This window comes from Lytechinus pictus, chromosome 11, assembly GCF_037042905.1.
Source record: "Lytechinus pictus isolate F3 Inbred chromosome 11, Lp3.0, whole genome shotgun sequence".
Classification (NCBI taxonomy): Eukaryota; Metazoa; Echinodermata; class Echinoidea; order Temnopleuroida; family Toxopneustidae; genus Lytechinus; species Lytechinus pictus.
Window position 1 is genome coordinate 7,516,405 of NC_087255.1, and position 144,179 is coordinate 7,660,583.

General features: G+C 35.8%; 4 protein-coding genes across 4 annotated transcripts; 2 read left to right on the forward strand and 2 right to left on the reverse strand.

The window, feature by feature from the left end:
* Window positions 1-9,763: 9,763 nt before the first annotated feature.
* Window positions 9,764-72,570, reverse strand: LOC129271355 (kinesin-like protein KIF2A). The gene is made up of 17 exons (XM_064106594.1): window positions 72,489-72,570; window positions 47,047-47,141; window positions 46,247-46,433; window positions 37,075-37,188; window positions 35,099-35,199; window positions 34,158-34,253; window positions 29,785-29,839; window positions 27,020-27,182; window positions 25,153-25,243; window positions 24,150-24,305; window positions 22,576-22,718; window positions 21,428-21,549; window positions 17,764-17,963; window positions 16,894-16,961; window positions 15,758-15,989; window positions 15,224-15,296; window positions 9,764-13,728 (listed from the first exon to the last, which is right to left on the reverse strand). The coding sequence occupies exons 1-17, from the start codon at window positions 72,568-72,570 to the stop codon at window positions 13,598-13,600; spliced, it is 2,109 nt and encodes a 702-aa protein (XP_063962664.1). The 3' UTR covers window positions 9,764-13,597.
* An 18,202-nt stretch (window positions 72,571-90,772) lies between these two features.
* Window positions 90,773-98,155, forward strand: LOC135155948 (uncharacterized). Its single transcript, XM_064106541.1, has 3 exons — window positions 90,773-91,442; window positions 92,995-93,189; window positions 94,218-98,155. The coding sequence occupies exons 1-3, from the start codon at window positions 91,190-91,192 to the stop codon at window positions 94,337-94,339; spliced, it is 570 nt and encodes a 189-aa protein (XP_063962611.1). The 5' UTR covers window positions 90,773-91,189; the 3' UTR covers window positions 94,340-98,155.
* Window positions 98,156-104,174: 6,019 nt separating this feature from the next.
* On the reverse strand, window positions 104,175-109,973 carry LOC129271440 (protein FAM32A-like). The gene is made up of 4 exons (XM_054908795.2): window positions 109,828-109,973; window positions 107,392-107,533; window positions 106,521-106,574; window positions 104,175-105,728 (listed from the first exon to the last, which is right to left on the reverse strand). Exons 1-4 carry the CDS (start codon window positions 109,893-109,895, stop codon window positions 105,660-105,662), a joined length of 333 nt encoding a protein of 110 aa, XP_054764770.1. The 5' UTR covers window positions 109,896-109,973; the 3' UTR covers window positions 104,175-105,659.
* Window positions 109,974-111,723: 1,750 nt separating this feature from the next.
* Window positions 111,724-132,523, forward strand: LOC129271441 (uncharacterized). The gene is made up of 6 exons (XM_064106595.1): window positions 111,724-111,822; window positions 123,562-123,724; window positions 125,112-125,339; window positions 126,364-126,433; window positions 127,737-127,847; window positions 129,126-132,523. The coding sequence occupies exons 1-6, from the start codon at window positions 111,724-111,726 to the stop codon at window positions 129,205-129,207; spliced, it is 753 nt and encodes a 250-aa protein (XP_063962665.1). The 3' UTR covers window positions 129,208-132,523.
* Window positions 132,524-144,179: the final 11,656 nt, after the last annotated feature.

Below are 144,179 nucleotides of genomic sequence, written 5' to 3' on the forward strand. Positions count from 1 at the left end.
AATATGAAAAGAAAAAGAAAAATCAATACGTTGCTAATAAACAGTTGAAAATACATTTAATTTTGTAATTAACGTAAAAATGTTGGACAACCATTTTATTAAAATTGGTCGGATATGAATGATTCATCTATTCAGAATATTTTGATAAGTTGCCATAAAAAATGATAGAATTAATCATTGCTAGAAGAGGTTGGGTAGATGTAATGATGTATGCTACCCAACGACAACTTGGTTGTACAACTTACGGTCTACGGTCTAATTTTATGTGAAAGATCGGTGACGAGTAAATTTTATTTTTGTATCGCATTGGTAATTATAATCATCATAAAACGGTATATTGTAATCGAAAGAAAAAGCTCCTCAAACTATTTCAAACTTGCCAATGTTTTGAGCAGTATTTCTCTATCCAATGGTGCAAATATTTGGGAGGTTTTCTTTTTTGTAGTGAGAAGAATTAGAACCTTTTCAATGGGTTTTTTTTTCTTAGAGAGGGAAAGAGGGAGAAAGGAGAATTCAGCTGCTCTCCCATATTGAAATGAAGAGCTCAATTGCAAAAGGGGTTTGATCCATTTATCATCAAATTTGGTGTTTGGGTCTCAATGTATAGACTTTTAGTAGCTGTGTAAGATTATACCAAAGAGAAATTGAATTTCCCATTAAAAAGTGAACAAAAGTGACAAAGAAAAATCACTTTTTTTATTCAAAAGGAATTGCATCCATTTCAATTTGCTTGCAAAAGGGTTTAGATCCACAACGGTAATTTTTTTGAGAAAAAAAAAATTGAAGGCAGGTAAAATTTTATATACCCGATTTTATGTTCACACGGTAGGGTAGTACATTATAACAATTTAGTTTCTCATAAGAATATTGCAATATGGGAGAATAAAAAAAACATGATTTTTCTCGGAATGGTCCAAAGTGGATCTAACCCCTTTTGCAACCAAAGTGGTGGTGCTTTATGTTCTGTATCCATTATCGGTTGAGTTTATCATTTCAAATATCAATCTAGATTGGTATGCATAGATAATGACTGCAAGTATCTCTGAATTCATCGTTTATAAATTATTGACAGATTCCCTTTCCCATGAAGACAAAGAATACCCCGAATATCAATATTACATTCTGAATGTAAAATGCATTGATTGAAAGCCTTCGAACTCGAAAGAAAAATAATGTTTAAAAAAAGCTAATATTGATCCATTGAGTGATCAATATAAATACAATAGTATTGTTAGAAAACGAATTTTATTCATCTTTGCTGACACACAATTAATTTGTTTCTGCATGTCATAAAACATCTGCTTGTTCATATTCATATGTATCGAGGGAAACTATTCTTTCGATGAATTATTCAAAGCTAATGTATGCATGTCATGTATGATAAACAGGTTTTTTTTTAAAGATGGGCGTTTCATGAAGATTCGTGTCAGCGGTTTCCACAGACAAATGTTATAGTCTTCTGAAAATCGTAGTATCTGATTGGCTGAAAAAAATAGTTAATTAAAATGGCCCACAAAAGTCTACGTGAAAAACTCCCTTGATGTAAGCATTTAGCTCTGATGGGGTAAACGTAAAAAAGACGTGTGTATGATAAGATCCATGCTCTCAAATATTTTCGTTTATTGAAAGAGCAAGATAAACTCTTTAATAATTACACGCTATGTCTTTTAAACAATTGACTCTTTAAAAAAACACAAGTGGTTAGCGACGCCTTTTGCTCTTCACAAAATATATAAATTGTGGCGTAATGTTTGTTTTTAATTATGGGCAGTGGTATTTTCAACCAATTCTCCGCACAGTGATAAATGATTAATGATCGCAAAAATAATTATTACTCGACTCGCACGTACATCAAATGTTTATTTTTTTCATAGAAATGTGATTTCTTGATATCTTATTCTCTTAATGTTTTAAAAACAAATGTCTTTATGATATGGTTCAAGTGTATTGACAGTGTTTTTGGCGCCTATTGTTGATAAGCCAGCCGACATTATTTACTGTGTGTTGTGTGTCTTTACTATATTATGTGTGTCAACAATTAGTTCAAACAGATGAAAAATCGTTGATGGTTAATCATTCTATCTTGCCACTATTTATATTCAGTTCTTATAACATGTGAAAACTGTGTAATTTTCAGCATTTTGAAAGAAATAACTACTCCTTTCCTGTAATGTTAAGATTATCATTATTTTTAATAGTGTCCATGATTGCGCAGTTTGATATGATCATGTAACGTGGCCAATTGGATAACTACATGTATATACAGTATGTTCATTACATTTATAACATTGCGTTGTGTATAATGATATTATCATAAAGCAAATTATATAAACTGATAAAAAGTTAATCTTATTCCTTTACGAATTATTTTCTTGGTTTAAGTTGGCGTTCTTATACATTATGGTCTTATGTTATTCAATTAGGAAAAAAAGTAATAGTTTAAGTGATAAATGATATAAGCCTACATTCTAAAAAAGATTGGGTAAAAATTTGTAAAATATTTGGTATCATTTTACCCAGCAAGCATACATGTTCCCATTTTACCCAATATTGGGTAAACTGTTTTTAGAGTGAAAAGTCAATAATTTTGTCCTAGAAGGAGGGAGAAAAGGAATGAGAAAAACGAGAGTGGAGATGGAATCGGAATATGTTTGGATTTTACAAGAAAAGTGTATATTTTACGAGATGTGAAAAAAACATATTTGGGTAGTGGCTCAGTTTCTCATTGCTAATCAAAAGTGGGGCACGTACCGGGGCACCATTTTCAGGGCGCACAACAAGAAGTGAAACGGAAGGACGCAAAAGGAAGAAAGGAAAGTAAAAGATATTTTAAAAAGAGGGATTGTGAGAGGGAAACGGTGAGAGGAAAGATAGGCCAGGATATAAGCAAAAAGTGCAAGAGAGGGAGAGAGAGAGAGAGAAGAAATAAGGGAACGGTAAAAAAGATCACATGAGGCTTGTACCTAAAACAAATCAGTCAAATTGACTAGACCAGTAGTCAGCTGGTTGCAACTGATATGGCAATCACTGATGATCACATTTCTGACATATATTCTAGTCAGAATAACTCCGTTTATAGTAAAATACGACTAGAAAATAGTCAAATATGACTAGAATAACAGTTGCACCCAGCTGACCCTCAATAGTCAGTTTTGACTGATTTGTTTTTAGAGTGTATTTTCAGTCACACCAATGAAACCGATACAAACCGATTGACGGTACGCCATTAAAAAATAACCGGTACATCATGATCGATTTGGTATCGGGTATGCTGGTGTGGCCGTTCCATCAGGATAAAACAGAGAACCAAGGGAGGCAGAGAGACAGATACAGCATGTGGGCGCGTCGGGGTCTATAGTGGTTCTGACTCTCGCCTTTCAAACAGAGGGTCGTGGATTTCGAATCCTAGCCATGGCGTGTTTTCCTTCAGCAAGAAATTTATCCACACTGTGCTGCACTCGACCCAGGTGAGGTAAATTGGTACCGGCAGGAAGTAATTCCTAAAAAAGGCTGTGCGCACCAGAATCGGTAGACTAGCTTAGGCAGGTGGGGTAATATAGGAGCGCCTTGAGCACCTAGCAAGGTGGATACGTGCGCTATACAAATCCTATATTATTTGTTAATTTTTATGAAGAAAATGAGAAAGAGAACGTGAGGGGATGAGGAGGGTGTATTAGATGAGAAATGAGATGGTCAGATATTTCTCGAAGGAAGGCTCTTCGAAGGGTTCTAATAGTATATGGATGCCCAAATAAATACACCCCCCTCCCCTCTCCCGCATTCCATTCTTGAAGGGATTTTCCAGGCTGAAAATGATATGAATTTGAACAGATAAAGTGAAACCGGACAAACAAAATATTGAAAATTCCATCAAACTTGGACAAGGAATAAGGCATTGCACTATTCTGTATATGCACGAGTTCATAAATACGCAAGGAGCAAGACGCTGTATATCCCCATTATTCTTTTGTATTTCATCTTTCAATTTTTGTCCACGAAGAATGCTGCAAATACTTTTGTAACAAGGGAGACATAAAGACATGTCTAAAAATATGAAATAATTATTATTTCATAGCATAAGAAAACGGAAGTGGGGACATGACATCATTTTCAGCGTTTTGCTCTGTGAATCTTTCTCTACAACTATTTTCACTCCGGGGTAAGAAAGCTGGTAACATTTGAGTGGCCATTAAGTGTTGCCAATACAAGCCGGCGCGTGGAAACCTATAAAACGTGATTACGTATCCGTTTAACAAAAGGTTCTCAGTTGTCTCCAACACTTCTCAAAAATCCATGAGATTTACTTTTGAAAGGATATACCCATTGTACTCGCCCAATTTTAGTCACGGTTTGCAATCTTCGAGTCGTAAACCATATTATCAATGGCCTTAATACTATTAAATACTAAAAATAGAGCGCTTTTGGTATGTGCGTTAAAATATACTGCTTCACTCTCTCTCAATTAAAAATACCCTTTTTTCCATCTTGATAATCATCCCCACCTTTAATTTTGGTTATATACCATTCATCATTTTGAAAGATATGTATGGTGTATACACTGTAGAAATTACGGTGTTTAGCATAACACCAGTCGATTTGCTGTGAGGACTGTATTCATGTGTCAGAAGCACATCATAGAATTAGAACAGAACACCTTAAATGGGAATGAAACCTATGGAACAAGTAGGCTTGTGTCGAAAGAGAAAAATCAAAGAATAAGAACAAAGAAAGTTTGAGAAAAATCGGACAAATAATGAGAAAGTTATGAGCATTTGAATATTGCAATCACTAATGCTATGGAGATCCTCATATTGGCAATGCCACAAGGATGTGTGATGTCACATGTGAACAACTTTCCCTTTGATGGACTATAAAATACCCTCAAAATTTCTCTTTTTGATTTTTCTTATGGTGATACAAACTCTTTATCTTTGATGTATTCTTTAAAAATATGTATTACATGCCCTCCTATAGAAAGAACACATGATCTACTGATAGATGTGATAAAACAGGCAATTTAAGTGAAATATATACTAAAGTAATGGGGAGAGTTGTTCACAAGTGACATCACATATCTTTGTCGCATTGCCAATTGGAGGATCTCCATAGCATTAGTGATCACAATATTCAAATGCTCACAACTTTCTCATTATTTGTCCGATTTTTCTCAAACTTTTGTTGATCTGTTTCTTTGATTTTTCTGTTTTCACACAAGCTATCTTGTTCCAAATGTTTCACTCTCCTTTAATAGACAAGTGTTGAAAATAAGAAATATGTTATGATAACACCGATGGGTGTTGAACACCAATATTCTTGACGTTGGTGTAAAATTGTTGATGTGGTTTTCGGTTAGTTTTGCACCATTGTTTGTTTTTAATATTTCAGCACGTATATTCCGTTTTGCATTATAAACAAGATTGTATTCAATTCAATTGACAAGGAGATGTATTTATCATATACTGTGGACATTTCAATCATGTGTTATGGTACCAAAATTTAGATATAGCGTCTGTCATATAGCATTTATGTTATAACAACCTCACACTTGTGAATCTGTCAATGGATTCAAATTTGAAAATAAATTTTGTTTAGGTTGAATAAAACTGAAAAAGGACTATGCAAAATAATACCAGATTTTTTTGCAATATATTTCATGCTGAATTCAAGTTGGTTTTAATAAAAGCAGACCCCCCCCCCCCAAAAAAAAAAAAGGGTTTTTCAATTACCATTAACCATATAAGAAGGAATGCTTTACGGCATTCATATGAAACATTGTTTTCCAATGGTTTTTCGTCGAAAATCGAAATTTAAATTGATAATTTTATTATTATTATTATCATTGTGTAATTTCTCGACCCTTTCGAATGTAGTTTTAACTTCATCAAGCTCTTAGAGTTCTTTTGCTTATATTCAGCCACAATTATGATAAATCATATTTTAGTTTCAGATGGGGGATTTTGTAATCTAGCAAACCTGCTATGTTTTATGACAAAAATGACATTTTTCTTCGTATGCCAAAGCATAATTGCATTTCAATTGTTTCATGGTTCCAGATTTGTCTTTATTTTTCATTAAAAATGCGTGGTTTTATCATGGAGATGGTTTTACATACATATTGCATGAGGCACAGAGTTATGAATCATTTTAATTTAGTCTACTATATTGCTACTGGCTGGACATGCCTAATACATCTGCAAATGTTAGTAACAAAACTCATCGAAGTTTTCTGATTTACAATAATAAACAAACTAAGTGTAAAATTGCACTTTTTGCAACAGTTCGCTGAGAATATTAGGTGTTTGGCGAACGTGCGTTTACAACATTATTTGGGTGTCAAATTTAGCATGGAGCTTACAACTTTTTCAGCACCGGTAAACAAACTTTTCTCACTCACCGTCTAAAATCAAGGTGAGAAAATAATTTTCTATAACCGTCGTTTCACGCCCTATTTTCTTCTATTATATTTCAACTTCCGCATTGTGTCACGTGTTGTAGTATTAAAAATCAAACATACTACACACACAAGCACCTGTCGTTCATTTGCATGAGCATGATGAACGGCAAATTATTTCAAGTTTTCAAAATTCACGGCACTTTGAGAGATATTTGAGTTTGAATTTATCCCATGAAATTCAAATATTTATTGTATAATTACACATTTTACAAACATTTACCTTTCATTTACTTTTATTTTGCGTTTAATGCATTTTATATCTTAATGTATTTCTATCCTGATGCCTTATATAGACTACATTTCATGTTGTTTCTTCAGGGTTCTTTATGTTCGTAGTTTTTATGCCAGCACCTATCAAAAAATATTTTTTGACGATTGTGTCTTGCCGTCTTGAATAAAGAAATGAAATAATAATGATTGTATTTTATTCTACAAAGCAAAAAGTCAAATTGACTTGATTGAATCAGTATAACATAACATGGAAATTAACATGACCTAAAATCATTATAGTATTAAAGTTGACATGTTTATTGACACAATTTTCTTAAGAGACCGCTTCAGGCATGAAAATCATCGAATTCGCATTAAAACAATTAGTTCCCAAAATATTCATATAATAATAATGGGAATAATGGACGGAAACGAAATAAAATTGGTGACACAAGTAATATTTTACCTCCCACTTCCCTGGGCCCTGGGAACTATTTATTATTTTTTACAGGGGTGCTGATGTGAATTTAACAAGCAAAAAAGGGGGAGGGGTTCCCCTACAAAATGGAGATCATTTTGGTCCCGAAAAGTTTGACAAGCAAAAGAAAAAAGGGGGTTCACTACGAACTATAGGTAATTGCGGTTACATTTTTTTTTTTGCTACATGTACCAGAATTCCAGGGGTGCTGCCTATATGGAGGATAACACACGCAGCACCCCCCCCCCCCCCAGAAAAGATAGTCGCGCTTTTATAGTTTCCGGAAAGTTTTGATCAAATTAGCATCCCCTCCCCTCACCCCCCCCCCTCTCTCTCTCTCTCTCTCTCCATCTCTCTCTTCTCTTCTCTCTCTTTTTTTCTTCTCATGCTCATTTTCTTGTCTTTATAATATTCTCTCCTTTTCGTTTACTTTTAATGTTCCAATCTCCCTACCTCTTTCTTTTTCCTACCACAAATTTGTCCTTAAGCTCTCTACCCCTCCCCTCCCCATCTTTCTCTCTCTCTCTCCATTCCTCACAGACCCCCCTCTCATTTTCTTTGTCACAACCTTTCTCTCTCCATTCCGTTTTCCGATAGTCATTAATGAACTACAGTTAAAATGTGGCGTTAATAATAGGGGCAAAAGTTGGTAAGCAATAATATAACGGTCTTTAATTGCAATTCAACGTACATCGACACGCTATCAGTGCGATATAAATCTAACATTGTTTATCTTATAATACAAGATCGATATTAGCCGAGCGATAGCCGATACTCATCAATACCATCAGGGTCGTTATTTTATGAGAAGGTATAAATAGAAGACCATCATGCAATTTAATCATTGATAAACGAATATTACCATGATTATAGAATGATTGCAGCCAAGATGAAAAATCAAAACGTTGCAGAAAAAGAAAATAATAATAATTATTAAAAAAGATTGATAATATCAGGTGAGCGCATTAAAAAATACCATTGCCTTGTATTGGGGTGGTTGAAGTGAAAAAAGGGAAAATATCGCATGTGATTTTGTTGAAATCAATGTGTTTTTGTATTTATATGGTTTTTAGATCAAAATTAACTTTGTTGAAATTATTGTGTTCATGATGTAATTATTCATTCGCACATATTTTCCAAGTATAATTACATTCGTATAGCGTCTGCTCGTTTTATGAATTATGAATTATGTTAGTATTAGTATATTACCTGAGTATCCGAACCATTGGCAAAAAACTAGTGATTGTATTGTTAGCAACTATGGCGATGTCTGATGAAGGAATCCCTGCCTGTATTTATCATTTCATTGTTATTGTAAAAGTGTATTTGAATCATTGATACTTGATACACGTATTGCCACTATTAAAATATTGCACAAATGATACACCAAACAACCGCACTTAAAAGCATATACAGGATTATTACTAGCCGAGACCAATCTCCATCTCTTGAAGGTCTTCACGCTTCGTTCTAATTGTAAGCATCGGTTGCTAAGCCAAGGAAGCTGTTGCTATGCAACGGGACAATAAGCAAGTGATTTAACATTGTTTGCTAGTCCCGCGGCATGTTATGATTTATTAGCAATGTAAACAACTCGTGAATAAGCATTCGCTGTTACCGATAATAAAAAGTAAACAATCAAAATTAGCGAGAGTGATATCATTTCGGACAAAACCTCCCACTGGGGCGATCTCAATGCATATATCTGTATAATACATCGCAAAGAAAGTGATTGTATTCTCATCGCCTGAACCGATTGTTTATCCCCTTGTTCTGTACATCGCAAGTTTGAAATGCCTGGGCCTTGGGGTTTCCATGCCTTGGCCCTGGGTTTACACACCTTGGTATTGGCCTTTGGCATTAAAGCCTTGGCATGGGCCTTGACTATTATAAGTATATGGAATAAAACATGGCAGTGTATTTTTATATCAATATTGTCACGTTTGTTTAGGATTCCATGAAACGCCATTTTCATATCCCCCTTTCCCTGCTATCCCTCCTTCCCTTTTCATGTTTTTTTTTTGCTTAATGATAAATCAAGATCCATCTTCTCTCTCCCCCTCCCTCTCCTCTTCTCTCTCTCAATCGTTCTTTTGTTAGCATGTTAATTTCCTTTAAATCAGCGCTTCTCAACCTTTTTCTTACTCGAGGACCACTTTGACTCTCAGATTTTTGTCGGGGCCCACCTACAAAAATTTTAAGAAAACGTCCATTTCGATGAAAAAAATTTCATGAAATTTGAACACAATTCTGAAGCACATTCGAAACAAACAGATTAAGAACTAATCTGCATTCGCAAATGTCCGGTAAACTACATATACACAATATGCATGTATATGAGTTTCACATCAAAGTTAGATCGAAACCATCATAGTGTGCATGTGCATGCTTTGCAAAATGCAAGATACCTAAGCATGCTTTAGTTTTGTTTGACCCACATAGACTGATTGGACATACCATGTAAAATATACTATAGTTTTTCTTCCTATGTTTTTCTCCTTCTGGAGCTTCTTGCGGCCCATCTGAGAGAGATTCGCGGCCCACCAGCCCACCCATTGAGAAGCGCTGCTCTAAATCTTCAAGACTAACAAAAGAAAGAGGCTCAGAAAAAAAAATTGACAAACTGTCTCATCTCTTTTTGCATCAGAGTGATTATGATTTATTCAATCACTTCAAATCAGAAAAAAAAACAGCAAAGTACAGTATATAGAAGATTTGACTTTTAGAATAGGCTTTTTATACATAAGGACATTTGCACACGCTTTACAAGGTAAATAGCTATACAATATTGACCATACGGTCAGAATATAATAATAGGTGAACATACATTATCCATATAGCAGAGTCTTATACAAGTCTTATGGCATTAAATTTTATATTATATGGCCCCCGAGTGCCCTTTTTCTCTATAGTAAGTCCACTTTGGAACATTCATAGTTTATCTATATATAATCACAAAAAAATATTTACATTACTCATGCAAAACTGAAAGTCAAATGAAAAGAACTCTTTTTTAAAAAAAAGAAGAGAGAACATTAAAAAACATTGATAATTTAAATCTAAATGAAGAAATGATGCCTGTCAATGAAGGGAAAACAAATTTATGGCCACGTTTACAATTCTGAAGATTAGATGTGTACATACTACAGAATAGTGCAAATGGAACAGCTCTTTCAGTTAATTATGTGGGATGATGACTACTTATGATTGTATATAACATGTATGATTATGTGGGATTAAAAAAAAGCCAGTTTGGGAAAGATAAGCCTTATGTATAATTTACAGAAAACCAGAAAAGCGGAATAGTGGGTATCCCCTACGGTCTCGAAAGCTTTTTTTCTTTACCGTTGCTGAACTTGTCTTAAACTCCCTTCACAGCATAAAGGAAACTGCACTAACACCACACATCACTTGAATTGAGAAATTAAACCAATGTTGCTATGTTCACACTGATTTATTTTTGTTTTTATAAGCAGTAAAGCAAGAAAGTAAAGCTCTCTGAACATAAACTGTGCAAAAAATATTCTTTTAATAAAATAAATAGTTATTTTGTTAGAAGTTGGTAGGAGAAAAGATGTATTATAAAGCAATTTTCCCCATCATGATATTAAACAAATAATCTGGAGTCTTGGCATATTAGCTTAACTAATTCTAGATGTAAACTATCCTATAACAGGCAAATAGGGGACAAAATTGAATCTATCAGCAAGAATAAGAGTAATGAAAAGGTTCTGCTGTTACATCGGGCTTATAACATCAAAATGCTTTACAGATATATTGATACTTCGTTATTTGATTCTGGCTTGCCAGCATACTGTTCATGCACAAGTTCCACTCCCTGGGGAGTGTTGCAGCGATAAACTGTCAAGATGCTCTATATTGCTAAGCGAACAACATTGACGACCTACCAGGTTCCCACTTAACACCCTGGTGGAGGGTGCCTGATTGCAATATGATGTCTTCCCAGAGGGCGCTGAAGGTGCTTAAGGACGCCAAAGGATGCAAGAATGTAATCATAATTCATGTTCGAAATAAATATGTCTACATGAGACTAGAAATACGGGAATTGGCAAGGGATGCTGTATTTATACATATAGCGTCATGAAATGGAACAATATACAAATGAAATTGGATGGATAGAAGATTTCTATGGCAGGTTTTCAAATAGGTTTGCTACCCTGATTGGAATGCTTTATATTTATGGTATATATTTTTTTTTCAAAGTTTCTTTTTGGATTTGTATATCAAAATCTCATGTTATATGAATTTTGGAAGAAGGAAATAAAAACCATACAATCGGCCTTGCACGAGTGAAAGTTTCTAGGGGAGAGTTGTAACAAATTTGTCATCAATTGCAAGTCAGAGAGAAATCAACAAAAGTGAAACAGTCTCTTTCATATACATGTAATAGGAATGCTAGAAACCAATGACAAATGTGCACATGGCCAATCAAATCACAGCATTTCAGTAGCCTCTGACAGAAATATTGATAACAAGCCTCTGTGAAACAGGGCCCATGAATTCAACTTTAAATATGCAAGGCTGATCGTATATTACTACCTGCAGTCTAAGGCAATATCTATAAAAATCAAAATCAAGCAACTGCAATTTCACCAAAAAAAAAACCTAAAAAGGAAACCTTTTTTACCGACTTGCATAGAGAACAAAATATGCACAAAGTAAGGCGTTACTTCACATATACATGGTAGACAAGAAAGGCCAATATGACCCAATATATTAATAGTCTGAACTGAAATCTATTCATTCATTCAAGTTTGATTGCTAAGTAAGAGAGATTCATTTGAAAGTGAGCAATATTTGCTTTCCATTCAACTTCAAAATTTGATTGTACAGGCAATTCAAAATTTTCTTGCACTTTTACTGCATCTTATATACATTTTGAATGTAAAATATCTATGCACAGAATCTCCAGTAATTCAGTATTTAAAGCTAATTTCTTCTATGAATATTGACTATAAAAATGTTGTCCATTAGAACTAGATATTACTATAATATGCATTATTTGAACAGACAAACCTCTGATGGTTTATCAAATGATAACAAGTCATTAAGTTGAAAATCTGAGTTGATATCATAATGATGTGCTTGCAGTATAATTATGAAGGACCTAACTGTCCTAACATCATACCTAACAATCACAGCTTTTTGGATTGCTAGCTTAAATGATTTAAATCATGGCAAATAAAAGGTGTTCTTTGCAAGAAAGACTCAAAGGTTTTCTTTTTTTTCTTCAAACAACTCCCTCTGATATCACCAGTGTCCGGTTGCATAAAAGTTACTATTATCATAACTTTGCAAGTCAATGGTAACTACCATGGTTACTACACTCAACAGCCAATCAGAATCAAGTATTTCATGGAAGTGACAATTGGATGGCAAAGTTACCATAACAGTAGCTTTTATGAAAAAGGGTCGGGGGACTGAATATCACTGGATTTGCTAGGAATGTCTTCGTACATTGAAACCTTTTAATAGGGAGGTTGAATACAATATGCATGTTTCATTATGCAATAAGTACATTTGCCTACATTCATATTTCATAACTTAAATGATAATCTTAGCTCCATGAAAAAAAAAAAAAAAGAGTGCTATACAATTAAAATTTCTTGGTTCTCAATATTCTTTCATTTTTTACACACAATCATACCATCACTTTAGTATCGATAAGTGCACCGATACTTTCAAAACTGGCATGTATTGAGCTTAGCAATTATCATTACTGATTATAAATTGTATCCCTGCAACATCTAGTTATTGGTTAATATAAAAAGCAAGAATATTTTCATGAGAATATTTTCATTTAGCTGCTGTGGCAAGCAGGAACACAACTATGATCGGCATGTGGAATAGCATGTCCTCATCAAAAGAATATCTTAATTCAACTTATTCATTTCATTCAAAAAACCTGCCAGATCATGTCAATTCCCATCCCTGAATTTAATTAACAGTAAGTTTAATAAAAGAGGAGCTTGCCTCGATGCACTAATCACATTTCCCTACATGCCCTTATCGACAACTAGTAGCAATTGGTTTTTCTAGCACTATGAAATTCTTCTATATTAATCAATATGGGTTTTCAAACAAAAAATTTGGATAGGTGTGTCCAGTAAATGTGGTGAAAAATGTGACAAAGTACAAATTTCACGTGTGTTGAGACATCTTCTGATATGCTCTGAATGGAAACCCATCATTCATGTTTAAATATTCAGTTAAAATCTACACAGGCGGAGTTTTACATGTTGCAACAACTCACAAGGTATGATATGCAGACTAATGCCATCAGCATAGCAAAAAGGGATGAATACCTGTCAGTTTTTAATACATGTATTAAGTTCTTTCGCAATCATAGTTGCTTTTGCTTGCAAGCTTTCAATCAATACAGACCAACGGGTATGTTCAAGGAGAGTTGGAGTGATGTTGTCATGGTTACCGGCTCATTTCTTGATGTTTTTACTGGCTTTCTCCTCCGCTGAGAGCTGACTTCTGAAATTAGAAACTTTGTCCTTCAGGTCTGAGAGGATCTGAATCTTTCTTGATAAGATGGCTTCCAGTCCAGAGCAGTATTCTGATTTAACAAACAAATAAAAAAAAAGGTCTGAATAAATCATTTTCATCATTTCAAGTAAATAAATAAGTGTTTGGTACCGCAAAATCATAAATAGCCTTACAAACGGACATACATGTACTGAAGCTTTTCGACATGCACTCATCGGAGTAAAATTCAAGCGATTTTGCTCCGATGAGTGCATGTAAAAAAGCTTCAGTATGTCCGTTTTTAAGGCTATTTTACGACTTTTATCATTATCATATCATCTGGGGGAGTCGTGGTCTAGTGGTTACAAATCTTGTTTTTCAATGAGAGGGGTGTGGGTTCAAATCTCAGCGTGTTTTCCTTCAGCAAGAAATTTACCTACGTGCGAAGAACTCAACCCAGGTGAGGTGAATGGGTACCCGGCAGGATTAAGTCCTTGAATGCACCAAGCGCCTTTAGCAGCTGGAGCTACAGCTGGGGTAATATACAGTGTTCCATTCAGGGAAAAAAATACTTTTTTTTACAGGAGCCATTTTTCTCACTGGTCACAAATTTATGGGAACCATTTTTCAATTTCCAAGAGCCATTTTTTAATTTGCTAGAGCCATTTTTAAAATAAAAAAAAGAAACATATCATTTGTAATTATTATCATTTTAGACATGTTAAAGATAAATTCCAGTTTTGGTAACGATCTCAAAATGACTTTTTACAGAATCTAATATAATGACGACCCAAGTGTCTGTTTGTATGAATAAAAAATATGTGCCAAAGGATTCTCATGAAATCAGTGTTTACTGCAACTACTGGCATTTCTCTTTAAATTTGAAGTATTGTTTGTTGTATTTTAATTTGCCATCCGTACTATTTCTTTATTTATTTCGGGAAACATCAAATATGTCGCCCTTAAAAGAACCATATTGCCCTCGTCTAAAGACTCGGGCCAATATGATTCTGTTGCGGGCGACATATTTGATGTTCCCCTCAAGGCCAGTCAATATATAATTTTTATTATCTATACAGGAAAAAGGGTGAGATATAATACTATTTCATGACTATTTATATGAATATTTACAAAATCTTGAAAAACATGCAGACATGTGGAATGTGAATTACTTCCAGTCTTAACATGAGCTCGCCCATGCACAGTGAATTACGTGTGCATTCTGTGCACACCTTATTGCATTCAAATTCGTAATCATTGAGGACACCACTTGTGTACAAATTTTCACGACCAAGAAAAAAATGAGGAAAAAAAGGGAAAAGGGTGAGATATGATACTGTTTTGTGAATATTTTGTCAAAATCTATCACAAAATATTTTTTAATTAGGTCAAAATATTTGCTCCCGCCCTTCGCTTTTGTCCCATATACAAGGTCTGGCCCCCTCAAAACATTTGGCTCATTACGCCAATGGAGGACACATTCCTAAATCGGTCTGAAATTTGTAACTACTACAGATTTTTTTGTGATGATTGGCACCCCTGCAGATAGCCTTTACCAAGTCCCATGCTAGGACTATGAGACTCACCTTCTACATCGTAATCTACTTCATCTGTCATCGATAACAATTGTTCCTCCTCCGCTAAAAGACTCTTTGATTCCTAAAGATTAAAAAAACAGGGGATTTGAATTAAATTTTAAAATGAGAGCTTCGAATTGAAAAAAAGGTACTTTATCAAAATGTTTTAAAGTTAAACTAGTGGTAGCTATAAATTTCAATAATACAGTACGCACCAAAAAAATAAAATTTACTTCAAAAATACCAAATCAAATGAAAAAGTATGACTGAAATACAAAACTCTCCTCTTTCCTGAAATGATATCTTCTCCACAATAATCTGATACCATTTTTATGTAGTAAATATTTAAGAATAACAAACAGTCCTTTTTAAGAATAACAAATATGGTGTTTACCGTAAAACCTTCTTTAAATATTTAAACTTGGTTAATTATGAGGTCTTCCTTGCTCTGATATAAAATTCAATTTAAAGTGTAATGTTTTTTTTTTCTGACTGGCACTGTAGTTAGACCCTTGTGGTATAAGACGTGGTAATGCAACCTACCTCTAAACAATTACGATGATAATCCACCACTTGTTCTTCCATCTCTTGCAGCTGGTTCATGACTTCATGGAATGTATACATCTCCACCGACACCTCCTCTTCGTTGTGCGTACAAAGCATCGCTAGATCACTGTTACTGGGTGACAGACTCCTTTCGGGACTACCACCGTTCTTGGTTGGAGATCGGTAATCGTCGTCGCCATCAGGACCGCCTGGACCGAGCTCTTTCACTCTGTAAAACAATTATATTCATCCTCCTTTAAAGGGATGATCTAGGCTGGAGATATTTCTATCTCAATCAATAGAGTAAAATTTCCAGAGCAAAATGCTGAAATTTGATCAAAATCGGATAGCAAATAATAAAGTTATTGAATTTTAAAGATTTGCACTATTCTGGTGAAACAGTTCTAGGCATGGCTTTATGAATATTCATTAGGTGGGCTAATGATGTCATATCCCCACTTGTTCTTTCGTATTTTATTATATGAAATAAGGTTTTATCAAATTTTTTTTACCAAGAACTAAAACAATTGGACTGATAACTGATTAAGTGCATTAGTTATTTATTGCCGCAACTTACTTAATCATAATGGAGACACATCATTTACACATTTGTATGAAAAAATTAAATATTTATGATTTCATGTAATAACATAAGAAAAAGGAAAGCGGGGATGTGACATCATCAGCCCACCTAATGAATATTCATGACGATGTGCATATAACCGTTTTCACAAAATATTTATAAACTTTGAAATTCAATAACTTCGTTATTTGTTATCCGATTTTGAAGAAATTTTCAGCATTTTGCTCTGTGAATTTTACTTTATTTATTTAGATATAAATAATATTTTCAGCATGGACCATCCCTTTAATTAGGTGTACATAAAATTGCTTGATCACTATTACTGGATAACAGGCTCCTTCTGGGTGGTGTAAAGCTACAAAAGAATTTACACACGACTGGAACATGTTCTTAGGTGCTAATTTTCTCACTTTTAATATTCTCATTTTTACTATTTCTAGACCAAATAACTATTTTAGCTATTAACAGAGAATCTTTCCTGGTGACTCGTTGTTGGTCCTGGGTCGGTAGGTCATATTTGATAAGTTCTGATGGGGTTTGGTTGCCTTACCTGTCTGCGTATCGTAGAGTATTCAACGTATGCTCACATGAACTTATTCCCGGTGAAACCATGGCAATCTAATCAAGGAAATAAAAACATACCCATTCTTTTGAAACGTTCAATACAACCTCTTGATCAGTTAAATGCTATTCAAATAAGATACCCAACCTAAGAGACAATGAGTTGGCAGATATGAATTAATTACACAGGAAATAGCGATCATAGAAAAGATTTCTAGAAGGTTAAATGAAAGCATAAAATCAATGTAAGCATGATTAACAACATTTTTTCTTCTTTTGGTTTTTGATTTTCAAGAGGTTGTGAATTTGCCATAAAAGTGGTTTTCAAAAAGCAGGCAAATTGAAAGTATGAAAATCAATATGCAAGTTGGAAATTTACCATGTAGAGAATATCAAATTCATTTTAATACTTAATGGGCGTTGTGGTTTAGTGGTTATGCCCCTCGTCTTTCAATATGAGGGACGTGGGTTAAATACCCAGCCATGGCAGGTTTTCCTTCAGCAAGAAATTTACCCACATTGTGCTGCACTCAACCCAGGTGAGGTGAATGGGTACCAGGCAGGAAGAAATTCCTCGAATGCCAGAGCGCCTATAGGCAGCACGGCTATAGCCGGGTTAATAATAATAATAACATTATTGTCATGCGCAGTTCAGTATATACATATAGAAATTGCACGATATATATGTACACTAAAGCATAAACACTTATCATGAATATGTCAGATGGCACTTGACCGAAAGACCGAATCTGTAGAAACCTAGAGTCCACTCATGCCCTTGTACATTTTTTTTTTCAATTTACAAATAAAAGAAAACCATCACATGAAAATACAGATTGATAGAGTACATGTAAATTACCATGCATGTCCTTGTGTTATCTCCGATGAACGAATCTCGTAAGACCTGGGTCAGCTTGCTCGCTCTGAACGGTACATGGGCAGTCTTATGTCCTAAGGATCGGATGCATTCCTTCAGAGCTAATAAACTCTTGTTGATCTCTGCTCCTTCCATCCTTGTTTGTCTGTTGGAGCTCTGTGTGTCTTTACCTCTCTCATTACCTAGAGTGTGCAGAAACGGGAAAGGATCGTATGATTGGTGTGTGGACATACCAGGTAATAATTTCACTTACCAAATTTGATCGGCATTTTTGCTAATTTTCTGCAAAGTTCTGTAAAGTCTTTAAAGGGCCCAACCACTGACTAATCATGGGGAAATTGAATCAATATGAAATTTGCAAAAGGCCAAATGACTTGCATAATATAATCCGTCCGTCATGAGCGCCCGTCGGACTAATGCGATAAAAGTTCGGACAGCACGAATTTGACCGAACTCGTGATGGTTATTTACTTCGGATCATCGCAGTTCCAGTTTCCAACAATCCCAATTCCTAGACTCATAGCTGGGGCCTGTTGCAGAAAGAGTTGCAATCAAACGCAACTCTAAAAATCATGCGCAACTTGATTTTCAACCAATCAACAGCGCGCATTTCGGACTTGCGATTGATTTTTTGACTTGCGTTTAAACGCAACTCTTTCTGCAAAGGACCCCTAGTCTCTTTATTGCTAAACCAAAATAAATAACCTCTGTGAAGTTATATGTTTCAAAGTGAAAACACGCAGTTTACTTCTGGTTGGTTAGTCTACTACCTATTGCTCTCCTATAGACCTCCCAGCCAAGCCAGCGTCTATTACATAACACCCCCAGGCATGCAGCCGAGTGAAAGACTTGAATCCCTTCTCTGTTCTGAGATTAGCCTTGATTTCCCCATGATTTGTCAATGAAAGGTTGCTTTAAAGGAGAATGAAACCTTTGGAACAAGCATGTTTGTGTGGAAACAGAAACATCAATGAAAGTTAGAGAAAAATCGGACAAATAATGAGAATGCTTTGAGCATTTGAATATTGCGATCACTAATGCTATTGAGATACTCCTATTGGCAATGCGACAAGGATGTGTGATGTCACATGTGAACAACTCTCCCTTGATGGACTATAAAATACCCCTAAAATGTCTCTTTTGCTCTTTCTCATGGTGACACAAACTATCCATAACGTAATCTTTGAAAATCTGTATTATATGCCCTCCTATAGAAAGAATACATGATCTGATAGATGTGATAAAAGAGGCAATTTAAGTGAAACACATACAAAAGTACTAGGAAAGTTGTTCACATGTGACATCACACATCTTTGTCACATTGCCAACAGGAGGATCTAAATTACAATAATGATCCAAACTGTATTATTTATTCAAATTTTCTGAAACTTTCGTTGATTTGTTTCTTTGATTTTTCTTTTTTGGCACAAGCTATCTTGTTCCAAAGGTTTCATTTTCCTTTAAAGTAAAAATCTGCTATTGAAAAGACTTTTCGTGAAGCAGTCTTTTACAACAATTTGGAGCAAATTTTGCTGCGATACCAGGAACCAATGCAACGTAATGTGCAAGATAGAGCGCAGTGATACTACTAAAACATTAAACAGCTACAAGTAAGTGGCACTTCTATGATCAAAGTGGTCTTACGAGGCCATATCAACTGATTGTGATAAATGACACAATTTGCTCAATCATTTTAATTTTTTGAGGGGGGGATAGATAATAATTATATTGGATGGCTTTTTTTGCATGGAATGCCAGAAATATTACACTTGTTAGGGATAATATTGCACTCATCTTTGATTTGTGCAACATTGGCACTAACTCTTGGAATATTTCTGGAATCCCATTCTGAGCCATCCAATACAATATAAATATTGCTGAGCGGTTTATTTCCGATTGGTCTAATGCCAATTCGTCCAATTCCCAACTCGTCTACTGTCATTTATGGGGTGTTGCAAGAAACATGCAATCAATTGCAAGTCTATCCTGAAGACGGACAGTCAACCTGCCCGAAACGTTGAGTCTCTCTAATACTCATCATCTCTACTCGCCGACTCAAGCCAGCATCTCCTCATTAGCTCTACTACTCAAGCTGTTCTCAACTCATCAATCTTTCCTGGTTTACAGTCCTTTTCAGGACAACTTTCAAGAAAGAATACTCTACTCTAAAATCTCCACTTTCTCGCCTATCCATTTCTTCTCTTCTTCTATCCACTGTTTCTATAACACTTCACATGGTGTACCGTAAACCACATCAGCGATTGTACATACCACCATGCAAACCTTCAAACAACATCTAAGTCTATTTTCGTTCCCGAAATTAAACATATGTCATGCAAGTACATGTAATTGCAAATTTGCGACTGATTGCTAATCTGCTCCATGAAACAAGGAGTGTAATCTGATTTGCTATAGTTAAAATTGATTAATTAATTAATTTAGCTCACTCTCATCAATTATTCCGTAAATTAAAGATTCTAAAAATTTATGATATACATACCCTTCACACTGCAATTTTTATGTTTTCATACTACAAGAATCAGTTGCCTGACACATTTAACAGTTATTTTAAAACAAATCGCAGTGTAAACAAATATAATACGAGAAATTCTGATAATTTATACATTCCTTTTTACCGCTTTTCTTTCTCAAGAACAATCATAAGTTATAGTGGACCACTCATATGGAACAGTTTGCCCCCTGAAATAAAAGAAAGTCCTTCGCTAAATTCATTTAAAGTAAAATTTAAGTCTTACCTTCTAAATATGTATACTTCACCATGTTCTCAGTGAATAAGCTTGCTTGCTTTTATGTGTATGTTTTTTAAACATATTTTTTTGTAATGTAGTTGTTATTTTTTTTCTTCAAATTTTTCATTAGTTTGTTGATTTCGTTTATTTTGAAATGTGTGTTTCTTGCAATCTAATCAATTGATTGCAGGATGGTCTTTTTTCGGGAATGAATGTTAATCAGGGAGTAGCCTAGATAGGTCTATTTGGCTTTTGCTATTCCCCCACATCGCATTCATTACCCTATGTATTTTGTTATTTTTGTTAATTTGTCATTTTACAATATTCATTACTCCTTTACTCCTTTACTATGGAATCATTTTGATTGATCTCGATATATTGTATCTTGTATGTTTTTTACAGATGTGAAATAAATGAATTTGAAATTTGAATTGTAAAATTGCAACAGAATATTTGCAATTGATTGCAAATACTTTCTTGCAACACCCTTCGTCTACCATCAGTTCATCCAATATCCACGTGGTCTAATTGCCATTTCATCCACTCACCATTTTGTCTAATAACCACTTGGTCCAATAGCCATTTAGTCCATATACCATTTGGTCTAATTGGACTAAGTGATCATTGCAAGAAATGAATGAAAAGAAAATGGGTATTAGACTAACTGGTTATTAGACGAAATGGTCATAGACGAACTGGTGATTAGATGAAGTGTTCATTCAACCAAATGGTTATTGGACCAAATGGCTGGTAGACGAAATGTTGATGGACGGAACGGCATTAGACTACATGAAGGTAGACTATGTGATGAGTGGACGAGTTCGCAATAAACAAATTGGCAGTTTACCTGCTGAACTTCGTCATGCAATATTTCAGAAAGCCTGAAGGGTGCCTACCTGCGAGATCGATAAGGGAGAACTTCCCATGAAGTTTTCCTGATGATTTCTTTCGTAGGATGATTTGGAAGACTGCGTGTGACCTGGAAGAATGCTGGTTTGCTGAAGTCTGGCCGGATGTTCTATGGATAGAATTGAGATCATTACTAATTGAGAATCACATAAAGGGGCTTTCTGTGACAAGCAAAATAATAATTTACAAAGAATTAATCAATAAGCAGGGTAGCTCCAACATGATATCCATTTGATCATTGACTACCAAAGCATGTTGACTTCTTCATTGATTATCAAAATAACATACATGTTTAATGACACACCCTGTCCTCCATCTGTATTGAGATATAACCTGTACTTTGTAAAAGTTGATATAAGAAGGAAATGAATATCCATAAATTTGGTATCTAAATAAAGCCTACATTATTTATAACATGTTCATCGACCTATTAAATCACAAAAATCTTCTGGCTTCTTAATATCTTCAATTGAAATGCCCAAAACTAGCCTCTTCCAAGAGCGTTAAAACTCTGCATTGTAAATGGGCCCGTTCGTGTGACGTCACATCATGGCATTAGAATATTGTTGTCCCCGGCTGTGCACAAAAAACAATGCAAGAGCTATGGAGAAAACTTGTATTGTTTTTTTTTTAAAAGGTTGAAAGTTAGATAACCCGAAACCCTATGTACGATTGTTCCACGCCAAATTATAGGAGCATAGGCTAAGTTAAACTGAAGCTATCGTATTTACAAGGTAAAGTTAACGGGACAGACAGACGGACAGACACTGAGCATGATACCATAATACGTCCCGTCTAGTACGGGCGTATAAAAATCTTAGAACTAACCACGCTTCCAGGGCAAAATATAAGCTACATTATGCTGTTGCTGTTGTACTGTGCTTGTACACAACTAGGAAACACAATGCCATAATGTGACGTCACATGAACCGAAAGTGAAATTGCATTTCCAGCTCTCAGATTTGGGTGGCGTTTCATTGGTTAAATTTGTTATTTTCTTTTTGTTTTGTTACCTGGATGGAGTTGGATGCTATTCTAGGGGTTGAAATCTTTCTATTGATGTAAAAATCTCAGTTTTCATGATCATCTTCTGTCTTATTCATCGTTACTATTTTTTGACATACCCTGTACTCACCTAACATTGTTACCCATTCCTATAAGCTTGAGTACATCATCTGTGTTTTTGACGGTTCGTTCCTGTAATCCTACCACCTGTACCTGCTGTTTACCATCCTCCAGAACTCTGAGCTTGGCTTTCTTATTCAGCAAATCAAACACCTGTCATAGGAGCAAATATAATTTGTGTTGATAATAATAACGGCATATAAACCCAGGGAAGCCACTTCGGTTCCGAAAACTGTTCACTCGGCGGGCCCTGCTATTATCGTTACCCCGGCTTTGGCACGGTTACCTTGATCGGGTGCTCGAGCATTCGAGGAATTTCTTCCCACCGTGTACCCATTCACCTCACCTGGGTCGAGTGCAGCACAATGTGGATAAATTTCTTGCAGAAGGAAATTATGCCATGGCTGGGATTCGAACCCACGACCCTCTGTTTCAAAGTCCGGAGACTAATCCACTGGGCCACAACACTCCACAATATATGTGGTTAATACCAATGAATCCCTTACTTATTCTACAATCAGGGTTAAGTTAAAGGGGAATCCAGCCTTGGTCATAAAATATTGTGTTGGACAGGAGAAAAATAAATAAAACAGAATGGTGAAAGTTTGAGATAAATCGGAAAAGCAATAAGGAAGTTGTGGCTGCTTTAAAACTGAGGTCCCTAAGTATATATAGATTTCAAATTGGCAACTGGGTAATTATTATCAAGGATTTGTGGTTTTCTCCTAAGTACCCATTCCCCTGACATTTCAAAAATTACATTTAAGCCATTTTATGTACTGGAGTACATGGTAGAGTAGTCCTTGCTTTACATCACTATGACATCACATATGCGGCCAATTTGAAGTATCCACTGGAATAGTGATTACCAATATTTACCACTTCACAAAACTCATAACTTTCTTATTGTTTGTACGATATTGTTCTAACTTTCACCTATCAACTTGTCTGATTTTTCTTTTTCCTCTAGAAACAAATTTTTATCTGGGTTGGATTTCCCTTTAAGGGTAACTCTTTCGTCAATGGGTCCTTGAAGCATGAAATATGACCCTCAATACAGATATGAAATTCTTCCTCAATTGAAAGGTGTGATCCAGCCATAGGTTAAACATTACAAAGGAAACCCGAACCTCGATCTGTGTAGTATTTATCATAAGGATTTTTTTTTTTTAATACTAATGAAGAAAAAAAAAATCAAATTCACGCAGATTGTACTTCCAAGATATCTGTGACTGAAAGATCATCATTTAACTAATCTCCTGGGGAGAATAATGTAGCATATAAGTACATGGAATGAAATAATAATAATAATACAGGTATATTTACCCAGGGAAGCCGCTTCAGTTTCGAAAACTGTTCTCCCAGCGGGCCCTGCTATTATTGGCAATGGGTTTTCTAGTAATTTTATTTAAGCACTACTAAATAATAGTTTTCTGATGCAATTTTCTCAGAGTTTAATTTTGACCACATTCCACAGACACAGGTGACATTTGGGACCTTGCACCTCAGATTTTTTGTTTCTTCTAGTCTAAACAATGTTCACCAATCAAAATACCTTTAAGAAATTATGGTGCAAAACTTTACCTTTCCGCTGTATATTTCGAAGAAGCTGCAGTGAACGGCTAATTCCTTTGATTTGTGTTCCGGTCTGTTTAGATGCCTGAATACATCAGCTGCTGCCAGGGCATAAATTCCTTTCGTTACATCCTGGTTCTTCCCTGAAAAGTTTCCACCCATCGTCTAGTTAGAATTGAAAATAATTAAAAAGTTTTAATGTTGAGGATAATATTAACAATAGTGGCAATCACCATTATGATTGTACACGAAATCAATGTCATGATAATAATAATCTAATTCATGACCATAATTAAGTCACAATGTAATCAATTCATCATTTAAAGCAAGTGCAACCACGAAAAGAGAACCTTTTATTTCTGTAAAAGAACAATATCTTGTGAATATCTCCAGAATTTTTTCAAAATTTAAAATAGAGGGGTAGGGAATTCATGACCTCGAAACAGTTGACAAAATTTGCTAACTCATAAATGTAAACAAAATTAAATCCACATGAAATTTTTTTAATGAATTATCCTTCCAAGGTATGATTTTTGAAAGTAAACTGATGGGTTTGCCGTATGCTTCATTTAATATATTTTGGGGGAATTGTAACCCTTTAAAGCAGAAACGCACTAATAGCGCCATCTCGAGTCCTAAACTACTCATCCTGGGCACATTTCCTGACCCATAATGCTAGTGTAGTCTAGCAATACAGACCCACTTGAATGATAACATGCTAATTAACTACTCAATACATTTATTCCGCAATAATGATGTTACTAAGTAGCAAAAAAATACTTTTCCTCTCAAAACATTTTAGTTTCTCTGTACAAATACAATTATAGGTCAATTTATTCTCTGTAGTATTAGTAGATATCTGAAAACATATTTTAAGACTATCTAATCATAACACACAGTCAATGAGAGACCACAAACAGTTCACTCCCCCTTTTATAGGAATGCAGTGCAATGAGCAATGCATACAGGTCATTGATGATTCATACGACTAACAGCTAGCTGCCAAACTCACATGTGTCTTCCCACTTCCTGTCTGTCCGTATGCAAAACACGTGGCCATTCCTCGGTTGAATATAGTCTGTACAAGAGGCTTGGCGGTGAATCTGTACAAGGGAAAAAAGAAGAATTGCCTAAAATGTCACAATTTTTTTTTTATCATTTCATAAAATTTCAAATGATTTTTGTTCTGACCTTTTAATTCGATTGTTTATTTTGTAATATAGGTTCCTTTTTCTGCATAATAAAGCATACCTCTTTGCTTGAATTTACGCATTTTATATAATACTGCCGATTCTCATGATAATAATAGCAATTACGACAATGATGGCTATAACGATGACGACCATAGTGTTAATAATGGTGATGTTGATGATTAGGATAATGATTGATGAGGATGATGATAGCGATGAGGATGATGGCGATGATGATGGCTATGACGACGATGATGATGATGATGATGATGATGACGATGAATAATGATGATGATGACGATGATGATGATGCTGATAATGATGGTGATGATGATGATGCTGATGATGATGATGATGGTGATGATGACAATGATGATGATGCTGATGATGATGGTGATGATGATAATGATGATGGTGATGATTATGTTGATGGAGATGGTGTTGGTGATGATCAAGATTATGATGATGAAAGTGATGATAGAGAAGATGACTATAAAATAAACATTCTTCAAGCAAAAAAGGATGGATGTTGACTGCTTGTGCATTTCGTGAATGGACTTGTCAGACATTTATCCCACAAAGTGTGTTTTATCCCACAGTTATCATATAAACAATGCATCTTAGAAAATCAAAAATGCAAAATCAAGGAAAGTTTCAGATTCAACAACCTGTCGGAAAAAATATTGATGAAACGCTCCCAGAATACCGTGTATTACATGAAACTTATTAGTCTCTCCAATGCTCTCTCAAAACAGTGAAGAGGTAAACTGTGAGAAACAAAGTAGAGATAGTTATAAAAATAATGTGATTTATAAAGCGCCAAATCTACTCTGTAGAGTGCTCAAGGCGCATAAAGAGCTAAGAGTTAAATAAAAAAAGTTTTTAGAAGATATTTGAAAGTTTCGACAGAGTTACATTTTTTATGTCTTCAGGAAGGCTATTCCACAAAGCGGGGCATGCAAAAGCAAATGATCTTTCCCCCCGGGTTTTTGTAACTTTTGGAATAACAAGGAAGCCAGAAGTGGATGAGCACAAAGACCTGCTTGGTCTGTAGTATAAATTGATAAATGAAAGACTGTATTGTGGTGCTGATCCAAGAATACTATGAAAAGCAAGCAACAAAATCTTAAAGATAATCCGATTTTTTATAGGGAGCCAGTGCAGCGAATACAAGATGGGAGTGATATGAGAGCATTTATTTGACAAAGTGACAATGCAAGCAGCTGCATTCTGAAGCTTCTGAAGCATAAGGTGACCGCACACCTTACGATTGGTCTGCGACTCAATTTTGGAATAAAACGTAGTAGAATTTGATGCTAATATTGAGACTTGGAATATCTTACTGCGTAATGTTCAAAATCATTGTACGAATACCTCTGTTCAAATCTGTGACTATGCTATCATCCTTCTTTAATAGAATAAAAGCAAATTTAATATCTAGTCGTAATGACGTCATAGCAGTTGTACGATTGGCTACGATTTGAAACTAATTTTGCCTTTACTCCAAAATAAAGGAATGCAATCTTTCAAAATGGTTATATTAGTATTCTTTCAATTAATTTTAACCTCAAATAAGATGATATGTTCCATTCACATTTTCAGAAAATGAGAAAAATGCGATTTGTTCCAAAATCGGATCTCGAACAGTCGTAAGGTGTGCGGTGGCCCCCAACCCAAAGACAGACTCACTTGTAGACCATGTCATTGGTGGCATCCTCATTGAAAGCATAGTCAAACCTAAACAGTTGATTCTCCAAGTATTTGGTGAGGTCCACCTTGAGTTTGGGCTCATGAACCAGTACTTTATCCTTGCTGGGCATTGTTAACACATCCAGGTCCTTCTTGTTTTGTTCTGTAGGACAATGAAGGCAGGTCACAAAGATGTCACTCATATGAATTCAGTTTCAGTGTTTCTTTCAAAGGACAAGTCCACCCCAACAAAAATTTGATTTGAATAAAAAGAAAATCAAACGAGCATAACACTGAAAATTTCATCAAAATCGGATGTAAAATAAGAGAGTTATGACATTTTAAAGTTTCGCTTAATTTCACAAAACAGTTATATGCACATCCTGGTCGGTATGCAAAATGAGGAGACTGATGACGTCATCCACTCACTATTTCTTTTGTATTTTATTATAATGAGATATGAAATATTCTAATTTTCTCCTCACAAGTGAAACAGTGATTAATATCTCCCTGAACATGTGGAATTAGCATTATTTAATACTATATGGTTCAGGCAAGTCGGTCCCTATGGTCAAATCTGTAAAAAAATTAAATATTGTATAATTCAAACAATAAAAAAAGTACAAAGAAATAGTGAGTGATGGACATCATCGACTGACTCATTTGCATGTCACCGAGTTGTGCATATTTTCAGTGTTATGCTAGTTTGATTTTTCTCTACTTATTCAAATCAATATTTTGCTGGGGTGGACTTGACCTTTAATACCTCGTTCTCACTGTCGTGCGATCCTTTACCAATGCCAAAATAACCCTTTTGTAACTGATCGTGAAAATTCTTGAACCATTCACAGAATTTCTCGATACGATTGCAACGACTGATCTGATACGATATAATACGATCCGATACGGTCACTACGATGACTCCACAATTAAAACCACCGATTCAATTGTGGCGCAGATCGTGACAGTGGGAACTGGGTATAACCAATTTCTAGTTCCAGGCTTCAACTTCTGCACACTAATAACCAAATATTTCACCATACAGATATTTTCATAATTTGTGATTTATTCTGCAAATCGTTCACGATTTGTTCTTCTGTTTTCATTCAAAATAAGCTCATGAACCTAATTATTTTCTTGTGTATTTGCATTGTTAAAACATCCAGGTCCTTCTTGTTTTGTTCTGTAGGATGATGAAGGCAGGTCACAAAGATGTCACTCATAGGAATTCAGTTTCAGTGGTGTTTTATTCAAACCAATTTCTATTTCCAGGCTTCAACTTCTGCACACCAATAACCAAATATTTCACCATACAGATATTTTCCTAATTTGTGATTTATTCTGCAAATCGTTCACAATTTGTTATTCTGTTTTCATTCAAAATAAGCTCATGAACCTAATTATTTTCTTGTGTATTTGCATTGTTAAAACATCCGGGTCCTTCTTGTTTTGTTCTGTAGGATGATGAAGGCAGGTCACAATGGTGTCACTCATAAGAATTCAGTTTCAGTGGTGTTTTATTCAAACCAATTTCTATTTCCAGGCTTCAACTTCTGCACACTAATAACCAAATATTTCACCATACAGATATTTTCATAATTTGTGATTTATTCTGCAAATTGTTCACTATATGTTGTTTTGTTTTCATTCAAAATAAGCTCATGAACCTAATTATTTTCTTGTGTATTTGCATTGTTAAAACATCCAGGTCCTTCTTGTTTTGTTCTGTAGGACGATGAAGGCAGGTCACAAAGATGTCACTCATATGAATTCAGTTTCAGTGGTGTTTTATTCAAACCAATTTCTATTTCCAGGCTTCAACTTCTGCACACTAATAAACAAATATTTCACCATACAGAGATATTTGTAATTTGTGATTTATTCTGCAAATCGTTCACTATTTGTTTTTCTGTTTTCATTCAAAATATTTTCTTGTGTATTTGCATTGTTAAAACATCCGGGTCCTTCTTGTTTTGTTCTGTAGGACGATGAAGGCAGGTCACAAAGATGTCACTCATATGAATTCAGTTTCAGTGGTGTTTTATTCAAACCAATTTCTATTTCCAGGCTTCAACTTCTGCACACTAATAAACAAATATTTCACCATACAGAGATATTTGTAATTTGTGATTTATTCTGCAAATCGTTCACTATTTGTTTTTCTGTTTTCATTCAAAATATTTTCTTGTGTATTTGCATTGTTAAAACATCCGGGTCCTTCTTGTTTTGTTCTGTAGGATGATGAAGGCAGGTCACAAAGGTGTCACTCATAAGAATTCAGTTTCAGTGGTGTTTTATTCAAACCAATATCTATTTCCAGGCTTCAACTTCTGCACACTAATAAGCAAATATTTCACCATACAGATATTTTCGTAATTTGCAATTTATTCTGAAAATCGTTCACAATTTGCTATTCTGTTTTCATTCAAAATAAGCTCATGAAACTAATTTTCTTGTGTATTAGGCATTCACAGGTAACAAAAAGACTATATGCAAAATTTTGTGAAAAAGACAGACTTCTTTCATTTCAATTATAGAATGTCACGAAGAAGACCTATGCAAATAAATATTTTTGTGGCATAAAATGCAAGACAGTGATACCTATTAATTCAAAATTATACCTCAACATACTTCCATAAAACTTTAAAAAATAGACATGAAAGTACATATACGTACCTGTTAATAAGTACTGCCCAATTATAATACAAAGTAAACATATAAAGATTTCTATATAAACAAGAAAAGGATTCCTAAGATAATATTACCTTTCTTGTTTAGCGGCCTTTTCCTCACACAAACGCAAATTTGATGGTCTTCAACCTGTATGACGAGACAAAAAGGAAGGGAATGTTTGAAGATGAAATTTATAGAGATCTTCCACCTATCTCCACCACGGTAATTAAACATATTATGAGGTTTGCTAGTCACCGTTTCCATAGTGAGAAGGAAGTTTGATATTTCTGATGTACTCTAGTTGTGCCTCCCTCATAAAACGAGAGGACAGAGACCTCTGAATTTTGTTGATTACATATGTAGGGATACAAATAATTTGTTACATGATAAATACCAACTCCCATGTCAGATTGCGAAGCCTGGCGTACCACTGTTAATTCATTCTCGGATGTGTCCGATTTGTAGTAGTAGTGGAGTAGATGTTGAAGAAATAGACAATTATTCACTATTTTTTTGCCATAAATGAAGTTTGAAATTTAGAACGACATATTAAAGAGCATTTGATCTGAATATGCAGACAGACAAAACTCTTCAAAAACTTGTAAAATATCCTTCTAATTTTCTTTAAAAAGGACCTCCCCCCCCCTCCCCCGATAAAAAGAAAGAAACAAGAGTGAATTTATCTAATGATTCATTTATACTTGAATTTTAAAAAATGGTTTCTTTATGCCATAGTCACACCAACGATACTGACTCAAACAACAGATGTTCTGTCACTGGAATTAACATAGCTTTTGCTGATCTGTCATCGGTTTCAACATTGTGACTGCAGCTCGATGAAATGCCATTAATATTCATCCAATTTCTACATGTATTTGCTCATTAACTATTCAACAAGTTCATTTCATTCATTTCATTTATTTCCATATTCAAATTCAAATTGTACAATATAAAAACATGATAAATATACAAAAAAGAATCAATTAAGAATGACAAAAATACAAAAAATACAAATTAACCAAAGAAGCAGAACATAATGTAATCTGAATACGGAGGAATTGCCAAAAAGCCAAAGACGCTTATCGAGGGCAATCCCAGAGTAAAAGTAAAAAGATACATTCATATCATGAGAAACAGGAAGTGCGAGACAGACAGGCAGAAATTAGCGAGAGGGGGATTGGAAAGAAAAGGGAGAGAGATAGGGAAAAAAGAATGAGAATAGAGAATTGACATGAATAAAAAAGATTACGAAGAAAGAGAATAAAATATACATGCTAAGTATATTAAGAATCTACACGCAGTATATATGCCTTGTATTTACGTTTGAATGTTAACAAAGTCGGACATAATTTAAGTTCATCTGGAATGTTGTTCCAGCATTTAGAACCAATGAAAGCAATGGTAGTTTTTGAGAAATTAAGTTTTAAGAGAGGTAAACGTAAATCCCCTTGTGCCCTAGTACTATACGAGTGTATTGCACTATTCTTAGTAAAAAGATCATTAAAACTCATAGGCAGTATACCTTTGAAATAAGAATACATAAATATGGCAACTTGTAGGTTATTAATTTGAAAGACATTTAAAACATTCATTTTCTTAAAAAGAGGAGAGCTGTGACTTAAAGGTGGAGCATTGCACATAGCCCTAATTGCACGCTTTTGTAGTATGTATAATCGGTTTAAAATAGTAATTCCACAGTTTCCCCAAACAATATTACAGTAAGACAAATGGGGTAAAATCATTGAGTTGTATAGCATCATTAGTACTTTAAAAGGCATGACAAGTTTAATACGATTTAAAACACCAATAGCCTTAGCTATCTTAGATGATATATTATTAACATGTTCATTCCAGGTAAGCTTTTCATCGATTAATATACCCAAGAAATTTGTGTGCTCTACTCTTTTGATATTGACATCACCTATTTGAACTTGCATATATCAGAGTTATGTAATGAATATTTTTTAGATTTAAAAAGCATATATGAAGTTTTGTCAAAATTAATTATGAGACGGTTAGATATAAACCACTTGTAAACATTTCTTAATTCAGTATTGACAATAACATTTGTTTCATTTAAGTTTTGACCTGAAATAAATAAATTAGTATCGTCTGCAAACATAATTGGACAAAAATATTTACTCACATATTGAAAATCATTTACAAATATTAAAAAGAGCAAAGGCCCGAGGATTGACCCTTGTGGCACTCCGACAGTTAACTCAAGTTGGTCAGATGATACATTATCAATACATACAAACTGCTTTCTATTAAAAAGATAACTTTTAAACCAATTGTGTATATTTCCCCTGATACCGTAATATTCAAGTTTCTGCAATAATATATGGTGATCAATGCAATCAAACGCCTTTGAAAGGTCCAGAAATATTCCAATTAAAAACTTTTTCTGTTCAAAAACATTGGCAAGAGTGTTTGTGAAATCTAAAAGAGCAGTGCTCGTTGAGTGACCTTGTCTAAAACCAAATTGTCTTTCGTATAAAATATTGTTTTTATCAATATAATTCAATAATTTATTATATACAATTTTTTCAAATGTCTTAGTAAAAACAGATAAAAGAGAAATCGGACGATAGTAAGAAACTTTTTCTTTATCCCCTTTTTTAAAAACTGGAATTACTTTAGCCACTTTGAGTTTATCGGGGAATATACCTAACTCTAATGACATATTAAAAATATTGCACATAGGTTGTAAAATAAAACATAACGACTTTTTAAAAACTTCAATATTGATATCATCGAATCCCGGACTCTTATTTACCTTGAATGACTTGACTACATCAATAATATCAGATTGACTCACTGGAGTTACAAACATGGAATGATCTATTCTTCTTTTCATAAAAAAGGAAAAATGCAAATCGCTCGATGGTAAACTAGTTATAAGTTTAGATCCAATTGTACTGAAGTAACTATTAAACTGTTTAACAATTTCAACCGTATCTTTGGTTTTCACATCATCATCATCTTTAATAACTGTACACTGATCTTTGACTTTACGTTTGTTAATAACTTCATTGATGGTCTTCCATGTTTTACTAATATTACCGTTTAGTTGAGTAAATTTGTTTACATAATATTTCCTTTTACATCTTCTAACTTCGGTATTGAATTCATTTCTCAATTCTTTGTATCTATTTCTTTTACTCAATGATGGATCTTTAATGAATTTACGATATAAATTATGTTTCTTTTTACACATCTTCCGTAAAGTACTATTAAACCATGGTTTATTATCTTTAACATTGTATTTGAAAAGTTTGAGAGGGAAACATTCATCATATAATTTCTTGAAGCGAGTATAAAATGCATCAAATCTATCATTAACATCAGTAAAATTATAAACAAAAGACCAATTTTGCTTTTGTAACTCCATACAAAATTGGGAAATTGAGTCACTATTAATACTTCGCTTTTGATAAAACGAAGGTAAAGAATTGCACTTTTTATGATTTGAAATTGCATATATTGCACAATGGTCACTAAAATCACATGTAAGAATTCCAGCACGACAAACACTGTCTGGTACATTAGTAAAAACATTATCTATGAGTGTGGCACTCTGAGAGGTAACTCGAGTAGGTTTAGAAATTAGAGGAGAAAATGAAAATGATGTTAATAGATCTAAAAAAGTTTTTGATAGTTGAGAATTGTACATCAAGTTGATATTATAATCTCCAAGTAAGAAACAATCCTTCTTTTCATGCAAGGCATTTTGCAATATAAGTTCTAATTTATCAAAAAATAATGTAACAGATTTATCTGGAGGTCTATATATGACATAAATCAAAAGACTATTGGAAGAACGATTTCTTGAAATTTCAATACACATACATTCAATAACATCATCCATGAGTTCTAAATCTGTTCGTCTTGTAAATAAGATATTATTTCTGATATAAATTCCTACTCCACCTCCTCGCTTAAAAACACGATTTTTGGCAAGAAAGGCATAATTGTGCAAGTTAAAATAAGTACCCTCGTCCTCTTTCAGCCATGTCTCAGTTAAACCTATGACTGAAAATTTATCATTAAAGCAATTTAGAAATAAATTCATATGATCAAAATTTTTCTTAAGACTACGGCAATTCATGTGGATCATTGATAAGTTTTCATTGTTTAAATATCTACAAGTATTAAAATCATTAGGGGTTGTGTAGGGGGAATCAAACTGCAATCTATCCGACATCATTATAAAAGATGGTGGTGTAATAAATGTAAATATACTGCTGTGAGTATTTCATAGACATGCATGCAAATTCATTGAATAAGAAAGAAGCACAATAGGGAAACATATTTACAAAGACATCTAAAAACATAGTAAAAATAAAAAAGAAAAATGTTCTGAATACAACAAAGAGTGAGTTTCAATTTTTGTTGACTGTTTCATACGTATAAAGAACATCTATGATGAATTTGCCTATTTAATTTTCAACTTTTTTTTTACCTTGTCAGTTGTAGAAATAGGATTGAAGTCAAGTTGGGCTTGAAACTCTCTGATCATCTTCAGAAACTCCCAATGGGGATGTGTGCCATCGTCATCCTACATTAAAAAAAGAATGAAAATAGAATAGAGAGGAAAAAATACACAGCAACTATGCAGTATGGGTAGCCAGATTGATTGATCTCTAATGATAGTGACGATATACATGTAATCACCATTTTGCGAGGGGGGAGTTGGCTCAACTAAACTGAAATCAAGAGATGATTAATATTCCACATCTCAACCATTGTACATAGAAACTCAGAAAAACTGCAATATTTATCCTTCTAAATATGTGACCTACCAACCCAAAACCACCAATAAGTCGCAAGGTAAGCTTCTCTGTAAATAGCCAAAATAGTTATTTAGTCTCCAAAAACCAAAATAATAAAAATAGGTTATCTGAAAGAGCAATTCTTCTTCTGTGAAAATTTGAAGTTGTAAAGTTGAATAAAAGAAAAGATACAAGAGTTTCGTGGACACTACTTTTTTCGGACTGCTTGGAAGTTTCACTGAGATTACACAGTATGCACATCTCAAGCTTGAGTGAACCCTGAACTTCAAATCTTGTTTTCTCATTTTTTTAAGCTCTTGCTGAATTTCCTCTGCATTCAATCAAGCACTTGTAATGGTTATTGTTGGTCAATTTTAACATATTATATTTCATTTTAAAGCTTAGAAAGTGAATTATCAAGCTCAATAAAAATCTCAATATTCATTTTGGTCGACTTTTTGTTGGTTTTGGGGTGGCAGGTCTTTTTTTTTTAATGGTACAAAAATCAAGGTTTCCCTTCAAAAATGCTTGAGTCAATGCTTGAGAAACTTCCATTAAATTCTTGGTTTTAATTGACTGTTGAGCAATGTTATGGTAGTTACTTTTATGCAAAAAAAAACTGCCTTCTTACCTTTGCTCTCTGTTCCAACTGAATAGCTTGCTTTGCTCTTCTTTCTTCTCTCTGCTGCTTGATTCTATCCACTTCTTTCACGACATTTGATCTCCGTCGAGCTGAAGGGAAAATAAATTGAAAATATAGCTGCACATCAACATGCCGGAATTGATCTTTTATGATGCACTTCTATGGAAAAAAAAGTATGGATAATACATGTATTTCATTCTTGTTAGAAACATTACATATTTTTTTAGCTTCCCTTTAGAAGCGCTTCCTAAGGACTTGGGATTTTATTACCCTGACTTTAGCCTGGAAGAAGTGTACAGTTCTAAGAAATCTCAGGAATAGATATTCTTCATCTATTGTTCATAAAAGACCCTTCTGATTACATTTCTTATTAATAGGTACGTATTAAAATACTATTCTTAAACATTGCTTTAAAAAAAATCATAATTTATATGTTCAATGGAAATATTGAAGGTATTCTGGATCAAACTTTGGCTCTTTATCAGTTCATTTTATTCATTCAGTTTTTAAATAAAGCATAAAGGGTCAAATAATCAGAGCTGCCAAGTTGTATTTTGCATTTTCAGTATTCTTATCCCCCAAAATCAGTATTTTGACAAAAAATCAGTATTTTTACCGTGTGAGATGAATATGCAGACCTGCCAACCTCTGGGAATGAAAAACTGTATTCTGTGATAAAAAAAACTGTATTTTTCCCAAAAAAAGTGTATTTCATAATAAAATGCTTGGCGCACTCGCTCATCGCGGCGCTCAAGCTGCATGCAAGCTAAAATGCGCACTGCTCTTGCAGATGAAAAAAAAAAAACATTAAAACATGTGTATATATCTTCACCCTGGTTTTAACAAAATGATTGAAAAAAAAGTTACCTGAAATTACATTGATCTAATAACCATATTTGTGTAAGTTTTATGAAATAGACATTATAGAGATTATTTTTCTCAATAAATTACGATTTAGTAAAAAAAAAAAAAAACTATTTTTCAAGGAAAAAACGTACTGCCGTATTTTGGTTTCAAAAACGTACTAAATATGGCTAAAACGTACTGGTTGGCAGGTCTGAATAATGACATGCATTCCTCCTTGTTTACCAATTACATGTTCATTTCATCAGATGCCTGACAGAGAATGCTTGTCAATTACATCCTGCTAGAAAGTAAATTTCATTGGTTGATTGACAGGTGGAATGTTTCAAATTGATTTGCTTGTCAATTTCCTGTAAATTTCATGGATCACATTCCCATGTGGTAGATTACATCCTGAACTACAGGTGGAAAAGTTTCAAGTGATGTAAATTCTGCATTGCAAAGAGTGTGACTTTGATATGACTTTCTCTAGATTAGTTCCACTTCCACCATATTCTAAAACATGGTGGCCCCTAATGCAAGTAAATATTGAATTACACAGACCTGGGAGCATTTCACACAAAAAAGGTCAGTCATTTTCACCAACTGTTTTGCTCGGAGCTAATCAGAAGTAAGGTTTCAGTAGCTTTTAACACAGCAAAAAGTCAAGATCATTAATAATTATTCTTTTCACGAAATGCTCTGCAGATCAGTGCCACTTAAAACAAAGCTTAGTGATTGATCGTGGAGCTGATTTGTATCATTGATCACACACAAAAATGAATGCAATCAATCATAGAAATCAACCCCACGTTCAATTGCTAAGTTTTGTGTCACCGGGCCCTGGACAACCTAGCTGTAAAATTTAGTGAAGCAAAAAAATTAATAAATAAATAAAATAGATAAATGAATGAATAAATGAATTAGAAAATAAATAAATAAATAAAAATGAATGAATGAATATATAAATTAATTAATTAATAAATAAATAAATACATAAATAGATAAATAAATAAATAAATAATAAATAAATGAACATAAATAAAAGCCAATGTTTCTAAAACATTATACATGTAACAGTAAAATTTTGACTTTTTGAAAGTCCCATTTACAGTTCTTACATGCAGCAGGCGCCGACTCTTTCTGAGCCTTGGCCAATGGGCCGGCAGGAGCAACATGAATATCTCCATTATGGGCTGCTTGGTTGATGCTGGGTCGAGATTTCGCTGAAGAGGCTGACCAAAAAAAAAACATGAAAAATAATAGCTTGAGAGTAGAGGTTTCATTAACTGGGGGTAGGATGAAAAAGCATATTAAGAAAAACAAACTTAGAAGTAGATTTTATAGAACCAAGAGGCTTCTTACAGGGTGTAAACAGCTGTGACCGATATAGCAAACTCAAACGGCAATTGATCAAAAATTCCATTCTCAAAATTATACAAATCTATATCAGTCCTTATTTGAGTTTGAGTTGAATGATCATACATTTGTAAAAGATGAGAGCATCTTGTGTGATCATTTCAACATTCAAAACACAGTGTATTGTCAGGTATACAGCCCTTGACATTGTGGTATTTTGGGGTATGAAAAAAATATATTTTGGGTGAAAAAATATATTTTGGGTGAAAAAAATGTATATTTTCAACTAATCTGCAATAGAAATGTGTATAATATGGTTTGGGGGATTCTATAAATACATTTCCTAAATCATTCTAAATCCGTAGAACAAAACAAATACTACACAGAGTCAGAGACCCAACAGAAATGTACACACTAAACAAATACAGTACATGTACATTGTAGCTTTACAAAGGCAGTCTAAACATACATTTAACGAGCTGCATGTATATCTTTCATGATGATGAACATTCTAAAAATAAAATTCCCAAATTTAAAAAGGCACTTGTTTTCTATGGAATCATAGTGAGTTCTTGGGCACACACACTGTCCTGGCAAGCAAAATATTGTACATTTAATTGGGTTAATCATATCCAAAGGAATAGAAACTGAAATAATAATAAAAAAATCTACTTGTAAACTGTTCATTGTTTTTAAAAAAATCTAATAAATAAATATATAAAATAATGAGATACATGTATATCTAATCTAATGAAATAGAGACTAAATGTAAAAAAATAAAAACTAAGAAACATTGTGAAACAAAGAGCAGCTCTACAGGTAGATTATTCAAACTAAGGAATTTACTAGACCCAGACAAAAATAAAAGGCACAATTTGCATACAATAATGTACTGAACAGAAGACAACTGATCTACAGTTAAAGTGATTGGTTAACATTGGTTTGACTTTTAAAAAATCTGAGCTAGAGAGTCACACTTGTCACCTGTGTGTGGGATATGTTACAAAAATGAAGCCCAGAAAAAATTGCGTTCGAAAATAATTATTTAGTGCTTCAAAAATTGAAATATAAAGTGACCGAAAACACCATCTTTATTTCATCCCATACACTTATTGTAGACGCCTTTTTACAAAATCTGGGTTTGCCTTGTAGTTTTAGCTTTTCATTCTCAATAATGGTTGTTTTCAGGGTTTATTAGTTCTAATACATGCACTTGTACACATGTTTCATCTTGGTTTGAGAATTTTTTAAATCGGCTGCTCACAAAGTTAAACAATACCTTTAAATGTAGTACAGAGGATATTAAAAATGAGTGTGGATTTCAAACTGAAGGACTTTCAACAGGAATGCAGAATGGACGATACATGTTGACTGAAACAATATGGTACCAAATGCTTATTATATAAATAAATAAATAAATAACAATACAGAGCTGGCCAGTTATATATATATCCACTTCAACTATTTCAAGATCTGACTATTGACATGAAAGAAAAATGGAACATAAATCGATCATATTAAAGTACATTTTTAAAATGAGGCCATTTCTGAAATTTTAATAATATTTTTTTTTTCTTTTGAATGTTATTCTGATGCATAGTTTGGCAATTTTGATTTTTAATAGTTTTACTCTGCTCTACATGTCTTTGGTAGTAATTTTATTGAGCAGTTTTAAGATGTTTGCTTTTTGATTTTTCTTTAAAGGGGAATCCAACCCAAATAAAAACTTGTTTTTATAAGGAAAAGAAAAATCAAACAAGATGATAGGTGAAAGTTTGAACAATATTGGACAAACAACAAGAAAGTAATGAATTTTTAAAAGTTGTTAATATTGGTAATCACTATACCCATGGAGACTTCAAATTGGCCGCATATGGGATGTCATAGTGATGTAAGGCAAGGACTACTTTCCATGTACTCCAATACATATTATGGCTAAAATGTCATTTTTCCAAAAAGTTTTATTTCAAATTATATTTTTCTATCATGAGGACATAAAACAATATACTACCTGGGTTATATTTAGATTACTACCCCAGGAGAATGGGTACTTAGGAGAAAACCACAAATCCCTGATAATAAAGTACTCAGCCTATGGGAAAGTTGTCCTTGCCCCTTGTCATAATTTACTTACCCAGTTGCCAATTTGAAATCTACATAGTATTAGTGATCTCAATTTTAAAGCAGCTATAACTTTCTTGTTGGTTGTCCGATTTCTTTCAAACTTTCACCATTCTGTTTAATTTATTTTTCTCCTTCCCAACACAACAGTTTATGACCAAGGCTGGATTCCCCTTTAAATTGAATTAATTGTTTCCGTGTTTGATTTTGAATAAAATCTTTCTATAAAAGAAAAAAAATTATTGAGCCCAAATTTTTTACATGAAAATTCCCTGAATTATGTTATTTGTTTGATGTTACCTCATCTGTATGGTAGCGGATTGGGAGTTAAAATGCTATCAAATTCTTCCAAAAAATGAGCTCTAAATGTATTACAATTGTGCACAGTATATGAGTTTATAAAAGGCAAACCTTTCATCGAATTTCAAGGTACATGATGTATAATGATGAAGTATACAAAAGTTCATGGAATACACTGTGCATTGTTGAAGGTAAAAAAAATACCATAAACTTCTGCAAATCTACAAAATATGTATTGCAGAATCAGAATATTGGATGTTAACATCAGAATTTATACTTAAGGACGTTCCACAGTTATATTTGTGCACATTATGATCTGCGCACAGTTTACACTCTGCGCGCTGACGTCACAATGGATGAACAGGTGATTAATTAGCTGCGGGTATGAGCTGATTTTTCTCATCTTCTGCACTTTAACTGCAGATCCGATGCGTTATTTCATGAAGCTAAAAAATTGAATTATTCCATGGACCATTCAAAAAAATATTCTCTACAATTTCAAAATACTTTACTCTGCAGTGCTGCCAAGAATCACGAATATTACCCCGAGTTTGAATAAATGGTAGAGTGGTTTTGATTTTTTCTTCACATAGATACTAAGCATTCGGCCCATTTTTGGTGTTTTAAAAAGCACATTTGCTCTAATAAAAATGCTGATAGTTTAAAAACAAGCACATGAACCCCTATTTGTTAATGTTTGTACCTCTTAGGTATACCTTCCTCTACAACTCTGCAAATTTTGGTAAAAATGACATGGATTTTGAATAAAGTGCAGCATTTATTGTACGTTTGTAGTTTGTTACTGAAATTTTACATTTTTTAGATTGGGATTTTGTTATCTTTTACGCCATTTTTAAGAACTGACAGTGCTGTTAAACTTAAAATTGCAAACAAATAGCACTATTAATAGATTCTCCATTCTAACGATACAATTATTAACTCTTTTGCGAAATTTGATGACTTTTTCATGTATTTTGAATGAGTAATGGAGGTTTAAACTCATTGTAGTAATCTTGGGCGGTCTTAAAATGCCAAATTCTTTTGAATGCGCAATTCTTAAGAACATCAATTTGGGTGAACTTTGAAGCTCTATAGCAAAAAATCAAGCACATGGACCTATGTTAATTTTTGCATATTTCGAATATTAAGGTTCTAAAGTATCTATGTGCAAAGTTTGGTGAAAATGACATGGATTTCACTTTAACTGTGGAACGTCCTTAAAAGAGAGCAATATCTCATGTTTTCCTACATTATAGGAAAACTGGAAATCTAAATAGTACATAAATATAAACCTACACTGTGACTATATTACTATAAAGCACGCTTTCAAAGGGGAAAAATCCAAAGTTTACATTTGAAAGATCAAGATACATCTGGGGGAAAATATAAAGAACCAATGTTGAAAAAATACAAGAGATAAATAAGAATTAAAAGCAACCTCATGCACCAAACTAAATAAAAAAAACTTCTGAAATCTACTCCAGGTAAATCCCACCAACAACCCAAATACCCAATTACCTGGAAAAATTACAGCAGAGAATACAAAGCATTATAGGATGAAAAAGTACTGTACACTACACTTTAATAATATTTAGCATAGAAATACATGTACATGTATGTTGCTGTATAATTTGAAGCAAAATGAAGGAATATGAAAGCAATTTAACTGTATAAAAGCTAGAACTTTGCAAAGAATATTATCAAATTGGTGTTTCAGAAAGCTCATTAATGTCTTTTAATGATAATAACTTTATTAGTGCATCTATGTAAAAGTATTAAGAAAACCATGTGGTTTTCTATTGAAAATAAACCAAAATCATGTAACATAGTATTAAGCTTGTATTAGAGGGTCTTCTTTTTTTAAACTGATTATACTCAGAAAATTGTGGCAAATATGTACTTTGCAGTGAAAATATTCAAGTACTGGGTAGTTGACATTTTTTTCTTGAAATACCAATCTGCAACATATTTTTCAAGCTCACAAGGTACATTTTTTATGTAAAAACAAAAACATTACAATTTTAAGAATTTTTGTTTCAAGTTATAACCCACGTTATTCTCAACTTTTACTCCATGAAACATCCCTGTTAAACAAATAATCTATCATAGATTAAAATGAAAGAGAAGACACTGAAATGACTGAAGCACATGAACACCTAGTATAAATTACCCTCATCGTCTTTAGGAAAGAATGCCAGATATATAAAATGAAATCATTAATAAAGAAGAAAAGAGAAAATAAGGAGAATTAATAATTTTTCCTCTAAAACATCTGAATCCCATGTAACCCAGTAGCTGCAATATCTACTTCTGTGTAATTGTTATACCAGTCACCAGCTAAAATTGTCCACAAATTGTAATTCTGACTGCATGTTTCTACATTAAAGGAGAATGAAACTCTTGGAGCAAGTTCGCTTTTGTGAAAGCAGAAAAATCAAAGAATAAGATCAACAAAAGTTTGAGTAAAATAGGACTAGCAATAGAAGAGTTATGAGCATTTGAATGTCGAGATCACTAATGCTATGGAGATCCTCCCATTGGCAATGCGACCAAGATCTATGATGTCACAGATGAACAACTGTCCCCTTTTGGACACTGAAAATATCCCCCAAAACATCTCTTTTTGTTCATTCTAATCATATGACAAACGATTCATCAATAATATAATGTTGCATGTGAAACCTCTGTACTTGTCCTCTCATAAAGAGAACACCTCACCTTGTGATAGACTCTATAAAAGTGAGAATATAAGTGAAATAAGTAATGAGGGAGTTGTACGTGTGTGACATCACAGATCTTGGTCGCATTGCCAATGGGAGGATCTACATGGCATTAGTGATCTCAATATTCAAAGGCTCATAACTTTCTTATTATTCATTCAATCTTCCTCAAACTTTCAACAATATGTTTCTTTGATTTTTCTCTTTGATATGGATTCAGCTGGTTTCAAGGGTTTCATTCTCCTTTAATACAGCGCAATAGGAATAATGGCCTGTCATTTGAGACAATGTGTCCCGACTGAATTCAATTTAGAAGCACTTGACACGTGCATTATTAACATGTGTAATCCTTTGGGGGACAGACATTCATGGAAACAGAAATTTCTCATTTTAAAATTGTACTAAACAAATTGTCTCAGAACTTTTTGATATGAAAACTCAAACACATTTTAACATTTCCTGTTGTGTTGATATACATGTAGGCCTAATGAAAAAAAAAATGGTTTTCACTTTACTCAGTCCTCAAAAGCATGGACGTTTAATGTTCTTCACCTCCATCTTATGTTTGTATCAAATATCTATTATTTTAGGTCCATTTAAATTAACATCCTCATAATATAGTATCTAGAATGCATTTTAACATCATACACACATTCAAGTAAAGGTATAAATTAATGAAAAAAATAGTGTATGTCAATGTCCATTATAAATGTAGCTCATCATTGCAAAATTGTAAGCATGAAAAGAGGTATGCTATGAAGTTAAAGTACAAAATGTAAGCCTTTGCTGTCCTAATTTAATACAGAATTTTGTTTTTACTCACCAGATCTCCGTATTGTCCTATAAATACTACTCCCTTCAAATAATTTGAAATAATAAAGGGATAACTTTAACCCAGGGATTACAATTTATAGTGATGAATAAAGAATAAATTAGAACAAAACTTTAAAAAATATTTAAAGGAGAATGAAACCCTTGAAACTAGCTGAATCCATATCAAAGAGAAAAATCAAAGAAACATATTGTTGAAAGTTTGAGGAAGATTGAATGAATAATAAGAAAGTTATGAGCATTTGAATATTGAGATCACTAGTGCCATGTAGATCCTCCCATCGGCAATGCGACCAAGATCTGTGATATCACACACGTACAACTCCCTCATTACTTTAGTACTTATTTCACTTATATTCTCACTTTTATAGAGTCTATCACAAGGTGAGGTGTTCTCTTTATGAGATGACAAGTACAGAGGTTTCACAACATTATATCATTGATGAATCGTTTGTCATATGATTAGAATGAGCAAAAAGAAATGTTTTGAGGTATATTTTCAGTGTCCAAATGGGAGAGTTGTACGTGTGTGACATCACAGATCTTGGTCGCATTGCCAATGGGAGGATCTCCATAGCATTAGTGATCTCGACATTCAAATGCTCATAACTCTTTTATTGCTAGTCCTATTTTACTCAAACTTTTGTTGATCTTATTTTTTGATTTTCTGCTTTCACAAAAGCTAACTTGCTCCAAGAGTTTCATTCTCCTTTAACTACGCCATACTGTCAGAGATAATGTAAAATTAATTATATTAAATTCAAACTCCAGATAATCCATGATTGAAAACAGCAAACTGAGCAAAAAAAAAAATTATATTAAACAAATAAAAATATGGCACTAATCCATTATGAAAATATACACAAGTAAGTACTTGATGGTATTTATTTGATTTAAAACATCATTAGAAAAGCACCACCTGAAAAGGAAAATAGCACGTTATTCAAAATATGAATGTACCGTACAAAATATAAATCATATGAAATGAAGTTACAATGAAATTCCTTGTGCATGCAGTTCAAATCAAAGTTCATGCAATTGCAAACTAAAATTAAACCGTCTAGAACAGCCAGCTGTAAATTTCATTTGAATTGCTTGAATGCATAATAATCATGTATTTATTAATACAACATAAAATTTTAACATATATGTAATTGTACAACACAATCCTACTTTATACATAAAAGACTATAAAATAGTATATTAAAAAGCATGGTGTATTTTGCGATTTTTGTCAGCAAATGAGAGTGATTTTTTCATGATATACATGTAAGGACCAATTAATTATACACAACTTCTAATAAGTTTATAGAGAAAGATGAGTATCCTTAAACATAACTACAAGCTCAGCCTGGGCTTGCATGAAATGTGCTGAACATTATTATAAAGGAAAGGTCATCGAATTCAAGGTTTGTCAGATATTTCAACTATGCAACTACTAGTAATGTGAGAGTAATAAAGCAATTACAGCCAACTCTGGTCAAATTGCTATTACAGTCGCGTCTTATAATGGTTGAATGTATGGGCTCATACTGTCGAGTGTTGTACTTTGAATCTTTTGGAATATCAGAATAAAATATGTAGGCCGATACATTAAACACAAAAAAAAATGGTAAACCTAATGAAATAATAAATGGACAGTTAAAATTTCAACAAATAGCATGCATGCACAGTAGTAAAATTGTATTTTAAATAAAATAATCATTTACAATAGGAAAAGAACAAAAATGCAAAACACATACTGTAGAATGGCAAAGATGAGAGAAGGGGTCAAGGTCTGTAATGCAGAAGTAAGATTTCTTGTGAAGTCCATGTAGTTTAAACAGTATGATCTAAAGATTGATCTATCTATATCTGTTGACAGTGTATATATGACCTTAACATTTTTGAGTCACTGTATTTCCAGGAATACTAGAAGTCCAAGGTTTAAAATGGAATTTGGCTTTCTTGTAGTTTGGACATATGCTCAATGTGTCTCTACGTGAACTACAAGTACATGTAAATTATATGGGTGTACAAAAGTTTATGGTAGGCTATGGTCATGTATCGTCAAAGTTTGGAAGTGGAGATTATTTGTAAAGCAATCTACATGTAAAATGAAATAGCACTTCACACAATTAGGACATAAATGTACTGTACATGTTTCTATGGATATGTAATAGTTCACAGCAAATATTGTTGCAATCAAGTGTGTTTCATTCCACCATTGCACATCCGGAGACACGTTTCGTCTGCATTTATGAACAACCCTTTATTTCCCATACGATGCCCATTTGCCCCAGAATGACCATGGATTTTCTGTATTTGTACTTTCTAGTTTCCAATTTACAGACATCCATGGAGAACAGTTTATTGGCAGACATGTACTCGAATGTACTGTAATCTCATTTGGGATCCAATAAAGGAAGCGTCTTGATGGACACCTTAACTTTTTAAAAACTTGATAAAGTGGGTACTTTATTGCGTTCTTTACAAGACAAAAATCAATACTTATATGTACATGTACACATACCCAGGGAGTCAATTGAAAGGGATGGCCATGAAGGGGGAGGGGGATCAAACGAACAATACCCCCTCCTCATGAACAATGCCCAGGTTCAGGTTCTTTGTTTAATAGTAGCCACGATAAAATACCACCTACAATGTACATGTATTGGTTCTTTGCTGAAATAATGCATGTACAGGGGGCTTATGGGTCATCGCGCAAGGAATTAAAAGATTTTATTGATTTTGCTGATTTGATTTTCACAAATTTTCTCATTGCAAAGCACAGTAGCATAAAGGAAAAATCTTTATGGGAAATGAAACACACAAATTCCAATGAGCTTCCCCAAAAAGTTTTGCCAATTAGAGGATGGGGGTATCATATGGGGTAGGAAACAAATACAAAGGCAAGTAAATGTAACAATCACATCAAACTCAAAACAAAAACAAAAACTTTGATGGGGCGATGACGACATACCTCTTGTTTCTCTTGGGGTCGGTTTAGCTGAAGGTCTGTTGGATTCTGGATGAGCAGCCTTTGCACTACTGATTCTACTCTTGGGTGCTGGGATGTGTGACTGGACCGGTGGGGCTGCTGCCGGGGGAGGGGGCTCCGCCGGTGCTGCTAGGTTAGGATTCAGGGCAAAGATGGCGGAGATTTCAATCTGTGTGGAAGAGAATAGCACATACACACCAAGAGTTCATGAGGGAGTATCAAAAACATATATGTATTCAGTGAAATATTCCAAAAGAACACATTGCATCTTTATACTGTATATGAATTTGATATTGATCCTGAATTACAAATGTTTTCAAAAAACATTTTCCCTTCTATTATAAATGCATCAATAATTATAAATTCATTACATACCAGTAGATTTTGTTCATACAGGGGTACGCGTATGTAAATAATGCAGTGCAAATTAAATTTCAATTCCCAAAGAAGTCCGTCCTGACTCTTATACTCACACAGTGAATGAAGAACCAACTGAATGAGATAATTTTCTGCGCTTCCAAAGTTACTTAAGTCTGCATTCATGAGTTCTTTTAATACCTACATGTATGGTATATTTAAAGAAAATCAACATCATGGGGGAGATTGTTGTTGTTGTTCGTTGAGGGTCATTTCCACACTCAAATGATCTCCTCAGTATACTCTCAGTGTGTCTGTCACAAGGTTGATGAGCTGCTAGGTACTGTTTGCTTTGTACTGGTGCTAGGAGGGGCTCTAAAATAAATTAAATTTTAAGAGTGAAATAAAATCAAACTGAATCACACCTCTTTTCCTTTTGTATCTCCTCTCTCAAACCATTCCACCGTTACACTGTCTGTGCCAGGGTTGATACCACTGATGCAAGCTGAATGTACTCTCCCTGTGTTTAAGAAAAAAAATAGAGTTTCAGTATTAAGAATGTCATCATTGCGAGGAAAGGTGGAAATCACTTTAATGAGTTTTCCAATGCTATCATCTACAAACAAAAGGTTTTAATTTTGGGAATTGATCTCCAAATGCCAAATGTATGTGATGAAACTTTCAGCATTTAGAGCCTACAAATTTATCATCCAACACTCCAACACCAAACAGTTAAGTGCAATGCTGCCATTTCGTCCACTCATGGCTATTGGACCAACTGGTAAATTAGACCATGTGGTGAGTGGACGAACTGATGGTAGACCAAATGATAGATTAGTAGACGAGTTGGCAATTGGACGAATTGGCATTAGACGAATTGGAAATAAACCCACCAAACTACATAATTTACAAACTCGGCTTTACGTATATCACTTTCGAGACAAATTATCCAAAAGTCAATTTCACAATTAGTGCTTTTAATAATAATATCACAATTACTAATTTATGAGATAGTTGGAAGAAGTTTTTTAGCCTTGAAATATACAGAGATATCATTGGAAAAGCATGAAAGAATAAAGCTCTCACAGAAAAAAGGGAAATTTCCCCAGTCACCATGTACACACTCTGCACTGTTAAATAATCTAATGATCACTACACAGGTAATTTGTACATTTAATTATGTACATGTGTATACTGTACAAGGACGTGCATTGAGCTGAACAGCAGTAGATGCAGGCTTTAACCAACTTCTGCATCATACTGTAATCGACCTAATTATTCATTGATCATTACACACGTGTACATGTACATGGTAGTTGAAAACAAATAAGTTTCAAATAGAAACAAAGATTGCATGACTCAAAATAAGTCAAATACATCCATGAATGGGCCTACATGTAGTCTAAATATACATACGAATTGGAAGAAAAAAAACAGGCTCTCTATTCACAGAAGAAATACACTGCCATTGCATTATTTCAAGGTAAAATCAATATCATTAATATAGAAATCATCCACAACCTCACAATAAACTGCACCCTGGAAACACCGGAGCTCAAACAAAAGATCTGCTGCAATTTTGACAGCTCCAGAAACAGATGGGTGTGTTCATAAATTTATTAGTAATTGTACCGATTAGGCTACTGCTGCATGTAAACAGTGACACCCACACATGCTTTGCAGTGCAACACAAGCTCTGTAGAAGCTGTTTTTTATGCATCATAATAAAGGTAGACTGTTAGTATTAAAAGATTCATGAAGTTGTATACAAAAACAATGTATTGCAATCAGAAATGAATCTTGAGAATTAGCTCCAATACCTACAGTACACTTTAGTACACTAATGTGAAAGTGATCATTGAGCTATAAAATCACATTTAAACTGACTTCCAGAGTGTGATGAGCCCTTGAACAAAAATGTACATTCAATTTAATAATACCAGAGTACATACAAATACTCTGCCATTATACATTGTTTGTTTAAAAGGATATTTAAAAAAAAATACATGGGAAGAGATATGAAAGGGAAATGTCTATTTCTTTTCATTTCTCATCAAATCCAATTACAATCTAGCCTATTCCTACATAAAAATATTACATACTGATAAATACCATTGCCATTGGAGTAAAACCATTGAGCCCCTTCATATATTCTCTCTAGCATTTTACCACAAGTACATGTGTATCTATTGTCTACGTGTATGAAATTAATCATTTTCTATTTAAAGCAAAGCATTATTGCATGCCTTTATTAAACTTGAAAAGACAATGCAAAATGGGTAATGAATTAGTGAGAAATCCACACGCCAAACAGTACCCACCCAAACAAAGAGCTTTCCTGTCAAGATTCTCCTAGCTAGCCTCATCCCAAGGGACTTGTCTAGGAGCATATTAATTGTCTGTCAGGCACCATGTACATGTATCATTAAAGGTCAAGTCCACCCTAGAAAAATGTTGACGTAAATAAATAGAGAAAAATCAAACTAGCATAATGCTGGAAATTTTATCAAAATCGGATGTAAAATAAGAAAGTTATTACATTTTGAAGTTTCACTTATTTTTCACAAAACAGTGATATGCACAACTCAGTGGCATGCAAATGAGACGGTCAATGATGTCCGTCAGTCACTATTTCTTTTGTTTTTTATTGTTTGAATTATACAATATTTCATTTTTTACAGATATGACAATAGGGACCAACTTGACTGAATCATATAGTTTTAAGCAATGCTAGTTTTACATGTTCATGGAGGAATCAATCGTTGTTTCACTTGACAATGAGGAGAAAATTAGAATATTTCACATTTCATGTAATAGAACACAAAAGAAATAGTGAGTGGATGACGTCACCAGTCTCCTCATTTGCATACCGACCAGGATGTCGTATAACTGTTTTGTGAAATTAAGCAAAACTTTAAAATGTCATAACTTTCTTATTTTACATCCGATTTTGATGAAGTTTTCAGTCTTTTGCTTGTTGGATTTTTCTCTTTTTATTCAAATCAACTTTTTGATGGGGTGGACTTGTCCTTTAATTTGTACAATGAGTGAATATTGCCCCCACACGCACCTTGTCTAATCTACACCAGACACCTACATGTACAGCAATCTACTTCATGGATATAAGCCATTCGTTCTAATTACCACTAGCAGAGATGCCAAGTTCAAAAAAATGTTATGCGTGAGATTTTCATGACTCGGTGTCTCTGCGCGCGCGCGCGGCCAGTACTTACACTTGTACGTTTCAAAAAGGCACACGCGCATTCGCGAGATATGGGCTTCATCATGATATCGATCCATACTACAAAACCATGCGATGCACGCACGCGATTCAATATCACGTACTAGCTATGCGCTGACTGCACTCTCGATTCGTCTCACGTGCCGGGGTAGACGCGAAGGCGGTCGGCCAGTGCGTATAATCTAGCGAATAATGCTACTTTTTCTTTTTTTCCTGTCGGGTCCCAATGCGTGAGAAAAATGGGTGCCATGCGTGAGATCGTGAGACTTGGTAGCTCTGCACTAGGTCAACTCTCATGTATGTGACAAAAAAGGTAAAAAGTAGATGAAGTTGAAGACAATCTAGGGATTAGGCTATACTATTCATTGACAAAATTAATAGCCCAAGTGAATATTAGACCAAGTGACTGAAGGTTGATCCAAGCGGCAATTTGGCCAAATGATAATAGACCAAGTGGTTTTTAGCCTAAACAGTAGTTAAATGAATTAGACCATCCCCTTGTCCACTATATTAAAGTGAACAAAACCACATCAAATAACACTCACAATCGTAGGCCTATTAATCATTGTTCCCATTTTGGCTTCTGCACTGATACACATCTTGAACAAAGGCTAGACCCACGAAATGAACCCCATGAAGCCTGTCTGGGATGTTAATCTTGACACAGATGGTCAAATTATCCATTCGATCTCCTTCCCTCTCGTCTTTCATTCATGATTGATAACCAAGCTTTAAACCGACATACATCACATGTACACCCAAACAATTATACCGTTACTTGGTCGCCGTTATAAGCGGAGCAGCTCGGTGACATGAAGCAAGCCGGGCTGTACAAATCTTGGAAAATGAACAGGGCTTCCACAAAAGCTATGACTCATAAAAGGGAATTTACAAATCTGTCATCATTTCATTACAGAAACATTGATACACTTTGGTTATTGAGTTTACTAAATGTATGTACATACATGTAGTATTTCCATGGTGTGACATTGTTTTTAAAGGTTAGGCCTATAGTACATTAAGGAATGATTTTTGGGGAGGGGTGAGTTAGACTTTTCTTCATGTGGAAAGCAGAGTGGTGGTGTCTCTGTCATCCCATTCACATCAAGATCAAGATTTGTATTATTGTCTACCACCCCCCCCCCCCCTTCACCCAAATTACATACAGGCGCATACTGTACGTAGACAATTCTCATAAGAAAAATAGTACTTTAATAGAATACTAATATGCAAAAGTCCCTGGAAAAACAGGTCAGGGATCAAGACCTACATGTACATCTACATGTATGTTTACACCCACCACCCCCCCCCCCCCCCTCCAGCCCCCTCGAGCTCTGACAAATGTTTCAATGCTGAAAACCAATAGTAGTTTTATACATAGTACATATTTCCTAGGTGTAAAAGAATACCTGATAATATTTACAATGTATTTTCTGGATCATTATACTGTACAACCCCCCCCCCAAAAAAAAAAAAAACCATGTCAATGTCAATAGAGAATGCCCAAATTGGAAGCTCACATGTGCATGTGATGTGATGTAATGTACTTGTATACATGTACATGTAGGCTTTACAAAACAGGTACCTGTATGATGTACATGTAACACTTTAAATCTACATTTTCCAATTGACAAAAAATAAGAAAATTATTTTAAACAATTTTTTATTTTAAACAGTAATGTTCAGCGATTTATATTATCTAGATTGTAGAGATGCTCTCATGGACTCAAAAATTTTCAATTTAGTCATGCTTCCTAAGATCACCCAGGCTTGTCACAGGAATAAGGAGACACTCCGTTCTGACTCATCTCACTAATAATAGAGAGTGAGTGAGTCTCGTCCGTCCGCTGCTGCATCTCCCCCGCTCCCTCTCTCTGCTTCTCTCTGCCTCACATACGTAATGCATATTATGAGCAAGCGTGCATTTTACCATTTGAACAGAGTGTATTCTGTACTGTACAGTAGCATGAAGCCATGTGGCCTCCATGTACATGTATGTACATTATGATGTACAATGTACCCCGAAACATCACGCCTGACATTGTCCTGCACCCCTTAATAGCTGCAGGAGGCCTACATTGTGCAGCATGTACATGTACATGTATGTACATAACGCAATCCAGGACAAATGTCTGACAAGGAGAAATATTGTGCACATTTCATATCATTAATAACAATAATAATAAATGCAATTTATTACATGTATGTAGGTGCCATATCCATCTCGTAAGAGATGCTCAAGGCGCTCTTGAAGGGGGGAGCAAACAAAATAATAAATAACAAAAAATCATCATTGATAAAAAAGGTACATACATGTACATGTAAGTTTTTAGCTATATTTCGACACACTACCCCAGATCTCTCGTGGGAGGGAATTCCATAGTGAGGGCCCGCCCCGCATGGATGAATGCCCTTTCCCTCACTTTGTTTTACATTTTTATAGCTGGATTAACAAGTGTAACGCTTCTGGCAGTCACGCCTACATTACTAAAATTCGATATAACATCAGTGCTGACTTGAATGACTATTCAATAGAATAATTATAAAAAACAAGGTGGTTCACAAACCATGATTCTCGCCTGATATCGTGATCGATAAAATATGAAAAATATGCAAATTGATCTTTTGACCTTATCATCCTCATCCCGTGTATAACCAATGGTTGTTCGTACACAATTGATGCAGAAATAAGAGCAATTTGAACAAAAAATTGCCCTTTTGACCCCATCACCTTCAATCATTACCCAAGGGTCATGTACCAAGTGTCAATATAATTGATGTAGAAATAAAGAAATGAGAGCAATTTAAACAAAAACATAACCTTTTGACCCCTAGATGACCTTTGACCCAATCACCCTCATGGAAGCACACTATTACCCAAGGATCATATGTACCTAGTATCAACATAATTGATGCAGAAATAAAGAAATAAGAGCAATTTGAACAAACACTTGACCTTTTGACCCCCTAGATGACATTTGACCCCATCACCCTCATGGACACACATTACCCAAGGATCATATGAATCAAGTGTTAAAATAATTGATGCAGAAATAAAGAAATAAGAGCAAGTTGAACAACAAATTTAACATCATTTTACCTTTTGACCCCTATATGACCTTTGACCCCATCAACCTTATTATGGACAGTTTCATGAACTAGATCCATAAACTTTCAGTTGTGATGGCAATTCAACAATTACCCCCAACATGACCAAAGTTTGTTGACCCTAAATAACCTTTGACCTTGGTCATGCGACCCAAAACTTAAGCAGGATATTCAGTGATACACCATTCACCATTACCCTTCTGTTAAAGATTCATGAACGAGATCCATAGACTTTCAAAGTTATGATGGGAATTCAACAATTACCTCTAACATGACCAAAGTTCCCTGACCCTGAACGACCTTTGACCTGGCCATATGAACTGAAACTCAGGCAGGACATTCAGTGATACGACATCACCCTTGTCAGGCCTCTACCAAAAAAATTTGCTGGCCCGATAGAAAAAACTGCTTGCCCGATTTTTTTTCAAAAATTCTTTTGATCTTAATTATTCTTTTCTGTCCTGGTTGAACTTGATTTACTGGCGCTGGCCTCGGCATTTCTTTTTCTTGACTCTTGTTCAAGTTGTTCTGGTCGCTGATCGCGACTACAAAAGTCGCCTGTTTTAGTCTGACGACTCATTGTTTATTTGGTTTGAAGTTGAAGCCGAGTCATGGCCAAGTCAGTCCGAAGCTTGCATGCATTCAGCACGATCTAGCTCGAGAGTCGGCTGGCTCGCGATCGCTTGTGTACGTACGTACATGTACTGTAGCGCCAATGTATTAGAGCATGCGCTAAGAGGACGAGAGAGGGGTTTCCCCAGCTACATGTAGCTCCTTCGTCGATTAGTAGTGCATGCGCACAGTATAGTTTAGAAAGTAAGATGGCAGCCCCCATCGAACGTGACCGCTGGCGATAAATTGGCGCTGATTTGACAAGTTTCCACTGTTTTTGCAATTTATCGAAAAATTATTAAAATTTACTGTAATATCGTTTTCATTTTTTGTCGCACCCTGCTTGTGTCTACGTTTCATGAACTAGATCCATAAACTTTTAAAGTTATTTACTTTGTAAATTATGATGGCATTTCTATAACTTAACCTTCATTAAGATTTCATGTTGACGACACCCCCGTCGGAAAAGTACTAATTTGGTTCAAATTTGATAAACTTAGACTTGTACATGTAAGTTATAACTAATGCCCAGTAATAACAAGATACAAACAATGAACATTAAATGAACAATTAAAGCCCCTTTAATTGTTCATTTATTTAAATGTTCATTGTTTGTATCTTGTTCCAAACTGAAAATAATATGATATGAAGAGATAAAGAAAAATCAGACAAACAAAACCCTGAAAATTTCATCAAAATCGGACAAGGAATATAACAAAGTAATATGACATTTTAAAGTTTTGACAGTTCTATAGGCATGTCCGGTGACTGTGGTGAAACAGTTCTATAGGCATGAATATTCAATGAGCAAACTGATATCATATCCCCACTTGTTCTTTTGGATTTTATTATATGAAATTAGGTTTATTCATTTTTTCCCTCCAAAGACTAAAACAAGTGGAATGCCTCTGGCCGTCTCACCTGCATCACGCGATTCAATATAGCAGCAGTGCTGATTTTGAAAACTACTATAACTCGCACAAGATGTTCAGTGATACTTGGTTACTCTTATTTCCACGTTTTATGAACTAGACCAATACACTTATAGAGATATGATGGCAATTCAACAAATACCCCCAACGTGGCCAAAGTTCTTTGACCTTACATGACCTTTGACCTTGATCATGTGACCTGAAACTCGCACAGGATGTTCAGTAATACTTGATTACTATTATGTCCAAGTTTCATGAATCAGATCCATAAACTTTCAAAGTTATGATGGTAATTCAACAGATACCCCCAATTCGGCCAAAGTTCATTGACCCTAAATGACCTTTGACCTTGGTCATGTGACATGAAACTCATGCAGGATGTTCAGTGATACTTGATTAACCTTATGTATAATTTTCATGAACTAGGTCCATATATTTTCTAAGTTATGATGACATTTCAAAAACTTAACCTTAGGTTAAGATTTTGATGTTGATTCCCCCAACATGGTCTAAGTTCATTGACCCTAAATGACCTTTGACCTTGGTCATGTGACATGAAACTCAGGCAGGATGTTCAGTAATACTTGATTAACCTTATGGCCAAGTTTCATGAACTAGGTCCATATACTTTCTAAGTTATGCTGTCATTTCAAAAACTTAACCTCAGGTTAAGATTTGGTGTTGACGCAGCCGCCACCGTCGCCGTCGGAAAAGCGGCGCCTATAGTCTCACTCTGCTATGCAGGTGAGACAAAAATGGGATTGACAACTGATGGAGTGCATTAGATATTCACTGCTGCAACATATTTCATTATACGGGAGACTAATCGTTCAAACATGTATCAAATAATGAAACAATTATGATTTCATGTAATAGCATCAGAAAAGGGAAAGTGGGGATGTGACATCATCAGCCCACCTAATGAAAATTCATGACGGTATGCATAAAATCGTTTTCACAAAACATTGCTAAACTTAAAACTTATTTAAATTTTGTTATTTGTTATCAGATGTTGATGAAATTTTCAGCATTTTGCTCTGTGAATTTTACTCTCTTTATTTAGATATAAATATTCCCAGCCCGGAGTACCCCCATTAACAATAAATTAAATAAAATGACAATGAAGGAAAACTAAATAGCAATTAAATAAACAAGGTATTTTATGAATTTGTAATGTAAACAAGCAAGACAAACTGTGATGCAAAACTGCGATGAATCTGAAAACTGAAAAATGGCTCTCGAAATTTTTTCAAAATGGCTCCCTAAAAAAAAAAGTAATTTCAACTCTGGATAAAATAAATCTTAACAATCAATTGGACACTCTTTACAGATGGTTTGCCCTAGATTTAATTTTATGATGTCATTAACATCAATTGTAAGGTTGACTTTTTACATGTACATGATAGACCCCTTGTCTACATGTAAATACCACTTCGTCTGATCATCTGTTTGTCTATACTGACCAACTGGGCTATTTTTGTGCACTTTTTCCATGACTATGGACTACCCTTTAGGTGGTTTCAGACCGCCTCGCAGTTCGTCAGTTCCAGGTATTCTCTGATCAGGAAATTTACCCCGATCAGAAAATACCAGGTATTTTGGTAATGGGAACGCAAACTACGCGTAATTTCCCCGAAAGAAAATACCTGCTAAATAGTAGGTACTTGGCGAAATTACAAGAACTTTCGCGGGGATTTTTCCAAGGTCGCAGGTATTTTGGTAATGTGAAAGCAATTTACGGGAACTTTTAGCCCAGCGTGTTGTTGGGCGCTGGCGCCGTGGGTGGCTGCTGGGCTAGTGGTTTTGAATCTCGCGCCTTGCCTGCTTATTAGACCATACTGCGCATGCTCCTAACTTCAGGAATTTATCCCAAAGGGTATGTTTCGCGGCGGTGTGAATGCAGGAATAATTAATGGGTATTTTTTAGCCTAAAAATGTTCTCGTAATTTAACAGGGATTCTTGTGATCGAGGCGGTTTGAAACCACCTTTTGATCAATTGGGAGAAAACAGCTGCTCATAAACATGAAATAGGAATACCCATGGGGGTAAAGTTTTAGGTCTCTTGACCCTCCCCCATCATGCAACATTCCCTTCAGCTGAGTGTCACATTCAAGCGTGCCGAGACAACTTTGCCCTTCAACCGAGTTGTCTTTGCTTTTCAGAACGGAGGCGCGCAGATCTGAGCAAACACGTCTGATTTTTAAAGACAAAAGAGGTGCATTTCATGAGTACATGTAAATAATTAGGCCTATTATTCACCGATTTTTATATCAAAATTGATAGTAACAAGCAAAATCGGCATTTGCGCAGCAGAAATACATGTAAGTTGTTCTCTCAGCAATCGAACAACATGGGGTTTAGAGCACAATCTAAATTAAATCGCCGAAATTTATTGCAGTGCACGACTATACACGTCCGATATTTGGCGTTCTGCGTCCAATATTTGGGACAAACAAGTTTCCATTAGCAAGTAAAGAATTTCTGTTTACTATATTTTTTTTCAATTTTCATTTATGACATCAATATTCCACATTTTCACAACAATATGATTGATTCAATGATTGGGTTTGGGGGGCTCCAATTACATGTATGCTTTAAGCATCTGATATTTGGATACTTTTTATGCTTATGTCATCAGAGTCCTCTTGGCTATGGGAATCCTAACTTTTCATGAATATTTTTTTCTAAACGAATAAACAAAAAGCACTGTGTCTTGCACATACATGTAGAGTATTAAAAACAAGCCCATGATTCGACAAGTGCCTCCATTCGACAAGACATACTTATTTCACAAGCCAGCAGAGTCAAACACCACAACACACACCAAATACATTTATTATACATGCACGGGTACAATCACTCACCACATGAAAGTCCTGATTTTAACTCCAAAATCTTGTTTAAAAGGTAAAATTTGTCCTAAAAATTGCAAAATCTGTGCCATATTTCCAGACCATGCGGCAGCTTATCTCAAATTTAAGAAAGGGGGGGTCGCCGAAAAATGCAATAAAAATGAAGAAATCTGTGGTTTCGTTCTGAGTTCGCAAACGTTCTCGCAAATTTAGGGTGATCTTCAAAATTACCAATCACAAAAGAAAACAAGTGGAACGCCTCTGGCAGTCTCGCCTGCATTACGCGATTTAATATAGCAGCAGTGCTAACTTTGAAAACTACTATAAAATAATCATTCACAAAAACACCATTCATATAATGACATAATACCACGTTCATTGACCATAAATGACATTTGAACGGTGACTTAAGACTTGTCAACTACACCCATGTCCACATTCATTCACTCTATCTATAAACTTTCAAAGTTATGATGGCAATTCAACAATTACCCCAACATTGCCTAAGTTTATTGACTTTAACTGACCTTTGACCTTGGTTTTGTGACCTGAAACTCACAAGGGATGTTCAGTGATACTTGATTACTCTTATATCCCAAGTTTTATGAACTAGATCCATAAACTTTCAGAGTTACGATGGTAATTCAACAAATACCCCCAACACGGCCAAAGTTCATTGACCTTTAGTGCCCTTTGACCATGGTCATGTGACCTGAAACTCGTACAGGATGTTTAGTGATACTTGATTACTCTTTTGTCCAAGTTTTATGAACTAGATCTGTAAACTTTCAGAGTTAGGATGGTAATTTAACATATACCCCCAACACGGCCAAAGTTCATTGACCTTAAATGACCATTGACCATGGTCATGTGACCTGAAACTCGCACAGGATATTCAGTGGTACTTAATTAACCTAATGTCCAAGTTTCATGAACTAGATCCATAAATTTTCAAAGTTATGATGGTAATTCAACAAATACCCCCAACTTGACCAAAGTTCATTGACCCTAAATGACCTCTGACCTTGGTCACGTGACCTGAAACTCAAGCAGGATGTTCACTTTTACTTGATTAACCTTATGTCCAAGTTTCATGAACTAGGTCCATATACTTTCTAAGTTATGATGTCATTTCAAAAGCTTAACCTTCGGTTAAGATTTTGAAAATAATTCTCCCAACATGGTCAAAGTTCATTGACCCTAAATGACCTTTGACCTTGGTCATGTGACCTGAAACTCAGGCAGGATGTTCAGTAATACTTGATTAACCTTATGTCCAAGTTTCATGAACTTGGTCCATAGACTTTCTAAGTTATGATGTCATTTCAAAAACTTAACCTTAGGTTAAGATTTGATGTTGACGCCGCCGCCGCCGCCATCGCCGTCGGAAAAGCGGCGCCTATAGTCTCGCTCTGCTATGCAGGCGAGACAAAAACTGAAAAACTCTACAGCATTGAATTTGCACAGAAATTAAGTTGACGGCATGCCGGCAGCAGGCCTTCATTCAACATGGGGCACTCAAATTATATTTTGATGGGGATGTCTCTCACGAAACACTAAAATGGGGGTCTAAGGAACTGACTATAAGGCTAAAATACAGGCTCTTGGGAACTATAATACATGTATATTAGGAAGTGTGAAAAACAGGGTCTACGGAACAGGATCGCGGGTTCACAAACCTATTTCTATTTTATTACAATGTATACAGGCGCACAGCTAATATGGGAGACTGTCTACCATATCTGTGACTTTTGTAAAGAATTTGGGTATCCAATTTGCTGCAAAATAATACCTTGGCAGAAATGGAAATGTGAAGCAGATTCCTCATTAACCCCTTTTCACCATCTAGACTGGGCTCCAAAAGAGCAGATTGGCAGGCATGTTCGCACGCTCAGCTGTAGCTGTGCTGACGGAGATCGAGCGATCGAAGAAGAACCTGGCTGACCCGGTTTGTCATCAAAATTCACTATTTTCTGACATATTTTTCAGAAAGGTGGTAAGCTGAATGTATTTAATATAAATTTATCTTTATTATTTATTACCTTTTCCTCCAACAAAAAAGCAAAATTTAGGAGTAATAGAGGACCCTTTTCTCCATAGACGCTGTAGTTAAGCGGCGTTTGTTTGCCCCACCATTTCGAGCCCAATGGCCGTCATCGATCTATTGACAGAGGGGATGCCGCAAAGCCAGACGAAGACTCAGCGGAGCATATCCCTGGCAGAAATAGACCTATTTATCGGTCAAATGAAGTTATTACCTTTCATCTTTCTTGTTTTTATCAACAGTTACCCATGACCATATCCCTAAAATACAACTGAACTGACTATAGTCATGTATTCTATTACCGGATTATCGTGATTCCGGACGCGCGATTACTGCATACTAAAACAATTTCGTACTGTAAGACTTCCGCAGTTCAATTTCAGAGAGCAATACATGGAACAAGAGTGCAAAAACAAGTCGAAAAAATCAAACTTAGACCCTTATTTATCTCTAAAATGACAGAAAATGCTTAAATATCATATAACATCGTTTACATTAATAATTGATATATTTTCTGACGGAAATATGGGTCCGATTTGCCGAATTTCAATCTCATCGGTGCCTCCGATCGAATTCTGAGGTGTGGTGTAATGGTGTATTGTGGGTGATTGTCGACTGTTCGACTCAAGGTACCGTGCGCGAGGTTTACTGTGAGTATTGCCGTCGACGATTGACAGCGCATCGATAGAACTTGATGAGCGTCACGATATGAACAAGCATAATATTGGAAAGAGTCATGAAACATGCAGCTAACATGGAAAAATAAAAATAAAGTTAGCAAACCCAAATTTATTACCAACACCTGCTCAGATTTTATATGAAAAAAAGCAAACAAAAACTTAGACCAAAAGCTTCAGTCTCTGTATTTGGTTGTTCCGCTGAACTGCGTTGGCTCCACTCACCAATACATAACAAAGTTTTGTTGGCCCGTACGTAAAGACAACGTATTTATAGCAGTAATGTTAGATCTAACATTCGGTGGAAACCCAATTTTTGGATCGTTTTTGTACATTAAATGTCACATAAAAAAGAAATTACATCAAACTTGACAAGAAAAGATGTGACCAGCCACCCCAAAGCCAACAATACGTCGCCCAAAATGAATTTTGAGATTTTTTATTGAATTTGAAAAAGCACATCCTAAGCTTTAAAATAATAAAGCAATATTGACTGGCCTCGGGGCGATGCGACATATATCGCCCAAACTAGATTTATATCGCCCGAGTCGTAGACGAGGGTGATATCAATTTAGTGAGGGCGATATATGTCCTTTCGCCCCCAGGCCAGTCAATATTGCTATTATTAACCAAATCAGACATCTAGAGCAAAAATCGTTAAAATTCAGATATTTTAAATTTTTTTTTAGAATGAAAATCTAGTTTATCATGTTGAGCAGACTGGGCCTCTGAACTTTACCATTGTGACGTAATTGAAATGACGCGTCCCTGGCCTAGGGACGCAGTATCCAGCGTTGTCTTAACTTGATTACCATTATGACGTTATGGCGCGGTTCAAGGACGCGTGCAAAATTGCGTAGAATACCCGGATATTAGCGCTGCCTTTTATTGCCCGCTACATTTCCACGCATTTTCTCATTGACTTTCCTGAGCGGGCAATAAATTGGGCCCGTGGATAAACAATTGGAATTTTATTGACCGGCCATTTGATCCCAGTCTTAAGCAGGCAACAATGTTTCAAAGTTGCCCTGCTCAGATGTCTGATACAGTTAATAATATATGATTTGTCAAATTTGATCAACAATAACTCACTCAAATACTTGATTGAATGCAGAGAATAAAAAAGTAAGAGCTTCAGAATACGAGGAGAAAACAACATTTGAAGTTTTTGTTCACTCAGGCATGATATGTGCACACTGTGAAGTTTTAATGAAACTTTCAAGCAAAAAATGATTATTTCACAAATACTAAATTTATTACGTGATTATAAATAATTATTAGTATTATACTAATTATTTATAATTACCTGATAAATTTTAACAAAATTTTGCGAAATAATATTTTTTTTCTATAAATTATTCATCAGAACGGCATCGCTAGCCAGAAGTACGTCATACATTAGACCAAAAGCTTCAGTCTCTGTATTTTGGTTGTTCCGCTGAACTGCGTTGGCTCACTGACCAATACATAGACTGAAGAGGATGGGGGCCCGTACCTACAGCCAACGTATAGTGAAGTAGCGTTTTATAGATCGCGATTTAAAACTGTTTTTTAAGCAAATTTAAAAGTTTCATGGTTTCTATTATCAGGGAAATATAAATAACTTAAGTAATTGCATACCTTGGGCCGGAGTTATTGAAAAAAATCCTCTGGATGATTGAGAAATCTGTCATCTAAGACATTTTCACCTGACCTGACGGTTTTTCTTGCAAGTTGCCATCTTGAATGACGTCATTATCGTTATTAAGTTTTTAATGTCTCGATATATCGCGATTATAACTAGTATCGTTTATCTTCGTGTAGTGTATCGTATCGTATAAGGAGCAGATCGTATAATATCAAAAGCAATATCGATATCACATTCGTGATTGATGACGCCCTCTCCGTTCGTTTGTAAATATTTCATAGTTTGGCTGCCATTTTGACCATTTTTATCATGTTCAACCCAATTAAACATCGGTAAAGTATCATTTTCATGCCTTTTCATCTATATCGTTTAAAGTATTTTGATAATGAAATATCAAGTTTTAAAAGTTTGTTGGTTATACATCCTTAGATTGTAAATTCGATGTGTAAAATTACATCAAACTTTGGACTGTGAATTGACAAAAGGTAGGGAATGAGAACACATGCGAGCCCACACGTACACCCTACCATCGGTAAATGGGGATAACAGTAAAATGTCAGAAATTGTTGAATAAATCCCCAGAAACGACGGTTATTCCTGTCTAGTCATACATAAGCAGTTCAAGGGTCGACGCTATTGTAATTGCGTTGTTTACATGTGGATCGAGGGGTCTACTCGGCATCAGTTAGGTAAGAAACCTTAATTTTTTCACATTTATATATAATTTTTAAAACCTTCCTACGCATTAGGCGTAGGAAGGTGTAAAAATCAATGAAATTCATAAAATTCAAGTGATTTTTGTTTCAAAAGATGGATTTCCGAGGGAAATCCATCTTTATTTTGGCCCTTCTCTTCTGCGACTAAGGGAAGAGTGTCAAGACGTCAATGATGAAGTATATTTCATTATTTTAAAAGTCATCATCATTGCATCCTCAAGACTAGGTTCAACTCAAGCATCCGGCAAAGCCAAGCCCAAACTAAGTCAAACTCAAAGAAATGGTTGGTAGGCCTAAATTATTTTTTTTCTACCATTTTCAATGATCTGATGATATGGAACTCTTTCCTATTTGGAATAGCAAGTGCAAATTTGTCTTGATTGTATTTCCTCTAATCGTCATTTTTAAAGCACTGAAATAAAGGTGTTCGGCAATAGTTGAATAGAATACACTACACCCCCCCCCCCCCCCCCCAACTCGCCAACGCGGACACGGCAGAACAGGGGCCCGGTGCACAGGGTGACTAATGCGCGCGGGCACCGTAACTCAACAGTCTCACACTCGACAATCCCACAACACATTGGGTAACCATGCAAAAAGTACAATTGTTTACCATCACTCCTTTGAATATCGATGTTCATTCCAACTCGCAAAGAACTTCCGTCACTCATGGTTATTATATTTTATCAACTTGTAATGTAAGATGAAATATATAAAGATAATTTGGACAGGAAACATCAATCGGGTCAAGAGCAGCACAGAAGGTATTGGCTCTGCAATGCAATTCAAATGAAAATGAAATGCGCATGCGCAAATTAATTCTCATTTTTAATCACACTGAAGTCACCGACTTCTTTGTGGAACGATTTCGCCAAACTACAGATCTGTACACAGAGCTACAGATCAGTGGGGACGCCAAGACGTTTTGAATTTGATTTGTATTTGAATTTATCAATTTTGATACTAATATATACATTAATAACTTTAAAAAAAACTTAAACAGAATATTTTTACTGTATTAACAACAGTAATATATCAATTAATTATCAATCACGTAAAACGTTTTTGTAATTGATAAAATACAATAATTAGAATAATAATGATAATAATAGTGATAATACTTATGAAAATGATTATTGTTATTATTATTACAATTATTATTAATATTATTGTTGTTGTTGTAGTTCTTGTTAGTGTTGTTGGAGCTACTAGCTCCATGGTTAGAAGAAGAAGAAGAAAGGAAGAAGAAGAAGAAGAAGAAATGAAGGAGAAGGAGAAGAAGAAAAGAAGAAGAAGAAGGAGAAGAAGAAGAAGAAAAGAAGAAGAAGAAGGAGAGGGAGAAGAAAAGGGAGAAGAAAAGGGAGAAGAAAAGGGAGAAGAAGAAGGAGAAGAAGCAGCAGTAGTAGTAGCAGCAGCAGTAGTAGTAGCAGTAGTGGTAGTAGTAGTAGTAGTAGTAGTAGTAGTAGTAGTAGTAGTAGTAGTAGTAGCAGTAGCAGTAGCAGTAGCAGTATAGCAGTAGCAGTAGTAGTAGCAGTAGCAGTAGCAGTAGTAGTATAGTAGTACGTAATGGTTAGTTTCGGTCATATTCGCTCATTTGGTTAACCCCACTGGGCATTTTACCCGATATTACCCGGGTTGTAACAGGTAATAACGTAGTTATTACCACGGTAACACCAGTGGGTAGTAACGGGGAAATAGTAGACCAATCTTTCCCCGTTATTACCCGGACCCGATATTACTCCATTTACCCAATATTACCCAGTATGATGTAACTACTATTTCCAGCATTTTAATGATATCACCACCTCATATTACTCTGTTTACCCAATATTACCCAATTAATGTCGGCTCATTAAAAAAACAATTAGTGTCATTAGGGTCATTGAAGCACATTTTTACAACTCCATACTCTAAGCCATATCATCTTATCCTATATCCTAAAATCCTACATCCTAATCCTAATCCTAATCCTATCCTACACCAATCCACCAAACCCTGTCATTTACTTCTATATATTGAGCGAGTTTACAACACTTGACAAATTATGGTTAACAATTATTCAACCCTAAAACATTTTTCTAAAATTAATGTCATGATTATGACTAATATGATATATAAACTACACATTTTTCTGAAAATTTTCTGGGTGGAATAATTGCATAAACATAAACACATTAATTATTACAGCTATATTAGCTAAAATTTTGGCCATTTATTGTAGTAATGAATATTCATGAGTAACTAATATTCCCAGCATTTTCCTGATATTACCATCTGATATTACTCCATTTACCCAATATTAATGGGTTCCGCATGGGTTGGAGGTCTCGTTTCCATCTGAGTCCTATCTGGGCACCATGTGGGTTCAAGTATATGTTTTCATCTGGGTTCCATGTGGGCCCATATGGGACCCAGATATCCCAGATAAGAACCGTATGTGATCCAGATACTTTGCTGTCTGGGAATGGAAGCGTTTCAACATTACCCATTACCCCTTATCAACCTGTTTGTAACTGGGTAAAATGTTGGTTTCATCAGGGTGATAACAGTAATTTTTTGGACTTTGAAAATTTCGCTGGGATTGCTGTAAGATTGCTCTTATTACTAAAGTTTGCAATGTTATAACCAATCAAAGTCATTCAACATTACCCTTATTACCCCTCATCACCCTGTTGTAACTAGGTAAATGTATAGGTTTCATCAGGGTGATAACAGTAACAGGTATCAACAGGAATTATAATTTCGGTAATAACATGGTAATAACGGTAATATTTGGTGTTACTCAAATTTCCGGGTGATATTACCGGTAATAACCGGTAAAATTGGTAATCGGTAACAAATTGCCCAGTGGGACGTAGCAGACGATACTAGCCTGTTAGTATATAGTATACTTACGCAGACCTTATTGCAAATCAAAATCAATTTTGGACTCGATATTTGCTTCCTCAATCTGTAGCTATATTATAAATATCAATAGTCAAAGCTTTATAATACAAGAACATTGTTACTTTCAACATTAAATGCGTTAATAAAGTTTGATTAGACTGTATTAATTGTTTCAAATGAAAAGGGTCTAGGAACGGAAACTATCATACGTTAGTTAGTCACGTGACGTTGTACACAGAAATATGCCATGTTCTGCCTGCTCGATCTCAAAGTTTGGGGGAAAAATGAGATGTAACCATTATACCAGTCATAAAGTATTATAAATCAAACTGTAGGTAATCTATTTAGCATTGAGATGACAATCAATCTCGACCTTTTTTTACCCTTAGGGATATTCCAGGGAGAAAACAAAGGTGCCTGCGTCTCGAAAATATGGGTGGTTTTAGACCGTTTGCCATATACTGTCTAACTGTTAAGAAGACATTCCGGCGCGAGATGCTGCGAGCGCGAATCGCGACCTCAAAAGCATGAAAACCTTTCATGACACGAAAATCAAACATTCCGAGCAGATTTTTTAATCACGAAAAGATGTGTATCTAATCGTAAATAACATATAGATAGATAGATAGATAGATAACTGGTTTATTTATAAAAAACATCATTGCGACAAAGTCGAATTGCGATGAGTTTACTATAAGGTACAGGGGCATTACATAATCATAATATTACAGAAAAATAAATTGAAATATTAGATAAGAAATATATATCACATAATCATATATTCGTAATTTGATAAAAAGGTAATACATTTTAAACATAATTTAGAAGTACAATACGAGATCAGTTTGAAAACAAATATATGAGCGCGAAGCGCGAGTCGTATTTTTAAAGGTCAAGTCCACCCCAGAAAAATGTTGATTTTGAATAAATAGAGAAAAATCAAACTAGCAAAATGCTGAAAATTTCATCAAAATCGGATGTAAAATAAGTAAGTTATGGCATTTTTAAATTTCGCTTATTTTTCACATAACAGTGATATGCACAACTCAGTGATATGCAAATTAGTCAGTCAATGATGTCCATCACTCACTATTTCTTTTGTGTTTTATTGTTTGAATTATACAATATTTCATTTTTTACAGATTTGAAAATAAGGACCAACTTGACTGAACCATATAGTATTAAATAATGCTAATCCACATGTTCAGCAAGGATTTGAGAATTGTTTCACTTGACAATGAGGAGAAAATTAGAATATTTCATTTTTCATATAATGAAATAGAAGAAGAATGAAAGGGGAGAAAGAGTAGGCCTATAGAGAAAGAAAAGAACAGAAATTGGGGAAAACAGAAGAAAAAGAAAAAATGGAAAGAAATAGAATTGGAAGGAAAAAAACGAAATGTAAAGAAAAATGAAAAAAAAAAACAGGAAGAGAATAAAGGCAAATCGGAAGAAAATAAAAAAAGAAATAACCAGTGAGCAATCCCAGGGGCGGATCCAGCTTTTTATAAAGGGGGGGGTTGGGGTGGTATGCGAGGGAGCGTAGCGACCGAGTCCAAGCGAGCGGAGCGAGCGAGGGGGGAGGGTGTGGGAGGGGGGTGTCCCCCCTCCCACAGTAGGGAAAATTTTTGAAAATCTGTGTGTGAAAATGGCGTTACAAGTTTTTAAAAAAAGATAAGATTTAAAAAAATGGTCCCCGGATTTTTTTTTGGGGGGGTTGCAACCCCCCCAACCCCCCCTCTAGATCCGCTTCTGAATCCTATGGGCTTGCCAGCTGACCGTGATTTTTTTTTCAGTCCATCGATGCCATGAGCGGGCTAACCGTTGGCGGCGCAAACTCTAAAAAGCTCCGGGAAAAGGCTGTTTAGCGAAGCGACGAGTAATTTTTTTGGCAGTTGGCACATCTAATGCAAAAATATAATTTTTTGACAATCAAAATATTACACTGGCTGCCATGTAGGGGCACATCCTCCAGCTATATAGTGTACCCCCACCCCCCTTTGAGAGGCCCAAAAATATATTTTAACTTGAGAGGAATATGTCATGCACCCCTCATGCATACGTTTTGCTTGTCAAATTTTTGCTGGAACAACATTACGTAAATTTGGTAGTGACAACCTTTTTTTCAATTTTTTATTTTTATTTTTTTGCTTGACAAATTTTCCTGTACAAAAATGCCCCCCCTGGAAAATCCTGGATCCACCCCTGAAACTCTGAAAGTGTGTCATATTTCACCCTTTCCCTTCCCTTAAAGTTTCTCAATTTCCCCTCTTAATCGTGACAATTTCAGTCCCCCCCCCCCCCCCCCCCCCCCCCCCATCTGTACGCGAGTGATTGTTTTCGCAAAATTTTATCCAAGGTAGAGTTCAGTAAAACTACACTTGGATGACCGGTCTGTCGTAATGTTCTTCCAATAATCAGTAGTGCGTATTAGATTGGCAATGTGTTGCAGCTGAGTTTACGGATTGTCTCGATTTTTTTCTCCTCTAACTTCAAAGGAAAACGTAAACAAAATTAAATTGGGAAATTGAACTTGGAAGTTGACTTGAATCTTGATCGAGCTGAAAACGGTAACGGTAAGTTCTCCCATTTTAGTATTTAACGTTAATACAATACTATCCAGACTTTGCAGTCTTCATTTTTTTGTGACTATTCTATTCGAAGCAAGAGGAATTAGGAATGAATGGTGAATCGTCGCGATTTCGACTGCACAGTGCATGCCTGTCCTGAGGCGGAGATCGGAGACGGAGTCAAAGACCGTGGCCTGGCAGTCGCCTACGCCCGTTGACCTCGGCCGGCCACACCGCTGCTTGCGCCACGCCCACGTTATAGTGGATGGCGCCCGGTGTAACTTGTTAACTGTAACTGTCTTGAAGCAACTTAGGCTTAGCCAGGAGGCTCCTGGGCTGGGACCGATCATGCCGATTGCACGTCGAAAGGGTCTTTGCAAGGACCGTCTTTCGTGTCGCCCATTTATTAGGTATGTGACAAAAAAAATGAAAATCATCAAATATGAATAAATTTGGTATCACTTGAAAGCTCTTAAAAAGACCTTTAAAATGATACCAAGAACTTTAGTTTTCATAAAGAAATTATAAAGTTATTCAGGGCTCGACACTAGCGCCGGTCCGACGGTCCCAGACCGGTATAAAAGTCACTGTCGGACCAGTAGATTTTCAGAAATAGCAAGATTTACTGGTCCGACATGACCAGTAAAAAATATCATTGTCGGGCCAGTAATTTTTCCAAAAATAGCAAGATTTATGGGTCCGACATAAACAGTAATAAAAACTATTGTTGGGCCAGTAACTTTTTCAGAAATGGTCAAATTCGCTAGTCCAACATAAACATGAAAAATATTCCATGACTCAAATTGCAACCATTTTCCTCCCGTTAAATTCTGGCATTCACACACAGAACACACACAGAATGAATCGCATGCAATTTTTGATAGGGTAACATACAGTGTACACGTGGCTAGCCAGCCACACAGCCCACATGGTAAATTTCCTACTGGCTGCACGAACGAAGCTTGGCTAACCTCTGGCAGAAATCTCTCACAGAACTGTCAAAATTCACATTTCACACTAATGAAAAGCTCTTATAATGTCCATATTTCCTAAAAATTTGCCAAAATTGGAGTAACTCTGTCATTTGTAAGCAGTAAAAGGAGAAATTTTCACTTCTGTTTTAGTTCAAAGAGATCGGGTTTTGAGTGATATCGTCTGAATACATGATAGCCCCACATATGCATTTGTGTGTGTGTTGATACACTTGGTTTCTTTCGTAGCTAGTACTAGTATATTTTAATTGAGCCAAAAAGAAACTGATAATTTATTTATGATGATAGTTTTAGCTTTCTTCCTTTGTTTTCTTTCAATCTTTCTTTCCTTCTTTCTTTTCAATCTTTCTTTGTTTCTTCCCTCTCTTCTTTTACTGTCTTTCTTTTTTAATTTTCCCTTTTTCTTTGTCTTTTGTTCTTTCATTCTTTCTGTCCTGTTAATATTTTTCTCTATTTCTAATGCTCTTTCTTTTTCTTTCTTTTTTGATTTCCTTCTTTCTTTAATTCTTGAGTCCATCCATCCTATATTTATCTCTTCTTTCTTTCTTCATTTCCTTCCTTCTTTTCCCCTTTCTTTCCTTCATTCTTTACTTTCTTTCTTTCCTCATTCCATCCATCCTTTCTTTACCCTTTCTTGTTTTTATTCCTTCTTTCAGCCCTTTCTCTCTTTCATTCCTTCCTTTCTTCTTTGTCTTTTGTTCTTTCTTTTTCCCCTTTGTTCCATCTATCCTTTTACCTTTTCTTTCTTCCTTTTATTTACTGCTTGCTTCCTTTCCTTTCTTTCTTTGAAGTTTGGTCTTTCTTTTTTGTTCTTCCTTTCATTTATTCTTTTACATTTTTTTTTTATATTGCTTGCTTGCTTCCTTCCTTCTTTATTCCTTCCCAACATTCCTTTTTCCTTCTATCATTTTCCCTTTTCTTGATTTCTTCCTTCTTTCAATCCTTTCTTTCTGTTTTCCTTCTTTCCATCTCTCCTTTTACCCTTTCTTTCTTTTTTAATTCCTTCTTTCCTTCTTTCTTTCATTACTTTGTCTTTTGTTCTTTCTTTCTATATTGCTTGCTTCATTTCTTTCCTTCTTTCCTTCATTCTTTTTTTTCTTTTGTTCTTTCTTTCCTTCCTTTCCTTCTTTGGTTTTTTTTTTCCTTCCTTCACATTTTTTCTTTACTTTTTTCTTCCTTTGTTTCTTTTATTCTTTCTTTTTTCCTTCTTTCCATCTCTCCTTTTACCCTTTCTTTCTTGTTTTATTGCTTCTTTCCTTCTTTCTTTTTCTTTTTTCATTACTTTCTGTCTTTTGTTTTTTCTTTCTTTATTGCTTGCATCATTTCTTTCCTTTTTTTTTCCTTTCTTTCTTTCTTTCTTTCTTTCTTTCTTTCTTTCTTTCTTTCTTTCTTTCTTTCTTTCTTTCCTTCCTTTTTTTCTTTCGTTCTTTCTTTCTTATTTTTGTTCTTTCTTTCCTTCCTTTCTTTCTTTAGTTCTTTCTTTTTTTCCTTCCTTCACATCTATCCTTTCTTTACCTTTGCTTTTTTTCTTCCTTCCTTCCTTTCTTTTATTCTTTCTTCCTTTCTTTCTTTTTGTCTTTCATTCATTCATTCCTTCATTTTTTTTTTGGGGGGGGGGTAACAAGAAAGGACAGCAAAATAAACTCACGCCTTTTTTTAATGTTTTCTTTATTTTTGGGGGACCAGTAGATTTTAGGTTCGGACCAGTAAAAAATTGAAAAACTGGGTATCTACTGGTCCGACATGAATAGGTTGGACCAGTAGAAAAAAAGGGTTAGTGTGGAGCCCTGAGTTATTCCAGTTTAAGTCGCACATATTCATCCAAATTTGTGGTCATTGTCTTAATGTAAAGTCAATGGAGTACAGAATCGATTTTTGTGACCATTTTGTCATTTTTGTGACCATTTTGAACCCAAGTCTTCAACAGGCTCTAACTTCTTTGTTTTTGAGCCCTATGAAGTAATTTAGGTATCAATGGAAAGGTGAGAGAATGCTTAATTGATGTGTATCAATTCATCTAGTAATTTTTCTTATTATGTGTAAAATAATTTCTTCTAATTAATTCTAATTAATTATGCAAATAACAGAAAATCACAATTACTTGCCTCTTTTTTTTTGCCAAATGAAGGTGATTATGATAGATAATTCATATAATTTAGTTGGCATCAAAACAGCATCATGTAGATAATTTCCTAATGAATTTGTCTAAAGTATTGTTTTTGTAATTTCTAATGTATTTCTTTGTTTTCTGATATAAATTACAAGCTCTTTTTCAACTTAGTATTGTAATTTTGTATATGTGTTTGTACGGGGGTCCTTTTTTACATATGAAAAAAAAATCTTTTGTACTTTGTATGACCAAATAAAAATATGTGTGCTTTTTTCTGATGTATTTTATTGTTTCACCAATTCCTTATGTATTCTATTGTTTCAACAATTTGTTATAATATGTAGCTTTTGATTTGAGAGACAATGGACATGTGATTACATTTTTAGAAGGAATGAGCAGCTGAGTGTAAAATATGTATGTAGAATTGTATGCAATTTATTTCAAGTATCAAGAAGGACGAAAATGAAGTTTTAATATATTGTATCAGTTGTCAATTTCTTAGATTTGTATACATACATTGTATTACAAAAGCCCTGTTTGAGCTCTCTTTTTAAAGAAAAATAAATTCAAATTATTAGTCGAATCCAAAAGAAAAGGAAAAGAGTGGTCTATTTCTTTCAAAACAAAGCAAAAAACAACCAGGGAAAATATATAACAAAGCTTTAAACAACAACAACAAAACAGACATCAAAGCTCCAAACAAGCACTAAAAACAAGAGAAACAAAAACTTGTACCAATCCCATCCCCATTTTCCAATTCAAAATACAACCCCCACCTGCACCCCTAAAAAAAGAAAAGTGAACAAAAAAATAAATAGTACAATTAATAATAAACATAAATACAGGACTCAGACCCATCTGGAAATGAAATATTCTTTCCTCTGAGTTTTCATGTATTTTCTTACAAGAGTGAAAAAAATTACAACATAAAATAAACAACATCTAGTTCGTGCATTTTAATAAAAAAATCAACATTTAAGATATTCTCCTTTCAAAAGCAAATCCAGTCTCCAAATAATGAAATATGAAAAAAAATGAAAAAAATAAACAATACAATAATTTAAAAAAGAAACTTGAAAAAATATATTTAAAAAAAAAGAAACTAAAAAATAAACATAATTTTTGCATTTTAATTAAAAAGTCAACATTTATGATATTCTCCTTTCAAAAGCAAATCCAGTCTCAAAATAATGAAACATGATTGAAAAGTTTCAAAATATTTTTTTTTCTACAAAAGAAAAAAAAGAAACACTATAGATTTTGCATTTTAATTTAATAAGTCAACATTAATATTCCACTTCCAAAAGAATCCAGTTTCCAAATTATAAAATATGATTCTATAACCTTAGGAGGAAAGAATGTTTTTGTGACAAAATGTATATATTTAAATCAATATCAGAATAACAATCTACGGTATAATGACAGACATATTCAGAAAAAGGCACAATATTATCAAGTGAACAATTTAGATCCAGTTCAATCCAGCATGAACGACTCACTATCGACCACTCCCGTCACCAAGCCCTCCGCATCGGGTACCGGTACCTCGACTGCCGAAAGACCGTCGGGAGCCCACCGCATCGGGCAGCTCGACTGCCGAGAGACCGGCTGTGACAAGGGTAGCTCGCGCCGCTTATAATCTGGACTGCTCCACGAAAGAATCTTTTGATTTTAGTTTTTTTATCAATTTGAATATATTATCTAACAGTGAGGATACATAATTGGATCGTAGTTCTACTTACAATAAAAAAATTTCGATCATTTGCGCATCCAAAAATTTGATGAACTTTCAAGCTCCGATATCCACACTTCACAGGCGAGTATCCACATTGAAACTTATATGTACAGAAAGAGCAAGTTTTCAACTGTCTGTATCAAGGCACGAGATTGCATCAACTATGTGCGCATGCGCATGAAACCCCATTTTCGATGAGCCGCCCAGACAGAGGCGATGCCACTTGCAGCAAAACCCGCGCGAAAACCGTGCAGCCAAAACCAGCGCTCGCGATGCGCCCGTATTCACACATACCTACATTTATATTACCGGTATGTCTTTTTATGATGCGCCATGTGATATGTGAAACGCATTTTAAATAAAATATGTGAAACGCATTTTAAATAAAATTAGGTCTAACACTCTGAGTAACAGTTAGAATTATAAAATAGCTGTATTAATTTAAGCATCGCGATTGGTCAATACGCGTCACATGACCATGATGACATCCAACTTTTTTTGTGCACTGCACGGTAGTGCAAAAGGTGTGCAACGAAAATTGACATTGCACGCTCGAGCAAACCAGTGCGGTAGAAGTCCAACAAAACTGTAGTCTGTACTGTAACTTTTTAAAAAATTGTTTCTGTGTTGCTATTTTATAAAACAAATAATGCACTTGCTCTGTCGTGCGTAAAAGTAAATGCAGAGAAAGCTCGGTTTCTTCAGATGGAGCACACTGGGCACTCGCCGCAAGCAGCTCGTGCACAGTGCGACTCCTATCTAAAGAAACCTCGCGTGCTCTGCATTTCCACTAACGCACTCGGCTGCATGCATTATTTGTATACTACCTACCTGCAAACATATTTTATTCATCAGTTAACTTAGTTAAGTAAAAAAAGAAAGTAAGTAGTTGATCGTACTCGCGCGCATTTATTTAGGCCGCCGCATGAAATTTTTTACTATTTTCAATAATTGGCTAGATTAAATATCAAAAAGTGATGTTTCTCATCCGCGCCCGCTTCCCCTTTTTGATTGCCGCATCAATTTTCTTGATATTTACTATTTGTATGGCTGCTGAAAAGCGAAAAAAATGCACAAGATTGGCGATCATTTTGCTCTCATGTGCTCTGGGATCTCTCTCGCAACTTCCTAAAACAATTCAGGGCTTAATAGACGGCCAGGCCGTCGATGCCCCTATAACTGGCCGTGATGCCCTTTATAAAAATGAACTCTTCATGGCCAAAAAGGCTGTGCCCTTTTTTCAAACTGGCCGACGTGCCTTTTTTTTTCAAAACCTGCTGTGCCCTTTTTCACTGTGAGATTAAAGTTTACAAAGTTCTCCCATATTTCACAAGCGAAAATACAGAAGAGAGAGAGAAAAAACAAAGTTAACAACTTCCCTCAATTCAAATTGCAAGCCAGTTTGCGCTAAATTCTGTTATCTACACACAAACACACACACACGCAAAGTCAGCATACATACATGTAGTGTGTACTAGCTGCTGCACACACGTGGCATGGCCTACTGCCTGTACTGTGTGGGCATGCAGGATCGACAGTGGTACTTGTCATATGTTATCTTATGTCCATTTCACACACACATATACATATTGAGACAGTGATGTTGGCACTCCATACACACATTAACAACCAGACTGGCTGGACCTGAACTGTATATCAATTCTCAATCCGTGTCGTTATTTCAGTTTATCTCGGAGTCAAACCAACCCACATAACATGGTGGCAGCTAATTCAAGAACCCGTTGAGCAATGTGAGGAACTTTGAATCATTTTTGGACTGTTTTTGGAGACAATTTCATAGCAGACTGTCATTGGATTCCACTGGTGCTTTTTCACTACAGTCCCATATGCAGACTTTCGTGTGAGTAAACAGTGACTTTGACATTTGCATTATTATTGGTGGTGATATTGACTGCTGACTTAACAATGAGTGATTATACACCCCGAATGGATTGGGATGACCCTGATAGGGCTAGCGCAATAAAGCTCTTTCATCAACAGTGTGAGCTCTTTTTCTCAGTCAAGAATATTGATGTGGGTAAACAGGTGGACCATATCCTCCTTTTCACCGGTGCAACAGGCATCAAGCTCTACAACTCGTGGGGACTGGAGGGTGATGATCGTAAGAACCCAGTCATTGTTTGGGAGAAGTTTGAGACACAGCTGAAACCTAGAGCTAATTTTCGAGTGGCTAGACTATTTCTCCAAAAGTATACGCAGAAGGAGAGGGAAAGTACAGATGACTTTGTATCGCGTCTCAAGCTACAGGCGTATGATTGCGAGTTTCGAGATGAGACTGAACTTCAGGAACGGATCATCGAGCAATTTATAGCGGGTACAAGGTATCCAGAGCTCCAGAAGGACCTATTGGGTAAAGGCAAGACCCTCAGTCTCGCACAAGTTCTTGAACTGAGCAGGACATTTGAAGCATCCCAGATGCATATGGCCCAGCTTGCCCAAATACAGACCAACATGCAGCCAGCATCAGTAGATGTACATGTAGTTCGACAAAAGACTACCGTTAGCAGTAACCATGGTAACAAGTGTCCAAATTGTGGTGGTAAACATGCACGCAGTCCACGTGAGGCATGCCCAGCCTATGGAACTAAATGTAACAACTGCGGAAAATCTAACCACTGGAAGAGCGTGTGTCGATCCCCAGCTTCAAGTTCTGGTACCAAGAGGCAGAACCGCAAAGGTCAGCACCAGAAGCATACAACACAACACCGCGGTGCCAGGGGCATGAACGTGATTCATAGCACAGCTGACAAAGACACAGAGTTCCAACAGCTCCATGACGCTATGGATGTACTGTCTTTTGACCAAATTGTTGTGTCTAGCATAAGCGCGGAGGATGACGACACCAACGACCTAGCAATGACATATGTTGAGGCGCAGCGGGATTGATGCACGATAGCAAAGCTTCGCTCGAAGGTAGACTCTGGCGCGGAAGGCAATACAATTCCTCTCAGAATGTACAGAGGGATGTATCCTGGTCACCTTAACAAGGATGGATTGCCCAACCCCCAGTATATACACAACTCAACCGCAAGGCTATTCGCGTACAACGAGACACCAGTTAGACATTATGGATCGGTGAGTCTGCCTTGCCGATTTAATAAGTCTCCTTGGCTACACGCCACCTTCTTTATTGTCGACTCGAAGGGACCGGCGATTGTTGGACTCAGCACAGCATTGAAGTTGAAAATGATCACTCTGCACACACGCATCGACGAGATCAAACATTCAACAAAGATCAGCACTACTGATGACCTTGTGAGACAATTCCCTGACCAGTTCGACAAAATTGGCAACTTCCCTGGAGAGTATCATATTGTGCTAGATCCTGATGTTCAGCCTGTGGTCCATGCTCCCAGACGGTGCCCAATTCATGTGCGTGATGAACTCAAGCGAGAGTTTGACAGCATGGAAGGTAGTGGTGTGATCGCTAAAGTGGATGAACCTACAGCTTGGGTGAGCAGCATCGCCATTTCCAGGAAGGCGAATGGCAAGCTACGTGTATGCTTAGACCCCAAGGATCTGAACAAGGCTATTCGACGTTGTCACTACCTCTGTATGACAACCGATGAGGTGACACACAAACTAGCAGGAGCCAAGTATTTCAGCAAGCTGGATGCAAAGAACGGTTACTGGTCGATCAAGCTTGACCATAGCAGCTCCCTTCTCACAACCTTCAATAGTCCCTTCGGACGCTACAGATTTCTTCGAATGCCATTCGGTCTTGCAATGGCACAGGACGTGTTCCAGCAGCGGATGGATGAAATCCTGGAAGGCTGCCCAGGGACAATAGGAATTGCAGACGACATCGTGGTCTTCGGCAAGAGTGAAGAGGAACATGACCGGAACCTGAATCACCTCATGTCACAAGCCACAAAGTATGGTCTGCAGTTCAACAGTGACAAGTGCAGCATAAAGGTCAATCAGGTTGCCTTCTTTGGTATGATCTACGATGCTGAAGGCGTCCACCCAGATCCTCATAAGGTTGAGGCGATCAAGTCGATGTCTCCGCCTGAGAACAAGAGCCAACTTCGAGAGTTTCTTGGTATGATAACCTACCTCAGTCCCTTCATACCAAACCTCTCAGCTCAGACTGATAGCTTACGTGGTCTCTTGAAGCAAGACTCTGACTTTCAATGGACTCCAAGTCATGAGACTGCATTCAATAATCTGCGTGACAAGATCTGTCATGACGCCACTCTAGCATACTTTGATGTCAGCAAACCAACTGTGCTTCAGGTAGATGCCTCTCTGCAAGGATTAGGGGCAATGCTCCTTCAAGATGGCAAGGCTATTGCATTTGCATCCAAGGCCCTTAGTGATGCAGAGAAGAGATACGCAAACATTGAGCGGGAGTTGCTTGCTGTCGTTTTTGGTTGTGAGCGTTTCCACACATTCCTGTATGGAAAGAGCTTCACCGTGGAAACAGATCACAGACCTCTAGAGATGATACAACACAAGCACTTAGTAGCAGCTCCACCCAGACTTCAGCGTATGCTTCTTCGTCTTCAGCCATATTCGCATACTATTGTCTACAGACCTGGAAAGGATGTACCAGTAGCTGACTGCTTGTCCAGGCGTCCCCTTGGTCCCCCAGAACACATTCCCCTTGACCTGCAAATCAACTTTGTACAATTCGCTCCAGACCGTTTGAGTCAGTTGAAGGAGGAAACAGCCAAAGATGCTGAGTTTGCAGCACTCCGGGAGGTTGTCGTTAGAGGCTGGCCAGAGAGAAGACGAGATTTACCAAGACATCTTCAGAGCTACTGGGCTTTCCGTGACGAGCTTGCTGTCGAGGATGGACTGATCCTGAAAGGAGAACGTATCCTAATCCCAAAGAGTATGAGAGAATACATACTGTCCAAGCTCCACGAGAGTCACCAGGGTATTGAGAAGACAAGACTTCGGGCTAAGGCTTCAGTGTACTGGGAATCTATCAATGATGACATTGAGGATATGGTGAAGGACTGCGCAGTCTGCCAAGAGCACAAGCCTTCACAACCCCGAGAGACTCTTTTACAGCATGAGATACCAACTAGACCTTGGCAAGTCTTGGGTACAGACTTGTTTTTCTTCGAAGGGAACAATTATCTCATCATCGCAGATTACTTTTCGAAATTCCCCTTCGTCCGCAAGATGCCACAGGAGTGTACTAGTGCTGCTGTTGTCAATGCAACACGCCAGTTGTTTGCTGAACAGGGTGTCCCAGAACGCATCATCAGTGACAACGGTAGACACTTCGACTCCTCAACCTACAGAGAGTTTGCAACACAGTGGGGATTTGACCATGTGACTTCCTCTCCCCACTACCCCAGATCGAATGGCTTCATTGAGCGGATGATCCAAACTGTGAAGAACACGCTCAAGAAAGCTAAGGCGAGTGGCATAGACCCTAACATGGCTCTGCTGTGTATCCGTGCCACCCCAATAGATAGTTGCATTCCAAGTCCAGCTGAGATACTCTATGGAAGAAAGATGAAGGATAATCTCCCTGTGAGAATCCCCAACAACGCTTCATGCCGCGACAATGTCTACCGGCGCTTAGAACAGAGACAGGAGACCCAGAAGTACTACCATGACAAGTCGGCACATGACTTACCAACTCTTACAGCTGGTCAACTTGTCAGAGTCCAGGACCATCGAACTGGACATTGGTTTCCAGCTACTGTCCGAGACAAACTTCCAGAGCCTAGATCCTACCTGGTGGAGACGCCGAATGGTCGCCTATTGCGAAGGAACAGAAAACAGCTAGCAGATGCCCGACCTAGGCTTCCTCACCGTGACCTGGAGATACCAGCACCAAATGCAACACCTGAAGACAAGGCTACCGCACCACCATCTCCCTTGTCTCGTCAGGACTCACCCCCACATGCTGACGGCCCAAACATCACCCGCAGTGGCCGTCATGTTAAGAAGCCTAACAGGCTCACCTATTAATTGTCCTTTAGCCATTACACGCATGTCTGGAACCGGATCTTCAAAAACCCTATACTACTCCTCAAGCCATTATTAGTGGACATTTAAACAACCGCTGACCTTCAGTTGACCTATATTGATCGGATCTTAAGGACTTTGTCCCTGGAAATCTCGATTGGAACTATATATATGGACTCAGTTTTATTCTCCGTAAGGGGGATGTCATATGTTATCTTATGTCCATTTCACACACACATATACATATTGAGACAGTGATGTTGGCACTCCATACACACATTAACAACCAGACTGGCTGGACCTGAACTGTATATCAATTCTCAATCCGTGTCGTTATTTCAGTTTATCTCAGAGTCAAACCAACCCACATAACAGTACTTTTGCAGACTCTGGAATCAGAGTGAACAATCTCACATGATAAGCAGTTTTTCCACCAGTTTTTCCACCAAAATAATCACAAAATCGGAGCGAAATTTATTTCAAATGTATATGGATTCTCAGATTACTGATTTGGTGATGTAATGGGAGGAGCTAGTTTTTTAGTTTTTATTACTAAATCGGTCTAGTTGTTTTACCTTTTGTTTTGAGTGTTCTTGTTATTGGTGCAATCTTGTAATGGGAAGAGATGCTTGTGTACGTGTGATGGCGCGATGTTTGATGTTTCACTTTGAAATTTTATTTCTAAAACATTTTAGTTTTCTAACGATTTTAAAAATATATCTAAAAACCCCAAATATTACTAAGACTATTGTTAGATGACTACATTTTTCTTTGTTTGCTTGAAGTTTTAACTTTTTTCCTCTCTCTTCCTTTCATTTTTCATTTCTTTTCTATCGTTCTTTCTTCATCCTTTCTTCCATCCTTCCTTCTCGCCATTTTTGTTCCATCTATCTTTATTTTCAGTCTTTTCCTAGCTTTCTTTCCTGATCCTTTCTCTCTCTCTCTGTTCATTTTTCTTTCTCTCCTTCCTTCCTTTTATTATTTTCCTTCTTTTCTCTTTATTTCTGTTCTTCTTTCTTTCCTTAAAATTTTCTTTGCTCCCTTCCTCTCTTTCTTTTCATTCTTTCTGTCATCCCTTCTTTCTTCTTTCTTCCATTCCTTTCTTTCTTTCATTCTCTCTTCGCTTCATTCTTTCCTTCTTTTTTTCCCCTTTGTTCTTTCTTACCTTACTTCCTGATTTTTCTTTCTTTTTTATCATTCCTTCTTTCTTCATCCTATCCTTCCTGAATTCCTTTTCCCATTCCATCTATCTTTTTTTCGTATCATTTCCTAGCATTCCTTCCTTTCTGTGTTCATTTATTTTCTTCGTTCTTTCCTTCTTTAACTCCCTCATTGTTTTTTTCTTTCCTTCCTTCTTTCTCTTACTTTCCTTCTTTTTTTTTTCCTTTTTTTCCTTTATTCTTTCTTTCTTTATTTTTTTCTTTGCTTCCTTCTCTCTTCCTCTCCCTTTTCTTTTCGTTCTTTCTCCCCTTCCATTATTTTCTTTCTTTTTTCATTCTCTCCTCCCTTCATTCTTTCCTCCCTCTCTCTCTCATCCTTTCTTTCATTCTTTATTTTCTTTTTTTGTTCCCTTTTTGCTATTCCTTCCTTCCTTTCTTCCTTCCTCTCTTCCTGTTTTTCTTCTTTCTTTGAAAGGATGAAGGAAATATTTTTCTTTCCTTCATTCAATATTTCATCTTTTTTTTCTTACTATATTTTTTCCTTTTTTCATTCCCTCTATTTTTTCTTTCCTTTTTCTCTCTTAATTTATTTCAAAGACTGAAGGAAACCTTTTTTTCTTTCCTTTCATCAAGGTTCTTTTCACTTTTTTTTCTTTTTTCCCCTCCATTTTTTCTTTTACCCATTCATTCACAATCCCTTCCTTTCTATTTTCCCCCTTCCTTCCTTCCTTATTTATATATTTATTTATTTATAATTATTTTCAGTGATTCCCCTTTGTATTATGTGCCATGGTCACAAAAGTACATGAAAATATATGAGAGAGGAAATCATTCAATTGGCATATCAACACACTAATTTCAGTCATGACAGGCAAGATAAAATCATTTTGAAAAAATATATATATACAATTTTACAAATACAAGGTACATTAGTTCATGTTAAAAAGAGGAAAAGGGCAATGGTACATGTACATAGAATGGCACTACTTTCTTTTGAAGTGGTACAATCTTGTTTTGAAAGTTATTTGGGGGACAAGTGAAATATATATTCGGGCAAGTATTTTCCAACTAGATCTATATATTGAAATTCAAAGTTATGTAGCACCCTGTACAAGAGTAAGTACATTTGACATCTAAAAAAAGGATACCTAAAAAGATTGGCCTTCGATGCCCTTCTTGGAAAAAGATTTTGGCCTTGGTGCCCTCTGTAATGGCCTTGATGCCCTCCAAAATATGAGGTATTTCGAGGCCAAATTGGCCTTGCCCTAAAAATGACGAAATTTAAGGCCTGCAATTGCAAAGTCTGATATCGCCGTAAACTGCGACAAAGAAAAAAGTTCTGATTTGGTTAACTGTAATTGTTCCAACATTATGTAACGTATATGGCTATGCATTGCGGGGTAGCAAGATGGCGGATAATGGTGATTGAGGTTCGCGTGCGCACAATATCCATTCAAGTACATGTAGATAAGACTTCGGTGGTTGAACGGGCGAAGCGATGGCTTTGTTTGGTGCATTTCATGGCGGTGTTTGCTTGAATATTTTCATCTCGGATAATGGATTCGTACCAAAAAAAAAAGGAGAGTAACGGAGGCGATTCTTCAGAATATCTGACAAATCTTTGTTAAGTTTTTAAATGTCAACTTTGAAAGTAAAAAAAGTTAGACTGTAACTTAGAGTTAGAGACCTCTAGATTTCTGTATATGGATCTGGTTCATGAAACTTGGACATTAGAGTAATCAATTATCACTGATAATTTTGCATGAGTTTCTGATTAAGGTCAAAGGTTATTCTAAGGTCAATGAACTAATTCAACTTCATGTTTTTATCATTTTATTTTTTTGTTGGCATGTGTGGAGGAAATGACAAAGCATGCAGGAAATGGCCCCTTCTCCAGCTTTTAAAAAAAGTCCCTACCATGGGAGGTGAGGACTATTCCCCCCCCCCCCTCCCCCTCTTTGCCCGTTCCGTGCATTATTTATGAAATACATTTTTTGGGGGGAAAATGCATTTTTTTATCACAGAATACAAGTTTTCATTCGCAGAGGTTGGCAGGTCTGCATGCGTTAGTTTTTATGTACGGTTGAGGGGTGTAATTGAGCTGTACGGCGTGCGTGGAGATAAAGATGGAGGTGAATCCAAAATGACCTAAGTCTGCATGGTTACGGAATTAAAACGACAAAATGGAATATGTAGGATATTGTATGAATCTATAATTTCGCACAACTTTAAGTTTGTCCAAATGGAATATTGCGCATTTGATTAGATAAGCATCAGCCCATCGGCATCGTTGATTATAATCCCTAGCTCCCAACAAAATAATGTGAATGTGTTTGTTCTATTCATTCAGTTTGATATTCAGCATGTACTTTTTATTCATTTTGATTGATCTGTATTATGATTATTCATTTAAATTTTACTTATTTTCTTTATCCATATCATTGGCCTACTATTTATTCCTTCATTTATTTACCTGTCAATTGTAATATGTTCTTATCCTTGCCTGATCCTGCCGATTCATTAAGTTATTCAAAATCTATTTCAATAACACATCGAAGAGCAAAGGTATTTGGTGAGCAGTGGACAACCGCCCCTTTGAAAATTTTCAAGTGGGGGGGGGGGTGGGGAGGGGAGAGAACAAAACCTTATAACCTTGTGTTACACCCTCATCCTATGTTTGTAACCCAATCCAATTTTGCCCTCTGACTCCCCCACATTATTTGTTATTAATAAATTTGAACTTCCATTAAGAAAAAAAAAAGATTTTGGTTTTGAAATTTCATGAACGCGGTGTAAAAAATAAGATCTTATTAGTTATTACCATAAAATGACTGCATGCATGAACAGATAAAAAAAAGAAAATTCATAACAATAATTATCATCTCATTAATTAATATCATCGTGGCCGTACTCAGCAGGGGGTGGGGCTGTCGCCCCGCAAGAAATTTTGAAAATGTACATTTTAGTAATGAAAATTTCAATAATTTACCAAAAGTGTGCACGAAATCCTTTAATTTCACTTTCAAAAATTCAAAAGTACCCTCAGGAGAAGCTCAATCGCTTCGCTCCCTCACTTTTGACTCTTTCTAGTTTTTTCAAAAATTTGTATGCGTCTTGCCCCCCCCCCCCCCAGAAAAATTTTCTGCGTATGGTCATGAATCATTTTCTGAGACTGAGACAGCCCTAGTCCGTGTCCAAAATTATATCTTATGTGGCCTTGACAAGAAGCAAGAAACCATTTTGGTACTTTTAGACTATTCTTCCGCTTTTGAAACAATCGATATTTGTTTATTGAAGCAAAGGTTATCCTCACAGTTTGGCTTTGGTGGTACTGCTTTGAAGTGGTACATTGTATGTATCTTAGTTATCTAATCGTTTCCAGACTGTGTCTGTTAAATCTGTGAATTCTGACAGACGTAACCTGTGGTCTGGAGTTCCACAGGGCTCTGTGGCTGGTCCGTTGATTTTTACAATGTTTATATCCCCCCTTCAGGATATTATAAGGGCACACGGTATTTCATGTATGATGTACGCTGACGATATTCAATAATACACCACTTTTAGTGCTAGGGATCACTCTTGTGCTATCCAAAAAATGGAAGATTGTTTGAAGGATGTTAGAACTTGGTCATTTCAGAATAAGCTTTCTTTAAATGATTCTAAGACTGAACTTGTTCACTTTCATTCTAAGTATTGTTCTGATGTTCCGCAAATTAGTGTAAGGATCGGGCAGTCTGTAATTAAGCCTTCAAATATAGTACGGAATCTTGGTGCTGTCATGGATTCATCCCTTTCCATGTCTCAAAATGTTGATGTTATATGTAAGTCTGCCTTTGTAGCTTTAAGAAAAATAAATAAAATCCGTAGGTTTCTTGATCAGAATACATCCCATCGTCTTATTCATGCTTTTGTCACATCTCGCTTAGATAATTGTAATTCCCTTCTCTTTGGCCTTTCCACAAAAATGACCTCAAAGCTCCAGCGCATCCAAAACACCGCGGCTCGTCTTGTTTCCTGTGTCCCTCGCTCTTCCCACATTACTTCTGTGCTTCGCAAACTCCACTGGCTTCCTATTACTTCTCGTATCACCTACAAAATTCTTCTTCTTGCTTTCAAGTCATATCATGGTCTAGCTCCTTCATACCTTTCTGAACTCCTTCCTCGATATCAGCCAGTTCGAGTTCTACGTTCTGCTTCTCAATCTCTTCTTTCTCGATCTCATACTGCTTACAAACAATACGATCAGCGTTCTTTCTCTTATGCAGAGCTCTTCATTTCTTTGGAACAATCTCCCCCTAAAAATTCGCAATGCTAACAGTGTTAATACATTTAAAGTTATGCTTAATTCTCATCTTTTAAAATCTTAAATTGATCATATCATATGTTTATTGGCCCATTTGATGGTATTTCTTTATTCATGATCTGGTGAGAAAGTTGTAAATTGTAATATAAGTTTTTATACATTTTGTTGTGCAAAGTATTTCTATTTCCTTTATACTTCATTTTCCTTTCTCTTAACCGCTTAGAGGCATTTTTTTGCGATTTTGCGGTATATAAATTGTTATTATTATTATATTTTGCTCTTTGATCTGAAACATATACAGTATTCAACAGTCCCATTGTGAGCAAACGGCATGAAGGAATGAAGACATCCTTGCATAAAAATTTTGCATATGGTGGCAGCGAAATATTCAAGAAACAAAACAACCTCCCACTTCTATCACGTGAAATGGAGATGTTCATGAATAATGTAATTGCCAAAACTTTAATAAAACAAATACATGTATGTACGCAAGTAGTGCTACACTTTAATAGAGAACATATAATGATTGAAAAGGGAATTGTGGACATCTTGCTGATTTATCATAAATGTCCCTAAACTTAATATAAGTTATAATTTCCTGAAATGAAAAATTACAAAGTCAATAAAAAGTATAAATCAATTGAGTCCAGTTCCAATAAAAAAATAATTAAATCTAAACTTAAATTTAGATATTTGTACCGTGTTTACTGTTTTTGCTCATATTTCTATTAATTTTTTGGGGGGGTGAAATGAAAAAATAAATGTTATGATATTTTTCCAAAACCTGTATTTTTTTCTCAAAATTTGTCATTTTATTGCAAATACACGTCTCAGATTCGCCCTATATTTGGAGACATTTCCTTCCTAAAAAATGGATTAAACTGAAATCATCAGAAAATATATGAATATTCGTAAACAGCTGCGAAGTCATTTCTCCATAATTGCTTTCCTTTTATGTGATTGGTTATAAGGTAAAGAGATGTGAATTTTATTTGAATTTTGAGATCGGACAATTTACTCCATTTTCCATGACGTCACAGTCAAAGATGGGCGCAAGCATTAAGTGAGCACATATGCACATACGTGCATGAGGTTCACCAAACTTCTTCACAGAATTTCGAAATCAATTATTTTGCTAATTTATGCGAAATTTATTCATAAATCACAAAAAATGCTTATTCTTTATTTGTTGACCGATATTGATTTTTTTTCCTTCCATCTGGTAGAGCTGCATGAGGTTCACCAAAATTATACACAAAATTTTGAAATTTTGACTAGAAAAATTGTTATGCTAATTTATGCAAAATTATTAAATTTATGCATATCGGTATTTTTCAAAATTTACATAAAATGCTTCTTCTTCTTTATTTGTTGACCAATTTTGATTTAATTTCTTCCATCTGGTAGAGCTGCATGAGGTTTACCAAACTTCTACACTGAATTTTGACATTTTGAGTAGAAAGTTATATATATGCTAATTTATGCAAAATTTATTCATAAATCACAGAAAATGCCTCTTCTTTATTTGTTGACCAATTTTTTTTCCATCTGGTAGAGCTGCATGAGGTTCACCGAACTTCTCCACAGAATTTTGAAATTTGACTATAAAATTACTTATGCTATTTTTATGTGAAATTTATTCATAATCACAAATAAATGCCTTTTCTTTTTTTGTTGACCAATTTTGATTTCTTTTTCATCCATCTATGATCTGGTAGAGCTCCATGAGGGTATACCAAACTTCCACACAGAATTTTGAAATTTTGACTAGAATATAATGCTAATTTATGCAAAATGTATTCATAAATCACAAAATACGCTTTTTCTCCTTCATTTGTTGATCAATTTCAATTATGTTTGCTTTATATCAGGGGTTCTCTATCCGGCCTGTGAGACTCTGCTGTTTTTTTCTAATCACTAATTTTAAGTCACAATATGAAACATACATGTAGCTCAACATGATTACATTGTGTATCCATGAAACCGTAATAAAAGTAATGGCAGTCAAATTAATTTGACTTTTAAACAATGTTTAGTGGAGTCTTTTCTGTCTGTTCTACTTTCTTATTAGATGTCCAGCACGGCGCTACATTGAAAAAAAGTAGTTTCACGTCAAACGTTGATAACGCGTTGCATTTGAAAACACATGCGCACACATTCCAACACGCGATTAATTTGGTTAAAACGTAAACTTAATTGCCGGTTCAGTTCTGCGGATTTCCTCATGGGTACATTAGTCATCATTAATTGTTAGCCAGGTCAAGATGGCATCAAATTCTGCAAAGAAAAGAAAGGTGGATGCTGAAAATCGTGTTTTCCATGAAGAATGGACAGACAAATATGCATTCATTTTGCCGCAATGGAGCACAAGGCCAATGTGTTGGCCAATCTACTTTGACTTCAAAAAATATACAAAACATTATCTGTCTCTTCAATTCCAGGTATGCGTTAAAATTGACATATACAATCTACATTCCTTTTAACAAAGTACAATTTTGTTGTCATTACTATTGACTCTTGCTGTATTTTGAAATCTTTTCTAATTTTGCTTGTGTTTCATATGAAACTGTTATAAATTTGTTGGATTAAATTCTCCCAACATTTTTTTTCTTCTGAGTATCCACTTCACCCTGGCCCTTTCAGGTTTTTTTCGAGTCTCATCTGGCCCTACAAAGAAAAAGTTTAAGAACCCCTGCTTTATATGATAGCTCTAGGTGGAGATACAAAATTTCTATATGCTAATTTATGCATATTTTTCAAAACTCACAAAAAATGCCTCTTATTTCTTTGTTGACCGATATTTAATTTATTTGTTCCATCTGAGAGCTACATGAGGTTCACCAAGGTTCTACACAGAAATCAAAAATTTTGACTAGAAAATTATTGCTTTATTTATATACAAAATTTATTCATAAATCACAAAATATGCTTCTTCTCTGTCATTTCTTCATCAATTTCAATTCTGTTTCCTCAATTTGTGTCACCAATCACTGTACAGTGTCAACTGGGCTGAAATTAAAAATTGTGTTATATTTCTTTGCGAGATGCGTGATGAGCTCCACATCATTGATGTGCTAGTTTTTTTTTTTTTTTTTTTTTTGCTTGTCAAATTTCTCGGTCAAACCCCCTCCTTGAAAAAAAACTACAGTGTAGATGCGTCCCTGTGTAATGAGATTATGATGTCATACAAGTTCTATAGGGCAATGCAGTTAAAAAGCACTTTTAATGAAGAAAATATCAACAAAAATTGAACAAAATAAGGATAAGAATAATAATTATTAATTCAATAATTTGCTCTTATTAAAAAAATAACTTGAAGCACAGCCTGTAGTTTGGTTCCTATACATGTGTAGGCCTCAACCCCTTTCTCCCCCTCCCCCTGTGACTGTGAATTGGTAGTCTGCAGGCACAGACCCTCATTGAAACTTTAGCCAACAAGTGGTCTTCATACAAGACTAGTTGCAATCCTGTGGGACGTTATGTACACAAGTCATTGTTAGGGACCTTAGGCTTAGGCTGCACGTACATATACATGTATACAGACCAATTTCATCAAGAGCTAGGGTGTACATAGATGAATTGATGCTTTATTGTAGTTTGATTAAAGGACAAGTCCACCTCAACAAAAAGTTTATTTGAATAAAAAGAGAAAAATCCAACAAGCAAAACACTGAAAACTTCATCAAAATCAGATGTAAAATAAGAAAGTTATGACATTTTAAAGTTTTGCTTAATTTCACAAATAGTTATACGCACATCCTGGTCGGTATGCAAATGAAGAGACTGATGACGTCATCCACTCACTATTTCTTTTGTATTCTATTACATGAAATATGAAATATTCTCATTTTCTCCTCATTGTCAAGTGAAACAAAGCTTGATTCCACCATGAACAGTTGGAACTAGCATTGCTTAAAACTATATGATTCAGTCGAGTTGGTCCCTATTGTCAAACCTGTAAAAAATGAAATATTGTATAATTCAAACAATAAAAAAACAAAAGAAGTAGTGAGTGATGGACATCATTGACCGTCTCATTTGCACGTCACTGAGTTGTACATATCACTGTTTTGTGAAAAATAAGCAAAACTTTAAAATGTCATCATAACTTTCTTATTTTGCATCCGATTTTGATGAAATTTTCAGCATTATGCTAGTTTTATTTTTCTCTATTTATTCAAATCAACATTTTTCTGAGGTGGACTTGACCTTTAAATTTTGATTTTTTTTGGGGGGGTTCAATGTAATTATTGCAAACATGAACTGCATAATGAATTTTGACCAGTAAAACAAAAAATAATCACACATTTATGAATTTTGGCTGAAAATGCATGTTGTATTTGAAATTGTATCATGGAAATCATGTTTTTGTTTCATGAGCATACCTTCTCATTGGAGACTATTGTCCCATAATTAAGGTGTACTTTTTGTGATAAAATTTACATTAAAAAATATGTTCTTTTTATTAAAGTTAAAACTGAAATACAGTTCAGGAGTGTACCTTTCTTCACAGCTATACACAACTTTCAGATAATTTTTAACTTGAACTTTACTTTTGAAAATCTCATTTTTGTGTGGTCCAATACGCAAGTTGGTACATATTTTGTTGATAAAATATGTAATCAGGTCAAATTTCATCACACTTTAAAACAGTATTCTTTGCATAGGTATCCATCATATTATAATAACACAGAAAAATCCAAATGCTTTTTGAATTATTTTTCAGAGGTTGAAAATCTCTGAATGTCTTATACGTAAGGTGCGCAATATCTTGGACTTGCCCTTAGATATTAATATCAAGTATCACAAATGAATTAATAGATGAAATTTTAGGTCACTATGCCCCCGGGGGGGCCAGTCAAATATATTGCTGTACACACGCGTGACCAAGGAATTTCCAAACACCCCCTAAACGAGTTTTTCTCTGTGTGCAAAATAACCCCCTAAACAAGTTTTTCGCGGGCTTTATTTACACATTTTGGCCCCTAAACAAGTTGTCGCAAAAATATGACATCGGGGGAAAAACATGTTTGGCTAGTCTTAAGAAAAAACCTTTGGGGAAAAAAAACATACCCTAAATACGTTTGACCCTGCGATTGACCATTGACCAGTCTTTCAAAACCACCGTTGAAAATCTGTGTTTTTGATACCCTTAACGAGTCCACGCGCGGACTGCGTCCAAAACTGAAAAAACACCCCTCTAAACGTGTTTTTTTGGTCACGCGTGTGTACAGCAATATATTTGACTGGCCCCCCTTTCACCCCCCCCCCCCCCCCCCCGGGACTATGCCAAGTTCTAAGGTCTTTTCGGTCAGGGTCAATAAATTTTGATCATTTTTTGTATCAACATCAAAAACTTTTATAACCAATGTTTAAATAATATTTACAATCTTCATGTTCAACTCAAGATAATTTTGATTATTAATTGACTATACTGTGCAATCAGGGCCCTGTCTTACAAAGAGTTACAATTGATCCAATCAATCGTAACTCTATGGAAATCCATCAGTGTCATAATTTTTTCTAAAGGAAATTTGCACAATGTCTTTTGTAAACAAAGAGAAGCACAGTGAATCTCAAGAAAACAATGAATGCATGAATGTACATCATAGTTAGAAAATATTTTGAACAAACATGAATAATACATGTTGACGTTGCTGGCCGTCCATAGTTGCGATTGATCGGATCAATCGTAACTCTTTATACGATGGAGCCCAGGTAATGGATGGTTATAATTCTACGTAACAGGGTCAAATGAGATTTCATATAAATGAAATGTGATTAAAAAATATAGTTTCTCTGGGAAACTGTCTCCATTATTACAACAACAAAAAGGGAATTAGAACTCCCACCTCCCCCTCCCCAATAAAAAGAGACATATTTTGTTAAATCACTGTATTGAACATAATAATTTCCTTAAAGGTAAAAGGACATTGTTTTATTTCAAAACTTTCTTTTAAATTTCACTCTTTGCTTTCCACAATATTCATAAACAAGTTCTGAGTCCATACAATGTATTGCATTGGCCAGAAAGAACTGTTTTTATTCTCAAAAAATATATATAGATGAGAAGTTTTGCCGAGTGAGCTTTCTTTGGATGTGTTTTTTAAGAACTGACGTAAAAAATGAAGAGCGCCACATTACATTTGTCAGTTTGACTTTTTATCAAACTTTTAGTTCTTTCACTTGCTCAATTATCTAATAGTTTCAGAAATACACACATATTTTAGCTCTAGTTTAAATCTTGGATCTTCAGGTTTATATGCTGTATTGCGGTGAACAATCAGAGTGATTCACCCTATTCAAGTACAGCATATTACTGTGTTTTTTTTTTTTTTTAATATTGAAAATTTCAATATGAGTATGTGACACACTAAAATTCTGGCTATATAAAAGAAATACCCCAAAGCAATTTTGTTCCTAAGTTTTAATAACCTTACAGTGTATATTTGACATCCAAAACACATGCATTTTAAATTTATACATGTACATGTAAGTCTTTGCTGGCAAATCACCATTTTAACTAATTTACATGTAGTTGTTTGTGTTTACATCAATACAGTTGAGTGCCCTCCCCCATCCCTTTTCAGTTAAATACCATATCATCCAATTGTGTTAATTTCTCACTATACAGATCACAATCCTTTTGGAGGGGAGAACAGCATGGAAATAAAGTTGGTGGAAGATGTCAACAACACCGTAAACCTTGAAAAGCTTCAATTGTGACCTAGACAATACTCTCACAGGGACATCCTTGTGGCCCGACCTAGATTGTGATGACCCTGTGGTTTTTATTGTCATACACAGTGAACTAAACAACACCAAACCTTTGGCTTTGTGTACATGTATAATCTTCAGTGACTTCTGAGCCATTATGGTACAAATTCCAAAGATGGATACAGAGACGATGTAAACAATCTTTCATATCACACGATCAATGAACACGGAAGCCTGAACTTTTTTCTTTTACTTTTTTTTTCTACTGGTAGTTGAACTGGATTACTCTGGGTATTTGTCAATGTCAGGAGCATCTCTGATTGGATAGCTGATATGGAAGTGCCTGGGAGTCCGTTCGGGTCTAGTTCAAGCCCATTTGGAGGAGGAGTGTCTGGCAGACATCGCTGTAAAGTTCCTATCAGCAGTTCCAGGAGACCAGACGGCGATATGGCGTTGCAGGACATGGAAGGGGTGCTCCACAACGGAATGACCAGCGGATCCTGCGGAATGACCAGGAAGAGACTCAGGATGGATGTCGATCAGGAGAATGAAACGGAGCAACTGAAAAGGATTATCGCCGTTCGAGGTAAAATTTGTCGTCAGTTCTGTTTTAGCGATCTGTTAAAGATTTTTACTGCTTGAATCAATCATTCAACTTTTCAAAGTTTATTTTCAAAAAGTCTTTTTAAATTTTGAAAAATATTACATCCATGGGTTTCTTTGTTTACATGTTCCAGAAATATATGAGGAATTGAATAGGAATGGATATAGGCCCAAGCTCAAATGTTGAAATATTACATGTTTACTTGTTGTTTACTGAGTTTTCTATGTAAAATCTGCAATTATTTCCTAATTACAAGTAGTAGAAAATTTATGTTGAGAGAAACAAGAGTAATTGTTTTAATAATAATATTTGGCAAAGTCGCACCATTTTTTCATTGGCATGTTATTGTGAACTTCTTGAATTGAGATAATGAGATAAACAGGCTTTAGATCACTTCAATGCAAAAGTACACTTGAATAGGACTTTGATACAATATTGACATTTGCATCAGTTGCAGTTTATGTATGTACAATGGGGCATAGATAGTGTGATATCCTTTCAAACGAATAAAGTCGTTGTTGACAAATATGCTTGGAATAGAATAGTTGTATGGAGAAGGAGAGGAGAAGGGGAAGAAGGGAGGAACGGAGGGGCTGCAGAGAGGGGTTGGAGAGAGAGATTGATAAACAAGGGGATTAAGAGAGACAGATGGGGGAGGATAGAGATGGAGTGGAGGAGAGGAAAAGATCATAGCCTACAAACCAGGAAATATCATGTTAATACAAGCACGAAGAAGATATAGATTTAAAAGTGAAGCTTGTGGACAAATGTACAGTACATGTACATATACATGTATCTCAGATTGCATGAACAACAATATTCCCTACGTATAAAGGTCAAGCCTACCCCCAACTAAATTCAAATCATTAGTTAAAAGCTTTGCACATTGAAATAAGGTGTGAAATTTCAAAGTTTTGTTTCTCTCCCATTCTATCCCTTCTCTCTTTTATTCTCTCCATAGTCTCCTACTCTCTCTCTCTCTCTCTCTCTCTCTCCAGGGCCCTACATGTATTAAAGATTCGATTGATTGTTCAATAAAGCATAACTTTAAATCTGAGGTGTACATAAAATTACAGTTTATAATAGCATATCAAGCATTACCCTTGCTAGATGCTACACATCTAGCAATTTCCTCACACTTAAATATTTTCTCATTCCAGCGATTCTTTTTTATTTTGAGACCTGTTCTCACACTTGAACGCATACCTGAGCTGACTTCTTGCATTGAGTACCCTGATTGTACCCGAAGGTGCCACTTTTGTTTTGAACTGTATATTTTTTTCGATTGTACCTGTATGAATACCCAATTTGAATGTCATTCTTTCCACAGCCCTTTCTTTTCACCAGGTCAAAACTTTATACCGATTTCTGCCTCAAACAGAGCTGTCTTCTAGCATTTTAATTGAAGATTTTTTTTTTTTGGGGGGGGGGCTGTTGCTCTCTTGGGGGAGGGGGTGCTTTTCCCATTTCTGTTCTGTAATAAATGATATCTTTTCTATTAACATGACTCTCTTTTCTTTTCTTTGTTCTCAAGGTCGAAACTTCATACCCATCTCGGCCTCAAACACAACCTTCCATACCGAAGATGTGAAACAGAGGAGTGAGACCATTTATTCACCCCTGACCGATGATGTCCTTGTCAACATGAGAAGTGCCGAACAGATCAGCTACGGAACAGGAGATTACTTTATAGGAGATCTCAGGGGCAACTATACAAGGAAAAGTCAAGGTGAGAAATCGTACCTTTGAACAACGTCCTCGATTCACTCAATTTCATGATTAAAATAAGGAGAACTTGAATCCTCATTAAAAAAGAATATTTCAGGAGAGTCTTTTTATCAACTTTTGTCACCTCCTGAAAAGTTGTCAAAGCTGACAGCTTCCCCTGATTTTAATTGGCAGAGATATATGTATTTCATTGCTTGTTTTGCCATTATGAAATACATGTATGCACAGAAGCTCCATGTATACATGTACATGTAGTTGCTAACTTTTTGAGGAAAGAAGTTATTTCAAAACAAATGACATTCTACCAAAAGTGTTGAATCATGCAGAAAGTATGGCTACTTGCCAAAAAAAATAATAACACTGTTAAAAAAGAATGACTGCATTGGGCAATTTGTTCTGTAGTCCTACTTGTACTGTACAGTGTACATACATAGAAAGTTCATGACGGTACAAAGTCCTCTCATTATATTAAAATGACACACCTTTTATGCGCTGTGCTATCATATCAAATACATGTACATTGTGCTCATCTGTTTTGATCAATACCTGTACTTGATATTGAAATAAAAATAAAAGTTATATTTCGATCTACGATTAAATTTAAATGTAAATGAAATTTATACATTTTGTATTATATTCCATCCTTCACAAAAACATTTTTTTTCTAAATTTGAAGTTATCTGAATTTAGAGGTTTGATAGCAGATACATGTAAATGTACATGGTACATGTAGTCTGCCATGTACATCTAGTCTTGCTAGACTTTGTCAAGTTTTCTGTAACTCTCTGAAGGCCTGCAACCTTGTGGTGGTATAAATATATTTTTTTTAATCAGCATTCCAAACGATCTGATTAAAATCAAATTGTTCTGCTGCAGAATAAATGAAAGAATGAGCAACTCTTGTTTCAGTCATGGCCCTTGGGATGAGGGATATTACAAAGCCTCCTGATACATGTGTTTGAACCAATCTTATTTCTAATGCATATCGTAATTGAGACAAATATATATATTTGTCATTTGTGATAACAGGTTACGTTGTAAACCTATGGAGATACAGCGAGGCCAACCAGAAGCTCTTCATCTCACGATCATTCCTCTTCACCAACGTCATGGACTTTGTGCAACTCAAGGAAATCCTGGAAAACTTATGAACTAATCAACTTCGAGGAGATGACCCTTTCCAGGGCATGCGTTAACGATGAAGCATATTTGCCTTGAGTGCTCACTCCACCTGCCTTGCTGCCTTCGAAATTGCCCCATCAGCATCACCGACAGGTTTTAGAGCGATTTGAAACAAATGGCCTTTCCCTCCTGGGGGCTTACACAAAGCATAGCAATCACCGTAGAACAAATTTTTATGATTGATTGCATTGACTACAATGTACAATTGATTGTAAAAATCAAGCGTACGATCAATCGCTGACCTTCGTGTTTCAGGGCCTTGGATTCAACTCTAATAGCTGGAAGATATTCAGGAACCACTTCAAGGCAACAAGCGAAACCTCAAACAAAAAAATGAAGAAGGTATTGACCCATTTCTACATACAATGTAGTCAGAGTCTAGTGGGTGTTACAACTTTCCCTCCTGGGGGGCTTACTGCGATAACACTAAGCATAGCAATCAGCGTAGAACATTGTTTGATGATTGATTGCATTGACTACAATGTACAATTGATTGTAAAAATCAAGCGTACGATCAATCGCTGACCTGCGTGTTTCAGGGTCCTGGATTCAACTCTAATAGCTGGAAGATATTCAGGAACCACTTCAAGGCAACAAGCGAAACCACCAAAGAAAATGAAGGTATTGACCCATTTCTACATACAATGTAGTCAGAGTCTAGTGGGTGGTTACCAGAAAGTTGGTTTGCAATTGATGCACATCAACTGGAAACTTGCAGCCTATCCCGACAGAGTGAGTAGTCGCAACTAATCATCAAATTGTGTTGCCAGAAACAGGCTTGCGATTGCCCCATAAGTCCTAGCTCTGTATGATGTTACCAATGATATTATATTACCTCATTAGGAATGATTTGGAAGTATATTTTTCAGCCTTTGGTCATATCTTCAGGAAGTCCTAGCCATGTTTGATGACCAAATACTAGTATCTTCTTGCAAGAGATGAAATGGTTCGACATCTAGTCGACGTCTAGTCAGTTTGAACACAACTCGTTCTGGAACAGGGCCCCATTGGTCTTTGATTTGAAGACACATCCACCTCCATTAATACAGAACATTGAAAGAGCAATACTGGGCCCCGTCTTACAAAGAGTTGCGATTAATCTGGGGAGCGTTTCATCAAGATTTTTGTCCGACAAGTTGTCAGATCTGACATCTTTCCTTGATTTTGATTGGCTGTGAGGCACTGTTACTATGGTAACTGTCGGATAAAACGTCCGACAAGTCCTTTCATGAAACGCTCCCCCGATCAACCACAACTATGGACGGCCAGCAACATCAACATCTAAAATGTATGTTTGTTCAACATATTTTCTACTAATATGTTATAAATACATATATTCATCATTCTCTTGAAAATTCTGTGTGATTCTAAGGAGGTTTTGCAAATTTCCTGTAGAAAAAATTATGGTATGGATGGATTTCCATACAGTAGAGATTGATTGGATCAATCGTAAGTTCTCTTTGTAAGTCGGCGCCCACATGGTACACTTGCTTTAATGTATATTTGTCTTTAAATTTAAGTGTTTACTCATTTGATATTAGTCTTATGCATCTCTCTTGTCAGTATGTGTGAAAAATGGATTCATATATCTGAAAACATTATTTGAGAGATAATGTACGGTATGAGTGTGTATGCCTTTGTTAATGTATATGTGATTGCTTGAGATTGTGAACCGTCAGTTTTATGATGTATATCCTCATTAAATTTGTCTGAGTATTATCATAAGAGTGTGGTTACTGAAGAATAACTTGAAAATGTAACAAATTATATGATTGAAAAGACTTTCATACTTTAGAACACTTCATTCCATAAAACATTCCTTGGTTGTTTTTGTACACTCTACGGAGCAAGAATGCCAACCATGATCGTTGCCCCCGTTGTTTGATTGATAATCTAGAATTTATCAACACTGAAGTAACCTCTTATCTACTATTGATTATTGAACAGTCTGTATCTGTGTACGTGTTAAGGGTGTGTCGGGGGATATGAATTATGAAGTCAATTAAATTAATGTAGATGAACTTGTTGCTTTGAGCATACAATCAAGTGCCACATCACATGTGACATTGTTTACTTCAATGCTGTGGGGTCAACTTGATATCAGGTTTATGCACTCTACCATATGCAACTCTTAAATATTTTCTCTTTTTTATTCTCAGTTTCCTTTCTTTTTTAAGTTGTACCATATTTTTCCATTACACATTTCGATCTCTTTTCTTTTCATTATCCCCCTTTTCTTCCCCCGTTCTTCTTCCTCTTTTGGTTTCCCTTTTATTCTCTCCCTTTAATTTTTTTTAATCATTTTCATTAATTTCATTTCACAATAATTTTTAAGTGTAATTTATTTTGTTACTCCATCCTCTCAGCTTTTTTTGCGTTTCTTTTTCCCCCTTCTCCATTTGCATGTATCTCTTCATTTCCTTTCTTTTTATAAAATATTTGTATGCAAACAAAAAAAGTTCTGCTTTATTATAAGTGCCTGACCAAAGAATGTTAGTCGCAATTACATATTTATAGCCCTATTGTTGATCATTATTGGTTGATGAAGTTTTTATATTAAAAGGCTGAAATCCAAAATATATCACTCCTAATAGCAAAGTTTTACAGCAAAGAGAAATCTAAGCATATAAACATAATAATTATATGGCCAATTTTTAATCTTCATGTTTCGTTCATTTAAGCTATTTCGTGTTTTTGAAATGTTACTTTTTTATCCCCGTCCAACATTTTATGAAAGCTTGATTTTATCACAGTGCAAACAACTTGGATGTTATTCCCCTTTAACTCCCAATATACACAATAAAGTCAGAGTGATCAAGGACCACATTTCATGAATCAAATAGCCAGTGGTGTTCACTTGCTATTGTTAAAAGCTACTGCAAATCCATGCATCTGATTGGCTGACAGCATATTAGTCACTGAAAAATCACTTACAAAACCGCTCATGAAACACTCCCTTATTGTCGCTATAAATTGGAGTAACAATATTTTATATTATTTGATTTTAGACATTATAACATAACAGGTACAAGTATAGTATGTATCAATATTTTGTGATATACATGTACAGTACACTGTTTTTACTCTTTTGCACTATACTTTTGTCTTGGTGTAAACATATACATTTAGCTGCATTTTAGAAGTGTGAATAGTGTGGTGTTAACATAGTTGATATTAAAGAAAATCACTACTGAAATAGATTTGCACACAGTTATTAGAAAACAAAGTAAAAAAATCTTGCCTTGATTTTAAATATGCATCGCACGTGGCAAACGTGGCTGTATCGTCGCAGTTGTAAATATTTGTAAAGCAATGCATGCATTGTGATATTACCAATTCTTTCATTTTTGCATTGTGTAATGTGCACAACCTATCGATTATGAATACAATCATTCTCATGTGATGTGTATGCGATGTATTTTTGCACAGGTCATATGTACTGCGTACAGAATATTTCATCGTTTTATTTCAAGATAAATACATCTTAAAAGTTTACATTAACTGTTTTATAACAATTTGATTGCTTTCGTTCAGCATGGGTACTAGAAAGTGATATTTTTATGGCTTGCTATTTTTTTATGAAAATCATGGAGATACATATGTAGGTTAAGTGATGCAACTGTGTACAAAGTGTATGATTGGGGGACCTAAAGCTACGCACTTTGTTTACAAACGATGAAATCTATGCCAATTTTAATATTTCAACAAATTATTGTTCACTAAATTTTGGTAAATATTCTAAAGATCCTTAACCGAGAAAAAAATATCACAAAACTCACAATACGAAAATCCCGTTTTCCTAACACCTGTTGATTTCACTGCCCGATTTAGAAAGAGTCCTAAAGCTACGCACTTGATTTATCATGCAAAGAAAATGTGCCTCAATTTCTAAAATATGTTCATATAGGATAATATGAAATTAAAGTGAATATAACTCTAAAATTCCAAACAGTTGCTGGTTTTCTCTGCATTTAGTGATTTATTGCAACTTCTTTAGAAAAATAGAATAGGAATCATTCGTCACTCTACAGTCCACACAAATAGTGCGCATCTTGCCATTGAAATTGCATGCGCGATGAGTGGTGCGTAGCTTTAGGAACCCTTACCATACATACAACTCTCGAAATGTACATTCATGAAGATTTGTATGAGTTTGCATTGAACGTTTGTTACATTACTTATTCTGATTGCATGAAACAATCAGCTCCCAACACCCCTGCGACAAGTGCCTTGAAAGTAAATGTTTATCCCAGTTATGCACCTGAACTTGACTTTTTAAGATATCAACCAAGTCAACTCTTTTGATGATAATCAACCAAATAATGTTGTGTCTTCCACAGTTATCACACATGTGCTTGAATGGTGCCTTTCTGTTTGAAATTTCCAAAACTCTTTTTTCCATTAATGCATGGTGCTAAGACTGCTCTGTAGATGTAGACTCAAATTGAACAATAATGAGAACAAAAACGAGTCTCATGTAGAAAAAAAAGTGTATCAGAGTAAGAAATAATTTCTATTTTTAGCATATCTATTTTTTCACATTGAGATTTCCGAATTTTTTGGGCTATAATTTCAAGGGCTAATCTTTTGCACAATGAGCAATTATACAGTAAATACGAATATCATTCTGATGTATTTTTTGCTTTTATATTAAAGTATTCTTGAATTTTGTTTGTGGTACATGTATATATAAATATATATATATCAAGTTGGGGTTGCCCCAGAGTATGCCATTTGGGGGGATTTTAGGGGCGATTTGACCGTGATCAGGGCGAAATTTTCCATTGTCTGGGTTTTTCCTACACCGATATGTATGTATTGAATTATTGCAACATCGTCATCACAAAGTCTTCACTCTGTATTATTAATACCTTGATCACATTTGCTCTACGGCGGCCGTACAGCGAGTCGAAAACAGCCGTTTTATCCATTTTTATTCAAACCACCGATATTCAGCTAGTACAAAAAATGTTAAACATGTTAAAACGGCTGATTTCGACTCGCCGTACGGCCGCCGTAGAGCTAATGTGACCGAGTTATAAGTCTGTATTTGTATTTTGAACTGAGTGACGTTCAAGGTATTTTATGTTTGTTGGAAGCATATGTTCCTCATTGTGATATACACATACTTTTTATGTACCGGTATCGATGCCTAGGATTGATGTGCTCTAACATTTATACTCTAGGCCTACATGTACATGTAACAAGATTCTTGTTTGAAGGATAATTATGGCGGTCCCTGGGACCTTATTGATACTGAACTTCCTCTGTTAAATCAGATGTGATATGCAATTGAACTTGAAAGACTTACTCATGAAGGCAACCAGTAAAACCACTTCCAGTGTAAAGCCAGTGTATTGTTTTGGCATATTGATGGAAGAAATTTGTGTGTTTAGAAGTATAACGGTTTGCTGTGTTCATATTCTACCGTAATTACACTGTACTACACTGACTATAGTAATAGTCAAGGGCGGATCCAGGATTTTCCAGGGGGGGGGTCATTTTTAACGGAAAAATTTTACAAGCCCCCCCCCCCAAAAAAAAAAAAAGAGGTGTTCACTACCAAATCGTGGTTGTGTTATTCCTGGAAGAAATTGACAACCCCCCAAAAAAAGGTCCTCTCTTGCATTTGTATAACCATGGTATAACATGTTCCCCCTAATTTTTTTGTATGGCAGAAAAAAGCTGCTGAAAACTGCTTATCTAATAAAAGAGAGCCATTGGAGTAAATAAGAGAGTCAAAAGGGGCCTAAGCTTTCGATCCTAGCAGAATCTTCGACGAAGAAGATTCTGCTACGACAAAGATTCTGCTAGGGTCGAAAGCTTAGGCCCTATTTGACTCTCTTATTTTTTTTTTTGTCTCTCAAAAGGGGATGGGGGGAGGGGGCATGGGCCGGATGTGCCCCCTGGATCCACCACTGGTAATAGTCATACCTTCATATGAATATGTCCTCTTTGGCCCAAATTCACGAAGATAGGAAGTTATCCCAAAGGGCTAAATTCTTTCAACACAAAGTTGTTAGGCTACATGTACATGTATCTTCACCTACATGATTGATTGCTGTCATTTGACATCAGAAATGTCACACTGACGGGTTTTTAAGTTTTAACTTTATTGCTAATTTCGACACCTCGGGGTTAAATTTAGCCTGTGATATCAAGTGATGTGATTTAGCTGAAAATCCACCTTCATGATTGCAGGCTGCATTATGTGCATTTCCTTCAATGGGTGTGTTTTTTACAGTAGTGTATTAAAATTGTGTTCATATTTCACTGAACTTTGAACATCAACATGTACATTGTACAATACTTTATGCTGCTCAGAAAGGATCTAAGATTGATGAGATTATGACCATTTGCATCATGTGTGTGAGTATTATCATCATGGATAAAGTTATTACGTCCAGTGGCGTACGCGGGGGGGGGGGGGGGGGGGGGTTACAGGTGTTCAACCGCCCCCTCCCCACCCCATAACTATTTTTGATACCCAACCCCCCCCCCTAAAGAAAATGTTGAAGACCTTTTTTTTTTCTTGCCAAATTTGTGTTGGGAACGAAAGGACCTAAAATTTATGGTGAAGACTTTTTTTTTTTTTTTTTTTTTTGGGGGGGGGTTGTCAACATTTCTTTCAGCTTCAACCCCCCCCCCCTTCAGAAATCCTGCGTACGCCACTGATAACGTCATTGCCTAGGCTAGTAATTTCTTTAATGGGGGGGGCTTGTAGATAACCTTTTCCATAACAATTATCAAAATTATGCACATCGGTACATGTATGTATTGTAATTCTTTTTGTAAATTCAGATTTAATTAAGTGCAATAATGACATTTCAGTCAGTCATTGTCAACAATTCATTGATAAATTCACCTAGCCAAAGCCAATGCATGAAACCATTGTATGATTTTCCACATTCTCAAGAAATAATTTTGTTGTAAGAACCGTAGTTTGTAAGTCTGTATTGTATTGATTCCATGTATTCTGTCTGTGATTCGAAGTATCAATCACCTATTGTTTTACATTTTTACTTTTACATTTGCTTTCATTATTTAATCTCAAGATCCCATTATTTTCATCTACATGGGTCCTCACTACTACAAAATCACACTGAAAAGTTGAAGTTTTCTGCATGCTTTTGCCAAAATTATTATTTTTGTAATATTGTTGAAGAATCTTGTTTTGTATTAAATATCGAATCATGAAACAATTAATTGTTCCTTCTCTGTGTGTGTCATAACCAATTTGCCCCCCCCCCCCACACACACACACACACTTTATCTTTCTCCTCAAAGTAATTTGTTTTCAAATCTAATAAAACAAGGAAATCATAATAATGATTAATGAAGATTTGATGAAAATCCAAGTAACACACCATTACACAAGAAATTGTGACTTCTTTCGCAATCTCATATCATAAATTCGATGAACAGGACCCCATAACATAGAGCTAAGCAATTGATTGTAGGGCATATTTCTAGGATTGACTGCATGGATTATTGTGCATAATTAATCATAAAAATCAGCATGATCAGTCGCTAAGCTTTGTGTTACAGACCCCTGATGTCACTTTAAAAAGAAATTAAACGGTCAGATGATTTTTACAAACATTTTTCGATGAAAAAAATCAAAATATACATAAACCATACATGTATATGATTCGTAATTTCATTCTACTTTGTTGGAATTCACCAAATCTTCCTATCTAAATATTTCTCTTACGTTCTTCTGCTATTTTCAAAGCCAACCTAATGTCACTGGAGATGTTTCCTATTAGGAGAGAGAAAAATCTGGAGATGTGCAGTTGTGGCGAGAGTGAGGGGAACATACAGTGGGGGCATAGAGAGGGAGAGGGGGGTATAGAAAGGGAGGGGAACATACAGTGGGGGCATAGAGAATGAGAAGAGGAGCATACAGAGGGGAATATAGAGTAAGAATGGTATAGAAATGGAGAGGGTCATAGAGAGGGAGAGGGGAATAGGGAAAAGAAGATGGGTATAGAAAGGGAGAGGGGAGGAGTATATAGAGGGCCTAGGGAGAGGAGGGGTGTAGAAAGGGAGAGGGGCTTAGAGAGGGAGAAGAGGGGTATAAAAAGGGAGAGGGCAATAAGGAAAAGGAGCATGCAGAGGGGAGGTTCCTAGAAAGTAAGAAGAGGGGTAAATAGAAGGAGAGGAGCATATAGAGAGAGAGAGAGAGGAGCATACAGAGGGAGAGGTGAATAGAAAGGGAGAGGAGTATAGACAAAGAGAGGAGGGGTATAGAAAGGGAGCCGTGTATACAGAGGGAGAGGAGCAGCATACAGAGTGAGATGAGGGGAATAGAGTAAGAAGAAGGGTATAGAAAATGAGAGGAGCATAGAGAGAGAGAGGGGTATTATAAATGCCAGTTGTGGTAACGATCTCAAAATGACTTTTTACAGAATCCAATATAATGACCACCCAAGTGTCTGTTTGTATGAATGAAAAATATGTGCCAAAGGATTCTGGAAGAAATTGTGTAATTGCTGAGATATAAACAAAATAAGCGTGGATTCGGGCACTCCCGTCGGGTCTTAATTCCAGCAATAATAATATACACTGTCCCACGTGTGCCTATCTGTGTTGGCGATCTTCAGTGTGATCATTTTTCAGCTTAGATTTTATTATTTCACAATGTTCAGTTTTTGTAACTGTACCAGATCTAGATCCATGATGATAGAGTAATACATAACCTTGGTTTTACAGACTTTCTCACGAAATCAGTGTTTTACTGCAACTACTTTCATTTAGCTTTAAGAGGCATAGAGATTGAGAAGGGAATAGAGGGAAAGGATGTGTGTAGAATAAAGGGAGAGGTCAAGCAAAGAGAGGGATAGGAGAGGGAGAGTGAGAGAGAATGGACCAGTTTTGGGGTATTATTATGGGGCTATTTATCATAGTTCATACATGACAAGAAAAATATGAGATCTGTGGGATGTTTCTTGGAAGTTGATAATGCTGGTTTAAGTGTTGGCTCTGACAGTTACTATGATAACATTCAGTGCATATCAGCTATAAATCAAAATCAAGGATATCACTGAAAATGACAGAGCTGACAATTTTGTTTGTAATGAAATCTATTATGAAACACCCTCCCGATACATGATGTAACATATAACGGTTAACTAAGAATATTTCTTTAAAGGACAAGTCCACTCCAACAAAAAGTTGATTTGAATAAACAGAGAAAAATCCAACACGCATAACACTGGAAATTTCATCAAAATCGGATGTAAATTAAGAAAGTTATGATATTTTAAAGTTTTGCTTAATTTCACAAAACAGTTATGTGCACATCCTAGCTGGTATTCAAATGAGGAGACTATGATGTAATCCACTCGCTATTTCTTTTGTATTTTATTATATGAGATATTCTAATTTTCTCCTCGTTATCAAGTGATACAATGATTAATTCCTCCCTGAACATGTGGAATTAGCATTGTATAATACTATATGGTTCAGTCAAGATGATCCTTATTGTCAAATCTATAAAAAATGAAATATTGTATAATTCAAACAATAAAAAACAAAAGAAATAGTGAGTGATGAACATCATCGACTGACTCACCTAGTTGTGCATATCACTGTTTTGTGAAGATAAGCGAAACTTTAAAATGTCATAACTTTCTTATTTTACATCCGATTTTGATGAAATTTTCAGCACTATGCTAGTTTGATTTTTCTCTATTTATTCAAGTCAGCATTTTCCTGGGGTGGACTTTAAATAATTAAGACGAATGATGTTGAGAATAAGGATACTTTGATGCAACACAATAAAAAATGTTACAATCAATGTTACAAAGGTACATGTATGAACTTTTAATATACATTATTTATACAAATCACAAATTTTATCAACAAATATGATCACCATCTATTATAACTATCATCATCATCAAAACTACTTACATCTCTTAAGTCCAGTATTTCTAATAAGCCCAAAGAATTCACTAATATGAGTATGCCAATAAGTATTATTAAAAGTCTTTTCTGGACATGGTAAAACAAATATTCCTAATACTATATTAAATTATACAACCTATATCTGGGTCCCGCCTTAAGAAGGTGTGTAAGAATCAAATATATCTCTAAATTATGGAAGGCCATAATGCCGGAATTTGTTATCTAGAACATGTGTTGCCGACCATAATGATATCAAGAAATGACATACTATCATAAGTGCGAGGTGTAAAATGTATCACAGATCAGGAGCCTGTTTCATAAAGATTTGTAACGATTGTACCTTTGCCATTTTGTATTTACCATGAAAAACTTGATCGTGATTGGCTGCTGAGCCCTGTTACCATGGTAGCTGCCATAATGGCAAAGTTACCAGCGTCAAAAATCTTTATGGAACTAGTCCCAAACCATTCAGTGTGAACTTTCCTTTTATTTGTCATTTTTGGGTTACTAAAGGAACAGTCATATAAGTTCTACACATAAGATGGTGTTGCTGGCCCTCCATGGATGAAATTAAGTTTGTATCAACTTTTCATTAGGCATGGTTCTGCTATCCAGATCATTCAATATTCCAATTTCCCAAACAAGGCCTTCCTTACACATATGGGCAAAATACAGATTGTGTTTGAAGAAATAATTGGACAATTTCAATTGCTATGAAAATAACAATCATGTGACCCGAAGTCAACATACGAATGTCTTTCAATTCCATCCATAGTTTTACTATGTCTATATTGTAATTGCTCATAAGGTGCTATTACATGTTTAAATTGAAGTTAAGGATATTGAACTTTAAAGACGGTGCATATGGCTCTTGGGACTTAAAAATAAATATCAGGACAGTCAAACTTCTATTGTCATTATCAAAATCAAAAACGTGACGACAATCTCAATCGTCCAGTTAATTAAATACATGTGGTTTATCATCCATACATTAAAAACTGTTTTTCAGAACTAGGGATGGTGTGGATGCTGGTCTGGAGGCCAGATTTGGCAAACTTTGACCTCTGGGCGAGTCACATGTGGGAGAAGTAGTGGCCTGGCCTTATTACTCCTAACCTCCAGACTTGTCTCCACCTAACAGCAAGGGATCATCGGAAAATGCAATAGCTGAACAGACTGTCAGAAGAAAGCATGCCGAATTGGGGGCCTTTCACGGTATCAGTTCCAAAGTGCTCACAGTGCCGTGGAATCTCTTTACAGAAGATCTTGTACAGGCAGCCGTGAAGGAGCTATTGAGTTCTCTTGAAATTAGGAACAGTTCTTCCACTTAGATATCAAATGTGTAAACAAATGAAGAGAGCCTTTGCAGAGATCCTTTTATTTTGTCCAACTGACTTTGGGAATGTCAAAGTGTTCTGTCAGGGTGTCCAGCTTCGAGTTGAATTCCTGAAAGAGGTGAGATAAGAATCAAACAATGAGAAATTTCAAACCCGAGCATACCAATCAAAACCAAAACAGAAACAAGAGGACACTATTGGACTAGTTCAACTTAGTCACAAGCCTAAAGAACGCTAAATGAAATCTGGGAAACTTTGGATGCTGATTGTCATATTTAGACTTTTCATAAAGAGTTACACTTGCACTATTGTAACTTTGTCATTTTGGCAACTGCCATGGTAAAGCGGATGAGCAGCCAATCACTATCTAGGTTTCCATGGTAGTCAAAATAATGGCAAAGTTACGATAATTGCACGTCCTTATGAAATGGGCCCCTGATCTACACTGTAGAATATAAAATTACAACCATCCAAAGTGTGTATTGAACTGTTAGTGTTGATTGGTTAAAATAATTACAGCACACCCACGGGCAGATCCAGGGGGTACCAAAAAAAGGGGAAGGGGGACAAATATTTCTGACAAGAAAACCAGGGGGTCAAAGCTCCCCAACAGAGACTCTTTCCTAATAAAAGCAATATAAAAGATCCTTTAAAAAAGGGGGCACATACCCCTTTTTGCCCCCTGGATCTGTGCCTGTGCACACTAGAACATCAAATAAGTTACAAATGTTTTTTGTGAAGTAATGATGATATTTCAGTAACTTTTATGAGACAAAGTAGCATATGGGCTTTATCCCAACTTCAGCCCTTCCACTTCCCCATATTTTACCAGGGGATAAATTCTTCTGAGATTAACATATCCTGGTATGGAAGTAAAATGGGATGTTTGAGGCAAACTTACATTAACTCTCTCTTTATGTTTCTTGGAAGCTTTGTCAAGGATCCTGACCAGTTGCTGGAAGACATGATAAAAATATATTTATGCAATAGTTAGATAATCGATAAAGAAAATTTCAAAGACCACAAATATAAGGAGGTCAGAAGTTAACAATAAAAAAAGCTCTCCCTTATACGTGTAATTCATAATTTTTAATCATTAATTTTGTCTGATTTTTTTTTGGGGGGTGGGGGTTAAAGACAGAGAACAAACATTCATTACAATAAAATATATAATTCAAAATTTCATTTTTGCATACTTTTTATTGGAGGTACAGAGCTAAAGTTATGGGAGCAAATCTCTGCTTGCAAATTTATCTTTCACTGATCACAACTCTTACAATTTTAGCTTTAATCTGGATTGCTCTTGAACACTCGACAGCCTGTTTTTTTGTACGTGTTTCTTTAAAGGCAACCTCCGAATGATCTGCGGTCCAATCTTAGAATAAAACACTATTTAAAATACTCCATGTGTACACCATCGTATGGAACTGTCCAATATTCCGAAATCATCATCAGAAGAGTTAACTTGAAATTCAAATATTTTTACAACATTTGCTCATTTAAGTATAAAATTGAATTGAGTTCAGGAACATCAAATTTGGGCATATAATCAGCAATATGCAATTAACCACAATATAATATTTTCATAGTTATTCTGTACCTAAAAAGATAATTTGGAAAGACTTCCTATCGCGAGAGGTACGCTAACCCTACGCCTAACCCTAATATATACTTTTTTCACTTTCGGTGGCTGTTGCAAAAGGAACTCTTCCCATCATGGGTCTATTAAACGTAGTTGAAGGAATGAAATGATTCCTGTATTTTATACTTACCCTCTGTTCTTGGACCTTGTCAAAAGCTTTCTGGGCCTTGGTTCGCTTATCCCTCTTTGCCTGTCTTTCTTCTTGCTCTTCCTCCTCTCTCAAAGTCATTATCTGCTCTAGTTTCTTACTTTCCTTCTTCTTTTTCTTCTTCCTATCAAAGGGGAAAAATAAAAAAAATAAAAGGTCTTAAATACAGAAAAAGATACCAGTATTTGTAGCCTACTTACATGTAAGCCTAATTGAGTTTCATTTTTTTAAATTATCATCAAGATATCAGCTGAGCTGTGTCAAGCTAAACAAGTCACTCACTTAATTCAAACTAACCATCAAAAGTTACGGCTTTACATGTACGAAGCTACGACAAATTTAAGTCTTTCATGCAACATAATTTTGGAATCATGAATAGATAAGTGGTGTTTTCAAGAATACAGAGTAAAAAGAGCAAGTTGAAACTTTTGTTTTACATGTATTTTCGATACTGAACCAAAAACATTCACCCGTTCTCAGCGCTAATGCAGTTTCGCATCAGCCAACGTCACAAGAATTTCCCCACCAGTAATTATTCGCAAATGTCATAGCAAGTCTCTCAATCACATTTCAAGTTCAATATGCCCATCGCTTTTCTGAATATCACGACTGGGAATGACTGTAGATCTACCGTAAGTATTCAGTCATTTTATAAAATAGGTGTATTATTTCAAGCATCGCGATTGGCCAATACGCGTCACATGACACCCAACTTTTTTGGTGCACTGCACGGCAGTGCAAAAGGTGCGCAACGAAAATTGACATTGCACGCTCAAGCAAACCAGTGCGGTAGAAGTCCCGGGAGAAGTCCAACAAATCTGTACTGTAACTTTTCAAGAATTTGTTTCTGTGTTGCTATTTTATAAAACAAATAATGCACTTGCTCTGTCGTGCGTAAAAGTAAATGCAGAGAAAGCTCGGTTTCTTCAGATGGTGCACGCTGGGCACTCGCCGCCAGCGGCTCGTGCGCAGTGCGGCACCTGTCTAAAGAAACCTCGCGTGCTCTGCATTTCCACTAATGCACTCGGCTGCATGCATTATTTGTATAATATTAACCACACCTTTTTCTCGGCGGGATATAACTATAAGCAAAAGTCGGGGGTGCGGTTTATCCACAGTGATAGGTCTGAGCCAGACTCGGCCTGAAAAAAAAGACCAAGTCAATTTCCCCCTGAACGAAGGTTATTCACAGGGAAATCTGTTTTGGTTTATTTCGTTAAAGTACCGGTACTGTAACATGATATTTGATGTCTATTATGACAGGCTAGAGAAAGACTCAAGAAAATAATATTTAGCAGCCCGTCGTAACCCCTTCCAAACATGTACCGTAGAAGAGAAATGTTTGAAAGCAGCCGAAATAGTATTACAGGCATTCCCGATCGCGATTGTTCTGTTGTGGGCATTGACCTTGAATTTGAAATGTGATTGAGACTGAGAGACTTGCTATGATTTTGAAAAAGTATGAAATTTGCGAACAATTTGAATTACAAACATTTCAATTCTTCTTAATTTCCTTTATTAGAATTTCCTAAAGTAAAAACACTCATTCAATGAACAAGGTTATGATATAACCTTGTTCTCAGTTATATCTCCATGTGTGGCAAAATAAGGATGGCAATGTTTGGCTTATTTTCTCTTTTTCTTTGGGACAAATGCTTGATTTTTTTACACTGACAGTTTCCATTACACCTATTTTTTATACAACTTGGCCCTTAAGTAAATTTGATTCTTTAAATTATTTTTTTCTTAATTAAAAATAGAGATTAAAAAATGAAAATTTTCTTGCCATATTATTTTCCACCAATAGAGGGCATACACAAAAATATGCCCAAAATTCAAGTTTTTGAGTGCTCTAGTGAATACAAATATTATTCCCAAGTTACTAATGAAAAATAAATTGCAACTGTATGGAAATTAGTAATTTTGGTCACAAAAGTGATATTTTAATCATTTTTTAAAGTGTGTGCTCTGTACAGCATTGGCATGCCATAGTCCAACCTGTAGATTCCCCACAGGCAGGGTGGTTGCAGTGAACAAGTGAGTAAAAAGTGCCTTGAGCACTCTACAGACATGACAGAGTGGATTTGGCGCGATATAATAATTATTATTATTTAAATTATTACTTCTTCTTGCTGGTGGGGAAATTCTCTCAAAGAAAAAGTCGGCCGGTGCGAAACTGCATTAGCGCCCCCGTTTCCCCCGCTAGTCTGGGCGGGTTCAGGATCTTGCACCCCGCCGCCACTGCCCGCGAGGCAGTGGAGCTCCGGTCGAATGTGAGAAGGCTTTTGTTGGGGTCTCTTACTAACGTAGTCGGCGTTTGTGCAATTAAACAAAAGCTTTAAAGTTTGTCATAGTCACCAAAATCATAATCCATACACCCTGTACTTCTATGACTACCGAAACAACGATTCAACTTACTTCTTCGATCCTACATCTCCAATTCCCTTCAATTTTAGAGCCCCACCAGCTGACGAATATGCCGACATCTTGGTTGCGATTTGCGTTGTAAATAACTAAACTGTCGCAAAAACGACCGGTAGATGGCAGCAAACTATTTACAAAGTGACCATCAAATTCGATGAACGTGGCATCGCCACCCCTTATCTGCTTATCGATCCTTTTCAAAAAACGTACATAATAAATTAAAGATCATAGAAGAGCTATAAGTAAAGCAGCAGTTGCAGGTCTATCCATGCAGAATAAACTTCAACATAAATGATTAAAGGTCAAGTCCACCACAGAAAAATGCTTATTTGAATCAAAGGAGAAAAATCTTACAAGCCTAACGCAGAAAATTTCAACCAGATTGGATGTAAAATAAGAAAGTTATGACATTTTGAAGTTTCACATATTTTTCAAAAAATAGTGATTTGCACCACTCAGTGACATGTAAATGAGAGAGTCGCTGATGTCCCTTACTCACTATTTCTTTTGTTTTTTTTATTGTTTGAATTATACAATATTTCAATTTTTACAAATTTGACATTAAAGACCAACTTGACTAAGCCACAAGATGTTAAAACAATCCACATATATCCAGGGAGGAATAAAATACTGTACATGACAGTGAAGAGAAAATTAGATTATTTCACATTTCGTTTAATAAAATACAAAAGAAATAGTGAGTGGATGATGTCATCAGTCACCTCACTTACATACCCACCAGGATGTGCATATAACTGTTTTGTGAAATTGAGGAAAACTTTAAAATGTCATATAACTTTCTTATTTTACATCCGATTTCGGTGAAATTTTCAGTGTTATGCTTTTTGGATTTTTCTCTTTTAATCAAATAAACTTTTTGTTGGGGTGGACTTGTCCTTTAAAAAACAACATGAGAACGATTGGAACAAACCCGGCCGAGATATTACTAATTAATAGCCTGAGCTAACACAGATACCCGACAGAGGAAGATAATGGGTGCGGGTCACTTCCAAGAAGGAAAAAAAAAGAAAGGGAAACGGGTGTATTTTAAGTTCAATTCAAAATCTCTCACTAAATTTTCATAGTGTGAAAGATCATTTTTACTCACTCGAATTGCTCGCATATGACATCTATTGTGCCACATGAATATGCTGTGCCCCACCCACCCCCACCCAATTAATCCATTACTTTTCTGGCCGGACCATGGCTCCGAAACCGATGTATAAAATCAACTTTTAAACTAACAGTTATAAGAATGAAGCAATACTTTAATTCCTCAGTACGAGGCCGGAGTTCCAGAATTTAGGACCGTACACTTCCCAGAACTATTCTTTATCACTTTTCTATTTCATTTTGTTTAAATAATGCATAATGAAATAAGTCCTATAAGCACCGGACGCAAGACGAGTTCCGTTGTTTCTTTTTTTTTTTTTTTTTTTTTTTTTGCTAACAACATGGCCTGAACGGAAAACGGGCCAGGGGATGAAAAAAAAGCAATGAAAGCAATCTATTTTAAATATTCTTTCACAAAAGGTTAAGAAATTCACCCAAAAATGATCACGCTTAACTGGTGAAATATTGGGTTAAGGAAATTATGCATAAACAGCTAAATGAAGGCCTGCAAATTGTGTGCCGAAAATATTTCGCACAACTTATTTTGTAAAAACTAAGAACTATAAAGGGCACCCTGATCAAACAAAGATGTTGATCGACCGTATCCAGTAGAAAAAGTACCATAGCGCCATCTCAAGTCAATCAATTAATTTTCTATGACGTCATAATCGGCAAGGAGATGGGTAAACTACTTTTCGGCTGAGCGAAGAAGTCACCCGAAAATCTTTAATTTTTACGTATTTAGATGATTTTTTGTTTATTTGAAACAATGGAGTGATGGGTGCTGGTGCTGGAAAGAACCCAGTAGTTGGTGTGCCACTGAATCCTCGAGTCGAATTGGCAGACAAAGAAAGCAAGAAAGCTGGCGGTGGAGAGGTAAATATTGTCGGGGGACCAGCCGTGTCGTTCACACTGGGTGATTTCAAGTACGGTGTTGAAATCTGGTGTTGGTGTTGAGAGCGTAAAAAGGCCGCTGAACCGAGCTCCAACACCGAGCTGGGTTCAGAGGAATGATACCGATTGCGTTATCGATAGCACATGACGTCACGCCTCTGCGCTGCGCGGCTAAATCATCTCAACTTCACGCGAGAAGTCTCGACGACGAAAATGAAATCGGAGAGAAATGCATGAAATTCTCATCGTACAGAATACCAATGTTTTAATCAATTCAAGAATTCGAAAGAGTGAACATTATTCTTCATCAAAATATATACAGCTCAAATGATTTGTACTCATCTTAAAGGTATAGTGTATGATTGGTTGATCTCAGACAAGGGCAATGAATCAATTTTGAAATTATTACATTAATTAAATACCTACATTATTGCTCTATTTTATCACGGAAAAGAAACTTGCATAACTTTTATATTTTCATGATATTGAGGGGTGAAACATATATTATAACAAATCTCGGTTAAACGATAAAAGTTTGAACTTTCTTATTGACGCCCTCTCGGGTTAAAAAATAAATTGATATTAGAACACCGTTCGAATCATGCATATTCATTACGACCTCATGCATATTGATGAAATACGTCATGGCGCATGCGCAGTATCAAGAAATCATCGTATCAACAAAGTGCAGTACTGTGTGTGTAGCTGAGTAGAAAGCAAACATCGAACGGTGCGTGCAAGCTCAATGAGCCGATGCTAGCCGGCTAGCGACATGCTTGCGCTCTGCTTTAGTTTCAGATATAATCCACTATCTGCGATAGCACACACAGGATAAGAATATTATATTGAGCCTATAGTTCCATGATTGTATCGTACGCGTGGAAAAGGATTCAGACACGTTGATTATCTGACGTGAATGACGTAGCAAAGGATTGCCCAATACGGCTTACTTTCGGAATCTGTTATGTCATGAATCTGAAAGTACTCTAAGACTAAAAGAGATACGAGAATCCCAGAGATGGGCAAGGGCCGAGTTCCGAGTTTGATCTTTATTCATGTGGATTGTAGCTCTTTTATGCACATTTTCCCTTCATGTATAGCTTGGCGTGCTACATACGGAAACTAGAGCGAGGCGCTAGCGCAGCTTACTGTATACTCTGTATACTGACTCCTTGGCCCTCCCCAAAGAAAGGAAAGGGGGAGGGAGGAGAGAGAAGAAAGAAAGAAGTGGATTGGTGAAAGAGAATCAGGAGAGCCATCATAAAGGGATCTGAATACAACATACCCTAATTTGATATTTTTGTGTTTTTTATCTTTCCTGAATGTTTCAGTCAGTTTTAGATTATTTAGATCCACTCGCACAGTAGAGAGGAGAAATTGGAAAAAAAAGTTAGACCAAAAATATTTAAAACTCTAAAACAGACGGCCACCACCATTCTGTCTACAGCCAAGCATGAAGGGAAAGGGCGAAGAGAAAAACGATTACTTTCAGAGCAGGTTCTACGATATAAAACAGGGTTTGTTTAATACGGGGTTAAATATAGGCCTATAGTAAAACATAACGAAGATGCAATCATATAGGCCTATAGTAAAACATAACGAATATGCAACCCCAATGCGGGGTTAAATATAGGCCTATAGTAAAACCATGAAGCTATTAAGAGAGCTTCATGGTAAAACATTACGAAGATGCAATCCAATGCGGGGTTAAATATAGGCCTATAGTAAAACCATGAAGCTATTAAGAGAGCTTCATGGTAAAACATTACGAAGATGCAATCCAATGCGGGGTTAAATATAGGCCTATAGTAAAACCAAAACATAACGAAGATGCAACCCCAATGCGGGGTTAAATATAGGCCTATAGTAAAACATAACGAAGACACAATCCCAATGCAACACTTGACTACTCTTCGTTTGTTTAGATTGAACTCGCGAGGTCAAAAGGTGAGCTGAGAAACCTGTTGATGCGAAGTACGTACGTGTAGTCTACATTGTGTAGACCGTGATAGCATGAATGTGACCAACGTATACGCATCAAGTTGCAAATTTCTGTTATTTCTGTTGCCGAGGTTTTTACCTGACTTCTAAGAAAGCACGAATGCCTGTGAGCAAGCAACCAGGGGACCAACGGCTTAAGGTCGAACAAGCAGAGTGAAGGCGTCATGAGTCAAAAAATGAGGGGGGCAGACATGACGTCAGGGACAAGATTTCTGGGAAAACTCTTATTTTTGCATCCAAGAAAGCTTGCATCGAGATATGGAAAAATGAGAAGTTGAGTATTGCGCGGTGCTATGGTCTAGAAACGCTCTACGTATTCAGAGTTGTGATTTCCAGGGCCGACCAGCATGTAGAGTCTTACAACAGAACTTTACAAGGCACGCCGTGGGGCAAAGTGCAACAACGTATGTGAAAGAAGACTAAGCAAACCTGTACAAGGGAATTGTGCATGTACATTACGTCTGCTTTGAAATGTGGACATTTAGTCCATGGGTCGCCGAGTTTTTATGTAGTATGGGGAGGGGGTGGGGGTAGCCTATAATGATATAGTAGGGCGCTTTATACTTTATACAATCATGGACCTATTAGGTCCATGCTATAATCAAACCATCAGCACGACCGGTGGATGGATGACTGAAAGAATGGATGGATAGGCATATATAAATGGATCATCCAATTGATGTATTTTCCCAAGAAATGGATGGTCAAAGAGAAATGGATACAAATGATGCAGCAATAGATAGGGGCACCCCATGGGAGATCAACTTGCTACCCCTTCATAGACAGTAAACAAGTAGAAAGAATTGATAAAAAGATGAAATTTTATAGCAACAAATGAGAGGAAGAAAGGCCTCCGGGAAAGGCCTACGCATACAGAGTGTGCACGAGCAGTTCAAACGTTGAAAAATGTGAATGACTGCGACATGAGCAGGACAAAGACATTACTTTCCGGCATTACTTGCATCCGGGACTTGCATCTTGATTGGCATAACATTTTAGACTTATTTATCAATGGAATTGTAACTCCCATTTCCCTGCTATAACTATAGGAAAAACGAATGATAACTGTTGTTTTATAGACGTGGAAATTTATGCTTCATATTAGGACCAAAGAGATTCTGGCGTACGTGTCAATATTTCAAAACTCATGCGGGAAAATAATATAATCATTTTTTATGATTGAAAAAAAAGTGCCCAAGTTCACACTGTCACGATTTTTTTTTTGGTGGCGGTGCTGAGGAAAATTTGACAAAGCAAAAGAAAAACATTAAAAAAGGTTCCAATACAAAATGTTGGTAATTTTCCTACATTTATCCAATTCGACACCTATACCAGAATTCCAGGGGGAGCTGCCTACATGGAAAATAATGCACGCCGCACCCCATTGTAAAATCTTGGGGGTGATTTGCACCCCCGGTTCCAAGGGCCATTTATTTATTTATTTATTTATTAATTTATAATCGCGGAATAATTAATCGTATCAGATCAGTCGAGGCGATCGTATTGATCGTAGAAATGGTTGGAATGGTTCAACTATGTGGTGATGTGGCTTTTTTTGCAGGATTTTTTTGCATTTATTGGAATAATATACAAAACAAATTGACAATGCTTGAGACATGATCATAATACAAGTGACAATCTTATATGTAGTGACTGGAGAAATACAATATATAAAAACAATATATATATAATGAGTAAAATGCAGAGGCAAACTATATACAGTAAGCAAATATGTGCTTGAAGCATATATAGCAGCCAAAATAAAAATGAAATTTCGAAACGAGACAAAAATAAAATTGTTATTTTGGGGCAAGCCCCATCTGGCGAGGTTTAATGGGTATACGCTTTTTCTCATCATGGACCCTGATGTACTTAATTTATGATGATGTAATGCACATGTGCTGCCGATGAAAATATAATATTTTGCCTTTATGGGTGTTTTACAACTCCAGGGGGATCAATGAGAATACAGTAATAGTTCTGAATACGCACTGATCAAGAGAAGTGAAGGCCGGGCACTTCCATTGACGAGTGGATACCATGCGCGACCATGGGGTCTCGAAAAGCACCCAAACACGTATTTTCCATATTCTGAAACTGCACCCCTTAACAAGTATTGGCGTCTCAAACCGACCCTTAACAAGTATTGGAAACAAAACGATACTCTTGGCAAGTATTCCCGAAATGAACCCCTAAACAAGTACAGCGATATTTTATTGTTATGTCGGGTCCGTCGGTCGTTGGTTTTACCTTTACACATCATTATTTTGGTTTAGTACGGCCCCACCTTCCACAACTCGCGCAAGTCGGACTCTAAACACGTAGTGTTGGGGCAAAAAGGACATCCTTTATAAAACATTTTAATTTTGTTTCATCATCCCCGAAAATATGACCCTAAACACGTAGCTTTCCTAGCAACATAGATACCCTTTTTTCAATATTTTTGTGTTTTTGACAAAAAGACATCCTTTTTACGTGTTTTTGGGGTCGCGCATGGTATCCACTCGTCAATGTAAGTGCCCCCCCCCCCCCGGAGTGAAGGCAAAGCGGTCATGGAGCATGCAAGCAAACGAGTAATTATAATTCCTTGAATAGTCATACCATAATAAAGTTGGAAAGGATAATATTGAAATAAATAGAAAAATAACATTAAAAAATGCGAACATAAGGAATACACACAACCCCCAACCCAAGGCTAGGAATTGTGTAAACATCGAAAAATACAGAAAGATGTTAGGAACCATGCTTGAACTATTCATGAATACAACCATTGGCGTAAATAATAAACGTAAAAAATATGAATTAAGGGGCCAGATATATGTGTCTGGCACAAATCATTTTTTATCGGTGATAGATTTTGACATAATATTCAGATATTAGTTCCCCTTCTCGCTTTCTTTTTGTATTGGCCGTGAAAAATTTGGGAATCCATATAGCCCAAATCCTTCCCCATTATTTTGAACGCCACTGATTTCAACTGGATATCGTCAAAAAATATTGATTGATTGATTTTATTTCGCAAGTCACCATAATATATATACAGTAGCATTAAAAACAACAGGCTTACACAGGATGACCCACGAAAGCTCTAAAGCTATTTTCCAGTGGGGAAATAGGCTTTACCTTGTAAATAAATATTACCTTGGAAATAAGCTTTACCTTGTAAATAAATATTTACAAGGTAGTCAAACTGACAGCAGATGCAGCGTGTAAACACAGTATGAATTTCATTATATGATAATAATAAAATGATAATTACGTAATGTCATGGGTGGTGAAACAAGGATGGGACGTTTTGTAATTCGCTACGCAGGCTTTTGATAGTAAAGCTGATGAAATACAGGGTTGAAAGTAAAATAATGAGAAAGACTGAAATGAAACGATCTATTCAAAATATAAATTCCATGAAAGAGAAGCGATTCAAACAGAGTATTATATTGCGTTTACATTCCCTTTGATTCATATTATTTTGATTCCCTTTCAACAATCTACTTCTTTCTTTATTTCTTCTCTCTCCTCCATGCCCCCCTTCCCTTTCTTGGGGCGGCGGGGGATGGGGGGGGGGGTATCGGATATGAGAAAGCATGCAGTTTAGGTGTTATGGCACACTCGGACAAGTTCAATTTAGTGGCCTAGTAGGTCCATTGGTAAATTGCCAAGTCGTCGACTGCCAAGTGCCAACTTGCACTCACCACATGGTCTGATTTAATTTAGACCATATCCATTCCGTTCATCAATATTTCGTCAAACAACTATTTGGTCCAGTATCCAATTCATTTTCATTCATTTTGCACAATAGCACGTTGTCCAATTAGACCAAATGGTATATGGACTGAATGGCTATTGGACCAACTGGTTACTAGACGATAGTGGATGAACATAATTATGGTAGACTTTAATGATAGTAGGCGAGTTGGCAATTTGACGATTTGGCATCAGACGAAATGGAAGTAAACTGATCTGATCCATGGACTTATATAGTATCACACCGGTATAGATAAAGAGGTACAAAAGTGGAAACGATGCCCGACGGACATGCGCATATCCAGGATTTTGTACCACGAGGGGGTCACTATTTTTGCGCCCCTGTGAACTTTTCGGAAAATTGCACCCCGACCCGACCACTCAGGCAATCAAAGTGCCTAAATGCATTTTGAATTGTCTTATTCCACAACCACGTGAAAAAGGCAATCAAAGACCATTTTTTTTAATGTGTCCATGTAAAAAAAGATCAAAGTTGTATCCACTTCTTGAAAAGAATAAATGCGACCAGAAAGCATAGAATTTTTAAGCGTTTTGGTGTTTCAATTTAGTTCAACTTTTCATCAGAGTGGTAGACCATACTAAAATTATTTGCGGGAGCTGTAATTTCTTAACCGGGGCTAGATCCAGCTTTCGCCAATAGGGGAGGGGGATATTTTCATCTGTTTTCCGATCAAACATTCTACGCTTTTTGCAACCGTGAACATGATATGTATATGAATTATTTAAACAATTATTAACGTGAGCTGAATTTTTTGTATATTCTGACCTAAAATTTGGGGGAAAAAAATCTATGAGCACTTTTGGCAATCAAGAACAGGATGGGTATCTATCAACATTTTATGCGATCACGAAGTGCGAACTGACAATTTTTGAATTCCCAATCCAACACTGGACATCATAAGCACTTTTTATAACCATGAACAGGATGGGTATATAGCTAAATAATTAATGCGAGCGCTAAGCGCGATTTCAAATTTTTTGATATTCTGACCTCGTAAATTTGTGCGAGTGCGAAGCGCGAGCTTAAAAAGTGATTGATATTTTGACCTAAAATGTGGACATTCTAAGCACTTTTGGTAATCATGAACAGGATTGTCATCTAACTAAACATTGATGCGTCCGCAAAGAGCGAGATGAAATTTTTTTCATATTCTTACCTAAAATTTTGACATTTGAGTAAGCATTTTCGGTTATCATGAAAAGGATGATCAGTAACAAAACAGTTTATGCGAGCGCGAAGCGCGAGCTGAATAAAAATCTATATATTTTGATACAAAGTCAGACATTCTAAGCACTTATCTTACCATGAACAGGATCGCCACCTTACTAAACAATTAATGCGAAGAGTAGGATGAATTTGTTTTTATATTCTGATCTAAAATTAGGACTTTCTAGGCACTTTTGGTAATCATGAACAGGATTGTTAATTGATGGGAGCAAACATGAGTTTGGCACCCCCTCCCCTCCCTAGGTAAATTGAACCTGAATTTGATGCACCGAGACAAATATCAAATTGGCGTGTGGTGAATATCCATTCGGCACCCCCTAGGTTGAACATCAATTCGGCGCCCCTATATGTCAAACAGCAACTCGACAACCGTATATAGGAAAAATAATTATTCGGCGCCCCATCCCCAAGGTTAAACATCATTTCGGTGCCCCTATGTCGAACATCTATACGGCGCCCCGAGGTAAAACATTAATTCGCCCCCCCCCCTAGGATGAAGATCAATTTGGCACACCCTAGGTCGAACATCAATTCGGCGCCCCTAAGCAAAACATAAATTCGGCACCCGCTATATACATGCTATAGGTTGAACATCAATTCGGCGCATCCACCCCCCCCCCCCCCATGTCAAACAGCAATTCGTCAACCCTACGAAAAAAATATCGATTCGGCGCCCCCTTGGTGCCCCTATGTCGAACTTCGATTCGGCACCCTCCTATGTCGAACATCTATACGGCTCCCCGAGGTAAAAAATCAATTCCCCCCCCCCCCTTCCTAGGTTGAACATCAATTTGGCAGCCCCTAGGTCGAACATCGATTTGGCGCCCCCTAGGTCAAACATCAATTCGGCGCCCCCTAGGTCGGATATCAACTCGACGCCCCTTATTTCGAACCACAATTCGGCTCCCCTATCTATGTTGGACTTAAATTCGGCGCCCCTAATTATCGATTCCGCCCCCCCCCCCTAGGTCGAACACCAATGCGGCGCTTCTTTGTTTCCCTCCTCTCTTTCTTGCCCCCTTTCTCTTCTCTCCCCTCCCTTTTCCTCCCCTTTTCTTTCCTTCCCTTTTCTCCCTATTTTGGCGCCCCCGAATACGCGCATGGTATAGAGCTACGGATATAGAGAAATAAGGACAAAGATGTAATGAAAATATAAAAACTCTTGAAATACTTGAAGCGCGAGCCAAAAATTTTGTGATTTCCAACCTAAAATGTATCGTTTGACTTCAAAAAAGGTATTTTATTTTGAAAAGGGACATACATGTACATCATTTTGAAATAAGTGCACTCTCCATTTAAAAAAGGCATTTTTTTTCCTACTGGGATTTTTTCATGTAGGGGGTTAAGTGCCCCTGCCGCTCCCCGGTTCCGCCGCCGCTGCTGGGTTATAATTTTTATCTAAGTTCAAACTGGTATTAACAAAAAAATGTTGGTATGACTGCATTGTATAACGATGGTTTTCTTTAAAATATATATTTTTTACCATTTAGATCCATCACATGTTTGCATTTTTTTGTCCGTCGATATGCCCAGCGCTGAGAGGTCATGCCAAAACGTGATTTTGCATGAAGTACATTCTCTGAACCATCATCGGAACTTCGGAATCACACAGAGATGGAAGACCCCTTCCCCCAAATAGTTCCGCCTAGTTGTATGTCCTCGAATATATATATATATATATATATATATCTAATAAGACATCAGAAATGCGAAACACAAATTCACGAGTAATGCAGTTTTTGCAATAAAATTTGCAATTTTATTATATCACCATGATAAGTACGTAATTTTATTATCCGAGCACATGCAGCGGACCGAGGAGGAGTGGGTGGAGGGAGAGGCACCTAGGAGACGTTATACTTGTTCTTGTTCAGTATATACTACCATAACAAGTTGAAAAAGAAAAATACAAAGAGAAACTTGGAGGGGGATCGATGTTACATGGTTATAACATACAGACCTACGCACCGATATCATAGGCGGATCCAGGAGGCCGACGTTACGCCCCCCCCCCGATATTGGCAGCGCAAAGTAATATGAACGAAAGCAGAGGGGGGGGGGGGGCAAAATATAAGAGGAAGAATGAATAAAAAAAGGTGAGGGGAATTCAGACTTGGGGAGGGGTGGGAGCCAATCATGTCACTACACATGTATAAAAACAATTTAGCCCGCGCTTTGTGTTCGCATTGCCTGTTCGATGGAACATCTATTCATCTATACCAATTCATTTATTGATTTATTCATTCAGTCATGGTTAAACAGGTTCACAAGTTCAGAGTTATTAGTATATAAAATCATAGTAACAAGTACAATAACAAGGTACAATTCATATCAAAATAGTATGAGACATAAAGAAATATTAACTGATCAATGTAATACAAAACACGGAAACATTGTTGAAGGGCTTATAGTAAAACGAACAAGGGAACTAAATAGGCCTTTACTTATTCAAATTTTTGAGCACCTCATCCGTCAGTGTGCATCTTGTTTAATGATCATATTGCTCAGATCAATTTTCAGGACACAATACACAGTCAGCTTTGAGCTGCCGATCGATCGGGAAAAATGTGGATGAAAATATTGTTCACCCCGGCCCCGTTATTAGTGAAAGCTGGATCCGCCCCAGAATATATTGTTTAAAAAAAAAGGCATAGGCCACGCGGTATTTGTCATTTTTTAGTGATAAATACATTGAGGCAGTATATTGACAAATAATCACTGGAAGAGAAAGAGCATCTTATAGGCCTATATAACGCACAAAGCAAAATAATGAAAAATGGCGGCCAAGCTAGTTCAATACAAAATGATTTCCTTTTCCTTTAAAAAAAATGTTACAACACGTTATAATAAGGAACAAATCAAAATACAGAACCAGAAGAAATTGATAACAATTCAGTGAATCGGAATCGAAACAAAAATGCGTACGTAAATATAATTATAAAATAGAAATAAAAAACGGGGAAAAAAATAAGAATAGCCCTTTCACAAGCAACCATAATTCTCCCTCCCTTCATACCCTGGACAAGTAAAGAAAAAAAAAATACAGCTAGAGAAACGAAGCAAAGATGAAAAGCAAGGAAAGGGAAGAAAGTCGTCTCTCGGTACCTGGTACTCTGCCCAGATATCAAGATGTACGTAGGACCTATTCTCCGCGATTTGAAAAACAACGTGCATAACATCACAATTATTATGATGGTCATTTTAAAAAGTTCCTTGGTTGTTTCCAAGTTATTTAATTTGCCGTCGAGGGACTGCGCGAATGCACACGCTCCTACAGGATATGAATGAAAAAGTCGCAAATAGACTCCGCCGTTCAATCCGATACTGTTACAGTACTGTATAGCCGGTATACAGATCGGCACGTGAGACAAGCGCAGAGGCGATGGATATGAATATTCATGAGCAGGTATTGATGTCATTTGGTCTCAAGGTGGCGCTCTTCATTTTTTATGTCTATTTCAAAATCTGCATCAAAAGAAAGCTCACTTGGCAAAATTTCTCTTCTTTATATATTTTTTTGAGAATAAAAACAGTTCTTTTGGCCAATGCAATACATTTTATGGACTCAGAACTTGTTTATGAGTATTTTGATAAGCGAAGAGTGAAATCTAAAAAAAAGTTTTGAAATAAACCAATGTCACAATTTACCTTTAACTGTAAAAGCTAATTTTACGGGGATGTTTCATCGTGTTCGCCGCCTGTTCACGAGCTCGAGATTGCCAACACCAACACCAACACCGAACTTGAAATCATGATTTTCCCAATCCCTGGGGGTTGGTGTTGGTGAATGGGGAAATTGCACGTAGATCGTCAACACCAGCCGCAGTGCTGGGTTCAGCAGACGACATTCAACACCAGCAGTCAACACGAACTGCCGGAAATACGTCATATTTTCCGAGGTCAATCCCAACACCAGCCTTATTTCAAGTACGGTGTTGTGGCTGGTGTTGGTGTTGTCACAACACCAACACCAGATTTCAACACCGTACTTGAAATCACCCACTGTCATGACTGTCGGTGTCAGTGCGGCGAGACACTGACTGAGTGATGTCATGTCATGATGATCATTCTTGGAATCTTGGCCAGGATTTGAATGGCAATTGTAGGGGGTACATTCACTAAATTAAACTGCCAATAACTGGCCACATGTAACTTTGGGCTTACTTCTTAACTTAAGTCACACATGTTTCTTAAATTTATTGTATTTGTAAAGGGGGAAGTTCACCCTGAAAAAAAGTTTGTTGTAAAAGGAGCAGAAGAAATAAAAAAATTGCTGATGAAGGTTCGAGGGAAATCCAATAAAGACTAAGAAAGGTATTAGAATACTAAGTTTTGGATTTGTGACGTCGTAAACGAGGAGCTGCTCCATATGTTATGTATTAAAACAAAAAATGCATAAATTTCAATTTTTTAATGGTTCGTGATGACGTATTTTCATTTTAGGAACGGATGTAAAATGATTTGTCAATTGATGTAGGCCTACTGAAGGTAGGCCTACAATAAAACCATTTTCAATTTTCTGAGAAAACAACATTTCATTTATTTTTTACTCTATGATATGTAGGAAAGCTGCTTGCATATGACGTCACAAATCAAATAAATTTGATAACTTTTTTATTCTTTAATGGATATTTCTCAAACCTTAAGCATTATTTTCTACTATTTTTACAATTAAGTTTTGTCAGGGTGAACTTCCCAGTTAAATATTCTACCTTTCCTTTTTTCAGAGTGTTTTGATAGATGCCCCAGCTCTGATAGACCTTGGTCACGGCACAGTCAGATACAGGCGAAATGAAGATCAGAAGGAGAAACACGAGACGGCAGACCAGGATGTAACCGTCAATAAGAAGGGATACTTCTATCATTCTCGTTTGGATGATTATAGTGAAGGTATAGAATCAAGTTTCTCCCTTAAAATCTATTTTAAGTTTTCGGTAAATCCCCCAGAAGTGCATACATTCCAATTCATTACTAGATTATACAAATGTTATGCACTATTATCCTATAATACTTAAGTCAAGGACAAGGATGTTAAATTAAAAAAAAAATGGTTTCTGTACTGGATGTTTTTTTGTAATTTTATATTGAAATTTATTATGATTTGATTGCCTTTTCAAATAAGATATCAGCATATTTCTTTTTGATGCAAATCCTTTTTCTCATGAATAGAATGGGCTGAAAATGTTAAGATGTTTGTTTGTAGCTTTTTCAGATCCAATCTCTAAATTTTGTGACGATAGGTATTGTTTACAGTATGACATTGGGAAAAGGGTAGGTACAAGACACATGTAGAAGAATCATGAAATATCATGCTGGATGTTGCAGAACATCAAGAACATGACATGTCATGAATAGATTTGAATGCAGGAAGAACATTTGTCCAAGAATACTCAAGATTTACAAACCTGGGGCCCATTGCATAAAATTTTTGCCAGAGTTTTTAATGTGTAATTTTCAATGGCATAATTTTGTTTGCCAGAGTTTTTTTATGGCAAAAGTTTTATGCAACGGGCCCCTGATCCTGAATAAATGTAATGAACCATATATTCTAAAGCCCAGTTGAACTTATATTATGGTCTAACTCTGCTAAAATTTTGGTTAGCCAATAATGCAGAATAATTGTATTTACTCTGTTTTCCCCATATTGCAATGGTGAAGAAAATTGCTTTAGTAATGATCTCCCCAACAGTTCTGAATTGGTTGAGCCCCAAATGTGCTGAAAATGTGAACATCAAATGTTATTATTTAGTGTCACAATTGACTCTCGATACTGTAGTTCAACCACAAATTTAGACTGGGGTTTAAATCAAACCCAAGAGCACAGGCCATTTTGGTTGATGTTTGAAGGTTTGCATGGTGGTATGAGCAATCGCGGAAGAGGTTTACGGTACACCATGTGTAAAGTCCTGGAAGGACCGAGATAAGAAATGTAGATCGAATTGGAGCAGGATCCTGCTACCACTCTACTCACTGACTCAAGCCAGCCTTCTCTCACCTACTCAAGCCTGCCTATTACTCACTTTTCCACTCCTTCTGGTTTACAGTCCTTTTAAGGACTACACTCATATAAAAAAGAATACTCTACTTTCAAGTCTCCACTTTCTCGCCTTTCCAATTTACCTCCAATTCTATCCACATTTCTTATCTTAGTCCTTCCAGGACTTAACACATGGTATACCGTAAAACTCTTCCGCGACAGGCCATTTTGTTTCTGCTTTAGTTGTCAAGATTACATTCACCTATTCACCTCTCTTATTTATTCAACTTTATTTCACAGCTGCCGTTGCTAGAAAAGACGACAAGTACAAATACCGCTATGTGTACAAGGGTGCCCCGAGCACGCGGGGGAAGAAACTCTTCTATGTCTATGGGATTGGCATGAACTCCAAGGATGCAAGGTCGAAGGTCACAAAGCAATACAAACCGAAGGGCAAAGGTTACATCTGGCCAAGCTCTTTCAGGAATCCAGCTCACTTTTACTATGAATTAGTTTTCAAGGAACAGGGTAAGTGAGTTGTTGTTGTTGTATTTTTTTACTTGTCTTACTTCAAAGATATCATTTGTTATTATAAAAGGATGATATGTCCAGTAAATGTTTCATGGAGCTGCTCATAAGGTAAACGCAACTTTATACGTGAATGAAACATGTTCTTAGGTGCTAATTCAGCTATTGGAATAAAACATTAAGCACATGAGGAGATTATCATTCATGTATTAACTCATGCATAACTTTCAAACAGTTTCATGAAATGACACCAGGGCCCCGTCTTACAAAGAGTTACGATTGATCTGATCAACCTCAACTGTATGGAAATCGATAAACATCATAATTTTTTTTCAGGAAATTTGCACAATGTCCTTTGTAAACAAAGAAAAGCACACTTAAAGAGAAATGCCAGTAGTTGCAGTAAACACTGATTTCGTGAGAAAGTCTGTAAAACCAAGGTTAAGTATGACTATATCATCGTGGATCTAGATCTGGTACAGTTACATAAACTGAACTTTGTGAAATCATAAAATCTAAGCTGAAATACGATCACACTGAAGATCGCCAACACAGATAGGCACACGTGGGACAGTGTATTATTATTGCTGGAATAAAGACCCGACGGAAGTGACCGAATCCGCGCTTATTTTGCTTATTTCTCAGCAATTACATAATTTCTTCCAGAATCCTTTGGCACATATTTTTTATTCATACAAACAGACACTTGGGTGGTCATTATATTAGATTCTGTAAAAAGTCATTTTGAGATCGTTACCAGAACTGGAATTTACCTTTAATTTTCAACAAAACTATGAATGTATGAATATTACATCATATCTAGAAAATATTTAGAACAAGCGTGTGCTTTAAGATGTTGATATTGCTTTTGCTGGCTTTCCTTAGTTGTGGTTGATTGGATCAATCACATCTCTTTGTAAGAGACAGACATTGTAATACTTTTCAAGTATTTTAATAATTCAAAAAGCTCACCATTTAAGAACATGTTTCACAGGATTTTATTTTATTTTATTTTCTTGTGCAGAAGAAGAAATAGAAGAATCAGAAGAAGAATCAACTGACGTCCAAAGCAAAGTAGATCCTGAAAAGATGACGTAAGTCTGATGTAGACTAAGGGGTAAATGGCGGTGTTGTTTTACCTCATTGCTGAGAAAGCATGAATGCTTGTAAGCAAGCGACCAGAGGACCGACGGCTTAAGGTCCTCTCCGAGGGACCTGGTGATGAGGATTAATGCCTTACTAAAGGGGGAATCGAACCCAGGTCACCAGAATCTGTAACCAGTTCTACCGATTGAGCTATCGTGCCTTTATTATATTTAGTATTGATTCTGTAGATGTTACCACAAGTTCAAAGAATTTTGAAAGTATAAATTATAATGGTAAATCTAATGTAACAAGAATCTCTTGTGACCACCAAAAGCTGTCCAACTTAGACAAATTTGACTAAGAAGATGCAAATAACAGTATGTGCGGTGCATATTCTAGTCTTTAAAACAATTGACTACATTTAAGTGACGAGACGATTTGTGAAAGCACAACTAAGGTAGACTGTATGTATAACTACTTTGTGGTATTACTGGAAAATGAATGAACAAATTTGAAATTATTACAAGTAATTTGAAGCATGTATGTATTTGTCACATGTAGCTGTCATTTGATATCTGTACAGTGTATGTTGATAAAGCAATGATTCATAAATATACTGAGAATAAATCTTTCATGTCTTTAAAAGAAGAATGAAAATTTAATTTTCTCAAATCAATATAGGAATATGCCAATTATATATTCTTAAATGAGATTTAGGTTTGTTTCAGTCCAAAAATCTTGCAACACAGCAAACTTACTGTCTGAATTGGGATTAGAACATGTGGGACCAAACAAGCATTGATAAACAAATGATATTTTAGTTACTTTGCTTCAATTAATGACTGTTTACTAAGCATAATTTTATTCACCTTTTGACAGCCAATCACAGCTCCTCTTTCAGCGTCCATTCTCTTTTTTGGTTCAATTATGTATGGTTTTGTTCTAGCATTCTGCTCATGCAATTTTACTCCAATGAGTGCATGTCAAAAAACTTAAATATGTCTGTTTTTAAGGCTGTTTTACAGATGATATTTGCTATCTAAAGGAACTGTTGCTGGCCTAGCGCCATGAGCGTCTCTGGACGGTGTGCGCGCTATATAAAATATCGCTATTATTATTATTATTTTTATCCCAATAGTAATTTACTAATGCAGAACCAATTTTGATTATAACTTTTTAATTGCTTGTTAATTAAGTGTTCCCATTGACAATTAACTTCATAAAGTTGACATAGCAGTGTTTGCGTGTACACACTCCTGAGGCACAAAGTAGGCCTAGTCTTTTTTTTTCTTGTAATTCCATCCAACTTAGATTCCAGTTAAAGGACAGTGATACGGTAGAGGTATTGAAGAAGAGGGCTGCCATCAGACTTCTCACACCATTCTCTAATCTTCATATCAGTCATAAAGACGATGAGTTAGGGTAAGAAAATAAAATCTATAAAGCCTGACACCATTTTCCAGTGTTCAAATGTGATTGATTGATTGATTTATTTATTTATTTGTTTGTTTGTTTGTCTGTCTGTTTGTCTGCTTGTTTGTTTGTTTATTTGTTTGTCTGTTTATTTTATTTAACCAGGGTAGCCCACTCAGCAATAAACTGGTCTCCCATGGGGGCCTGGAATACATGATAAGAACGAGTATAAAAACATATGAAATATACAAAGAAATACTCTAAATAACTTAAACTCATATCGTAATATAAAACAAAATAGCAAGCACACGACATCGTTAAAAAATAATACATACTATAGTAAATGAACAAAATTACACACAAAGCAATACATATAAAAAAGTGACTGCAATTCAAGTTGCAATGTAAACAAACTTCTGACATAATCTCTATTGTTTTAATGATTTCATTATGAAGATGAGTCTTGAATTTATCTGTGAAAATCTCCAAAATTATTTTGTTTTTATTATTTCAGCACTTTAAAATATTCATAATTAAAAGAATTTGATTTGAACTCATTTTTTTTCACCCCACAACAAAAAGGTCTCGTCTTCATTTTCCCCCCAAAGTCTCTCACGTTGCTGAGCTTTTCTGTTTCATGTCTAGATAAGACTCATTCTTTTATGCAATTATTTGGAGTTTTGATTGTGGTTTGAAAAAACTCAAATATTTTAATACCACCTGGAATAATTAAAGCCTTGAAAATATATCAGACTAAATCATAATCATAAGTCAAATGCTGCAAAATTTTAACATCCTCCTTCGAAGTGTAATCTGTACAATTTCAAACATTAAAAATTGCCCATTACCGACACATATCTTGACAAGATTTAATTTTCTCCCCTTTCTTTTATAAAAAAACATTGCTTTTGAAGAGATGTTTTACTGAAAATTTCTTCTTCTTGATATTAGAAACTTAAAGCTTTTTACACAAAAGAAAGAAAATAGGTGGTATTCTCATAGTCGGGTTTAGTCAACTCTAGGAGACCACACTTTTATCGGATGCCAGTTGTCTACTCATTTACCAAGTAAAAAAATTATTAGGATCCTGTGCCAAAAAGTGTGTAAAAATAATGTTATGAAATGAGAAGAACGTGATAATGATTTTTTTTCATTATGAAATCATTTGGTACACTTTTTGCCATGAATATAGAAGAAATAAGATGAATCCTGTCATTCTGAAGAACAATGGACTAAAATTCTTGTTAAGTCTGGGGTTAAAACTACTGTGTTTACTTCTGATTACAGGAATGCAGATAACATTGGCAAGTGTCGGACAGAAGAGCAGGGGGAATTTGAGAGGTTCGTTGTCGAGCTCCAAAGAGTGTGATACAACATGATCATCTGTTTATGGGTCAGAATATTGAATGCATCACAAGAGAGATGAATTCTAGACTTGCGGTTGTGTTTCATAAAACTGTTTTTAAGTTACGTATGACTTTAGATAACCAAAAGTTACGTCAATCTTTATAATTTAGTAGGAGTAATTTTGAAGGCAAAGTTTGAATAGCCGATGAACCATTTAAAGTGCAAAATTTTTATTTTTCACTTATTTAGATTCGATTTTGAGAATTAGGGCAATATTTTTTTAGAATATCAGGAAAACCTTTTTTGCTTTAATACATTTTTCATAGCACTTCATATTCTTTTCATATGAAAAGAAGAATTTGTCTTGCACAATTGTAAAGGCAGTTCTATGAAACACATATTGGTAATGATATCTCCTATCATCAATGAAATGGAATTGAAGTTTTGTATTTATTTCTCTTTCATCCAAAACCAAATTTTGAATTTTGAAGAGCATCGTTTGCATTGAACAATTCTAAATGCATGTGAAACAATTTTCTTCGAAATCTTATTGCAACTCAATTTATATTAAACAAACCTGCCCGCATTTTACGGATACTTGTTTTTCTACTTGAAGTATGTATATATTTATGATCAGATATTTATCCGTCCATTCTGTCTTCATAAATGTAAAATTATGTATATATATCTGAATATTTCTATTTTTATTACTGCAAGTAACTTTTTAAAAATAGGCATTTCATACCTCTCCAATCAGGAAAATGCTCTTGATTAAGTACCAATATGCTTGATAAATATATAATGCCCATTGTAATATAAGTTACTTATTTCACACTGCAATAGTTCTTGTAATTTAAAAAAGTACAGTACCTTTTATTTTTAGTGGGGTGAGGGTATTGCCAGTTCATTTATTAGTAAATATTTCTTGATGGTAGAGGTGTGAAAGTGCCTCTTGATGTAGATTTCATTTGTTAAATTCGTTGGAATTCATCAAAACTGTTGTATCAGTCAATTTTGGTCAAAATATTGATTTTTAGATTTTTGCAGAAGATGAAAGTACAAGTCCTATTCTATTCATAACTAAATTTCTAGGCAGCAATTTATTTTAGTTTCTGAGATAGGAGATTTTCACGGCGATGCCAAACAAATTTTTAATAAATGCGCAAATCCCATTGGAAACGTGTACTGTAGCAGAGAGATACAACGTTTTGACTGACTGCGATTTCAATGCGCACGGTCAACCAAACTGTCGTATCGGCCATCTGCACTGCATTGACTTTGCACGTGAAAAGCGATATGACGTTTTGACTGACCGCGCGCATTGAAATCGCGGTCAGGGTTGTTGTATCCCCTATGGCATTTTTGTACAGGGGGAATCTAAATCTAAATTACAAGCATGGAGCTCTTTTGAGATATTTTCTCTGATCCTTGGTTTTGTGTAAAAATAGGGGTAACATTGCCAAGCAATTGTCTTGGTCTTTCCAACCATGTATTTTTCTAGCAATGAATATGTTGGAAGGCTGGAGAACTAAGTTTGAAAATTATATTAAACCTAAAGTTTGATTTTCTCTGAAATGGGTTTGCACCTTCGTATGTGGATACGACGGTTCGGATGACCGCCACTGAATTATATGGTATCATTTGGCATTTTTTATGCCACATACTTTTTCAGATGCAATCAGAATTCTGACAAACTGTTTTTTAGTAATTTAGTAATTAAATAAAAATAATAATATAAATAAATTAGTAATTAAATAAATTGTCTTTACTCATATGAAGAACCAGATTGATAAGCGGAGACTTTAAGCTTTCGGATGATGTGTCAGTTTTTGTCTCACCTGCTAGCTGCATAGCAGAGCGAGACTATAGGCGCCGCTTTTCCGATGGCGGCGGCGTCAACACCAAATCTTAACCGAAGGTTAAGTTTTTGAAATGTCATCATAACTTAGAAAATATATGGACCTAGTTCATGAAAATTATACATAAGGTTAATCAAGTATTACTGAACATCCTGCATGAGTTTCACGTCACATGACCAAGGTCAAAGGTCATTTAGGGTCAATGAATTTTGGCCAAATTGGGGGTATCTGTTGAATTACCATCATAACTTTGAAAGTTTATGGATCTGATTCATGAAACTTGGACATAATAGTAATCAAGTATCACTGAACATCCTATGCAAGTTTCAGGTCACATGATTAAGGTCAATGGTCATTTAGGGTCAATGAACTTTGGCCAAATTAGGAGTATTTGTTGAATTACCATCATAACTTTAAAAGTATATTGGTCTAGTTTATAAAACTTGGACATAAGAGTAATCAAGTATCACTGAACATCCTGTGTGCATTTCAGGTCACATGACCAAGGTCAAAGGTCAATGAACTTTGGCCGTAATGGGGGTATCTGTTGAATTACCATCATAACTTTGAAAGTTTATGGATCTGACTCATGAAACTTGGACATAAGAGTAATCAAGTATCACTGAACATCATGTGCGAGTTTCAGGTCACATGACCAAGGTCAAAGGTCAATGGATATTGGCCATGTTGGGGGTATTTGTTGAATTACCATCATAACTCTGTAAGTATATTGGTCTAGTTCATAAAACTTGGACATAATAGTCGTCAATTTAAGGTCATTTAAGGTCATTGAACTTTGGCCATTTTAGAGGAAATTATTAGATTGCTGTCATAACTTTCAAAGTTTATAGATATAGTGTAAAAAATGTGGATATAGGGGTAATCAAGTATCACTGACAAGTTTTAGGTCACATGATCAAGGTCCAATGTCAATGAACGTACAGTATTGTATCATTATATGAATGGTGTTTTTTGTGAATAATTATTTAAATGGTGTTTTTCAAAGCCAGCACTGCTGCTATATTGAATCGCGTGATGCAGGTGAGACCACCAGAGGCATTCCACTTGTTAATCATATTTATTATAAAGTGAAATCAGTAATGTTTGGCTTCATTTTTCTGGTACTCACTTTATAATGTCACATTTTTGCAATGAGCGAACCAGTAGAAATAGTGTTCACTTGGTATAAACTTTTGATTTTTAACTAATAAATTGATTATTTTGTGTAGTCTTGTTGATACAAAATTAGTGATAAAATTGTTTTTTTTAACATACTTTTACATATTCATAAAATGTGTTTAATTATCCCACCTCAATGTATAACAATGTAGAGCTCGAGCATTAGTATGCATGACAATAAGTCATTCTTGCTGCATATCTGATGCTACTTTTATTCAAGACAAAATGTAAATTATGTATTTTTATTGTTTATAAGATCAAACTCAATCTTCTGTACAATTAAATTATGTGCACAATAAAGATTTGTGTGCGTATCTTTATTTCGATCTCAGTGATCTAGATAATAATTGTATGTTTTAGATGTTTAATGGAAGTTGGTAAATTGCTGATTGGTATGCTTTGTTGACTTTCTATTTGATTGTATCATGGTCTAATCCTACATCGCTTACAATGAGCTCATCGACCAACCATTTGGTGTGATTGCCATTAAGGCCTGAATTCACAAACATGGTTTTTAAAACCATCGTTTGAACCTATGGTCTATGCAGATTTCCTATATAATTAAGCTTATTTACCGCTTATATTAAAAAATGTCCAATGCTGATGCACGCTTTTGTCACAGTGCGCCAATTGACGCCTGTTGCCATGGATAAGTACGCTATTTTATTCATGAGTCCCGCACTGTTCGAAGAGTGGATTCATTCATTCAAAAAAGTGGACTCGTGAATAAAATAGTGTGGATAACCATATATGTGGTAAATAAGCATAATCTATACAGGAAATCTGCATAAATCACCTTTGTGAATTCAGCCCAGAATTCAGGGCTTAAGTCTATTTGCCACTTTGTTTTTAGACTTTACCCGTTTGTTCTAATATTCACTTGACTTAGTTTACATGGATTAAGCCAATGTGGTATTAGCCTATCTGAAAAGTAGACCAACTGTTTTTATACCAAGTGAATATAGACTCATCCTTGATTGATAGCCCCCATTCTACAAAGGGCAAGATCAGTGAAACACCTTGAAACCAGATCAGTGGTCTTTCAATGAGCTTTATGGATCCCTTGTGATCTTTAACGTATCTCGGGTGATCTTCCATTGGTCTTCCCACTTCAGATAGTTCAAGCAGTCTTTCACCTCATGGTCTCCTCTCTCGGCTCTTGCCCCATGAACTTTCAAAGGGCTTTTTAATACCAATGATTTAGTCTTTCAATGATCTGTCAACAGATCTTCAGGAATTGACATATTTTTCCCCGGCGATTCATAATTTTTAATATCGTTGAAGAAAATGTGAAAGACTTGCATGAGTTTGCCGTTAAATCATAGATTGCGTGAAAGACCCTCCCACCTCCCCCCCCCCCAAAAAAAAAAGAATCAATAAGAAAATAAAGACTTATGGTCTTTTAATGATTTTGGGGGTGTAAAAGCAGTTCAAACAATACACATAATTTATGTTCCTCTGCTCGCGAACATGGTCTACATTCTCATGGTCTAAATAGCAGTTGGTCTAGCATCATTTTGGCCCAATTGCTGTTCGGTCTAATTGTCGTTTAGCCTAATGCTCAGCCAGTCAATCGTCAAATTCTACTAATTTGTTTGTGCTTTTTCTTGAATCATAAACAATTCATCTAATCACTTAGACTATGTGATTATACCTCTTTTAGACCAAGTGGATATAAAATGAAATGGGTATAGACTAAGTGGAAATTAGACAGAATGGTTATTGGGCTAAATCGTGAGACCAAATAGTTTGTCACGAATTGGTTGAAGAAGGGGTTAGACCATGTGGGATGAGGCCAAACGGACAGTAGACGAAGTGGGTGTAGACAAAATGGCAATTTACCACTAATCATGCTGACAGGAGAAATATATCAGTGATTACAGTATAGTAGAAACTAGTTTAGACCAATTTATTTTCATTTGGTCTATTGCCAATTCCCAACTCGTTTACTATCATTTGGTCTACCATCAGTTCGTTCAATTTCCAGATGGTCTAATTGCCATTTCGTCCAATCACCATTTCGTCTCATAACCAGTTGATCCAATAGCCATTTAGACCATATACCGTTGGTCTAATTAGACTTGTGTTAATTGAGCAAAATGAATGAAAATAAAACAGATATTATACCAACTGGTTATGAGCTAGACGAAATGGTCATAGACGAAGTGATGATTGGACCAAATGTTGATGGACAGAATGGCATATTCGACTAAATGAAGGTAGACCAAATGGTGAGTGGACGAGTTGGCAGTAACGATTTGGCAATTTACCGTTTAGACCTATATGTACCAACACACCTTGCTAAAGTTATTTTATTTCACTAAACCTTCAACTATATTGGTATTAAAATGCAGTGCTGATTATTGCCTTCTATATTATCACTTCACGTCGATCCATGCTACTTGGTGCAATTTCCATTGTGCAAATGTCATAATAGTTCAATAGTCTGATCAAAATAGAACCAGAAAATAAACAAGATTGCATAGTCAGCACGCACTCCATATACGCTGCTTGACGTCATAACTTAAAAGGCACTTGAAATTTTAATCCTACTTGATGTCAGTTTAACACTGATGATGAGAACAAAAGATGGTCAATTAAACGAATATAGGTCTCTATTCTGTACTACTTTAGCATTTAGGGTCGTGATATATTAAGGAACTGATGTTACTGGACAATATAACATTTATTACATTTTTTTGACATTCAGCTCCCTTTTATTTAACAATATCCCCCCCCCCCCTGTGTTTTTTAATTACAAAAGAGGAATGGTAAATATATTTTGATGAAGACAGATAGCAGGGTAAAAAAAGAAGAAGAAGAAATAAATATATTTTGAAAAATGTAGATGTGGGGGTGGAATACATCGTTACTCTAGGCTTACATAATAATGGAGGGAGAAACAGAAGAGAGGAGAAAAAAATGAACAGATCAAAGATCTGAAACATGACGAAGAAGAAAAATTTAGTGGAGAAAAGGATATGGAAGAGAACAACAAAAATGGAGGACAAAGTATAAATCAAAGGAGAAGAGATTAAAGTGATAATAGGAATATGAAGGAAAATTTATAGGTGAAAGAAAATGATAAAGACGAAGACGATGGAGAAGAACGTGCAAAGTAAGGATATACGACAGGATGACAAGCAAATGAATAGTATAAAATAAAGAAGGGGAGGGGAAGGAAAGCCTGTAGGGGAATTGAAGAATGTATAATAAAGAAGAGAGAAGGAAAGGAGAATTGAGATGGAGAAAGTAAGAAAAAAAGAAGGAGGAAAGGAAGAAGAAAACAAAATTAAAGAATTTGGAAAAGAAGGAAGGTGAAACGGATGAGAAGAGAAAAAGAGAGATTCTACTAAGCAAATGAAGGAGATAAAGAGATGCGCGAGAAAGAGCGAATAGAAGAACAAGAGGAGAAGGGGGGGGGTAAGAGTGAGAATTCGAATGAGATCAAGAAGTGTATCGAAGACGGGACAAACGGGGACATTACAGGGAAGACAAAATAATAAGGGAATCTCGAGAGGGGCAATCAGAACAAGAAAACGAAAAAAAACTTGAAATAAGTAAGGAAAGTGAAGAGGGAGGGAAAAAACAACACAAAGAAATATAAAAAAAGGGAGAACAATTTACTTTAAAAAAAAGCGTTTCTGTAGGCCTTCTCTAATCGTTTACATTATCGATGAACATTTCCCTTTTCCTCTTGCCATTTTTCCTAAATCCCTTTTTCCTTTCCGATTTCGTCTGAATTAATGGACTATTTTAGAGATAACAACCAATCAAAAAACAATTATCGTTCTCTGATAACCTTTACGACTCGTGGACATTGGGCAAGTTAATTGCCCTTTTTTTGGAAATCGTGAATTCAATGAACTGGTCCTATTTTAGATTCGCCAGTTTAATGACTTTACCTAACTTATTGTCACTCCCGAGTTTTTCTCTTCCCCTTCTTTAAATCTTTCGAAATCGCTTTTCGATTTAAAGATAGACACTTAAAAAATGTATATCGATCACTTACGTACAGATGGGGGGGGGGGGCACCCGGGGTCCTTGGACTCCTCCCCCCCCCCCCCAAAAAAAAAAAAAAAAAAAAAAAAAATCACGACCAAGACAAAGGGAGAAATGGAACGGAAAAGACAGAAAATATTATGTTATTCTCTAAATATTGTATTAAAGTCACCAAATAATATTGAATCATTGCATAAAATAGGTCCAAATTTTTGCCACTTAGAAATTTTGCCCCATTCACCATGTTTTGATCTTCAAAACCTGTGTCTTATTACCGTACTGATATCGACTGGGCGTTGTGGCGTGCGCCTGTAATCCAAGCTATGTGGGGAAGTTACAAATTGATGCAGAGGTTCGAGGTTCGAGCCCTGGTCCCGGGCCCTGGTCACGTCTTTCGGATGGTGACGTTAAAGGTCGGTCCCAGACGTAAATAATCATATCTGATTGATACACGTCTGACAAAACTCAAATACACACATACACGATCCAACACTGTTTTACCAGTGACCGACTATATGGTCTATAAGGCGCCTGACTGTCACACGGAAAGTGGTGTTCGATCCCCGGGAGCGGCACGTAGGCCTATATGTGCAAGTCATTTAATCGGCAATGCTCTTTTATCCCGCATTCAATAAGTGGAAATGTTATACGCATTCTTGGTAACTAGAAAATGTGACTTGTTAAAAGATAAAAGCAACACGCAAACTTTCCAAATTATGTTCTCAGTGAAATAATCGTCAAAATAAAGATCATTAAACTGCTGTGATTATTACTTGCAAAACTTGACTCTTTTACTCGTATTTCTGGATGTTTCAAATCGAATTGGATTTACATGACTTTCTAGAAAATGTACCAACTCGTACTTTCTTTTGACAATGAATCCTAAAAAATGAAAGTAAAAAAAATTATTTTAAGCTTTGACGAGAATCTTTTGAAGAATGGTCAATCCATGAATATTCAAAGTTTTGACGTGACGTGACAAAGTTTTGACGTGACGTCATATGCATCCAGCATTTCCAGCATGTTATTTTCAGCCACAAATATTTAATGATCCATATTAAGTTTCAAATGTATAATTTAGATAAATATATATATTGTGTTACATGTTTCTTTATACATTTCAATTGTTATAAATGTATTTATGATGGATTTTGTATACTGTTTTGTTGGAAATGAGAAAAAATAAAACTGAAACTGAAACTGAAACCAGCTATCTTCCCTAAAATACAATTTTCTCAGAAAATCGAAAAGGGCATTATCTGCCCTTCCAAGATCAAATTGAACAAAACATTTAAAAAAATGCTTCTAAGAAAAAAGTTTCTTCAGTCATGATAACGAGGGAACGTATTCATAATATATGCGACAGCGGCTGCTCGCTTAGTTATGACGTCATGAAATAGAATTCATATCTTTCTTATTCTTTAATGGAGTGTGGTCGATAATTTCCCATTTTTTTCAAAATGTTTCGTGGTTAACTAATACTTTCCTTAAAACAAATGTTTTGTCAGGGTGACCCCCCCACACACACTCCTTAGGGAATTGTAATAGGACTCAAAAAAACGAAAGGCTAGAGAAAATGGTTAGGCCTATTAGATGTAACTTTTCGATCTAACTGAGTGACTGATTATCATTTTGTATGAAGTTGGTTAAATTATCTACTTCTTGATTGTTTGATTGAATGGAATAACCATGGCCATTTGGGATATGAACAAGATGAATTAGACAGATGTGCAAAAAAATGCTATATACCGGTAGGTAAGATGAAATGAAATAAAAGTTTGTTTATTATAATGCTTATTGTCGGAAGAGGGCGTCCTTCTATCAAACTTTTTAAGGGTCCGTCTCAACAATGCGATTACACCGGGGGCCAGGTAGGAGGAGCTGGCCTGGAGCAGACAAGATGCGTGACCGCCTATGTACGACACGATCTCAGCGGTCAATGAGATGATCTGTACGGGATCCCACCGGCCGCGGGTTTGACAGATAAGCGTACAGCTGGTGCAGTACCGTATGTGCAGTGAATTGGACCAGCATAATAAACACACCCCTGCCAGTAAATGTGAATTCACACTTTAACCAGCATATTCTTCAAGAAGCAAGCTACCACCTTTTCTCTTGGATATAAAGGATTCTTATGACTATGAAGCATACTCTTTGGCAATTTGGATTGGAGTGTGAAGAATCGTTATTTACTAATTTGGAGTGAAGTTTAAAACTTTGAAGTTTGACTCTGACTGAGTTTGATCAACTCTGACTTGGTCTTACTCTTGGAAATTAACTTCCACGATTTAGAAGTCTCCAACTTACAACAGACCAGAGGATGATGAGCTCAATTAATTGACTGAGGATTAGACCTGTGTCTGTTAGTGTTATTGTCTGTCACATCATGAGCAACTACATCATAAATCTAAATCAGACAGTAGGCCAGCTAGCATAGACCAATCCCACATTGACATTGAGGATTTATTTTTCATTGAAATGCATCAGGAGTGTGATATTTTGAAGGATTTTAAGATGTAAATTGAGAGTTGATGCTTAATTAACTCCGTTTTGACAGTTCACATAGTCATACATCACAAGATTGTTTGGATCTAAATTTAGACTGCATAGGCCTATTTGATTTTGAGGGAGTTCGACCCTTGGCCTTGTCTAGCTGCCATGTCTGTGAGTAAAAAACTGTTTCCAGGATCAAAGAAAAAGAATCGGAATAGCAAAGCAGATCCAGTCTTGGATTCCAGTCTTGGACATTATGGAATTCCTGGTGTAAGTATTTATTTGGCGTAAAATAGATCACGGGTGTCTAATTCTTACAAAATTTGAATAACTAACATTGAAATTTAGTCTGACAATCAATTCTTTGACACTTATTCGATCTTGACTAGGACCCTATAATTGTTTACAATCAAAAGACAAAAATAAGTCCATTGCAATACCGGTAGCCTACATGTACACTGTCACTGGTGATTGATTATCATACCTGTACATGTTTAGGGTCTAACTGTTACGTTTGCCATATTATAAATGTTTTACGTACATACCTCGATCTGAAAAGTTCGATTTGTAAAGTTTAAAATGGGACATCAATATTATCAAAATGAAATGAAAATTTAGATTTAGAATTAGATCTAGTTTTTTATCTTTAAAAGTTTGACCTGTACTGCACTCTGTAGTAAACTTCAAACGGTAACAAAATACAGTTCTAAGAGTCTGGTTGTTTGGAGAAGAGTTGACATTTTGTGAATCTTGACTTGATGTTTATGGAGGAAGGAAGCCATGTGTAAATTTACTCTGTATTCTAGGTGAGCAAGTATGGATCTAAAATTAACTGATATTCCTTATACTGTAGATCTATTAATTATATTTACAGATTAATGCATCTCTGCAGAAAATGTTATGTCTTTGTAAACTGTATTGATAGTATGTTTTTGCAATTCACAAGTTTGTTTTTATAATTTTTTTGTTGATTTTGAAGAATTGAACTTTTCTTGATGTTTTTTTAGATCAGTAGACTTTGTGTAGTTCATGCGAACTGATCTTCCATTATTACCCTTTGATAGTGATTGTATTTATCTTAATTTCTGAAGAAATGTTTCTCTATAGACATAGTAGCCTATTTTTTGAAATAAATGTAAAGTTGCCGTCATGAATACAAACTTTTAGTTTGATCTGATCCACAATATTAATTTAAAGAATCAAAGCCAACCTTAATAAGAAAGTGTAATGGATGCATTTTCCTTTGGCTTTTTAATAGCTGGACTTATTAACTTTGTAGAATCTTTTATTAAATGGAACTGTACATGTTCATACTCCACACCGACCTGCCAATATAGTACGATAATACACCAGTCGATGGACTGTACTTTATCAGAACATGGACCTACTACTCTGACAGAGTAGTAGGTCCATGATCAGAAGAAGGAGAAGAAGAAGAATCCAACTGTGGGCTGGATGCACACAGGGAAGTGGGAGTTCCTTCTTTTACCCTAGTAGGCTATAAATTGCTTTTTACACTACTTTGTTATTGTGATTGTGTGCACAAGTGCATCCATTTTATAAGAATTGGGAAATAAAGAATCAGTCATTCAACTGTGTTTTTCTCTTGATTCCAGGGACCATTTTAGCACTCTCTTTGGTTGGCGTTCCAATTTCTGGTCATTCATGTAGAAAGCCTTTTGTTCGGAAGGTGTAAACAATCTCATTCTCTGACTTTTTATGATTCTATGTGAGTGTACATTTCCATTTAATAGCTCAGACTTTAAAATAGCAAGCGTGGATTCATTTGGAATGAAGTTTTTATTTCATCACTTATGAGTGAAATACATGTATCTAACATTTAAGCAGTGGGGGACTAATCTTTGGGTCAGTGCTATTGTCATACAGTTGTATGTAGGCAGGCCTAAATTTTGGACAAGTTGTAGATTTTAACAACAGTACTTCATTTATTAATTTTTCAAAATCTAACAAATTGGTGTAGAATTTTTTTGGCAGTCACTCATGAAATCTTTTGTTTAAATCTAAAAGAAGGATATATAAGAAGCTTTATGTATGGTGTGATAATACCTACTATTTTGTTTTGGATAATTTTAAAATGATATATAAAGGCCAGTGTGCAAATCTACTTTTTGAATCTTTGCCAAATTTTACTAGACATCATGAAGGCAGACTGCCCTGTGTTGGCCTGTTGTGAGTCCAGCCAAACAAGAAACAAAATTTGTCATCTTGCAGACTTGCTCGAGAGCGACAGTCAGGACAGTGATCGGTCGTTGTAGTCCTTGCGTGAGGTCAGTAAGGATGAGTCATATGGGCTAGAACTTCCATTCCTGGGACCTCCTGTAGTACATTTATGTGTGTATTAAACGTACTGTACTATTGTATCTCGTTATCTCTGTCAAAATCTAGGATAGTCGTAGGGCTACTACATGGAATAGAAAAGACATCAGGGTCCCGTCTTACAAAGAGTTGTGATTGATCCGATCAACCACAACTATGGATGGCAATCAACGTCAACATCTAATATGCAAATTTGCTCAAAATATTTTTTAGAAACATGTGTCATTCAATCATCATTCCCATGGAAATTCGGTATGATTCTCTTTGTTGATTGTGCAAATTTCCTGTAGAAAAAGTATGGTTTGGATGGATTTCCATACAGTTGAGATTGATTGGATCAATCGTAACTCTTTGTATTAAAGGAGAATGAAACTCTTGGAGCAAGTTAGCTTTTGTGAAAGCAGAAAAATCAAAGAATAAGATCAACAAAAGTTTGAGTAAAAGAGGACTAGCAATAGAAGAGTTATGAGCATTTGAATGTCGAGATCACTAATGCTATGGACATCCTCCCATTGGCAATGCGACCAAGATCTATGATGTCACAGATGAACAACTCTCCCCTTATGGACACTGAAAATATACCCCAAAACATCTCTTTTTGCTCATTCTAATCATATGACAAACGATTCATCAATGATATAATGTTGTGAAACCTCTGTACTTGCCCTCTCTTAAAGAGAACACCTCACCTTGTAATAGACTCTATAAAAGTGAGAATATATAACTTTTATAAGTGAAATAAGTACTAAAGTAATGAGGGAGTTGTACGTGTGTGACATCACAGATCTTGGTCGCATTGCCAATGGGAGGAACTACATGGCATTAGTGATCTCAATATTCAAATGCTCATAACGTTCTTATTATTCATTCAATCTTCCTCAAACTTTCAACAATATGTTTCTTTGATTTTTCTCTTTGATATGGATTCAGCTGGTTTCAAGGGTTTCATTTTCCTTTAAAGACAGATGGAAAATGAATCAGTGAAGTATTAATGCATGATAGTGTATTAAACAATGTTTCATAGAATTCTATTTTCAGAGTAAAAAGGAATCCAGTGACCCAAAATGAAAAGTTGAGTAGAAAAGAGAAAGATGAGTGTTCATAAGATAGGTGAGAAAAAAATGATAAATCACATTCCACATTCTTCAGTGACATAGAAAACCATTTATACTGAAAAATAGACTTTTCTGTGCAGATATGGTCAGGTTTGGGGATCAAATTTTCATGATTTTTTGTAAAGTTCTGTATTTGTTGTAATTCCAATTTTGGCCTGAAAAATCATGTTTTCTGCGAAATGCTGTAAATTTTGTGAAATTGTTCCATAAAATTTGAAGTGAAATTTAGACTACAGTGTAAATGTATGAAGCGTAGGCTACATAATATGCAATTGCATCTCTAGGTGTCACGCGCGAAAAACATTCCCCATAGACTTGTGTGTTAAAATGGCACTTAAGAAAAATTCATAAAAAATAAATGTGAAATTAGAGGGTCGAATGTTTACTACCTTTGGATAGGATATATATCTGACATTCCATATCTGACCAGAGAAGGGTATCGTAGCCAGCTCAAATTGGAAAGCAAGATGCTGTAAATATCACTGGCCAAGATAACTTGTGGGTGAGATGTGAATTGCAAAGAACACTAGTACTGTAGATTTTTGAGGCCTCAATTTAAAAAAGGCATGTAATTTTGGGGGTTTGATGGGTGTGAAATCACCTTTGTCTCAAATTGAATTGAAACTCCTCTGGTTCCCTTTCCTTATATAAAACACCATTCACATATAGCTCAGTTGAATTCCAGGCTAATTTCTCATGGAATGTGCATTCATTGTTTGTAATTGGTTTGTATTTTGGTTTCTTGCGGTCTGCTCTTCTACCATCTACTTTTATTTCCTGGTGGAGACTTTTAAAAAAGTCTTGTAGGTTTCAAGCTACACTGACTGCCTCCTTCAATCCTGAAGAGTCTTGCAGTATTGTAGTACCGGGGACCGGCAGGCGCAATATGCTCTTTGACGAATAGTGTATTGGTTTTAATGTGCATAGGTTTTGACTCTCCTATACATGGGACCAACATTTGCGTCCTTTCCGATGGACGGAGTGTTTTCCAACTGCATTCTCACCCGCACTGAACACAGCGGTGAGGCACGCTAACACACAACGCTAGCATCAGATTTTTTTTTTGTTAGACGTCTTCCGGCATGCTGCGGGACTCGAAACCACGCACGTTGAGATCTACGATCTTATCAGGAACAGGCGCTCTAACCGACTGAGCTACGCTGCCTCCCAAAATTGAGAGATTGGGAGACAGCTCTCAATCCGGCAGTTGAGAGATTTCACATCTTATGAGACAGTTGGCTCCACATATCGTACAGTTTCTAACCTTTTGTCATAGTCTATTTTCATTCTCTTTTTTTTTCACCCTACCCAAAGAGAAAAACATTTGTTGTATCTTGTTGAAAGTTTGTGGTCAAATGCTGTAGTTCTCCAGGTCAGAACTTTCACTCTAGAGGAACATCACCAATAAAGTGGAAGTATGGATATAACTTTTAAACTAGTCTTCATTGATCAAATCGACTTGCATTGGAGACATTTCAACAGCAATCAAGACTGTAAGTACTTAAAATTATGTTAAGCCTAATGTGACTTTAAGTGTGTTGGCCCTACATGTATATCGTACATGCATGTACTGTATGGTCAGTTCCCCCATGTCTGCGCGGTCTCTGCGTGATTCTAAAAGAAGATACGCAACGAGCACGAACTTTACACATGCAATACATAGACAGGTATTCATAAAAAAATCTGACTCAAAATGGTGAAAAAAATAATGAATTCAGGGCATTTCATGTGACGGCCTCAAAATAGAGCTTTTCTCATCAAAATCCCAGAATCGTGTGCAAAGTGAATGAGTACGCAGACATGGGGTACCATTTTTTTTTTCAATCTGAAAATGACTGCCCGAGGTTTTTTCAAGAAAATCCTATATTTTCTTTCATTTTTTAATGAGAAATTTGGTATACTTACTCTCAATAATATAAGGAACATTATTAACCAAAAGACTTTGTGAAATAAGAAGAAATTCATGTTAAATCTTAACTCAAATTGTTAGGTGCGCAGACTTGGGGCCC

Excerpts from the sequence above, each read along its gene's own strand:
- LOC129271441 (XM_064106595.1), top strand. The coding sequence starts at position 111,724 with ATGGGTGCTGGTGCTGGAAAGAACCCAGTAGTTGGTGTGCCACTGAAT. Across the intron at positions 123,725-125,111 it reads TTTGGATGATTATAGTGAAG|CTGCCGTTGCTAGAAAAGAC; the intron begins GTATAGAATCAA and ends TTTATTTCACAG. Across the intron at positions 127,848-129,125 it reads CATAAAGACGATGAGTTAGG|GAATGCAGATAACATTGGCA; the intron begins GTAAGAAAATAA and ends TTCTGATTACAG.
- LOC135155948 (XM_064106541.1), top strand. The coding sequence starts at position 91,190 with ATGGAAGTGCCTGGGAGTCCGTTCGGGTCTAGTTCAAGCCCATTTGGA. Across the intron at positions 91,443-92,994 it reads AAGGATTATCGCCGTTCGAG|GTCGAAACTTCATACCCATC; the intron begins GTAAAATTTGTC and ends TTTGTTCTCAAG. Across the intron at positions 93,190-94,217 it reads CTATACAAGGAAAAGTCAAG|GTTACGTTGTAAACCTATGG; the intron begins GTGAGAAATCGT and ends TTGTGATAACAG.
- LOC129271440 (XM_054908795.2), bottom strand. The coding sequence starts at position 109,895 with ATGTCGGCATATTCGTCAGCTGGTGGGGCTCTAAAATTGAAGGGAATT. Across the intron at positions 107,534-109,827 it reads GGAGATGTAGGATCGAAGAA|GAAGAAGAAAAAGAAGAAGG; the intron begins GTAAGTTGAATC and ends CCCCTTTGATAG. Across the intron at positions 105,729-106,520 it reads AACATAAAGAGAGAGTTAAT|GAATTCAACTCGAAGCTGGA; the intron begins GTAAGTTTGCCT and ends CACCTCTTTCAG.
- LOC129271355 (XM_064106594.1), bottom strand. The coding sequence starts at position 72,570 with ATGCGGTGGGCTCCCGACGGTCTTTCGGCAGTCGAGGTACCGGTACCC. Across the intron at positions 35,200-37,074 it reads AGAGTCGGCGCCTGCTGCAT|CTCGACGGAGATCAAATGTC; the intron begins GTAAGAACTGTA and ends TTTTCCCTTCAG. Across the intron at positions 17,964-21,427 it reads CTCCCTTATCGATCTCGCAG|GTAATGAGAGAGGTAAAGAC; the intron begins GTAGGCACCCTT and ends TGCACACTCTAG.